Source organism: Ornithorhynchus anatinus, chromosome 2, assembly GCF_004115215.2.
Source record: "Ornithorhynchus anatinus isolate Pmale09 chromosome 2, mOrnAna1.pri.v4, whole genome shotgun sequence".
Lineage (NCBI taxonomy): Eukaryota > Metazoa > Chordata > Mammalia > Monotremata > Ornithorhynchidae > Ornithorhynchus > Ornithorhynchus anatinus.
In genome coordinates, this window is record NC_041729.1 from 111,783,075 (window position 1) to 111,910,952 (window position 127,878).

At 44.0% G+C, this 127,878-nt stretch overlaps 1 protein-coding gene and 3 non-coding genes across 4 annotated transcripts; 2 read left to right on the forward strand and 2 right to left on the reverse strand.

The window, feature by feature from the left end:
- Positions 1-6,831: 6,831 nt before the first annotated feature.
- Positions 6,832-6,969, forward strand: LOC114809722. The gene has a single exon (XR_003757499.1). It is a non-coding gene; the product is annotated as a small nucleolar RNA SNORA7 (small nucleolar RNA).
- Positions 6,970-45,509: 38,540 nt separating this feature from the next.
- Positions 45,510-45,647, reverse strand: LOC114809791. Its single transcript, XR_003757568.1, has one exon. It is a non-coding gene; the product is annotated as a small nucleolar RNA SNORA7 (small nucleolar RNA).
- Positions 45,648-69,603: 23,956 nt separating this feature from the next.
- IL1R2 (interleukin 1 receptor type 2) lies at positions 69,604-106,320 on the reverse strand. Its single transcript, XM_029057899.2, has 9 exons — positions 106,254-106,320; positions 87,496-87,622; positions 87,086-87,344; positions 85,078-85,258; positions 81,485-81,659; positions 80,040-80,105; positions 78,101-78,236; positions 73,238-73,380; positions 69,604-70,184 (listed from the first exon to the last, which is right to left on the reverse strand). Exons 2-9 carry the CDS (start codon positions 87,572-87,574, stop codon positions 70,021-70,023), a joined length of 1,203 nt encoding a protein of 400 aa, XP_028913732.1. The 5' UTR covers positions 87,575-87,622; positions 106,254-106,320; the 3' UTR covers positions 69,604-70,020.
- Positions 106,321-108,301: 1,981 nt separating this feature from the next.
- On the forward strand, positions 108,302-108,439 carry LOC114809472. Its single transcript, XR_003757256.1, has one exon. It is a non-coding gene; the product is annotated as a small nucleolar RNA SNORA7 (small nucleolar RNA).
- Positions 108,440-127,878: the final 19,439 nt, after the last annotated feature.

Sequence of the window (127,878 nt, forward strand, 5' to 3'; positions counted from 1 at the left end):
TCTCACGGTATGCAAACCACTTTCCCAAACTCCCTCTCTTCCCTCCCTCCCTCCCTTTCATGTCACCACGACTCATTCCCTTTGCTCTTCCCCCCAACTCCCTGCCCCACAGCACTTATGCATATATGTATATATCTATAGTTCTATTTATTTATATTGATGCCTGTTTATTTGAACTGATGTCTGCCTTCCCCTGCCCCCAGACTGTGAGCCCATTGTGAGCAGGGATTGTCTCTATTGCTGTATTGTACTTTCCAAGTGCTTAGTACATTGCTCTGCACACAGTAAGCACTCAATAAATTATTGAATGAATGAATACTATTGAATGAATAAATGAATAAATGAAACTCCAATAACTCCTCAGGCCTCTAGAACACCATCTAAGCATTATTTAAGCAGGAAGTCTAACTCTAGGCAATTGTTCAAGTGTAATTATTTGGAAGCAGAATTCACCCTATTACTGACCTCTGACCTTACTTATACTTAACTTATATGCAAGTATATGCAAGATCTGGTTGGTGATCAAATAGGTTTCTTGAGTGTTTGCCACAATCTGGCCTAGTAGAAAGGGCATGGACCTGGGCATCAGGGAACCTTGGATTGTTTGCTGAGTGATCTTGGTCAAGTCACTTCTCTGTGCCTCAGTTTCCTCAACTGTAAAATGGGAATTAAAAACCTGTTCTCCCTCCTTCTTAGACTCTGAGCCCCATTTGAGACAGGGACAGTGTCCAACCGGATTGATTAACTTCTATCTATCCCAGTGTTTAGAACAGAATAGTGCTTGACATATGTAAATATGAGCACTTACTTTGAGCAGAGCACTGTATTGAGCACTTGGGAGACTACAATACAATAGAGATGGTAGACAGATTCCCTGACCACAAGGAGCTTATGGCCTAGACAGACAATAAAATATATTACAGATATATACATAAATTCTGAGGGGCAGAAGATGGAGTGAATAAGGGTACAAATCTAAGTGCAGGGGTGAGGCAGAAGGGAAAGGAAGTAGAGGAAATGAGGTCTTGTTTGGAGAAGGCATTTTGAAGGAGATGTGATTTTAATAAGGCTTTGAAGGTGGGGAGGGGGATCCTCTGTCAGATATGAAGAGGGAGGGAGTTCCAGGCCAGAGTCAGGACGTGGGTGAGGGGAAGTGGTGAGATAGACAAGATCAAGGTACAGTGAGTAGGTTGGTGTTAGAGTAGTGAAGTGAATGTGCTAGGATGTAGGAAATCAGCGAAGTAAGATAGGAGGGGGAAAGGTGACTGAGTGCTTTAAAATTAACGACAAGGAGTTTCTGTTTGATGTGTAGGTGTATTGGCAACCACTGGGGGTTCTTGAGGAGTGGTAGAAAAATGATCCGAGCAGCAGAGTGAAATATGATCAGAAGTGGAGAGAGACAGGAGGCAGTAAGGTCAGAAAGGAAGCTGATGCAGTAATCAAGGCCGGATAGAATAAGTGCTTGGATCTCTGAGATTTGAGTTTGGATGGAAAGGAAAGAGTGGACTTTAGCAATGTTGTGAAGATAGAAGTAACAGAATTTGGTGACTGAATGTGTGGGTTGACTGAATGTGTGGGTTGAATTAGAGAGACTAGTAGAGGACAATGCCAAGTTTACAAGCTTGTGAGATGGGGGGATTGGTCGTGCTTTCCAAAGTCGATGGGAGAGTCTGGGGGAGGACAGGGTTTGGACAAGAAGATAATGAGCTTTGTTTGGGGTATGTGAAGTTTGAGGTGTCAGTCATGTAGAGATGTCTTGAAGACAAGAGGAAATGCGAGACTAAGGAGAAGGAGAAAAATCAGGGCTAGAGATCCAGGTTTAGGAATCATCTTCACAGAGATGATAGTTGAAGCCATTGGGGCGAATGAGTTCTATAAGGGAGTGGGTGTAGTTGGAGAATAGCCGAGGATTCACAAATGAGCCTCGAGGAACGTATAGTAAATGCTTAACATATAATCAATTAATCATATTTATTGAGCACTTACTGTGTGTAGAGCACTGTATTAAGCACTTAGGAAAGTACATTATAACAGAGTTGGTAGACCTGTACCATATCCATAACAAGCTTACAGTCTAGAGGGGGAGACAGGCAGTAATATAAATAAATTATGGATATGTACATAAGTGCTGTCAGGCGAGATGGGGTGAAAATATAATAGCAATAATAATAACCTATTGATGAAAAAATATGCCTGATGAGTCCCACTTCCATCCCATCCTATGGCAGTGAGGTAATCCCCTCTAGTTTTGAATGCTGGTTGATGGGTACGGTGGGCATTCACTATCCAATGTGTTTTTTATGTTGTACTCTCCTAATCGCTTAGTACAGTGCTCTGCACACAGAAACACTCAGTAAATATGATTGATTGACTGACTGGAAGCAGTCTATTTCCCAGATCTCCTGACTACCAGGAAATTATTGCTGGAGTTTGAGGTGGAAGGGAGAGAGGTGTATTTCTCCTGTTACTAACCTGGCAGAGTATAATACCTTTTGAAACCTGATAATGAACTGCAAACAAGTGAGAGGGAAAGCAAAAAAAAAACCTTTATTCCTGCTTTCCACAAATCCTTGCAAAATATCCAGGCAGAGACCCTGATCCAACCTCCTTCCTCCCCCTGCCTCACGCCCTCTATCGGCAATGTCCAAACCAAGCCTTAGTACATTTGAGAAATGAAATACTCTCCTCGTAAAGCTGTCTCTAAAATGTCAGTCTCTGGGGAAATCACCAAATATGAGAATCACTGGCCATAAAGTCAGATTGGCTTCTTGGTACCCCTTTCCGTTTCCCAAAGTGGCCAGAATCCCGCATCGAGAATCCCGCATTGGCCTTTTCAGACACACATGCACTCATAGATGAATTTCACTCTCAGTGGTGTCTTCTGATACAAAGGACAAATGTGTATTCTATATATAATACAGGTTAGGAGCTGCCTTGCCTCCTAAAACCCAGTTCAGAGGTCTCAAGGTGAAACAGACCCAATTGCCACCAGTAAAATCCATCTTCAATTACATTTCAGGGGAATGAAATTGAATTTTGGATGAGACAGGATCTGCCTAGGGGAAGCCAGGGTTGGCGATAGAATTACCTCCCTGGGCTTCCATCTACCATGCCCTTAAGTTGGTTCCTCTGCTTTCCTTGCTCTTGGTCTCCCAATTTCAGTTCTCTGTCTAGTAGTTGTCATCCAGGTAAGATTGAGCTCCTTATTATATTCATTAAGCCTCGATGGCAGGCTTGATGTTTTTCCGACATGGACCGAGAACATAGCTCCATCTCTGTCCCCCTAGGGCCTTGTTACCATTCAGAGTCACTCGGTTTCCAAGGATTCTTCCCTTGCCCTGGCATGGGATTTTGCCAGCGGAGAGGAACTGTTCATTCCTGATGGGACCAGGGAGCAGGTGGGCCTGGGGTCTCTCAGTTACTACACTGAAGTCTCAGAGCTCGACCAGGAGATGCTGGGATGGGTTGTCTCTTTACAGGTTCGTGTATAAGCTCCTTGTGGGCAGAAAATGTGTCACTTGTCATTCCACTATTACTATCATTATCATTACTAATAATTATATGTTATCATTAATCATTATGGTACTTGTTAAGGACTTACTATGTGTCATATACTGCCCTAAGTACTATTATCATTAGTATTATTCCACTATTATTATCATTGTTATTATTAATAATTATATGTTATCATTAATCATTATGATACTTGTTAAGGGCTTACTTACTATGTGTCAATATACTGCCCTAAACACTAGGGTAGATACAAGTTTATTATTATTAGTAGTATTGTAATTGTCATTATTATTATTAAAATAATCATTGTGGTATTTGTTAAGCAATTACTATGCAACAAGCACTGTTCTAAGCACTGGGGTAGATACAAGGTAATCAAGTCGGACACAGTCCCTGTCCTCATGGGGCTCACAGTCTTAATCCCCATTTTACAGATGAGGTAACTGAGGCACAGAGAAGTTAAGCGACTTGCCTAAGGTCACACAGCAGACAAGTTGTGAAGCCGGAATTAGAACCCATGTCCTCTGACTCCCAGGCCTGTGCTCTTTCCATTAGACCAAACTGCTTCACATTTATCATGCACCACGCACTGTACTAAATCCTGGGTTAGATACAAGATTGTTACTATTATTATTATTATTATTACTATTCAATAATGATGGTATTTGTTAAGCACTTACTATGTGCCAAGCACTGTTCTTACTTCCCAAGTGCCCAGTATAGTGCATCACACTAGTGGGCACCCAGTGAATGCTAATGCTGCAGCAGCTGCTAATACTTCTATTACTACTACTCTAACTACTAGATTCAAATTTGCAGATCACACAGCAGACACCCATTTCTAGTGGATTTGCTTGGCCCAGATTTCCCAAAGGGGACCTAGTCATGAGATATCAAGGATTTTCTCCTCCTGGAATTTCCTTTCATTCATTCATTCATTCAATTGTATTTATTGAGCATTTCAAATTCAGGGAGGAGGTCTGTGTGGAGGACACCACTGCTCAGTGACAAAGGGCCTACCAGTGTTTGACCTCCCTTGGGCTGGAAGGAGGTGGGAGAGTTTCAGACCACCAGAGAAGTGCAGATGGATGGGATACAAAAGAATTTAGGATAAATTGCCGTCCTCTAACTATGGAATGTGGCCTATAATCTCAGCCAGAGAGGGAGGGGCCTTGCCAGTCTGTTGACAGGGACTTGTCCAACCTGATTAACCTGTATTCAATCCCAGTGCTTAATGCAGTCCTTGGCACATACAAGGACTTCGCAAATACCATATACAAAAAAGAGAAGGCCGGTAAAGTAGCACACTGGTTCTCTGAAGAGTGAGGCTGTCCTCCAGGGGTATTCCCTGTCACCTCAGCCTGCGTTTCAGAATCTTGGGGTGAGGGAACCCCAGATCTGACCATTTCCGTTCTTACTCATCATGAAATGAAGAGCCTCAAGAGAGAGAAGGTGAGATATAGAGACAGCAAAGAGGAGGGGCAGTGCAAGCTTCTTTCACAGGGAAGTGTAAATTCAAAATCTGTGCAGGGACAACACCCTAAATTTTACCACATGTTCACAGCCTGTGGGAAGGAGAAGCTGTTTGGACAAAGAGGTTGTGGAGTTAGGGAGAAGAAGATCTACCTTTCCCTTAAGGGCCAAGTCTGAGTCACCATTTGAGCACTCAGACTAGTTGTAACTGTCTGACATTTAGTATCATATTTTAAATGCAAAACCAAAGGGACTGCTTTTGGGGAAATCTTTTACAAAACACAACGGGTTGCTATTATCTCAACTTATTCTAGGGAAAGTTAGTCCTGCAATTCTGACCTTTGCTCTTTCTGAGAGAAAATAGCTTATCTTCTCCCAAAAACCCATCAACAGGAAAGTGTAAACATGGAATTTCACCTCAAGGCCTTGGATTCTGCTCAGTGAGGGCAGTAGAGTAGCTGGGCACAACCTAACCACCCCATCTCTCAGCAGGACTATTACTCAATTAATGATATTTATTTAATGTGTGCGGACCACCGTACTAAACACTTGGAAGAGTACAATACAATTCAGTAGGGTAGATTCATTTCCTGCCCACAAGGAGCTTACAGTCTAGTTGGGAAACAGACATTTAAATAAATTACATATACGGGAAGTGACAGAGTATAAAATATGTACACCTGGGTGGTTGAGATCGGGATCAAAATGCTTAGGCTGTGCTTAATGTTGCTGAAAAACACTCCCCTGCCAGTAGGGTTGAAACAGTAATGAGGCAACTAGAGGGGGAGGCATGGGAGGAGGGAGGGTGGGGAAGTGGTCTTATAAATATCATCAGACTGAAAAACATTATGGCCTAATGGAAAGATCACAAGCCATAGAGTCAGAGGACCTTGGTTCTAATCCCTGCTATGCTACATGCTTGCTGTGTGAACCTGGGCAAGTTGCTTCACTTCTCTGTGCCTCAGTTTCCTCATCTGTAAAATGGGGATTAAATACCTGTTCCCCCTCCTACTTGAATGGTGAGCCCTGTGTGAGACAGGGTCCATGTCTCACCTGATCTTATAGCTTCCCCAATGCTTAGAGCAGTGGTTAAATACTATAATAATAATGATGAGTGGTTTGATCAAAGCATCTCCCAAAGCTTTATATAAATATTGGAAAGCCATAGTTGCCTTGGGGCAATTTAGTGACCTTGAAGTCACATCCCTCAACTTTCAATGTCAAGTTATTTCCTGTCCAGCCTCTCCAGAAAAGTGTGGGATGTTCCGTAAATCACCAGGCAAATGCCTGATCTGGAGACAACTTCTATGAGTCCATGAGCAACTCACCAATCAGTCAATCAATCAATTGCATTTTTTTGAGCACTTACTGTATGCAGTGAACCCACTGGGGCCATGCCTTTGTCCTACCTAATTGGAATGTGGAGCATAGTTTAGACAAGCAATAATTTGAGGTAATACTTGTGACCTCTCTTTAAGTCAGTTTGAAGGAGGGATAGAAAGTCAAGATTAAAAATCCAAAATATGGGCTAGAAATTCCAGGGGAGTATTGTATTGTACTCTCCCAAGCACTTAGTATAGTGCTCTATACACAGTAAGTGCTCAATAAATACATATCAGTGATTGTAATTGATTAGACCATTCCTTATCCTGGATACACTATCTAATAAATACAGTACTGATTAATTGATTGATTGATTTAAGGGAGGTCATGTGGCCTAGTGGAAAGGAAATCTGGGTTCTAGTCCCAATTTTCCATTAACCTACTGGGTGTGCCAAATAAGTCTCTCTAAGCCCACCAACGACCTCCTAGTTACCTAATTTAATGGAATGTACCCCATCTTAACCCCTCTCAGGGTCACACCTGGAGAGTTGCCAGTATTCTACCAGTCTCCGCAACAGGAGGGAGATTCAAGCAGAAGCCTACCCATTCCATTCCTAACTTGGGCAGTGGCTAGCGAGTGGAAGGCAATCTGCTACAAGTCAAAACTCACCCACGCTGGACAGCAGTGGGACAGCAGAGAGTCGAAGGCGGAGACTCAAATTTACTGTGCAGACGGGGGCAGTGGTAAATCACTTCCATATTTTTACCAAGAAAACTCTATGGATAAATTACCAGAAGGAATGCAGATGGAGAGCAGGGCATTCTAGGAGAGATATGTCCGTGGTGTCACTATGGGTTGGAAACTACTCGACGGCATAGGACAAGGCAAGACCCATCCTAATCTCTTTGACCTCTTGGCTGACGTTAATACTGTAGTTCCCCAGACTACAAGATCCTTGAGGATGGCTGTCTACTTACCCTATCATCCTCTTCCAAGCATTTACAACCATGCTCTGCACACAGTAAGTGCTCAATAAATACCACTGATTGTAACTGATTGATTAGCCCACTTTCTTCTCCTGGATAAACTAACTAACCTTGTTTTCATAGTCATTCATTTAATCATATTTATTGAGCACTTACTGTATGCAGAGCACTGTACTAAACGCTTACGAGAGTACAACAATAAACAGACATATTCCCTGCCCACAGCAAGCTTAGAGTCTAGAGGACTGCAACATCAGATCAGACGCAGCCCCTGTCCCACATAAGATTTACAGTTGAAGTAGGAGGGAGAACAGGTATTAATTCACATTTTACAGATGACTTAACTGAGGCACAGAGAAGCTAAGTAACTTGCTGAATTTACACAGCAAGGACAAAAAGAGCTGGAATTAAAACTCAGGTCCTCAGACTCTGAGGCCTGTACGCTTTCCACTAGGCCACACTGAGATGTACTGGAAGCAGGAAGAAATATGGGATTGCAGAGAAGGGGAGAAGTTAGCACTAAATCACCAAGCTCACCAAGACAATGAGTGTAAATTGAGGTAAAATGGAGACTCAGAACAGAGCCTTGAGGGGCATCTTTCATTCATTCTTTCATTCAGTGGAATTTATTGAGTGCTTATTGTGTGCAAACACCAACAGTTCGGGTGTGGGAGGCAGAGGAAGAGCTGGCAAAAGAGACAGGGAATGAGAAGCTAGAGACATAAATTGGGAACTAGGAGACAACTGTATACGAATATAATAATGTTGGTATTTGTTAAGCGCTTACTATGTGCTCGGCGTGGGTGGGTGAGTTTTGACTTGTAGCAGATTGCCTTCCACTCGCTAGCCACTGCCCAAGTTAGTACATGCACATAGTAAGCGCTTAACAAATACCAATATTGTTAGTGATCTGCATATATTAAGCGCTCAAACTAAATATGATTCACTGACTGACAGGGTTAATAGAAAATCAAATCTATCCTTGACCTCCCTGGTCCATGATGATGGCATACAGGGTTGATGCCTCCAGCAGCCCAGCTGTTCCTGTTCTTACATAGCACACAAGTGTTGGGTGCGAAAAGGGTGTAAGGTTTAGTGATATTTACTGAGCATTCTGTGTATGGAGCACTGTATTACTCATACTATTACTACTAATAATAATAACAGCAATAGGAGTAACTGTGGTATATGTTAAGTGCTACTATGGGCCAAGCTCTGTATTGGGGTAGACACAAGACAATCAGGTCCCACATGAGCCTTACAGTCTAAGTAAGAGAGAGAATAGGTACTGAATCCCCACTTTTCAGGAAGGGAATTGAGGCACAGAGAAGTTAAGTAAACTGCCCAAAGTCACTCAGCAGAAAATTGAAGGATCTGGAATTAGAACCCAGGTCTTCTGACTCCCAGGTCCATGCTCTTTCCACTAGGCCAGACATTTGTTGGAGCTGGTACTTTTTTAGGGTATTTGTTAAACTCTTACTATCTCTCAGGAACTGTACTGAGCTCTGGGGTAGATACAAGCTATTCAGGTTGGACACAGTCCTTATACCACATGGGATTCATAGTTATAATCCCCGTTTTACAGATGAAGTAGCTGAGGCACTGAGACTTTAAGTGGCTTTCCCAAGGCCTGACAAGTGTCAGAGCTCAGATTAGAACCCAGGTCCTCTAATTCCCTAGCCCATGCTCTTTCCAACTGGCCATGGCTGACTCTCAGTGTCTTGGTTTTTACTGATATTTTATTTTGTTTAACTCCAAAATTGTACAATTGAATACCTACCCAAAGAACGGGGCAAATCCTTGAGGAACACTGGAGGAAAATAGACAGGAAAAATTATCCTCCCTTTGTTGAGGGGGAAAGGGTAAAGAGTAAATCTCAGTCTGGTGTAATTAAGTTCCTATAAACTGTAAGATTGTTGTGGGCAGGGACTGTATCTGTTTATTGTTCTATTGTAATAATAATGACGGCATTTGTTAAGCACTTACTATGTACAAAGCACTGTTCTAAGCACTGGGAAGGATACAAGGTGATCAGGTTGTCCCACTTGGGGTTTACAGTCTTAATCCCCATTTTACAGGTGTGGGAACTGAGGCACAGAGAAGTTAAGTGACTTGCCCACAGTCACACAGCTGACAAGTGGCAGAGCTGGGATTCGAACTCATGACCTCTGACTCCAAAGCCCATGCTCTTTCCACTGAGACACGCTGCTTCTCCCAAGCACTTGTACCCTCCCAAGCACTTAGTATAGTGCTCTGCACACGGTAAATCCTCAATAAATGTGATCGAGTGAATGAATGAATGAAGTAAGGGTTAGGTTGGATAATCCCTGCTGAGGAGGGTGTTCACGGAAGCAAAAAGTTGGTGGTCTTTCTGATTCCTTAGCCTGTGTCTCGGCTGTAGGAGCAGCGTGGCTCAGTGGAAGGAGCACAGGCTTGGGAGTCAGAGGTCACGGGTTCGAATCCCTGCTCTGCCCCTTGTCAGCTGTGTGACTGTGGGCAAGGCACTTGACTTCTCTGTGCCTCAGTTCACTCATCTGTAAAATGAGCATTAAGACTGTGAGACTCACATGGGACAACCTGATTACCCTGTATCTACCCCAGCGCTTAGAACAGTGCTCTGCACATAGTAAGCACTTAACAAATACCAACATTATTATTAAGAGGACACAAAGCTGCATCACCTAAGCTGTACAGTGCACTGAAGTCTTGGTGGCCTGTTATCCAAGGCAACGATGAAATTAGGGCAACTCATCTAAATCGGTAATGAGTTTTCCGACAAGCCATTGTTTACTCATCATAAAGCTTTCAACACAAGACCCTTCCAGCTATCAGTGAGCAAGAGATACCTCTCCTGCCCCAGCCAACATTCAAAACTGGGGACAGAGGTTTGGACAAACAGAGGATTTGTTTCCTGTCTGGACATGGTGCTTTCCTGGCTCTCATGCCAGAGGATGGGAGGGCTGTTTTTAAATTGTTTCACAATCTGGCTCTGCTTCTCTCCCCACAAGTTTGTGTTTCTATGCCTCAGGGGAGCCTGTCACCACTGTCTATCCAAAGCTTCAAAGAATAGAAATCAGACTAGAAACTGGGTTGGGCAAGCGGAAGGAGGCCGCTCCTTAATTGTTGCCGAATTGTACATTTGTTGCTAAATTGTACCTTCCAAGCACTTAGTACAGTGCTCTGCACACAGTAAGTGCTCAATAAATGCAATTGAATGAATGAAAAGGAGGCAAAAGGAAACCAAGAGGACATTCAGAGAATGGGCATGTTCTTCCAGAAATTCCAGACCTTCTCCCGCCTCCCTCCCCCTCTAGATTTTTGTTGAGGTCTGCCACAGAGACCCAGTTAAGGGAATGTTCATTTAAGGTCTTCAGGGGAACAGTGAGGTTTTAGCAGTGTCCCTCTAGAACCCAATGCCAGTCATTAGTCATATTTCACAGAAGTGTGGGGTGGTTCTGAGGACTCTGAGCCACTCATCCACTAACGCACGAGGGCCTTTCCTGGAACCAGAGGAAGCTAGGAGTTCTTCCCCCATCGACCCCCAAATCCTTAGAGTTAGAGTTTGGAACACAGACTTGGCCAATTAAGCACCTTTAATAATAATGCCCAAGCTCCGTATTCAGTCTTTGGGTGCTTTTGGATTTGATCTGGACATTTGTCCATATCAAGAGTGGTGCCTAATTGGCCTGCAGGAATGGAATTGTATCTACAAGAGATTCTGGGTGATTTCTCTGAGCTACATGAACTGCACTATATGAGTAGAAAAATTTCTGCCCCAAAAGACCAAACGGTAACTTCTTTTATGGCGGGGGGAGTTGTATCTGTTCAGGGCTTATTATGCGCCTGGCACTGTACTAAGCACTTAGGTAGATTCAAGATAATCGGGTTGGACACAGTCCCTATCCCACATAGGGCCCACTTAATCCTCATTTTACAGATAAAATAACTGAGACCCAGAGAAGTTGACTGACTTGTCCAAGATCACACTGCAGACAAGTGAAGCAGTGTGGCTTGGTGGAAAGAGCACGGGCTTGGGAATCAGAGGACATGGGTTCTAATCCTGCCGCCACCAATTTTCTGCTGTGTCACCTTGGGCAAGTCACTTAACTTCTCTGTGCCTCAGTTTCCTCATCTGTAAAATGGGGATTAATCCTGTGAGCCCCACATGGTACAACCTGATTATCTTGCTTGTATCTACCCCAATGCTTAGAACAATGCTTGGCACATAGTAAGTGCTTAACAAATACCATAATTATTATTATTATTAAGTGACAGGCAGGATTAGAACCCAGGTCCTTCTGACTCCCAGACCCATGCTCTATCCACTAGGCTACACTGCTTCTCACTTCTTCCAGCAAAACGTAAGATAGAGGAGGGTAGGGAGTCCTCTGTCAGTTCTGTGCTCTGGCTGGCTAAATGATTTCATCTTTATGAGGGAGCAGGACCTAGTGGAAAGAGTCCAAAAACCCAGATTCTAATCCTAGCTCTGCCACTGACTATTGGGTGACTCCAAACAAGTGACTTAAGCTCCCTGTGCCTCAGTTTTCTCATATGTAAAATGGAGATAAGATTCCAGCTCTCCCTCCCTCTTATGCTGTAAGCCCTGTGTGGGACAAGGGCCATATCTGCTTATCTCGCACCTACCCCACAATGTTTGGCATCTTGGTAGGGCTTAATAAATACCATAACTAACAAATAACTAGTCAACAGGATACGTATGATCCAGCTATGGGTGATATGCAACAGCCTCGTGGCGCAGTGGAAAGAGCACGGGCTTTGGAGTCAGGGCTCATGAGTTCGAATCCCAGCTCTGCCACTTGTCGGCTGTGTGACTGTGGGCAAGTCACTTAACTTCTCTGTGCCTCAGTTCCCTCATCTGTAAAATGGGGATTAAGACTGTGAGCCCCACGTGGGACAACCTGATTCCCCTGTGTTTACCCCAGCGCTTAGAACAGTGCTCTGCACATAGTAAGCGCTTAACAAATACCAACATTATTAACATTATTATTAATTCCTGGCAGTTCCTGGCCTCCTCAGGGGTCCTGAACCTAAGTGTGAACCTGACAGAATGAGGAGGAGGTAGAGGCACACGAACTCCTCAGAAATAAGCCCCAGAGGGCTACTTTATCCATAGGCAGGAGGAGGTTACTGCAGTAGACCACCCAATGTGGAGTCCTCTCTTCTCTCCACAATGAGGAAACACTACCCAAGGACAGTGGTGGACCCTAACCACTGCCCATTTCACTAATAATAATAATAATAATAGTAATTACGATTTTGGTATTTATTAAGCACTTACCATGTGCCAAGGACAACAATAAAAGGTGGTGTAGATATGTGATAATTAGGTCGAACCCAGTGTCTGTCCACATGGGGTTCACAGTCTAAGTAAGAAGGATAATAGATAATGAATCCTCCTTTTATAGATGAGGAAACTGAGTCACAGAGCTATTGTCCCAGGTCACATAACAGAGAAGTGGCAGAGTCAGAATTGGAAGCCCTGTCCTCTGCCTCCAAGCCTGTGCTCTTTTCATTAGGCCACAGTGTTTTAGGTGCCTTTCCACTGATCAGTCCACACTTCAGTACTACCCAAAAGAGAGGAAGAGGCCTTTTATTGAGGCATCTCCTTTTACCAAGACAATTAGTGAATCAGTGATATTCATTCAGCTTTTCTCTGTGCAGAGCAACTCTACTAGGAGCTTCGGTAGTCAGTAGGCATAATCCCTGCCTTCAGGGAGCTTGCAGTGTAGTGGAGGAGAACCAGGCAAGCAAAGGATGGATAGGATCCCTGAAGTCTGGGTTGGCTGACCAAGGAGAGCAGGCTGGTCCTTCACTATTCATTCATTCATTCAATCATATTTATTGAGCTCTTACTGTGTGCAGAGCACTGTACTAAGCACTTGGAAAGTACAATTTAGCAATAGAGGCAATCCCTACCCACACCAGGTTTACAGTCTAACAGGGTCTTCTAGGACTACCTAAGACCAGGCTTGGCTTCCAGATATTATGCCTGTCAATCAGTCACTCGACCATATTAACTGAGCACTTACTTTGTGCAGAACACTGTACTAAGAGCTTTTGAAAGTACAGTATAACAATAAAAAGACACTACACCAGGCCACCCAGTGGGTGGGAAGGCCTACAGAGAGGTCTCCCACCTGCCCTTTTTACTCAGTCAAACACACCACAAATCTACCAAACACACCACAATTCTACCTCCTACACACCTATACACGTGAACACACACTACCCACAAACCCACACAGGGACCCATAGAAATATATCTACACATAAATACATAGAATGAAACTCAATCAGGACCACCCTCACCCTGGGTGAATCACACGCAGGGTTAAAAATCTACATCTAGATCTGTTAGTCTTTTATCTTTTCATCTGTGCCTATTATTTGTATTACTTATTTTATCTTTGGTAAATTCTTCACTGTGCCTCTTCTTTCTCCCCTTTTAGACTGAAAGCTCTCCAAGGACAGGAATAACATCTTTTCCTTCTTTTTTATGCCCCCTCGTGGTCTAGCCCAATTCTCTGCACACAGTGAGTATCAAATCAACACTGCTAATTTTAACCCATGGAGCTCTACTGAAAATAAATTTCGGTGACTTCTCTAAAAACATGGAAGTTTGCACTTGCTGGCTCAACAGTGTTGCAGCTCACAAGGGTGCAGCTGGATCCAGGTCCATCAACCTGGAACTTGGGCATCTGGGTGAGAAGTGAGTTTAATAAAATGCTCTTCTGCTTTTCAGTCTTCACACTCCCTTACTTATATGATCGTAGACCTTCATTCAATCATATTTATTAAGAGCTTACTGTGTGCAAAGCACTGTACTAAGTGCTTGGGAGAGTACATTATAACAATAAAGTCACATTTCCTGCCTACAAGGAGCTTACATTCCAGATGTTGCTGGACTGTAAGCTCCCGAGGACAGGGATCACAAGTTTTGCTTCCAATGTCCTCTCCCAAGTATTGAGTGCACTAATTCAGTCTCAAGAGATCTAGAGTTCAACAAATAGCATTCACAATGATGTGAACCACAATGACTGTGTCACTTCTGATTAACCTAATAACTTCTGCTGCTGGAGCAGCTGCTACTGTGGGAGAAATCCTGTAATCTTACTACCGATTGCACAACAGCAGTGTTAGTTCTCAGAGAAGAAACAGCAGTTCATTTTTATATTACCATTCTGAAACAACCAAAAAAATGTGGTTCTGTCTAAAAGCAATAGTAATAATTATGGTATTTGTTAGTGCTTACTATGCGCCAAGCACTGTCTTAAGCCCTCAGGTAGATACAGGATAATCAGGTCCCACATGGGGCTTACATGCTAAGTAGGAGGGAGATCAGGTATTGAATCCCCATTTTGCAGATAAGGGAACTAAGGCACAGAGCAAGTAACTGACTTGCCTAAATTCATACAACAAGTCAGTGACAGAGCCAGGACCAGTGTCATGGGGAGGTATGATTGTTCCTGAATCCATAACAGATGAGTTGATCAGTCATACTTGGAAACTATCCAATTCTCTCTAAACAGTGTGTAGATGGTCTAATCTTACAGTGCCTTTGATTTTATTTTTTAAAGATTAGATAGAGAGGGAGGGGCCTCTGATACCAAAAAAATTTGCTGCTCTAGCAAATGTGCCGGGGAAGTATTTTAGGTGCAACACTACTGATAAATCTGAAAACCAGGGAATTTAGTCAGAAGGATTATCGAAATTACATGCTGAGAGTGATGGTTAGTGAGTGGCTTTCCCAGTAACTGGCAGTTTCAAAATAGAGCTCAGGGTAAGAAGGAAAAGCATCCTGCCCGGAATTGTGAATTGTACTCAAGAAAGAGGTTAGGACACATACCAACTTTGAACAACTTCAAACAGAACAAAAATGACAGCAAAGGAAATTAAATCACACAGCTTGCAAACGATCTTCCTCATTAGACTTTTAATGCCTCCAGGTCAAGGATTGACTAAAATAAATCACCTGATGATGGCATTTGTTTAGCGCTTACTATATGTCAAGCACTGCTCTAATCACTGGGCTAGGGACAAGTTAATCAGGTCAGACACAGTCCCAGGCCCACATAGGGTTTACAGGCTAAGTAAAACAAGCATTGAATCCTTATTTTACAGATGGGAAAACTGAGGCACAGATAAGTGATTTGCCCAAGGTCACACAACAGGCAACTGGCAGAGGTGGAATCAGACCCAGGTCCCAGACCCAATTCTGACCCAGGTCCTCTGATTCCCAAGCTGGTGTTCTTCCCACTAGGCTAGTCTCTTTCCCGAGGCCATGCTCTTTCTCTGCAAACTACTTTCCTATTTCAGCCATCTGAGCACACAACAGCTCATGGAAAGTCAGTTCACATGGGGTAATGATTAGTTTTGACAGCGGAGAATAGACAAGAATAAATCTACTGTAAAGCAAAAATAACCTCTTGGAAGATATGTGCATGATTCAGACACTAATGAATTCACATTTTACCTACCATTCACTCTCTCTCTCTGCCGCTGAAGTATTTATCTCTATGCACATGACCAAAAATCCTCAATTTTTTGTGATTTTCACCTTCTTTGACCAATGTATGTATTTGAGAACTTTAATGGTTTAAAACTGCATTATCCAAAGTGAGAAATAGGGGACAGAATGACTAGTTTGGCGCAGTGGAAAGAGCACGGGCTTTGGAGTCAGGGCTCGTGAGTTCGAATCCCAGCTCTGCCACTTGTCGGCTGTGTGACTGTGGGCAAGTCACTTAACTTCTCTGTGCCTCAGTTCCCTCATCTGTAAAATGGGGATTAAGACTGTGAGCCCCACGTGGGACAACCTGATTCCCCTGTGTCTACCCCAGCGCTTAGAACAGTGCTCGGCACATAGTAAGCGCTTAACAAATACCAACATTATTATTATTATTATTATTATTATAGTTTTAGTGGGGGAATTATGACACTGTAGATTATAATTGCTATTTGTCAAGTGCTTCCTATGTGCCAAACACTCTACTAAGTGCTGGGGTAGATATGAGATATTCAGGTCTCAGATTCAGCTCACAGTCTAAGTAGGAGGGTGAATAGGATTTGAATCCCCAATTTGTGGGTGAAGGAACTGAGGCACAGAGAAGTTAAATTACTTGCCCAAGGTCATATAGCAGGTATGTGGTGGAATTAGAACCCAGACCCTCGGTTTCCCAGGCCTGTACTATTTCCACTAGTCCATGCTGTTTCCCCAGATATGACAGGTCTATAGCTCCAGCCAGATGATTAAAGATTATTCTTTGGGATTTGAACTTCCCCAGCTGACCTCGCCAGTGTGACAGGTCAGTAGAGCATCCATAGGGTCTGTTGGGCATGGTTATAGTGTATAACTGGTGGTCAGGTGGGGTGGCTGGACTTGAGGATGCCAAGAGGAATCAGTGGAGCAGCTTGCCAAGGCTAATCTGTTCTCGTTTATGAAACCACCTCAGTGGTTTGGATTAGCTCCCAACAGGCGATTGCCCAACACTTTTTTTTTTCAATGGCATTTGTTAAGGACCTACTGTGTGCCAGGCACAGTTCTAAATGCTGGAGTAGATACAAAGTAATCAGGTTGGACACCTCCAATGCCCCACATGGGACTCACAGTCTTAATCCCCATTTTACAGATTAGGAAACAGAGGCACAGAGAAATGAAGTGACTTGCCCAAGGTCACCCAGCAGATAGGTGGCAGCATCAAGATTATAACTCAGGTCCTTCTGGCCTCCAGGCCCATGCTCTATCCAGTATTCATTCATTCAATAGTATTTATTGAGCGTTTTCTATGTGCAGAGCACTGTACTAAGTGCTTGGAATGTACAAGTCGGCAACAGATAGAGACAGTCCCTGCCCATTGACAGGCTTACAGTCTAGGCCACGCTGCTCCTGTTATGCTGCCTACCACAGCACTTCCATTCCTCAGACTTTCTTGATTTTTCAGCAGGGTCTAAAATGGAAGGGCAGCCTCCTCCTTTTTATCCAGGTAATGCCAGCTGACTGGAGAAAGGATCTGGGGAGCAGGAATCACTGACTAAAGACTTTGCCACAGACCTGAAGTGGTAGTAACCCACCCTGGAGGTGGGGCTGGAAACCAGGAACAAACTTGTGCCCTTTTCACACAGGATTCTGAGAGCAGATAATCTACTGTAACTAAGTGCCCCTCTAGACTATAAATTCAATGAGGCCAGGGGTATGTGTCTACTAGCTCTGTTACATTGGACTCTCCCAAGCAGGAAAATACAACACTTTGCACACAGTCAGTACTCAATAAAGGATTGATTATTTGATAAAGTGTGCTTTGAGTTATGAATCCTGGATTGTGATTAGGAAAACACAGGCTGGGAGTAAATTCTAGTCCCAACTCCACCACTTATGTGCTTCTTGATCTTGGGCAAGTCACTAAACTTCCTGTCCCTCATTTTCCTCATCTGTAAAATGGGGATTCAATGCCTGTTCTCCCTCCTACTTAGACTGTCATCCCCATAAGGGACAGGGACAAAATCTGATCTCACTTACTTTCATTCAGTCATATTTATTAAGCACTTACTGTGTGCAGAGCACTGTACTAAGCTCTTGGGAAAGTACAATACAATAATGAACAGTACAATCCCTCCCCACAATGACCTTTACAGTCTATTTTTATCTACCCAAGACCTTAGTACAGTGCCTGGCACTTTGTAAGTACTTAACATTTTTACCACAATTATTATTATCAATTCTAAAAGGGATCCTTACCTCAGGAGTTTGTGTGAACTGACGATTGGTCATATCAAGGGAGAAGGAAGCTGTGATGGCAAAAGGATCAGTAAGAAGAAGCCACCCAGTGCTCAAGTCTCTCAACTGAGGGACCAGATAGAACAGCTATTAACTGAGCACTTACTGCATGCACAGCACTAACTTGGGATAGTACAATGAAATTCAGAAACATGATCCCTGCCCCCAAGGACCTTATAGTCTAAGAGGGGAGACAGATACTAAGATAAATGTCAGGGTAAGGAAGAAGTGTGGCTAAGAGAAGCAGCGAGGCTCAGAGGAAAGAGCACGGGCTTTGGAGTCAAAGGACATGGGTTCGAATCCCAGCTCCACCATTTGTCAGCTGTGTGACTGTGGGCAAGTCACTTAACTTCTCTGTGCCTCAGTTCCCTCATCTGGAAAATGGGGATTAAGACTGTGAGCCCCACGTGGGACAACCTGATTCCCCTCTGTCTACCCCAGTGCTTAGAACAGTGCTCTGCACATAGTAAGCGCTTAACAAATACCAACATCATTATTATTATTATTAAATATAGCATAAAGGACACAGATGCTATGAGGAGGTGGGAAAGAGACTGCTGGAATTGAGTTGAACAAGGCCACTTATAGAAGGCTGCAAAGCCTATGGCTAAGATTAGGTTAATTTTTCAAAAATGCACACCTAGACCTGTAGTCCCTATCGCCCCTTCCCTCCTCCCCTCCTTAAATTTTATTTTTAACCATTCACTCTCCAATGGCTTCTTCCCCTCTGCCTTCAAACATGTCTATGCTTCCCCCATCCTAAAAATACCCTCTCTTGACCCCACTTCCCCTTCCAGTTATCGCCCTATCTCCTTCCTACCCTTCCTTTCCAAACTCTTAGAACGAGTCGTATACACTTGCTGCCTTGAATTCCTCAACTCCAACTCCCTCCTGGACCCCCTCCAATCTGGCTTCCGTCCCCTCCACTCCACCGAAACTGCCCTCTCAAAGGTCACCCATGACCTCCTTCTTGCCAAATCCAATGGCTCCTCTAACCTAATCCTCTTTGACCCTCAGCTGCCTTTGACACTGTAGACCAACCCTTCTCCTCCACACTTTATCTCACCTTGGCGTCATGGACTCTGTCCTCTCCTGGTTCTCCTCTTATCATTCTGGCCGTTCATTCTCGGTCTCCTTCGCGGGCTCCTCCTCCCCCTCCCATTCACTAACTGTAGGGGTTCTTCAAGGGTCAGCTCTTGGCTCTCTTCTGTTCTCCATCTGTACTCACTCCCTTGGTGAACTCATTCTCTCCCACAGCTTCAACTATCATCTCTATGCAGATGACACCCAAATCTACATCTCCTCCCCTGTTCTCACCCCCTCCCTCCAGGCTTGTATCTCTTCCTGGCTTCAGGACGTCTCATTCATTCATTCATTCATTCAATAGTATTTACTGAGCGCTTACTATGTGCAGAGCACTGTACTAGGCGCTTGGAATGAACAAGTCGGCAACAGATAGAGACAGTCCCTGCTGTTTGATGGGCTTACAGTCTAATCGGGGGAGACAGGCAGACAAGAACAATGGCAATAAATAGAGTCAAGGGGAAGAACATCTCGTAAAAACAATGGCAACTAAATAGAATTGAGGCGATGTACATTTCATTAACAAAATAAATAGGGTAATGAAAATATATACAGTTGAGCAGATGAGTACAGTGCTGAGGGGATGGGGAGGGAGAGGGGGAGGACCAGAGGGAAATGGGGGAAAAGAGGGTTAAGCTGCAGAGAGGTGAAGGGGGGGTGGTAGAGGGAGTAGAGGGAGAAGAGGAGCTCAGTCTGGGAAGGCCTCTTGGAGGAGGTGAGTTCCACCTGGATGTCTGCCCACCACCTAAAACCCAACATGTCCAAAATTGAGCTCCTTATCTTCCCTCCCAAACCCTGTCCTCTCCCTGACTTCCCTGTTACTGTGGACAGTGCTAGCACCTTTCTCGTCTCACAGGCCCGCAACTATGGTGTCATCCTTGACACTGCTCTCTCATTCACCCCACACATCTAGTCCGTCACCAATACCTGCCATTCTCACCTTCACAATATCACCAAGATCTGCCCTTTTCTCTCCATCCAAACTGCTACCATATTGGTACAAGCTCTCATAATATCCCGACTGGATTATTGTCAGCCTCCTCTCGAATCTCCCTTCCTCCTGTCTCTCCCCACTCCAGTCTATTCTTCATTCCGCTGCCTGGGTCGTCTTCTTACAGAAATGCTCTGGGCATGTCACTCCCCTCCTCAAAAACCTCCAGTGGTTGCCTACCAACCTTCGCATGAAACAAAAACTCCTCACTCTTGGCTTCAAGGCTCTCTATCACCTTGCCCCCTTCTGCCTCATCTCCCTTCTCTCTTTCTATTGCCCACCCCCTACATTCCGATCCTCTGCTGCTCACCTCCTCATGGTCTCCCTTTCATGCTGTCCCACTGTCGATCCCTGGTCCACATTCTACCACTGTCCTGGAATGTCCTCCCTCCTCAGATCCACCAAACTAACTCTCTTCCTTTCTTCAAAGCCCTACTGAGAGCTCACCTCCTCGAAGAAGCCTTCCCAAACTGAGCCCCTTTTCCCTCTGCTCCCTCTCTCCTCCCCTCCCCCACCCTCTGCTACTCCCCCTTCCCCTCCCCTCAGCACTGTGTTCATTCGCATATATTATTTATTACCCTATTTATTTTGTTAATGAGCTGTATATCTCCATGATTCTATTTATCTTGATGATATCTTGTTTTGTTTTGTTCTGTTTTGCTTTGCTGTCTCCCCCATTTAGACTCTGTGCCCGTTACTGGGCAGACATTGTCTCTATCTGTTACCACATTGTACATTCCAAGCACTTAGTACAGTGCTCTGCCCGTAGTAAGCGCTCAATAAATACTATTGAATTAATGAATGAATGAGTAGCAAAATGCTTGAGTTCCACAAATGTTCACTGGGCAGGGATTGTCTCTATCTGTTGCTGACTTGTACATTCCAAAAGCTTAGTACAGTGCTCTGCACATAGTAAGCACTAAATAAATACTGTTGAATGAATGAATGTTCTGAGGAGACATTCAGATTAAGATGAGGAAAGATTAATCAGGTAAGGCTTCCTGGAGGAGGAGTGATTTCCAATGGGCTTTGAAGATGGGGGAGTGGCGATCTTGTCAGACCCGAAGTGGGAGGGAGAGGTTTATGGCAGAAAGAACTTCAAAGAGGTGTGGTGAATAGGTTGCCATGAATGGAACAAAGCATGCAAGGATCAGTCAATCATTCTGGTATTTAATGAGAGATTGCTGTGGCAGAACACCAGACTAAGTGTTTATGAAAGTGAAACACAACAGAATAGCCACATAAAGATTCCTGTCCACAGTGTTCATTCAGTCATTCATTCATTCATTCAATTGTATTTATTGAGCTCTTACTGTGTGCAGAGCACTGATCTAAGAGCTTGGGAGAATAAAATATAATAATAAACAGATACATTCCCAGTGAGTTCGCAGACTAGAGAGGAAGACAGGCATTAATTTAAATAAATTACAGATATATACGTATGTGCTGCAGGACTGGGAGGGGAGTTGAATAAAGAGAGTAGGTCAGGGTGATGCAGAGCGCAGAGGGAGAAGAGGAAAGGAGGGCTTAGTCAGAGAAGGCCTCTTGGAGGAGATGTGCCTTCAACAAGACTTTGAAGGATGGGAAAGTCATTGCCTGACAAATATGAGGAGGGTGGGTGTTCCAGGCCAGGTGGGTGTGGGGCCGGCAGTGAGATACATGAGATTGAGGTACAGTGAAAAGGTTAGCATTAGAGGAACAAAGTATGCGGGCTTTGAGTAGGAGAGTAGCAAGGTGAGGTAGGAGGGGGCAAAGTAATTGAGTGCTTTAAAGCCAATGGTGAATTGCTTTTGTTTGATGAGGAGGTGGATGGGCAACCACTGGAGATTCTTGAGGAGTAGGGAAACATGTCTTGAAAGTTTTTGTAGAGAAATGACCTGGACAACAGAGTGAAGTATGGACTGCTGTTGGGACCAGACTAGAGAGGTATACAGACTTAAAAATAAATTTTAGTTAGATATGTACAAAAATGCTTTAGGGCTGGGAGAGGGGTGAACGTCAAAGTACTCAAGTGTTACAGGTCTAAATGAATCCATAGGGCTAATAGAGGAAAGTGACAGCTTAGGGAAAGCCTCTAGGCAAATTATCGGGAAAACAGCCAACTGCCTCAAAGTCAATGGTTAGGAGTTTTTGCTTGATGCAGAGAGTTCATAGGCAACTACTGGAGGTATTTGAGGAATAAGGAGACATGTACAGAATCATGTTTTAAGACAAATGATCTGGGCGGCAGAAGGAAGTGTGGACTGAGGTTGGGGGGCAAGCAGTGAGGAGGCTGATGTAGTAACTGAGTTGGAATATGACAAGCTCTTTTAGACTGTAAACTTGTTGTGGCCAGGGAATGTGTCTGTTTATTGTTGTATTGTACTCTCCCAAGCACTTAGTACAGTAACTAAACACAGTAAGTGCTCAATAATTGACTGGCTGACTGACTAGCAGTTTCGTAGCAACTTGAAGAAGGAGCAGGTTTAAGAATAGATAGGATTTACTGACTATGTGGATTGAATGACAAGGAGGAGTCACAGATAAGGCCATGGTTTAAGAGATGGAGAGAATTGCAATGTGATCAACTGTGAATGGAGGATTGTCCTTGCCTAGGGCCCTGCCCACCGGTCAACAGGAAGGAAGCTACCTCCCCAGCCCAGAATCCAGGAGACAAGTTTACCGGCTATGGCTCCCACAGAGGGGAACAGCACACTCTGCAAACAGCAAGTGCTCGATAAACACCCTGCTTATTTGATTAATTGACTGACTGATAATCAAAGATTGCTTCATTCACTCATTCATTCAAAAGTATTTATTGAGCACTTACTATGCGCAGAGCACTGTACTAAGCGCTTGGAATGTACAATTCGGCAACAGATAGAGACAATCCCTGCCCATTGACGGGCTTAGTCTAATCGGGGGAGACAGACGGACAAAAAACAAGACAACTTAATCACGATAAATAGAATCAAGGAGATGTACACCTCATTAACAAAATAAATAGGGTAATAAAAATATATACAAATGAGCACAGTGCTGAGGGGAGGGGAAGGGAGAGGGGGAGGAGCAGAGGGAAAGGGGGGAAAGGAGGCTTAGCTGAGGGGAGGTGACAGGGGAGTAGAGAGGGAGCAGAGGGAAAAGGGGAAGCTCAGTCTGGTAAGGCCTCTTGGAGGAGGTGAGCTCTCAGGAGGGCTTTGAAGAGACGAAGATAGTTAGTTTGGCAGAAGTGAGGAGGGAGGGCATTCCAAGACAGCGGTAGGACGTGGGCCAGAGGTTGACGGCAGGATAGGCATGAACGGGGGATGGTGAGGAGGTGAGCGGCAGAGGAGCGGAGCCTATGGGGTGGGCAGTAGAAAGAGAGAAGGAAGGAGAGGTAGAACGGGGCAAGGTGATGGACGGGGCAAGGTGATGGTGAGCCCTGAAGCCCAAGAGTGAGAAGTTTCTGTTTTGTGCAGAGGTTGATAGGCAAGCACTGGAGGATTTTAAGGAGGAGAGTGGCATGCCCAGAGTGTTTCTGCTGGAAGATGATCCGGGCAGCGGGATGAAGAATAGACTGGAGCGGGGAGGGACAGGAGGAAGGGAGATTAGAGAGAAGGCTGGCACAATAATCCAGTCGGGATATTATGAGAGCTTGTACCAGTAAGATAGCCATTTGGATGGAGAGGAAAAAGTGGATCTTGGTGATATTGTAAAGGTGAGACTGGCAGGCATTGGTGACGGATTGGATGTGTGGGGTGAATGAGAGAGCCAAGTCAAGGATGACACCAAGGTTGCGGGCTTGAGAGACGGGAAGGATGGCCGTACCGTCCACAGTGACAGGGAAGTCAGGAAGAGGACAGGGCTTGGGAGGGAAGATAAGGAGCTCAGTTTTGGACATGTTGAATTTTAGGAGGTGGGCAGACATCCAGGTGGAGACGTCCTGGAGGCAGGAGGAGACACGAGCCTGAAAGGAGGGGGAGAGTATAGGGGAGGAGATGTAGATTTGTGTGTCATCTGCACAGAGATGATAGTTGAAGCCATGGGAGCAAATGAGTTCACCAAGGGAGTGAGTGTAGATGGAGAACAGAAGAGGGCCAAGAACTGACCCTTGAGGAACTCCTACAGTTAGAAGATGGTAGGGGGAGGAGGAGCCCATGAAGGAGACCGAGAATGAAAGGCCAGAAAGATAAGAGGAGAACCAGGAGAGGATGAAGTCTGTGAAGCCAAGGTGAGATAAGGTGTGGAGGAGAAGGGAATGATCAACAGTGTCAAAGGCAGCTGAGAGATCAAGGAGGATTAGGATAGAGGAGGAGCCATTGGATTTGGCAAGAATGAGGTCATGGGTGACCTGCAGTCTCGGTAGAGTGGAGGGGACAGAAGCCAGATTGGAGGGGGTTCAGGAGAGAGTTGGAATTGAGGAATTCAAGGCAGCGAGTATAGATGACTTGTTCGAGGAGTTTGGAAAGGAAGGGTAGGAGGGAGATAGGGCGATAACTGGAAGGGGAAGTGGGGTCGAGAGAGGGTTTTTTAGGATGGGGAGACATGGGCATGTTTGAAGGAAGACGGGAAGAAGCCATTGGAGAGTGACCGGTTAAAGATAGAAGTTAAGGAGGGTAGGAGGGAAGGGGCAATGGTTTTTATAAGGTGAGAGGGAATGGGGTCCGAAGCACAGGTGGAGGTGGTGGCACTTGCGAGGAGGAAGGAGATCTCCTCTGAGGATACTGCAGGGAACCATGGGAAAGTAGGGGAAAGAGTCGGGAGTGGGGGGAGGCAGGAGGGGGAGGGGTGACTTTGGGGAGCTCAGACCTGTCCACAATGTCAAAGACAGCTGACAGGGCCCCCACCACTGATAGGAGTTTCTTAAGACTTTTAGACCTCTGGAGTAACACTTGCATGTGAATAGGAACAGAGAGGAGACATGATAGCATTTCTCATTCAGTGCAAGAGGGTGTACTGGGACGGAATACACCTTGAGCTCTCTTCCAGCAATAGAATTCTTACATGGCCCGGAAAGTCTTAAAGTTAGAAAGGTCTAGACACAGCAGCCTTGAGGACAGCTTTGTACCTAGGATAACCATGTTAATCGGAGAAAGTGTTTTGAACACAAAACATACACATACATATATACACAGTGCTCAGCAGGGCTATCCCACTAGGACTTACTCCTTAGGGCAGAACCATCTGGGTTCAGCAACTTTCATTCATTCATTCATTCAATAGTATTTATTGAGCGCTTACTATGTGCAGAGCACTGTACTAAGCGCTTGGAATGTACAATTCGGCAACAGATAGAGACAATCCCTGCCCATTGGCGGGCTTACAGTCTAATCGGGGGAGACAGACAAAAACAATAGCAATAAATAGAATAAGGGGGATGTACATCTCATTAACGAAATAAATAGGTAATAGAAATATATACAAATGAGCGGACGAGCACAGTCCTGAAGGGAGGGGAAGGGAGGGGGGAGGAGCAGAGGGAAAGAGGGGGGAAAAGGGGGCTTTGCTGAGGGGAGGTGAAGGGGGGGCAGAGAAGGAGCAGAGGGAGCAAAGGGAAAAGGGGAAGCTCAGTCTGAGAAGGCCTCTTGGAGGAGGTGAGCTCTCAGTAGGGCTTTGAAAAGGGGAAGAGAATTTGTTTGGCGGAGGTGAGGAGGGAGGGCATTCCAGGACAGCAGGAGGACATGGCCCAGGGGTCGATGGCAGGATAGGCAAGAACGGGGGACAGTGAGGGGGTGGGCAGCAGAGGAGCGGAGCCTACAGGGTGGGCAGTAGAAAGAGAGAAGGGAGGAGAGGTAGGAGGGGGCAAGGTGATGGAGATCCTTGAAGCCCAGAGTGAGAAGTTTCTTTTTCATGTGGAGGTTGATAGGCAACCACTGGAGGATTTTAAGGAGGGGAGTGGCATGCCCAGAGCGTTTCTGCTGGAAGATAATCCGGGCAGCGAAATGAAGAATAGACTGGAGCGGGGAGGGACAGGAGGAAGGAAGATCAGAGAGAAGGCTAACACAATAATCCAGTCAGGATATTTATGAGAGACTGTACCAGTAAGATAGCCGTTTGGGTGGAGAGGAAAGGGCAGATCTTGGCACTATTATAAAGGTGAGACTGGCAGGTCTTGGTGACGGATTGGATGTGTGGGGTGAATGAGAGAGCTGAGTCAAAGATGACACCAAGGTTGCGGGCTTGAGAGATGAGAAGTATGGTCGTACCATCCACAGTGATAGGGAAGACAGGGAGATGACAGTGCTTGGGAGGGAAGACAAGGAGCTCAGTTTTGGACATGTTGAGTTTTAGGTGGCGGGCAGTCATCCAGATAGAGACGTCCTGGAGGCAGGAGGAGTTACGAGCCTGAAGGGAGGGGGAGAGGACGGGGGCAGAGATGTAGATTTGTGTGACATCTGCATAGAGATGATAGTTGAAGCCGTGAGAGCGAATGAGTTCACCGAGGGAATGAGTGTAGATGGAGAACAGAAGAGGGCCAAGAACTGACCCTTGAGGAACTCCTACAGTTAGAGGATGGGAGGGGGAGGAGGAGCCTGCGAAGGAGACTGAGAATGAACAGCCAAAAAGATAAGAGGAGAACCAGGAGAGGACGGAATCCGTGAAGCCAAGGTGAGATAAGGTGTGGAGGAGAAGGGGATGGTCTACAGTGTCAAAGGCAGCTGAGAGGTCAAGGAGGATTAGGATAGAGTAGGAGCCATGGGATTTAGTGGTTGTGCCCTTGCTGCTGCTGTCATCGCCACCATCGCCACCACATGTCACCCTTCCCAATCTGCCAGCTGTGTTTTTTGGGAGAGGAACCAGTTTATTGATCTCGAAGGTCCTGGACCACCTACATCTCTGCAAGTGCCAGAAGTCAGAAGTGTTGTTCACTCCTTCCCCACACATGTGCATTTGTGCACTCACATGCACCCGTGCACGCACACACACCAATGCTTAGAACAGTGCTTGGCACATAGTAAGCGCTTAACAAATACCATCATCACATACACAAAGGACCATATTTCCTCAGGGTCACAACCACTGACCACTTTAAAAGCTGACCCCCCCCCCCAAATTAACTCTTCTAGGAGTTACGTCTCAGTTCCCTCAAGTGTTATAAAGGGATTCAAAACTTGTTTGTCCTCCCTCTTAGATTGTGAGCCCCATGTGGGACAAGACCTATGTCTGACCTGATTATTTTGGGCCTACCCCAGCACATAGTGTAGTGTTTGGCACATGGTAAATACTTAGCAAATACTTGGTTAATTTCCCTTAACATATGCTCCCATCAGCTACCTGACCATTCATGTCTTCACTTATTTATTATTCATTGATTCACTTGGGTATTATTTCTATCCATTTAAGCTATTGTAACAATTGAACATTGTGCATTTGTGACTGCTGTTATCCCCATTAGATTGTAAGCTACATCAAGGATCGTATTTTTTACCATGTGTTCCCCAAGAACCTAGTAAGAATTAATAACTATGGTATTTGTTAAGGACTTACAATGTGCCAAGTAGTGTACTAAGTCGTGGTATAGATACAATAAAACAGATCAAACATGGTCCCTGTCCCACATGGGGTTCACAGTCTGGGGTTGGGAGAACAGGTATTTAATCCCCATTTTACAGATGAGGAAACCAAGGTACAGAAATTTGAAGTGACTTGTCCAAGGCCCGAAGGCAATTGGCAGAGCTGACTTTAGAACCCACATTCTCTGACTTGCAGGCCCTTACTCTTTCCACTAGACAACACTGCTCCTGTGGAAATGAGAACAAAGCTTGGCAACCAGCATGTGCTCAGTGACCAGCAGTAGATGAATCTCGGACACCAGTTTCTGGGTTCCTGAGCAATGCCATTTGGGCCACAGGATTCCTGCCTCAAGTGGGAAGTCAGGTTAAGTAGAGATGCGCACTGTGATAATCAGTCAATCAGTCAATTGTATTTATTGAGTGCTTACTGTGAGCAGAACAGTGTACTAAGCACTTGGGAGAGTACAATATAACAATAAACAGACACATTCCCTGCCCACAGTGAGATTATAGCTTGGAGAATACTAATAGTGACGCAGGCAGCAAGGTTAATATTGATTTGGGCAGTGAGGCTAATAGTGATATGGTCAGTGAGATTGATAATGATATGATCAGTGAGGCTAATAATAATGATATGAGCAGTGAGGCTAATTAATAGTGATATGTGCAGCGAGACTAATAGTGCTGTGGGCAGTGAGCCTACTACGGATATGGGCAGTGAGGCTAAAAGTGATATAGTAATAATAATGGTATTTGTTAAGCGCTTACTATGGGTAAAGCACTGTTCTAAGCATGAGAGTAGATGCAAGGTAATTAGGTTGTCCCACCTGGGGTTCAAAGTCTTGATCCCCTTTTTACAGTTGTGGTAACTGGGGCACAGAGAAGTGAAGTGACTTACCTAAGGTCACAAAGCAGACAGGTGGTGGAGCCAGAATTAGAACCCACGTCCTCTTGGGAGCCCGTGCTCTTGCCACTAGGCCACACTGCTTCTCATATGATATGGGCAGTGAGACTACTAGTGATATATGCAACAAGGCTAAAAGTGATAAGGCAGCAAGACTAATAGTTACAGGGGCAGTACTCCTGGTGCTCAGGGTATTTCTCATCAGGAGATCCTCAGGCAAAATCACTTTCCCCACTCTTTTCCTGACTCATACATTGAGACTTCAAAATAAAACATGAATATACCTGCAAATGGGGATCCAGGGAAGGCTCTCAACTGTTTCATAGAGCACTGTGAACACAGGAAGCAGAGGGCGAAGGGAGGGGGGAAAGTCTTTACAATATTAAGAAAAAGAGGAAAGTGAAGGGACAGAACAGGATATAAGAGGGAGGAATGAGAAAGAATGGGGCAGGAAACAGAAGTTTAAAAAATTGGGATTCACAAAGGGAAGAAAACAATGGAAAGAAGGACAAGACAGGAAAGAGAGTACCCAGCAGGCAGGACAGGGTAAGGAATGTTGGGAAAAAGCAAGAAGAAGAAGGGGAAGGAGAAAAGAAGGACAGGAAGAAAGACAGAGAGAGGAGGCATTAGTGGAGCCTGAAACATCTCCAATAAGTTCTTGAATAGGTCGATGACAAGAATACGTGTCTGGATGGGAGAAATAAAAGGGAATTTAGAGGCACAAGGGGGTGAGTGCAGCAGTGAGTGAGCAGGACATAATGGTTGTTGGTCAGGTCAGGAGGGAGCATGGTCGGGAAATTTACCACAGGATGTGAATTCCCGGGGATTTAACAATTGAACCAAGCTATTATCTGCAGAAGTACCTATCTCCTTGTTGTCATTCCCTGCCTTCCTTTTAGTATCATCGTTTGGGGATTCTTCTTCTTTTAACAGACATTCTCTTATTCTCAAACTAGATCTATATTTTGGCATTATCACCATTTGCCAGCCCTACTTCCTGGCTTCTTCTGCTTCCCCTTTCTGCCAGAGTCCTGTTCACTGCCATGTTCCATCAGACAGGTATAACATCCCTGTTCTCAGGAGGAGCACCAGGACTGGGAAGTGAACGATCAGGTGATAGCTGAGGCAAAAATCGAGTAGTATAGGGAATTCCCACTTGCAGATGTCATAGGCCTTTGCTAACTCTGGGGTGTTTGTTTTTTTTTTTTTTTTGCATCACAGGATAGTGACAGCTCAGTGAGCTGTAAAATCTTGTAAAATCAGGGAACTCTAGCAATGGGACAGTCCATCACTCAGAGCAAGGCCAGGTAGCCTGACTTACCAAAGCTTTGTCGTGTTCATTCTGGGGAAAGTCCTGGGATAGTGTTATTGGCTGAGGTCTGACTCAGGACCGGCTATAGACGGTAAGTGACAGGAGCAATCAAATCAAGGCACACCCAAAAAGGGGCGGTGGGGCAGCAGTGGGTGAAAATTTGAGAAATTCACGATTCTGGAGATTTTATCTGAAGATTATCTATGCAGAACTTTTGATGTATTGTATTTTTAAGGTAATGGTAAGATTAAAGTTGTTGGTAGATATTTACCACTGTTTTTTACTATTATTTGAGAAGCTACATGGCTTAGTGGAAAGGGCATGGGCTTGGGAGTCAGAGGTCATGGGTTCTATTCCCACTCCACCACTTATCAACTGTGTGACTTTGGGCAAGTCACTTAATTTCTCTGGACCTCAGTTACCTCATCTGTAAAATGGGGATTAAGACTGTGACTCCCATGTGGGGCAACCTGATTTCCTTGTATCTACCCCCCAGCGTTTAGATCAGTGCTTGGCACATAGTAATTAATTTTATCAATCTACTGTAAATATGATTGAGCACATAATAATAATGTTGGTATTTGTTAAGCACTTACTATGTGCAGAGCACTGTTCTAAGCACTGGGGTAAGTACAGGGTAATCAGGTTGTCCCACGTGAGGCTCACAGTCTTAATCCTCATTTTACAGATGAGGTAACTGAGGCACAGAGAAGTTAAGTGACTTGCCCACAGTCACACAACTGTCAAGTGGCAGAGCAGGAATTCAAACCCATGACCTCCGACTCCCAAGCCCGGGCTCCTTCCACTGAGCCACGCTGCTTCTCAACACACACTGTGTGCAGAGCTCATGGGAGAGTACAATGTAACAGAGTTGATAGACACATTGCTTGGCCAAGATGATCTTACAGTCCAGAGGGAGACACCGACATTAATAAACATAAATAAATTAGAGATATGTACATAAGTGCTGCGGGGTTGAGGGAGAGATTAATAAAGACTGCAAATCCCAATGCAAGGGTGATGCAGAAGGGAGTGGGAGAAGAGGAAATGAGGGTTTAGTCAGGGAAAGCCTCTTAGAGGAGATGTGCTTCTAATTAAGACTTGGAAAATGGGGAAAGTAATCATCTGACGGATATGACATTTTTGGTGTGATAGTCTAAATATAGATTTTTTATATATAGCACTTGTTAAGCACTTACTATGTGTCAAACAAGCACTGTTTTAAGGGCTGAGATAGATATAAATCAGTCAGGTCAGGCTCAGTCCCTCTCCTACATGGGGCTCACAGTCTAAGAAGAAGAGAGAACAGATACTGAAGTTCCATTTTATTGATGAGGAAACTGAGGCACAGAGAAGTTAAGTGAATTGCCCAAGGTCACACAGCAGGCACATGGCAATTAGAACTCTGACTCCCAGGTCTATGTCCTTTCCACTAGGGTACAATGCTTCCTAAGATTACTTAGCTTTATACTTTCCCTTTATGTCCAGTGTTTTTATTAAAAACATGTTGCCTCTCTCCCCTCAGTTTCTGCCCGAGTCCAGGCATGGAAGTGGTACCTGCAGCAACGGGGATCTGGGAGGAGAGTCCATAGTTTCTGCTCTGCACATAGAAAGCATTCAATAAATACGATTGAATGAATGAATCCTCTGGAAGAAATGCTCTAAGGTTCAGGCACATTAGGTGGACTTCCTTATGATGTCAAAACATTTTGCTGTATGCCCGGAGCAAAGTGCATAGCATCACGTCCACTTGGTATCTGTCAGCGCCATCCCTTGTCATCCTAGGGAGGGGAACAGGACATTTTAATCCTGTCTCCACCACGTACCTGCTGTGTGACATTCACTTCTCTCTGTCTCAGTTCTCTCATTGGCAAAATGAGAATTCAATACCTGTTCTCCCATCTACTTTGACTGTGAGCCCCTTGTGGGACCAGGTTATTTTGTATCTACCCCGGCACTTAGTACAGTGCTTGGAACATAGTAAGTGCTTAACAAATACCACAATTATTTTGGTTTTTCCCACTTAAGGGCAGCTAAATGTCCGAAGTTGGCCTTGGTCAGGCCTGTCACAGTCTGGTCAGTCCTATCAATCAGTGGTTTTTGTTGAGCACTTACTATGTGCAGAGCACTGTACTATGTCGCAAAGTGTCTACGGACTTGAAAACTCCCTGTTATGACTAGAATCATTGCTCATGTGGCTTTGGCGAAAGCCTATTTCTGTTCAATTTTACCATTGAAATCTAAGATTGAAATTTTCAGAGAAACACTAACATGTCCAAGTGTGGATGAGTGTGCCCGGGGAAAAATGTGAATCATTAATTTGAGTCCACGAGTGAGTATCCTCTTGTGGGAGGGAGTGTGTGGGATTGAGGGTGTATGTCTATGAGTGTCTAGGTAGGGTAGGTGTATGTGCATTTGTAAATGTGTATGAGTGGATTAGTATCTTGCACTTAGATTTGCACCCTTTATTCACCCCACCCTCAGTCCCACATCACTTATGTACATAACCATAATTTATTTATTTATATTAATGTCTGTGTCTCCCTGTAGACCGTAAGCTCATTATGGGCAGGGAACATGTTAACTAACTTTGTTGTATTGTACTCTCCCAAGACCTCTGTACAGTACTCTGCACACAGTAAGTGCTCAGTATACATGAATGATTTACTAAGTGATAATGGGGAAATCTGAATCAATGAGTTATGTTATACTCACATGTATTCATTATTTATGTAATTTTTGTAACGTTAATACTGGAGTGGGGCTATTATTTGGGAGATAGAGAAATTGAGTCTTGCAATAAGGGAAGCAAGAGGAAAATGAGAAGAAAAAAGAAGGTGAAAAGGAGGGTAGATAGAAGAGGAAGGTAAGAGGGCATCTCTCTCAAATAGCCCATATAATAGGCACTTAATCCCCTCTCCCTTCCTCTCCCCTATCAATCAATCAATCATATTTATTAAGCACTTACTATGTGTAGAGCACTGTACTAAGCGCTTGGCAGACTACAATACAACAGAAAGTCATTTGATTTTTCATGCAGTTTTAAGGAAGAAATTCTCCTAGCCCTTGAGGGAGTCTGCCTGTGTTGCAATATTCTTCTTCTTACCCTTCTTTTCCCCCACCCTGAGAGCACACAGCTACTCCTGTTTATAACTACATGGTACAAAAAATAATATTCAATATAGTTTTTAGCTGTTTCACCTTGATATGTTTGAACTGCTTTTCAGAGTAGACTACTGAGAGTATACTACCTGTTGATCTCCACGTCTCCAGAGTCTCCCCTCTCTAATATAGTAGTCACTGCTGCAAGGATCTTTTCCTGAAGCACAGCTCAGCACACACCTCTCAGCTCCTCCAAACTTTTCTGGCTCCCAGTGTTTCTCTTTATATTAGGACAAACCTCTCACAATTGGCTTCAAGTCACTCCACCAACTCACCTCCCCTTAGATATTTACTCTATTCATCCATTACATACCTACCTGCTTTTTGTTCCTCCTAAGCTAACTTTTAAACTGCACCCCACTCTCAATTCCCCTGCCTCCACCTTCTTTCTCACAGCATTCTCTTGGTTGGGAATCCCCTCCATGATAATAATAATATTGTTATGGAATTTGTCAAGCACTTCCTATGTGCCCAGTATTGTACTAAGCTCAGGGGCAGATACAAGTGAACTAGGTTGGACTAAGTCCCTGTTGAATGGGGGGTTAAACTATGAGGAGGAGGGAGAACATGTTTTAAATCCTCATTTTACAGATGAGGAAACTGAGGCATAGAGAAGTTAAGTGACTTCCCCAAGGTCCCACAGTAGACAAGTGGTGGAGCTGGAATTAGAATCAATCAATCAATGGTATTTATTGAGTACTTACTCTATGCAGAGCTCTTTACTAAGCGCTTGGGAGAGTTCAATAAACATAGTTGGTAGACAGGTTCCCTGCCCACAAGAGCTTATAGTCTAGAGGGAGCTTACACCCAGGTTCTCTGACTCCCAGGCCTATGCTCTTTCTACAAAGTCATGTTCTTTCCCCAATTTATCCAACCACAGCCCTGACCATATTGGATGCTCACTTAAAAGCCCACCTCCTCAGAGGTATCTTTCCCAATTGACTCCCAGCATTCCAAGTCATATAAGCCCACCAGCTATCTCTAGCACTTATGTACCTACTTATATTCATCCTGATCACTTCCATATGATCATTTATTCTGTCATACATTGAATTATTTGGTTTGCTTTCAATCAATCACTGGTATTTATTGAGCCCTTACTATGTACAGAGCACTGTTCTAAACACTTGGGAGAGTACTGTACAACAGAATTAGCCAATATTTTCCCTGCCCATAATGAGCTTACAGTCTAGAGGGGGAAACAGGCGTCAATATAAATAAATCAATTATGATATGCATAAGTGCTGTGGAGCTGAGGGAAGGGTGAATAAAGGCAGCAAATCAGAGTGACGCATAAGGGAGTGGAAAAAGAGGAAATGAAAGCTTAGTCAGGGAAGGCCTCTTGGAGGAGATATGCCTTCAGTAAGACTTTGAAGGTGGAGAGAGTAATTATAGTTCCCAAACTCTTAAGTACAATGCACTGCATCCAACTACTACTGCTACTACTTTTTACTTTTACTGAGGAACTGCTCAAGGAGTAAGAGAGCGTAAGCTTGTGAGTATGGAATGTCTCTGCTAACCCTGTTGTATTCTCCCAAGCACTTAATACAAGTGTTTTGCACACAGGAAGCGCTCAATAAATATTACTGATCGATATAGCATCTGTGAGAAGTCCATGTCTCACAGCCCTAGAGAAGGTTGGACAACGCTAGAGTTTTGTAGACTTTTTGGCTAGTCTGGAGCCTGATATCACAATACACCCACTCCATCAGTCTGCCAAATGATGTACTGGCCTCTTAGATTCAGTTTCCCACTTCTTTGACTATTGCTGTGTTGTTAGCAAGCTGCTTAGGTAATGGAATTCTATGATAGCATTTGGCTCTGTATTAGCGATATATATTGAGGATTCTGTGAATATCTTGTGATGTTGAATGAAGTTCTTGGTTTTGCAGCAGTTTGGGTCACCCTGGATCTCCTCCTCACTGTCATGCTTGTTCCTTAACTTGATTTGCAGGTCATACTGTAGGTTACAACAATCCTTGCTCCTTTCCTGGGGGGCGGCTGAGGTGCCGCCTAGAGTTGCTGGTGCAACAGTTGTTATTCTGCAATTAGACTTTCTATCTGCCTGGATCTGATCTTGATGGTTTTCCTTGGCTTTGCCCAATGCCCTTACCGCTGCCTAGTTACAGAATCACAGAGAAGTGCCCACTCATTGTTGATACTGGAGACTGTGGAGTGAGGTCTCTGCTCTGTTGGGGCTGTTGTAAATATTGCTACGGAGCTCCTTGCAGATGTGGATTCAATTACATACAGTAAAATCTTTGTGGTGAGAGTTAGGGAGAGAGAAGAATCCTAACTAGCACCATCAGGGTCATTCAGGCACAGAGAAGTTTCAGCTTAGAGCAGTTTGGCCCAAGCCCACATACCTGAAGAACTGCCTATGTCCAATGGCATCTCTTTTCACCAGCTTCCAAGCACACCCAAGGCATGTTTGGTAGTGGAGCACACTGTCTTCAAACACTGGGGAAGGATTCATGACTTACAGTACTACTCAGAGGAAGTTAACTGTTTTTTACAGAAATCCAAGTCGAGAGACTGCTTGCAACCCCAACAAAGTATAAGCCTGTAGAGCAACTCTCTCTCCATCTTTTCTTCTGCCTAACCACTAGCCCAGCCTTGTTAATGAGTTCAGTCATTCCTCAGAACCACAACATTTGCCTTGGATTTCCTGTGCCAGTCCCTCCCACCCACGCTCACCCTCCCTCTAACCATTCTTTTTATCATCAGGCAAAGAGATCAAAAGCATACATCTACTGGAAACACTTCAAATTCCTCCAGTCACTGGAGGAAGAGAAAACGTGGAAGTTGACATGATTTCATGCCCACTGTCTGATTCCCTGGAAGTCCAGCTTGATTTCCAGCTTTATGTCTTTCGAGGCTAGGGAGCTTGGGAAAGCCACTTTGCTCAAATGAGAGGCCCAAATCCTAGTAGCTCCTCAAGCACCTAGGGAAATTTATGGCTTTTCCTAATTTGGGAAGCACTGCTTCCCAATGTTGCCTAGTGGAAGGAGCAGGGGACTAGGAGTCAGAGGACCTGGGTTCTAATCTGGGCTCTGTCAATTCCTTGCTGTATGACCTTGGCCAATTCACTTAACTTCTCTATGCCTCAGTTTCCTCAACTGTACAATGGGAATTAAATCCTACTTAGACTGTAAGCCCCACATGGGACAGGAACTCAGTCCAATTTATCTGATAAACTTGTTTCTATCCCACTACAATAGTGCTTGACACATAGAAAGCATTAACAAATACCATTAAAAAAATTTACAGCAGCTGTCATTCTTGCTGAGAAAGACAGCTAAGGACATGCAAGTCTTTAAATTGCCCTAAATCAGCCTGCAATATGTCAGTTTCATAATAATAATGATACTGTGATATTCATTAAATACATATGATGTGCCAAGCATTTTTCTAAACCCTGGGGTAGATAAAAGATAATCAGGTCGAACATAGTCCATGAATGTCCCACACAGTCTACGTAGGAGGGAGAACAAGTATTGCATACCCATTTTACAGGTGAAGAAGTTGAGCTACAGAGATGTTAAGTGATTTGCCCAAGGTCATACATCAGGCAAATGACTGAGAATTTCTGATTCCCAGGCCCATGCTCTTTTCAATAGGCTCCATAGCTTCATTCCAACTTTATTCATTTCCTAAGGGAGGTTAAGCTTATTGTCCAAAATAGTTTTTATCTCAGAGCATTTGCTCCCCCTCGAACTTAAAATAGTTCTGATATCTTCATTCTAAACAGTCTCTCACTGTCACGGCTGCTTTTCTGCCAATATATTTCATCTCAATAACATCCCTCATTCTTGAACTATTCTGCTCTCTGCCCTCCCAAAGTCTTTCTTTGTTAACCTTTTGGGTAATCCTTGGCATTTACTGAGTGCCTATTCAGTTTGGGAGAATACAGCAGTAGCAAGACACAGGCTTCCTTCCCTCAAGTTTTAAATCTAATAAGGAAGACAGACAAAATCCAGTGATCTTCTTGACAAATCCAATGGCCGCTACTCCATCCTAATCCTCCTCAACCTCTCAGCTGCCTTCATTCATTCATACATTCATTCAATAGTATTTATTGAGTGCTTACTATGTGCACAGCACTGTACTAAGTGCTTGGAGTGTACAATTCGGCAACAGATAGAGACAATCCCTGCCCAATAACAGGCTCACAGTCTAAATGGGGAAGACAGACAGCAAAGCAAAACAGAACAAAACAAAAAAAAACAAAACAAGCAGTCTAGTGCAGACATCATCAAGATAAATAGAATCATAGAGATATACACAACATTAATAAAAATAGGGTAATAAATAATATATACAAATATGCACAGTGCTGAGGGGAGGGGAAGGGGGAAGAGCAGAGGGTGGGGCGGGGGGAATGGGGAGGGGAGGAGGAGCAGAATGAAAGGGGGTGGCTCAGTCTGGGAAGGCCTTCTGGAGGAGGTGAGCTTTCAGTAGGGCTTTGAAGAGGGGAAGAGAGTTAGTTTGGCAGATGTGAGGAGGGAGGGCATTCCATGACAGAGGTAGGATGTGGGCCAGGGGTCGATGGCAGGACAGGTGTGAACGGGGGACCATGAGGAGGTGAGCGGCAGAGGAGCGGAGTGTATGGGGTGGGTAGTAGAAAGAGAGAAGGGAGGTGAGGTAGGAGGGGGCAAGGTGATGGAGAGCTCTGAAGCCTTTGACACTGTGTACCACACCCTTGTCCTGGAAAAGTTATCCAAACTTGGCCTCCCTGACTCTGCCTTCTGGTTCTCCTCATCTTTCTGGAGGATCATTCTCAGTCTCCTTCTCGGACTCCTTCTCTGCCTCCCACTCTCTCTCTGTGGGGGTCCTTCAAGGTTCAATTTTGGGTCCCCTTCTATTCTCCATCTACACTCACTCTCTTGGAGAACTCATTCACCCTTATGGCTTCAACTGCCACCTCTAAACAGCTGATACCCAAATCTATATCTCTGCCCTGATCTCTCGCCTTCTCTCCTGTCTCACATTTCCTTCTGCCTTCAAGACATTTCTTGTTGGATGTCCTCCCATCACCTCAAACTTAGCATATTCAAAACAGAGCTCTTTATATCCCTGTCCTCCCCATGACTTTCCCCTCAGTGTAGTTATCACCACCATCCTTCCTGTCTCACATGCCCATAGCCTTGGCATTATCCTTGACTCCTCTCTCTCATTCAACTCATATATTCAATCTGTCACTAAATCCTGTCAGTCCCACCCTCACAATATAGCTAAAATCCACCCTTTCCTCTCCATCCAAACTGCTACCACATTAATACGATCACTCATCCTATCCCGCCAGGATTACTGCATCAACCTCCTTGCTGACCTCCCAGCCTCCTTCTTCACCCTACTGCCGGGATCATTTTTCTCTAAAAACATTCTGGACATATCACTCCACTCCTCAAAAAACTCCAGTGGTTGCCCATCCACCTCCACATCAAAGAAAAACTCCTTAATATTGGCTTTAAAGCCCTTGACCACCTTACCCCCTCCTATCTCTCCTTACTTCTTCTATAACCCAGGCTGCACACTTTGCTTCTCTAGTGCTAACCTTCTCAATGTGCCTCGATCTGGTCTATCTCACCATCAATTCCTAGCCCATATCCTGCCTCTGGCCTGGAATGCCCTCTCTCCTCAAATCCGACAGACAATCATTCTCCCCTCCTTCAAAGCCTTACTGAAGACACATCTCTTCCACGAGGCCTTTCTGCACTAAGCCCCATCTTTCCTCATCTCCCACTCCCTTCTGCATCACCCTGACTTGCTCCCTTTGCTCTTCCCCACTTCCCAGCCCCACAGCACTTATGTACATATTCTATAACTTATTTATTTTAATTGATACCTGTCTCCCCTACTCCAGATTGTAAACCCATTGTTGGCAGGGAATGTGCCTGTTTATTGTTGTACTGTATTCTCCCAAGCACATGGTACAGTGCTCTGCACAGAGTTAGCTCTCAATAAATACAATTGAATGAGTGAATGAATGAATATTTCCACCAAGATTGTGAACCCCATATGTGACAGGCACTTTGTCCAACCTGAAAACCTTATATCTATCCCAGTGTTTAGAACAGTTCTTGGCGTATAGTAAGCACTTAACAAATACAATAATAATAACAATAATAATAATAATGCAGTCAGATATGACCAGTCTCTGTCCCACATGGGGTTCACAGCTCATAAGGGAAGGAGAACAGGTATTTAAACCCCATTTTACAGTTGAAGAAACTGAAGCAGAGAGAAGTCAAGTAGCTTTTCTAAAGTAACATAGCAGATATGTGTTAGAGTTGGGATTAGAACCCCTTTTTTTTCTGACTCCCAGGCTGGTGACTGGGCCATGCTGCCAAAGGCAGCTGAAACATCAGGGAGAATTAGAACTGAATAAAGGCCATTGGGTTTGGCTATGAGGAGGTCAGTGGTGAATTTAGGGAGTTATATTATGGTGGAGTAAAGTAGAAGAAAATCTGATTGTGGAGGATCAAGAAAAGAGTGTAGAGGAAGTGATGGGAGCTGGTGGAATTGGATAGGGATGGGACAGAGAGATGGGGCGACTGCTGGATGGCGTGGAGGGATTGAGATTGATTGATTTTTAAGTATGCGGGAGATGGGCTTAATTGAAGGTAGAAGGGAAAGAGTCAAAAGTGAGTGAAAGATTGCAAAGAGAAGTGAAGGAAGGAAAAAGAGTGGGAGCAGGTGATTTTAGGTGGTGAGATGGAATAGGGTTAGGGGCTTATGAAGAGGGGGTGAATTTAGAAGGTAGGCAGAAGTTCCCCTCTTGAGAAATGCAGAGAAAGAGGAGGTAGTGACCTGGGAAGGAGATGATGGCAAGATTTGGGGAAGTTCTCTCCTGATGGCATCAATTTTGTCAACAAAGTAGTTGACAAGGAAGAGGTCAGGAGATGGGGTCATTGGGAACTTAATCAAGCAATGGTGTTTACTGAGGACTTGCTGCAAACACAGCACTGTGCTACAAGCTTGGGAGAGAACAATAGAGTCATTAGACATGACCCTTCTCTCAAGAAGCTTACAATCTGAGCATAAGCAGACATTAATGGCTAATTCTATTGTACTTTATTATTCCAAGCACTTGAAACAGTGCTCTGCACATAGTAAATGCTCAATATATACCATTAATTGATCGACTGATTAAAATTAATTATAAATAGGGGAAGCAGTAGACAATTAGACTGTGCATGTATGTAAATGCTGTGGAAGCAGGGATGAGGGAGTTAAAAGTTTGGAAAAGTTGAAGAGCTGATAGGGCTTTGTGGGTTTGGAATTTGCCGCAAGAGGAAGAGAAGTTTTATCTAGTGGAAGAGAGAACTACATTATAGCAAGACAGAGTGAACTTGTAATGCCAGAAGTCAAACCATTGTCAAGATTTCTGCCAGGCCCTTTAGAGGAATGGGTGAAAGAGCAGATTGAAGTGGACTGTTGAGGTGATCCAGGAATGGGTGAAAATGACAAAGAGAGATGAAGGGTGGGGGGGGGGGGGCGCAAAAGAGTCAAGACTGAGGAGAGGGAAAAGTTGAGGGCATGAGTTTTTGTGTCAAGGGAGAGGAGAGTGGGCAGGGAGACTGGGCTAAGGGGGCTGGATCCATAATACAGAAGGCATGGTAGGGGGTGAGAGGCTGGCTTAGGAAAGAGGTGGTTTGGGTGAGGTGTCAGGGTAGAAAATCGTGATTAGATAGTGGTAAGCCAGAATTCATGAGTTCAGAGCTGGTGCAGTATTTTGAGGTGATTATATCTAGTGTGACCACACTGATGTGTGGCTGAGGTGTGATGAAGCAGGAAGTCAGCCAAACTGAGAAGTGGAAGGAAACAGATGGCTTGGAAAGTGGTGGGATCATCAGAATGGAGGGTAAAAGTCCCCTAGAAGCAGTGTGGCCTTGTGAACAGAGCATGGGCTTTGGAGTCAGAGGTCATGAGTTCAAATCCCAGCTCTGCCACTTGTCAGCTGTGTGACTGTGGGCAAGTCACTTAACTTCTCTGGGCCTCAGTTACCTCATCTGTAAAATGGGGATTAAGACTGTGAGCCCCATGTGGGACAACCTGATTCCCCTATGTCTACCCCAGCGCTTAGAACAGTGCTCTGCACATAGTAAGCGCTTAACAAATACCAACATCAAATCAATCAATCAAGTCATGAGGACCTGTATTCTAATCCTGGCTCCACCACTTGCTGCTATTTAACTTAGGGCAAGTCACTTCACTTCTCTGTGCCTCAGTGACCTTATCTGTAAAATGGGGATTAAGACTGTGAGTCCATGTGGGACATGGACTGTGTCCAACCTGATTGATTTATATCTAACCCAGAGCTTAGAACAGTGCTTGACATGTAGTAAGTGCTTAATAAGCACCATAATTATTAACAACCACCCTAGAAGGGAGAGCAGGAAAGTGAGACAGCATCAAAACCAGTCAAAAATATGGAAAGGCCCACAAGGGCAGAAGACAATAGCAAAAGTAGTGGGAGGGAGGGGAGAAAGATGAATAATGTGGGATTTAAAAATGGAGGAGAGGGGAGAGATAGAGGAACCTACATGGGGTTGTGATTTGCATAAGAGGCATTGTCTGAACTTCATATCAGTTCTGCCAATCCTGAGGTGAAAGGGTTGAACTGTGGTCCACCATGGCACCACCCTCAGTCATATGATGCAATCTAATGGTGGCCCAGTACCGCCCTCTGGACACGGCCCCCACTGGGCCGGACAATGAAGACAGTGATTCTCAGATCATTGCAGGCCCCGGGGAGGTTATATATCTCTCAGCTTTTTAAGCAAGAATAAAATTAATGTGCTTCTCTTTTTGTCTCCTCTTCCTGACTTGTTGGGAGATGGACCTCCGGCAGCATGAACCCTTCCAGGTTTTCCTCGCCCTACCATGAAAGCCCAGCCCAGTTCCCTCTTCTCCTGTAGACCCGAGCGTGGCGGCAGTAGCAGTGGAGTGGCAGCAGTGGCAGCTCTCCCCCCTCTGCCACTGGAGTCAGCCGGGAATGTAAGCCAGACCAGTGGACAGAAACACGTTTTCCTGCTTCCACGGCTACAGGAACCACGCCAGAGCTTAGGAAAATGAGCCAGGACACCAGAGGAAAGCATATTTTCCTGCTTCACCCATTCCGGCTCTCAGGAAAGTGATCCAGGAAAGTGGAGAAAGCCACGTGCATGTCTGCTATCAGACAGAGTTCTTTCCTCCTGAGCTTTACGGAAAGTCCCACCATTCACCTCATCGTGCCGGCCAAAAGGCTTTATAAAACACTGCTTTATGTAATCATCTTGAAGGATTTCTCCTGATTAACATTTCTTAGAGCAAAATCAGCCTAAAGGTTAAGGAACCAGATAGAGTGAAAGTGGCACTGTTGGGGGTAAGAACAGATCAATTCCTCCCAGTCTCCAGTGAGAGACCTCCTTGAAAGCAACAAAATCTTTAAGCTGTAAACTTAACTTGAGACCAAATTCCTTATGGGCAGGGAACGTGTCTGCAAATTCTGTTGTACTGTTCTCTCTCAAGCTCTGAGTACAGTGCTCTGCACATAGTAAGCGCTCAATAAATACCATTGATTGATTGACTGACTGATTGCAATAGACTGATCAGGCAGGAGCCAAGTCTTGCTGTCTGTGAGAAGTAAGAGGACCAGGATGAAAGGATGAAAGAGAGTTTGCCCACAATGAAATAAGGGTTTGAGCTGAGTTGGTTAAGATCTGGAGTGAGGGGAAACCTGTTCTATCTCCCTTTCCCAGCACCACCCCAGACTAGCTGCTTCTTTCTGTCTTAATAATAATAATAATAATGTTGGTATTTGTTAAGCGCTTACTATGTGCCGAGCACTGTTCTAAGCGCTGGGGTAGACATAGGGGAATCAGGTTGTCCCACGTGGGGCTCACAGTCTTAATCCCCATTTTACAGATGAGGGAACTGAGGCACAGAGAAGTTCAGTGACTTGCCCACAGTCACACAGCCGACAAGTGGCAGAGCCGGGATTCGAACTCATGAGCCCTGACTCCAAAGCCCGTGCTCTTTCCACTGAGCCACGCTGCTTCCCCAGGAAGTCTTCTTCCAGGACTTCAGGTCAGGGAAGAGAACTAAGGGAGGGGACAGAGAAGTGAACACTGTCCTCACCTGTCCACACCTTCCTCCAAGGAGGAGCTCATTATCCAAAGCGGCCAACAAAGTTCACAGAAAATCAGGTCTCTTTGCCACTGCTGTTCTCATTTTAGCTTTTCATCCTTCAGTAGAAAAGGAGAAAGATGCAATCTGCTCTATTTACTGTCTCCTCCCCAGTTCACTCTCTTCATTCCCCATAAACTGGGTCTCCAACTGGATCTCTTTTTTTTTTCCAGTGGTATTTGTTAAGTGCTTACTATACGCCAAGCACTGTACGGAGTACGAGAGTAGAAATAAGCTAGTCAGGTTGGACACAGGCCATGTCCCACATGGAGCTAACAGTCTTAAAGCCCATTTTACAGATGAGGTAACTGAGGGACAGAGAAGTTAAGTGACTTGTCCAAGGTCACACAGCAGACAAGCGGCAGATCCAGGGTTAGAATTCAAGTCCTTATGATTTCCAGATCCATGCTCTATCCACTAGGTCATGCTATGCTCTCATCTCTACAGTCTTTATTCCCTTGCTCCTGCAGTTCCCCCAGCTTGGAATTTCCTCTATCCTCATGTCCAACAGCTCATTTCTAGTAATAGAATAATTAGCACTTTGATATTTTCCCCTCCCCCACCACACTTCTGTAAACATCTTTATTCTCTCTACCTATAATACATTTTAATGTCTGTCTTCCCCGCTAGATTGTAAACTCCTTGAGGGCAGGATTGTCTCTAACTACTCTCTTGTATTCTACCAAGAATATATAGTATTGAGTACAGAGTAAGGATTCAAAAAATATCATTGATTGACTGAATTATTAATAATAATAATGGAAAGATCACAAGCCTGGGAGTCAGAGGACCTGTGTTCTAATCCCAGCTGTATCACTTGCCTGCTGTGTGACCTTGGACAAGTCACTTAACTACTCTAAGCCTCAGTTTCCTCATGTGTAATATGGGGATTCAATGCCTGTTCTCACTCCCATTTAGGCTGGGAGTTTTATGTAAGACAGGGACTGAGTCTAACCTGGTTATTTTCTATCTACATGAGTGCTTACTGCAATACTTGACATATGTTAAGTAATTAAAATATCACAATAATTATTATTAGAGAAGCAATATGGCCTAGTGGAAAGAGTATGGGCCTGAGAGTCAGAGAACCTGGGTTATAATACTGGCTATGCCACTTTCCTGTTTTGTGACCTTGGGTAAATCACTTAACGTCTCTGTGACTCAATTGTCTCATCTGAAAAATGAGGATTGAATATTTGTTCTCTTCCCTACTTAGACTGTGAGACCCATGGGCGGGGGGCGGAGGGAGGTTGATGATCTTGTAACTTTACCAGGGTTTAGTACAGTATTTAGTACATAGTAAGCACTTAACAAATATTACTATTATTATCATTCAATTCATTGTGGGCAGGGAACATATATGCCAACTCTGTTGTATTGAACTCTCCCAACCACTTAGTACAGTGCTCTGCATATAATAAGTGCTCAATAAATACTTCTGGTGATGATGATGATGATTAGTGGTGGTGGTAGTAGTAGTTATAAATGAAATACCATCCTTATTGATAGAGGCTGTTGGAATCCAGCTGATAAACAACTATTTTACTGTGTGGTTAAGTAGAAACAGTAGGTTCAGGAATCCTGGTTCTCTGAACAGTACCTCTGGGGGCAAACCACCTCATGAACTGTGCCAAAGAAGCCAGGATTCCTTGCACAGCAGAGCAGAGGCAGGAAGTCAATCCTTCAGGGACTCTAGAAATCTGGCGAGGAATGTACTTGATTTAGATGGCCTTTCCACTCATTGTTCTTTTGACTAAACCTGGTTTAAAAATTTTACAGCTTCATTAATGACAAATAAAGTGGGTTAGTTAGATAACTCATTACAAAAGAGGAGGCATTTCAAATACCTTTTTTTCTGAATGAGATGTGGGGAAATTACCCCATGCATCATCAACCACATTTGTTACAATCACCCAATAATTAGACAACTCCTAGGTCACTGGGAGAACAGAAAGTGCTAGACCACTTCACTAAGTGAATGGGAATTACTTTAAAGCAGCCACACAGACAATTGCCTATTAGCAGCAAGTGACTCCAAGCATACAGTGCCTTGGTTTCCAATCTCCATTACGTACATCTATGTTTCTTCTTGCTCCTTGTCTTGTCTTATGCTGTCGAGTCATCTTCAGCCCATAGCGACTGAATGGACACATCTTTCCCAGAATGCCCCACCTCCATGTGCAGTCATTCTGGTAGTGTCTCCACAGAGTTTTCTTGGTAAAAACATGGAAGTGGTTTACCAGTGCCTTCTTCTGCACAGTAAACTTGAGTCTCCACCCTTGACTCTCTCCCATGCTGCTGCTGTCCAAAACAGGTGAGTTTTGACTTGTAGCAGATTGCCTTCCACTCGTTAGCCACTGCCCAAGCTAGGAATGGAATGTGTATGCCTCTGCTTGACTCTCCCTCCCATAGCCAAGACTGGTAGAGTACAGAAAGTTCTCCAGGTGCGGTCCTGAGAGGGGTTCTTGCACCTACTATGTATAAAATGTTTATTTCCATTAGATTGCAAGCTATTTGAGGGAAGGGACTGTTTTTATTCTCAGTGTATGTTCCCAAACACCTAGTACAGGGTTCTGCACAAAGTAAGCATTCAATGTAGTCATATTCCATGGTATTTCAAGATCATCTGATTTTTAATCCTGGCATATTCATTCTACTTCCTATTTGACTCTTGTTCTGGCCCCATTAACTGTAAATATTTTGAATACCTGCCTCCCTCTTTGAGCTCCTTTTGGGCAGGGAATATGCCTTTTCTTCTTTTCTGCTTTCCCAAGCATACATTACAGTCCTCTGAACACAATAGGTGCTAAAGAAATCATACTGGTGGTAATCTATGTTTTTGCCTGAGTCCTGACCAATGCCCAGGATGTGCCATGAAATTTCTAGCACTCAACACCTAACAGTGAGTGTCAGTGAGTTCCAGATTTCCTTCAGGGGTATGAATGGGATAAATAGGAATAACTTTAATGATGAAGATTATGGTATTAGTTAAGCTCTTACTATATGCCAAGCACTGTTCTAAGAGCTGGGGTAGATACAAGGTAATCAGGTTGTTCCACGTGGGAGTCACAGACTTAATCCCCATTTTACAGATGAGGTAACTAAGGCACAGAAAAGTTAAGTAACTTGCCCAAGGTCACACAGCTGATAAATGGAGGACCTAGGATTAGAACCCATGACCTCAGATTCCCAAGACTGTACTCTTTCCACTGAGCCATGCTACTTCTCAACTTTAGCTAATGAACTTTAGCTAATGGACAGGTCTCTCTTCAATGTCTCTTTACCTCATTTTTCAAGCCACCATACTTACAATATTCCTAAAGTAACAGTTGTCAAAGTTAAGATTAAAACTCGTAGCTGCCCCCTACTCTTCATACATTCTCAAGTCCACATATCTCCTTATCAATCAATCAATGAATGGTATTTACTGAGCACTTACTAAGTGCTGAATTAAGCACTTGGAAAAGTACAATATAAAGAGTTGGCAGACATGCTCCCTGCTCACAATGAGCTTACATTCTAGAGGGGGAGATAATAATTAATATAAATAAATGAATTATGTATGCTTACGTAAGTGCTGTGGGGGGAAACTTTGATTTTGTTTCTCTCTTTAACTTCCAGTCTCACTCTTACTCCTCTCCATTGCTCTTCTGCAGTGTGGCCAGTGTTATCATGCCAAGCACCACATGAGATAAGCATGTTGGGTTGGGGTTTTGCCTGTGTAGGGCCAGAACAACCATTGGTAACCTGACCCTCAGAAAAAGATGCTGCTCCAAATCAATCAATAGTATTTATTGAGTACTTACTGTGTCAGTGCACTGTGCACTTGGCACTTGGAAAAGTACCATAGAATAAACAGGCACGATCCCTGCCCTCAAGGAGGTTATAGTCTAGTGGCCCAGGAATTGCTATTCCCAGCATTTCAGACCTTAGACACTAGGGTGCATTAACAATAGATTTCTACAAGTTCTATTATACTTTCCCAAGTGCTTAGCGCAGTGCTTTGCATGTAGTATGCGCTCAATAAATACCACTGATTGATTGACTGCTGCCTGTGAACTTACACACTTTCCTGTCCTTTCACTCAAGGTTTCTGACTCAGTTCTCGGCTCAAAATTTTCCTGTTTGGGGCTCTTTTCTGCCAAAACTAGAGCCATTCCCACACTGAGAGTGCTCCAGGGGCTCTTTAACTGGAACAAGAACTTTCTTCTCTTTCCATTTCCTTACCCGTGTGTGCTTCTGTATGTGTGTGTAAGTGTGTATGCATGTTTGCATATGCCTGGTGTTGGGTAAGCGGTTCCAGGAACTTTGGTCATGAAGAGAAAAAAAAAAAAACTGCCTACTTGTGTCTCTTGAATTCAGAAGGAAAACAGTCATTTCTGATCAAGGTTCCTGGCTCATAAATTCAGAACAGCCACACAGATGTACTCAAGCCGGCGCCGAGGCAGGCAGTGAGCCAACGGTGCCTGCCACATGGCTGGGCTTTCTCGTCACACAAAAACCCCCATTTAAACAAAACATTCCAGGAAGACATAGGGCCTTTGGAAAAACACCCAACTAAAGTCATGCTGCTTGTTGTCTAGAATAACAAGGGCAGAGAACTGGGTCCCCGTGACCCACAAGATCTCAGTGTGGTTATCCCTGAGGTGGTGGAAGTGGCCCCTCTTTCTGGGTTCATTTCAAAAACATTCTGGCTCACGACACTCAGCTAGGTTTTTTTCTCCCTTCTAAATATGTTCCACTTTGGATGCCATCTTTGCTATTCTTTTTTAGGCCCTTAGTGGCTGCAGGGAGACGTCTCTAAATGCCAACATTCCTGAACACAGGACACCAGATATAGGACTTCGAGCTTTCTTCCTCTATTTTATTTTTTTTTTAACTACAAAGGTCCCAGTTTCTAGATGTAAACAGGGAAACGGGGAATGTGTAAGAAAGATCTGAGTCATAATCCTGGCTCTGCCACTTGTCTGCTGTGTGACCTTAGGAAAGTCACTTCACTTCTCTGTGCTATTATACTCATCCAAGCCTCTGGCATGTTGTGGTTAGACTCTTGACCTCTTCACAGGACTCCTCACCACCAGACTCTCCCTGCTTCAGTCCAACCTCTACACTAACTAGACAGATCATCTTTTTGCAGTGTCATTTAGCACACATTTCTCTGCTCTTCAAATCCCTCAAATGACTACCTATCTCCCTCCACATCAAGCAGATCCTCCTTATTCTTGATCTCAAGTCTTTCTTGTTAGCTCATTATTGATAGGGAATTTGTCTGCTAATTCTGCTGTATTGTGTTCTCCCAAACACTTAGTAAAGAGCTCTGCACATAATAAGTGCTCAATAAATATATTTGATTGACTGATTCCAGTTTTCTCCATCATTCTTATCAAATCCACCCACTATCCCCAGCTTAGAACAGGGACTCTGCCCTTCCTTAGCTCACCTTCTAACAATCCTTGCTATTATGGTACTATTATTATTATCGATAATAATAATAATATAATGATGATTATAGTATTTCTTAAGCACTTACTATGTGGCAAGCATTCTACTAAGCACTGGAATAAATACAAGATAAGTAGATCCCACTTGATGCTCACAGTCTAAATAGGAGGGTGAATGGGTATTGAATTCCCATTTTGCAGTTGAGGGAACTGAGGCACATAGAAGTTAAGTGACTTGTCCAAGGTCACTCAGCAGACAGATGGTGGAACCAGGATTAGAACCTAGGTCCCTCTGAATTGAAGCCATGCTGCTTCATGCTTCTTCACACCTCTTGGAGAGGATACGCCTTCAATAAGACTTTGAAGGGGGGTGGGGGGAAATAATTGTCTGTCAGATTTCAGGAGGGGGACATTCCATGCCAGAGGCAGGTCATGGGCCAGGGGTCAGCGGCGAGACAGGTGAGATAGAGGCACAGTGAGAAGGTTAGTACCAGAGGAGCAAATGATGCTGGCTGGGTGGCTCAGTGGAATGAGCACAGGCTGGGGAGTCAGAGGTCATGGGTCCAAGTCCCAGCTTCACTGCTTGTCAGCTGTGTGACTTTGGGCAAGTGACTTAACCTCTCTGTGCCTCAGTTCCCTCATCTGTAAAATGGGGATTAAGATTCTGAGCCCCACGTGGGAGAACCTGATCTCCTTGTATTCTCCCCAGCTCTTAGAACAGTGCTTTGCACAAAGTAAGCACTTAACAAATGCCACCATTATTATTGTAAAAGGAGAGAAGTGAGGTGAGGTAGGAGTGGGTAACTCTTTCTCCTCCTACCCCTCACTCCTGCTGTGCTCTCCACAGAACTCCATTCCCCCTTGAATACACCAGACACATATCTCCCTTTATTTGAAATTCTCTGAACATCTCATCTCCTCAAGGAATCCTTTTTTGATTAACTTACATGCTCACTGACCCTTAACCCTCACCCTTAGTATTTATGTTAAGAGCTTAGTACAGTGCTCTGCACACAGTAAGCACTCAATAAATACGATTGAATGAATGTATTTTATTCATAACAGTACTCATGAACATCTGTATATAGTTATTTCTACATTTAAGTATTTACTGTTACATCATCTTGATATACTTGCCCTACTTCCTGTTTTGTCTTTATTTCTCCTCCTTCAATCTCTATTTGTAAATGTTTTTTCTCACTGTCACATTATACGTAAGTTTCTTTCTCAGGCGGGGAACTTGTGGATTACTATTGCTGTACTCTCCCAAGATTTTTGTATAATCAATCATATTTAATGAGCACTTACTTTGTGTAGAGCACTATATTAAGCACTTGTGAGAGTACTGTATAAGACTTGGTAGGCATGTTCCCTGCCCACAAGCTTATAGTTATAGTTTAGGGTCGGGGAAGAAGGGGGTGTGAGGTGGGTGTTATAGTATTTAGCATTCATTCATTCATTTAATCATATTTATTAAGCACTTACTGTGTGCAGAGCACTGTACTAAGTGCTTGGGAAAGAAGAATACAACAATAAACAGTGACAATCCCTGCCCACAATGAGCTCATAGTCTAGGGTAGGGAATACAGACATCAATTCAAATAAATAGAATTACAGATATGTACATTAGTGCTGTGGGGCTGGGAGTTGAGGGGGAGCAAAGGCAACAAGTTAGGGTGACACAGAAGGGAATGGGAGATGAGGAAAAGTGGGGCTTAGTCTTGGAGGAGATATGCCTTCAATAAGGCTTTGAAGGGGGGTGGAGGGAAATAATCGTCAGATTTCAGGAGAGGGGCATTCCAGGCCAGAGGCAGGACATGGGCCAGGGGTCGGCGGCAAGACAGGTGAGATAGAGGCACAGTGAGAAGGTTAGTACCAGAGGAGCAAAGGATGCTGGCTAGGTTCTAAAAGGAGAGAAGCTAGGTGAAGTAGGAGGGGGCAGGTGATGTAGTGCTTTAAAGCCAATTGTGATGAGATTTTGTTTGGTACGGAGGTGGAGATTTTTGAGGAGGGTGGGTGACAGGTCCTGAACGTTTTTATAGAAAGATGACTGAAGCAGCAGAGTGAAGTATGGTCTGGAGTGAGGAGAGACAGGAGGTTGGGAGGGCAGCAAGGAGACTGGTGCAGTAGACAACCTGTAAATACCCCTGACTGCTAGAAGCCCACACCCAAGAAGACATGCAATACTTTATATACCATTTCGCTGAATAAGTTAGACATAATGAGCTGACTATAAACCTAAAGAAAACCCAGGTGATGTATCAACTGGCACCAGGGTAGCCATATAGCAATCAAAAATGCATGCTGACAACACAGAGCTAAATGCTGACACAGAATTCTGTTACCTAGGCAGCAGATCGACCAATGACAAATGATAGAGAAGAAACTAGAAAACTGAATCAAGAAGGCCATCCTTTGGGAGACTATTAGAGTGTGGCAGCTGTGAGCTATTTGGCTCCAGTCCAAATTAAAAATCTACAGAACTGTATTGTTGCCCAACTCTCTCAAAACCAGGACCACCATACAATTAAACAATGGTATTTATTGAACGTTTACTATGTGCGGAGCACTGTACCAAATGATTGGGAGAGTGCAAAACAACAGTTCTACCAGCATCACTTCCGTGTCATACGCAATATTAAATAAGACAAGATCACAAACAATGAACTTCTGGAACCTACTCAACCTACTAGCATCAAACATATGTTCACCATAACATAAAGTGAGACACATCAAAAGAAGGAGTGACAGTAGAATACTCAAACAGCTGCTATATGGAGAGCTGAAGTTTGGAAACTGAAAGCAAAGAGGGCAGAAGAATGGTTTTATGGACATAGTAAAACAAAGCCTCAAGCTAAGCTGCAATCCAGCTGAAAAGTGGGAGGCAAGTGGTGAGAATAGACCAGTAGTGCACACTACTATCAAGAAAAGAGATGTTCTTTTGAAGAAAAAGCTTCATGGAACAAGAGACATGGAAGCAGAAGAAAAAACAATAACCAGGTACTGCAAACACTAAGCCTAATGACATAATAAAGGGTAACCTTTCTAGGTGCACAAAGTAGCCAGGACTCCCACATTGGCCTTTTCAAGCACTCAAGCACTCATAGATGAATTTCATCATCAGTGGTGAAATTTGGACATTTTGGACACTTGGTATTCCCACCACCCATGGTTCTACTACACTTTCGTGCATATCCGTAAATGATTTATTTAGATCCATGTCCGTCTCTCCTTTTAGACTGTAAGTTCAGTGTGCGCAGGGACTGTGCCAACCAACACTGTTGCATTGTACTCTCCCAAGTGCTAAGTGCAGTGCTCTGCACACAGTAAGCACTCAATCAATGCTATTGATTGATTGATATGGAACCTCTATGGAAGTCCCAAACGGTAGAGTGCATCCCTTCTCCTTTCTCACTCCAAAACTGTTGCTTTCCCTCCCAGTTTCCTGTATTCAGAGGTGCCCTCTCTAAACAACATGAGCAAGGCAGAAGAACCAAGGTGCTTAAAAGAATAACACCAGAAATGAAGGCATCTTGTGCTATATGAGCACGAGAGCAGGGCAGGCCAGTTGAAAACTGGACTGCAGAGTATAACACTGGATGAATGACCACTAACTGTGGAAGAAACAGGCAAGAGGATGATTAAATGCTGAGGACAGAAGCTAACAGTGACTTCAAGCTCCCTTTCTAGTTTTGTCCTTTCCCTGAAAAAAGTTCCCTTGAAGCCAGTGTGGTCTGCTGAGCGGGTGCAGGGCCCCTCCAAGGAGGGATCGAGAGCTGGATGCAACTTCTCTCCTATGGCAGGATGATTCCTGGTGCTGGAAACTTCTCCCCGGGTCCTGGGTGGTGTCCAGGTTGTCCCTCAGCCAAGGGTGTGTTAGCAAGGCAGAAGACACCTCGGGGCAATTGGGTTAGGGACTTGGCAGAAACCATCAATCTTCCCCTTCTCTTCCTTTCCAGGGAAATGTGATAGCTGTGCTTGGGGTGCCGGGAGTTTTCCCACAGATACTTCGGAGAAGAATCTGTTCATTGTCTCCCCAGGGGATCACTGAAGTGAAGGCTAGGGCCCAGCATTTGCGCACCAGTTGGGGCGGCGGGGAGGAGAGGCAAGAGACCCTGCCTTGTGTGTATCTGGAGATGGACAAGGGGGTCCAGGTGTCACACACAGTCAGCCTAATACCCTTCCAGAACTGTCCCAAAGTGAAACTCAAATAGGACAGAGACAATGCATACCATTGGAGTCCAGTACAGAAGCAGATTTGCCTAGTGGATAGAGCACAGGCCTGGGAGTCAGAAGGACTTAGATTCTAATCCTGGCTCCTCCACTTGTCTGCTGTGTGACCTTGGCAAGTCACTTAATTTCTCTGTGCCTCAGTTACCACATCTGTAAAAGGGGGATTTAGACTGTGAGCTCTGTGGGACAGGGACTGTGTCCAACCTGATAATCTTATATCTACCCCTGCACTTAGTATAATGTCTCTTACATAAAAAATACCATTAAAAAATTTAGTATGTACTTATTGTCTACTATCTGTACTGCACTTTCCCAAGCAGTGCTCTGAACACAGAGGCATTCAACCATTGATTGAATGATTACCTGTTCTCCCTGATTACTCATGGTGCAGTTGTATGAGTTGTATTTGCTCACTGAGTGTGACTAAATTTCTAAATTTGAATTTATGAAGAGAAAAGACAAAATGGGGGCTTGGCTATGAACAGGTGGATAGTTTTCTTCCATAAAAATAAGAATCACTCACCAAAATAGAAACATAAGCTTTCCTTCAGTGTTTTTAAGGGAACTGCCAGAAAGTTGTGTAGCACATAATTTATCCTATGCCCAGGAATGAAATTAATGTTTTTGAGGTTGCTGGAGACAAAATGGGCTCCCAAGGTGCAATATGACCCAAACTCCCATTCACCTGGGACCCAGAGAGATGGGACAGCAAAGATGGATTTTGCCTATCAGCCCACCAGGTGTCTATCCACAGGGGGTTGATGCTCCCTCTCACATTTAGTGGGTCAGAGCACTGAGTAGGTGGTGCTCCTCACAAACAAGTCATAAGCAGCTTGATCTAGTGGAAAGACCACAGGCCTGGGAGTCAGAGGACCTGGGTTTAAGTCCCGGCTCCATCCCTTACTTGCTCTATGACCTTGGACAATTCACTCAAGCTCTTCTTGTTTCGGTTCTCTCATCTGCAAAATGGGGATTCAGTACCTGTACCCACTGTTAAGACTGTGGGCCCCTTGGAGGACCTGGTTGTGCTTTAAGCTATCCCAGAGCTTAGTACAGGGCTTGGCATACAGTAAACACTTAACAAATACCACAATTATTATTATTACTATTATGAAACCTGAGGATGCAGGCTCATTTCTCCTATGTGAATATCCCCTGAAAACCAAGCTAGGCTAATGTAGGTGGGAAAAGAAAATCCATCCTTCATTTGCTCTCGTGCTTTTAAATTCCCTTGGGAGATCTGGGAGCTTTTGTTTACTGCTTTCCCTGCATTATCACCTGCCTTCCCTTTGGTTTTTGGCATAGTGTGAATCCTTATTGGATGGCTGTGGCACTGATTGATGATGACAGCCTTAGTCCTCGCAAGAAACTGGCAAAAATACAACAGGATACTGCAGCCCTTGAGTGAAGTCTAGCCTCTGCCTGGCCTGACCCTGTCTTCCTACGGTTTTCAGTAACTCTGCCATTCCCAGTCCAGCAATTAATCAATCAAACAATGGTATCCATTGAGCTCCCTGGAACAGCAGAGCTTGAGCAGGGTAGTAGGCTCTGGAAGCCATGTAGGTGATGAAGTTGCTGATCAAGAAAAATTCATCAATCTTTGATACTGATCTAGACTGTAAGCTTGTTGTGGGCAGGAAAATGGTTTAACAGCTCTGTCATATTGTACTTTCCCAAGCACTTAGTACAGTGGTTTGCATACAGTAAGTGCTCAATAAATACCCTTTCTCCTTTGGTCTCACACACCCACTCAGCCTTGCAAACAGGTTTTATTTTTTGCCCTTTGTTTTTAAAATGGTATTTGTTAAATGCAGTATGCAGTATGCAGAAGCAGTATGGTGAGGTGGATAGAGCATAGGCGGAAGTCAAAAGGTCATGGGTTCTAATCCTGGCTCTGCCACTTGTCTGCTGTTCGACCTTGGACAAGTCACTTAACTTCTCTGGGCCTCAGATACCTCATCTGTAAAATAGGGATTGAGACTGTGAGCTCCATGGGGGACAGGAACAGTGTCCAACCTGATTTGTTTGTATCCACCCCAGCACTTTGTACAGTGCCTGGCACGTAGTAAGCACTTAACAAATACTGTACCATACCAGCTTGATTTCGTTTGGGACCTCTGTGTATGGGAATGAGGTTTTGCATGATTGAGGGAGCCCTTCCACTAGTAGTTCAACAACTGCAGAAATTCATAGTGTTTCCTCATCCATTACAGCTATCATTCTAGTGGTTTTGGAAGCCCCATACGCACATGTGGCTCTTTAAATTGGCCCAGAGAGCAGGATTGCGAAAATGTGGTTTTATTCCAGCTTTACTCATTTCCTGAAGGAGGAATAGTTTAACTCTCTCATATAATAAGGCTGTCCAAACAGCCTCGCCAACAACTTATCACTTTATCTTTCCCTGTGACATATTTCATTCTGACTTCTCCACTATTACTGAGAGAACTTCTGCCTCTTTATCTAGATGCCTCAAGGCCAACATAGCAAAGATTCAAAATCAGGATTGGCCTAAAAATTAACCAACTTTGAAAGGGTGAAGCTTCTTTCAGTGTTGGGGCCCCCCAGGGTCATGTGAACACTCATTCTCTCTCTCTCTGTCTCTGTCTCTCTCTCTCACACACACACACACAAACACACACAAAGCCTTCCCTAACTATCCTCTCATCTCCCCATCCATTTTTTCCTCCCTCCTGCATCACCTAACAATAACAATAATAATTGTGATACTATGGTACTACAATCCAGCCTGCACTCTTCACTCCTCTATTGCCAACCTACTTACTGCTCTATCTCATCTATCTCACCACTGACCTCTCGCCCTTGTCCTGCCTCTGGCCTGGAATACCTTCCTTCTTCATTTCCGACAATTACTCTCCCTGTCCTTCAAAGCCTTACTGAAGGCATATCTTCTCCAAAAGGCCTTCCCTGACTAAGCCATCATTGTCTTTTCTTCTACTCCCTTCCACATTGTCCTGCATTGCATATAATAAGCACTCAGTAAATATCATTGATCAATTTATTAAGTGGTTACTAAGTGCTCGGGTAGATACAAGATAATCAGGTGCCCCATGGGCCTTGTAGTCTAAGTGGGAGAGAGAACAAGCACTAAGTACAGTGCTCTGCACACAGGAAGTGCTCAATAAATACAATTGAAAGAATGAATCTCCATTTTGCATAGAGAAGTTAAGTGACTTGTTCAAGGTCACACAGCAGGTACATGGTGGAGTTGGGATTAGAACTCAGGTTGTCTGGTTCCTAGGCCCATGGTCTTTCCGCTAGGCCATGCTGCTGCTCAGTTCCCAAAGCAGTTTGTTCTATATCCTCTAAGCACTTTGAGTGTGGCTCAGTGGAAAGAGCCCGGGAGACACAGGTGGTGGGTTCTAATCCCAGATCCGCCACTTGTCAGCTGACTTTGGGCAAGTCACTTAACTTCTCTGGGCTTCAGTTACCTCATCTGTAAAATGGGGATTTTAAGACTGTGAGCCCCATGTGGGACAACCTGATGACCTTGTATCTCCCCCAGCGCTTAGAACAGTGCTTGGTACATAGTAAGCGCTTAACAAATACCAACATTATTATTCTTATCCTATCCTCAAAGTCCTTATGTACCTATCTTATACTCTGTGCTTTCCTGACTCCTGGTTTATTTTATTATCTTTCTTCTTTGCTAGATTATAAACTCTCTGAGGCCAGGAATCATGTCCATCAACACGTCCAAGCAGTTAGTACAGGGCTCTGCATTCAGTTAGTGCTCAATAAATTTGATCGATGGATTTGATGGAATGACTGAGTGATTCAGTCCTGTCCTCTGACCCTCTGTCCTCCTCTGTGCAGACCACAGCCCTCACTGTCTCTGAGTTGGGGATGCAGATCTCTTGTGCAGATTGGTGTGCAGGAGCCCAGGGTGAGACCGTTCTCAATGGGCCAGGTAGACAGCTTCAGGCTCACAGAGAAGCCAGAAACTGGAATCATCACTGAGGAGTGGGTTCTCCCACTCCCCCATCTTCCTGCCCAGCACCCAGAGATGAGGGCAAATTTGTTCTGCCTCCTTGCTCAATTATGTGGCATGCTGTCTCCTTAGTGTGGTCCCCTAGCCAGGCAGATTCATCTCAGGCTCCCTGCAGAGTCTCCCTGGCTCCATCCCATTAATTGTCTTCCCACCACTGCTAAATTTCGGCCACAAGAATGTCATGAGCATCAATCCCAATCCGAAATTTGTGCCTCAGAGCACATTCAGTTCCAGTGAATTGTCTGTTCCTGGGACTGATTTTGCACAATTAAAGTGTGTCAGTGAAAGGAAATGAGGCAGTTTCACAACCAAGGATACTTTTCTACAGAATCCTTTTCCAAGTGAGGTTGAGGAAAAGTAAATCCAAACATATGTCAGGTCTCTGAAATCTTGAGGAGTTAAAATTTGCTTATTATCTTTCCTTGCTCAATTACTCCAAGTAAAATTTTTATCAGTGAGACTTCTTTAACCAGAGTTGTGTTTCATTTCACAAACAATAATTGTTATTTAATTAGCACCTACTAAGTGCAGAGCATGGCACTAAGCAATCAATGGTATTTATTGAGTGATTACTGTGTGCCAAGCACTGTGGAGGAGTACACATTCCCTGTCCTCAAGGAGGAAACAGTCTACAGGGAGACAGGTATTAAAATAAGTCACATGCTCTGTGCCCTCAAGGAACTCACAATCTAACGGAGTTTAAAACCTGAAGGCATGATTTTTCCTTATAGGCTCAATTTTCCTCTGCAACAGGGTGTGGTTTGCAGACATATTTGATTCCCTTTAATATGCAATGAAATCAAAACCAGTCATTCCTCATTTTCCTTCTGCTCTCATGCCCAGAGGATGAAGGACATGTCAATAAAATGATTGGAAAGTGTCACATCACTTATATCAATCAATCAATGGTACTGGTTGAGAGCTTATTGTGGGCAGAGCGCTCTACTAAGTACTTGGGAGGTTATTGTTCAATGGAGTTGGTAGACATGATCCCTATCCTCAGTGAGTTTACAGTCTGGCTTTCCTCTCAAGAACTCTTTTGGATCTTGAGGTCATTATCTAGCCTTCCAAAATTATAACAGTTATTCAAAGATGATGCTTAAAAGATAGCATTTTGTTAAGTGACTAATGGTGCCTGTCTGCTTCTTAAACATGTTCTCACAAGGAGAATCCACAGCTTCCTACAATAACACATTCAAATATTTAATGTCCCTTAGAGTCAAGACATTCTTTCTAACTCTAACCCCAATTCATGAATGAAAAGATGCCATGCATTGGCATTATTTGTCGTGACTAGGAAAGAGCGAAATCACCCCCAGTTTTGTAACCTCTTGCTTGGACAAGACCAGTCTGAGTATGGCCTAGTAACAATCTTCTAGGCTGTGCAGGTTGTGAACCTGCTGACCAGGTTAGACCAGGGCTGATCCAGGGTGCCAGGTCACTGAAAGAAGCAGGCCAGTGTAGGATGGGAACTATGCTCAAAAGCTGAAGGCAAGCTTCTATCAAGCTATCAGTGGCATTTAATGAGCATTTACTGTGTGCAGAGCACTTGAAAGAGTACAGTATAATCAAGTTGATAGCCACGCTTCCTGCCCACAAGGAACTTATGAGACCAACCTCCTTTGCCTATCTGAATCAAAAATGTTTTTATATAACTACCAATCAATGGAAGGGGTTGCTCAATGGTGACAGGGCGAGTTTGGCCAATGCACAAGGGAGGAATCAGGCTGGGGAAGGAGGACAAGGGATAGCTGAAAAAGCCCCCATGGACCGGAAGTGAGGCTTCTGTCTCTCCTTTGGTCGAAGATTAAGCATGGACCTTAGATCTTGGATGTGAAGATAGGAGTCCTGAAGCTTTAGGGGTAGGGGGATTTTCTATAAGAGCCCCCTAGAAGCACCCCAGCCTGCCCATTTAGAAGGGTGACCCTGAAACATGCTGTTGGAAAGGGTGGCTACCAGGGGACCACGCAATGGATGCTGAAAAGCGAGAATGCCCTGCCCCACAGGGTCATTACCCAGAGGGGGCAACTAGCCGTGCTTCACCAAACCCAGTACAAGAACAAGATGGGCTTAAATTGAGATGCAAGGTGTTGAGGATAGAGAAAAAGAACAGGAAGAATTTCCCTGCCCCAGGAGCTGCTGTGTCAGATGAATTTCCAAAGACTGTAATGCAATCCCCTTCCCCTGTCTACCACAACCCACCAGGACCCTTTCTTCGCCTGGGCTGGTTTAGGTGACTGAAGGCAGGGTTATGGGTTAAATGCCAACGAGATCCCTCTAGCTCCAGGACCCTATGGGTCTTCAGTGTCCTTCTGGGTGTGGGTCAAAGATGGAACTCTGTGGAAGGGGGTGCAATGGTAGGACAGGGAGAGTAACCTCTCCCCCTAACCTCCCCAAAAGCTGTTACCTGTTTGCCACTGCCAATTAAGCAGCTCAGAGTCCTCAAAATGACCCTGCAATTCTGTGAAACATAAATAATGTTTCACGTTCTGGCCTAGGACATATGCTGCTACAAAACCCCTCTTATTTGGATCACCACTGCAGACAGCATCAAGAATTTAGATGGGGGGAGTCAGTCAGGCAGTCAGTCATATTTATTTATTCATTGCAGAGCACTATACTACGCTCTTGGGAGAAGAGTTGAGAAAAAGTTCAGAGCTTCTAAAAGACCATTTCTAGTCACCAAGTGACCTCTTGGCTATCTTTAGCATCCCTCAGCACAGAGCCATGGACCCTTACCAAACCCCTAGTCTGATTCCGTGTACCAGATTCTACAGTGAAGGTTTCTTGGCAACTTTGGGGAATGTCTCTGAACAGACAGCTGTGACCAACTTCCACAAGGATATGAATAAAAATACAGGGGACAAAAAGAGACCGTGTTTGTAAATCACTCCCACTTCATGGCATAGACTTTGTGACCAAGCAGGAAGCAAATCCTTAACTCAAGTGGCAAAGATGAAACAAGCCACATGCAAATTTATTGAAGATTTATTCATTTTCCAAGACCAGCTATGTTTCCTGAAAGTTGGGAATTTAGTACTCTAATTAGCATTCGCCAGTTATTATCCCATCTCCTTCCTACCATTCTTCTCCAAATTCTAAGCAAGTTGCCTACATCCTCAGTCTTCGCTTCCTCTCCAACAATTCTATCTTAGACCCCCTCCAGTCTGGCTTCTGTCCCCTTCACTCTAAAGAAACTGCCCTCTCAAAGATCACAAATGATCTCCTTTTTGCCAGCTCCAGTGGTCTCTACTCCATTCTAATCCTCCTCAACTTTACAGCTAGCTGTTTTAGACACTGTCAACTACCCCTTCTCCTGAAAACATTATCCAACCTTAACTTCACTGACACTGTCCTTCCCTAGTTCTCTATATATCTCTCTGAACACTCATTCTTAGTCTCTTTCATGGACTCCTCCTCTGCCTCCACCCCCTTACTGTGGGAGTCACTCAAGGTTCAGTCCTGAACAGTACCACCATTCTCCCTGTTTCAAAAGCCAAAACCTTGATATTATCCTTGACTCATCTTTCTCATTAATAATAATTATTATTATTATGGTATTTGTTAAGCACTTACTATGTACCAAGCAGTGTTCTAAGCACTGGAATAGACACAAGCTAATCAGGGGCTCACCGTTTTAATCCCCATTTTACAGATTAGGTAACAGGTACAGAGGAGTTAAGTGGCTTGCCCAAGGTCACACAGCAGAAAAGTGGCAGAGCCAGGATTAGAATCCACGTCCTCTGACTCCCGTCTGTTATCAAAGCCTGTCAATTCAACCTTTGCAACATCACTAAAACTGTTACTAGGTCAATTCAATCACCAATCCTGTCCCACCTTGATTACTGTATCTGCCTCCTTGCTGACCACACTGCCTCCTATCTCTCCCCTCTCTAGTACATACATCACTCTGCGGCTGGGATCATTTTTATACAGAACCATTCAGTCCATGTTTCCCCACTTGTCAAGAACCTGTAGAACATGAATGTACACATCAAACAGAAACTTTTTATCACTGGTTTTAAAGCACTCAATCTACTTTCACCCGCCTATGTCACTTTGCTGATTTCCTATAACAACTTAGCCTGCACGCTTTACTTCTCAAATGCCAACCTACCAAATGTACCTCAACCTCATCTGTCTTGCCACTGACCTCTTGCCCACGTCCTGCCTCTGGTTTGGAATGCCCTCCCTTTGCATAGCTGACAGACAAGATCATTCTTCAAACCTTCAAGCCTTATTGAAGGCACATTTCCTCCAAGAGGCCTTCCCCAACTAGACCCTCATTACTATTCTTTCACTCTCTTCTGAGTCACCCTTGCACTTCGGCCTCACAGTAGTTATGATCATATCTGAAATTCATTTATTTGTATTAATGTTTGTCTCTCCCTCTAGACTATAAGCTCATGAGTAGGGAACATGTCTACCAACATTGTTATATTGTGCTCTCCTCGGTGCTTAGTATAGTACTCTGCACACAAGTGCTCATAAATACAATTGATTGATGAGCATGATTTGACAGACCTAGATGCCCAGGGAGCAGTGGGAAAGAAAGAAGATTCTTCCCATAGTTCTTCTCTTCTTTATTTTAAATGGTATTTGTTAATTTGTTCCTTGTTAACTTGTTAATGATATTTGCTTCCAATGGATCACCAACCCCTGACTGCCACAGTCCGCTCTGCATTCTAACTCTGCCTCCCTCTCTATTCAAAGAATAGAGTGGTAGTGACAGCTCTGCCAGAGAAACACAACTAGCTGTCTACACTGTCGTGAGCCAGTGCTTAAATGGTGTGGTTTGCTCTATTTATGTATAAAGGACATGAGATCCTGCAGGGAAATGGTGGGAGTCCCTCACTCCTGCACTTGTCACTTTCACCATGCAGCTGCTCTCCCTCTCTCTCCTCTCCCTCTCTCCCTCTACTAATCAATGATCACCAGTCTCCCTTCACACAGTGGGTCAGAGATGAGTGACAATCCCATTGAGCTATAGATGCCTACTTTTAATTTGGAGTGGGATGATGAGGTGCAGAGGACAAGAAGCAGGCCATTTTCAAAGTGCTAACTAGTCTGAAAGACCCAATTCTATGTCTTTTAGTCCCACTCAGGCCTTTTAGGAAGTCAGATGAGTGAGGTTGGGAGCCCAGCACAGAACAACCGAGGATGAAAACAATAGCCTCGCCCACTCATTTGGAAACCTTAGGGGCATCTGCTTCCCATCATCCCCATCTGGTTGGTGTCTCTGCATAGAGCCAGATTATCCCCTGAGGGAGTGCTCTGAGACCTGCCATCAGGCATCTATAAAGGAGGCAGAAAAATCCTCCCTGAGGTCCAGGACCCCAAGGCATTTGGTGACACTACAGGTCTGATAAGTTTGTGGGGCTGGTCCAAGCCACAGGAGCCTCTGGGGAGATCCATCCAACCCAGACCATGTCCAAGTATGGGACTCCCTCAAGGATGATTCTAGTCAAGCATTACTTGAATGGATCAATAATAGGTCAAGAATTGACCTATGAATTGCATTGGCTCAGACCACATTCCCAATAGGTATCTGGAAGCATCAGGAGTCACAGGGCATCCAGTCCAGTGAGCCTTTGCCCAGTGCTCCAGGCTGGAGAGGTTTGGCTAAAGAACCCCAGGATCTATCCCGCTGCTGGTCATAAGGGCAGTTGGACTGCTGGCTGCAGCAAGCTGTAGCAGTCACTTCACCCACTGTCTCCCTCCCAGATGGTGCCACATCCTACTGGGGGGAGCTCCCAGCTCCCAAAAGACAGGACAGTTCTCTGCAGGCCAAAAATGGCTGCACTGCTCATTGGTGAGACCTGCAGATCATGGACCAGCAGGGACCAGCCCCTCAATCAATAAGTCAATCAGTCATATTAATTAAGCACGTTTTGTGTGCAAAGCACTATAATGAGCATTTGGGAGAGTACAATGTAACAGAGTTGGTAGACACATTCCCAGCATGGCTCAGTGGAAAGAGCACGGGCTTAGGAGTCAGAGGTCATGGGTTCAAATCCCGGTTCAGATGCTTGTCAGCTGTGTGACTTTGGGCAAGTCACTTAACTTCTCTGTGCCTCAGTTACCGCATCTGTAAAATGGGGATTAAGACTGTGAGCCCCATGTGGGACAACCTGATCACCTTGTATCCTCTCCAGCGCTTAGAAGAGTGCTTTGCATGATCACCCTGTATTCTCTCCAGCGCTTAGAACAGTGCTTTGCACATAGTTAGCGCTTAACAAATGCCATTATTATTATTCCCTGCGTTCAACAGGTTACAGTCTAGAGGGAAGCAGCCCTCAAGTTGCTAAGGAAAAAGAAAGGCCTGAGAAAGGAGCATGTCTGGTTGAAGAGAAGAGCATCACATTTGTGAATGGACCACACTGACAGAGAGGGCATTCCTTCAAGAAGTGAGTGATCTTTCTCTGCTATATTTCCTTCTCAGGCCATACCACCAAATCTGCTCCCCTTCCTGTCCAAACCCCTCAAACATGTTGTATGTACACTCTGTCTTCACTTCCTCTTTTCCAACTCCCTCTAGATCCCTCTAAGTTCTGACTACTCTCTCTGAGGTCACTGATGACCTCCTCAAAGCCCATGGGAATAGCTGACCAGCATAAAGCTGGGGATCATCAAGCCTTGAGTGTATCTTGTTGAATCACAAAGCCCACAGAAGCCTGTAGAGGAGGAAGCTCCTGGGAGGCAGGAACATGGCCAGATTACCCCTCAGGATGTAGCATTCCACTGCCAAATTACATCACTGATTCAAGCCCAGAGAAGATGCATTAATAACATGTCTGCCTACCATCATCAGCTCATGATCTCCTTTTTGAAGAAGATTTACACATGGTGAGAGAAGACAGAAAGGACATCACAGGCTCTGTGGTGTAGTAGAAATATCATGGACTGGTCTTCCATCTGTAAAATAGGGCTAATGATATAATTTTTCTCCTTACAAAATGTGTATGTTTTGAGGACAAAATGAGATAATTGACATGAAAGCAATTTGAAAGAATGAAACCACTAGTCAAATTCAAGGTAATTTCTCTATAGATCCTGATAGATCATCTTGCAAGTTCAAAAACCAATCTGATTTCTGTTTCAGCCTTCAGTAAACCCTCATACCAGAAGCCCAGATATTCTGGGGGAATTTGGAAAGAAAACTCCAGGAAGAGAAAGCCTCTGAGCTTGTAGGGATACCAGAGCTCCATACATCCACGGTCACTGTTCATCTGAAATCAAATCTGGTTATCAGACTCAATATCTGCTGGAAAGAACACTCGGTCAACTCCATCCCTGCCAAAGGAAGTTACGTGACCACTTCTTCAACTTACTCCATGAATGATTGGTGCTGTATACAACACATGACCCCATAGACACTCAATTAATATTGGTGGCGACAACTATAAAGAAATGATCCCTTTCTTATTTCCTCAGTTTTCCATCTGTGCTGAAAACCTCTCCATCCTCCCTGTTTCTCATAACCTTAGCAGCTCCTCTTTCTCTTTCAACTCCTGTAATTCAGTCTGTCACCAAATCCTATTTGTTTCTCTTTTACATCTCCAAAATTTGTTCCTTCCTCTACATCCAAACTGCCACAGTGCTGGTCTAGGCACTTGTTAAAATGCAACTCAACTATTGCTTCAGCCTCACTGTAGACCTCCCTACCTCTAAGCTCTCTCCATCTTCAGTCCATACTTCAATCCGCTGCCCAGATAATTTTTCAGAAAACATCATTTTGCATAAATCTCCCAACTACCAAAAAGCTTGTAGTGGTTGCCTATTACTTTCTTTATCAAGCAGAAATTTCTGGCATTGGTTTTAACACTCTCAATCAGTTCTTTCCCATCTACTGATCCATATTCCTCTCCCACTACCCCCCAGTTCACATGTTTTTCTCCTCCCAAGCCAACCTACTTACTCACTGTGCCTTATGTTCATCTCCTTAGCCACTAATCTTTTACTCCTACCATCTCTTCTTCCTAGAGCTTTGTCCCCTTTCCCATCCAGGAGACAACTGCTCTCCCCATCTTCAAAGCCCTTCTCAAATCAGCTCTCCTCCAAGAGATCCTGTTTGATTAATCTCTCATCTTCCTACCTTATTTTCTCCCCTCTACTACCACCTCAGCACTCCCTTATCACCTAAGTCCAGGGATACGCATTACCTAATACTGATAATAACTGAGGTATTTGTTCAGCACTTACTATGCGCTAAACACTGTGCCAGGAGCTGAGTTAGATATGATAATCAGGGGGGTACAATCCCTGTCTCACTTGAGGTTCACATTCTATGGGGGGATGCTACCCCTAAGCCCCCTTAGAAGGGGAAGAGACATTTAATTCCCAGATTACAAATGAGAAAACTGAGGCACAGAGAAGTTAAATGACTGTCCAAGGGTCACAGAGGAGCCTCTCTCTCTTTTTTTATGGTATTTGTTAAGCTATTACTATGTGCCAGGCACTGTACTAAGAGTTTGTAGACTTGACTGACTTGATTGTAGATTCATCAAGGAATCTACAGTCTAACTCAAGGAGCCTACCAACAAACAGAAGTATAAGCTCCTTGAATACAGGAATTGTGTCTACTAAATCTACAATGCCTCCCAAGTCCTTAGTAGAGTGCACTGTACAGAGTAAGCACTCAGTCAGTGTTACTGATTGGTTGAATTCAGGAGCCAAAAAAGACCAGGAGCAGTCTTCCTGGACCCAGAGGTAGCTGAGTGTCCAGATGCAAGTCATTGAACAGACTCATGATAAAATAATAATAATGATAATAATAATAATGATGATAATGAATAATTATGGTATTTGTTAAGCACTTACTATGTGTCAAGTACTATCCTAAGCCACTGGGGAAGATACAAGACAGATTGGACACAGTACTTATCCCACTTGGGCCTCACAATCTTAGCATGAGGGAGAAGAGACATCGAATCCCCATTTTAAAGAGGCAGAAACTGAGGCCTAGAGAAGCTAAGTCACTTGCCCAAGGTCACTTAGAAGACAAGTGGCAGAGTCAGGATTAGGACCAAGGACCATTGACTCTCAGGCTCATGCTCTTTCCACTAGGGCATGCTGCTTCCCTGACTCTTCCAGTGACTCTTCCTTCACTCTGGGAATGTTGGGGCCCATAGGGATGGTCAGAGGGGCTTCTTGACCCCCAGAGGTCAGCTGCAGAATTAGCCCTTCCACACCACCACCTCAGTAATTACCTTTGAGCAACAACCTTGAGTGAGAATTCCTGTTGAAGCTCATCAAGAAGCAAAGCAGCCAATAAGGGGATATCTAGGTAGGGAATGATGCAGTTTTCCAAGCAACAGGTGCATCTCCTATGTAGGTTGGAACCTTCTAGCTAACCCTATCTCTGCTGAACCAGAAAAGAAGAAGGATTAGTGAGGCGTCTAGGACAGAGTCGGCCTAGAACAGGACTTTAGCTACATGTCAGAGGGCTGTTTTGGGGCTTATTGCTAAGGTTTATTGCAAAGAAACAAATGAAAGGCAAAGTCAATCAATCAGTCAATCAAATTCAAGTGATTTCCTTCCTGTATGTGAGTCTGAGCTGCACTTACACTGAAAGAACAAGTCCCCAGCTCAGGAATGGAGAACTCTGCTACTGAAAGAATGAAATACATCACCACTAGGAGTGGACTCCTGTATTCTCCTTCTGCATTTTCTCTCTGTTCCCTGCCTGCTGCACGGAGCAGCCTCGCCCAGCCAGGCCAGAAGATTGGACTTCCCACCTTCAGGCCCAGAAGGGGCAGAAAGTTGGTGTTTTTCAGTCAACAAGGATGATGAAATCTCCTAGGATTGACAGATGGGCCTCATTCGGGAGACTAGGACCAAGAACCTACAATAAAGAATTGATTGTAATCTAGAGGCTTGCCAAAAGGGAGAGATTTTCAAGTTTCCAAGGAGGTTTCCCTCTCCTCCTGAAATCCAGAAGATATTGTGGGGCCTGAGGGAAGCAGATGTTGTAGTAGAACAGACCTTCCAACCAGAAAAACACTGAGGCAAATTCTTCTCACTCCATGGATCATTCTTGCAACCATTCTGGGGCAGACTCAGGGCTTTTAAAATGATTGAGTGTGAAGGAAATAACTCAGTCTTCTCTATCAAATTCAGTTGTTTTTGCTTTTCTTGAAAAATCACCCAGAAGGAAATTTCGACTTATAGTCCGACCAATGACAAGCCATCTTATTTATTCCTAACAGGGTCATGAGTAATTTCTCTCCTCAAGGGACTTTGACTTTGTGAGGAAAATATTTCCTAGCACCCTGACTTCATCTTTACTAGTTCTGAAAGTAAATCAATACTGAAGACAATCTAGCTGACTTGAGCCTATGAAATGTCCCCTTTATAGCACCTTGCAGGAGGTCAGCAGCCTTTTGCCTAAGTGGTTAGGAACAGAGAGTGGTAGAATTATGCTGGAAGGGCTCTTTAGATAGGTCAAAAGATCTTAATCAAAATAGTAATTAAATGGCTTCCTTTTCATCTGAATTTTCTGTGGGGAATCTGAGGCACCTTAAGGTGGTTACAAATAACAAATCAAGAATTGACCATCTTGACATTTCCAGATGGAGTGTACACCTAGGTAACATCTCCAATCTCAAAAACCAGCTCCGCTCTCTGCTTTGGGGCCACCTTGCTATTTGGAGTCAAGAGCCACCTTCTGCTCTTCCTGTAATCTTTCCTTCAGTCAGACTGTGCTGACAGAAGAGACACTCCAAGGACAGTATTTGACTGAAGGGTGAATCGGTCTGAATTTCCAACAGAACAACTGATAGTCTCAGTCTCCTCAGCAGCACCAGCAGCATTTTCTTTCCAGATCATGTTATTTCCCACATTAACTTGGCTGCAGGTCAAAAGTACCCCTGCCTATAGCCTGCTATTTAGCATTCTAATTAGCTAGAGCATAAGGCTTTCCATCTATTGGCTCTCTCCTACCTACCTGTTCTCTTCTCCCACTCCAAAACAGATCTTTCCTCCTCCCAAGCAAATGCCTTAGCTTCCCTTGTTTCTAATAGAAAAAGTTAAACAAAGTTTCTATTAAGGATTTTCAAAATACTTCCAGTAAAATATGGTCCAGAGGATTCTGGAAAATGCATTTAAAACTCCCTTCTGTGGAAACATTAGAATTGAAACTTTCTACTTACTGGAAAGCTCAACTGCTGAAATTTGAATTCACTGAACTGCTAATGATTTTTCTATATGTTTTGTTCCTTAGACTGTGAGCAGATGACATTCATGACAGCATCAGCCATGATGAGAGTCATCATCTGTAATGAAGGACAGATGTAGCTACCTCCTTGGATGACTCACTGCACCACATTCACACATTCATCTATAGTGAAGGACAGAAGAAGCTACCCCATAGATGACTCACTATACCACACTCACACATTTTCTTTAGGTCAATCAATCTTGTCTCCTTGCTCCAGATCCCGTGAGATCGACTGGATATAAGGAAATGCTAAGGTTGTTTCTTCAACTTTAAGCACTCATCTCTCTGATTAGTGGTACAACTGATTTTCTGTGCAGAACAGAAATGTTTGTGGAAATTGGGGATTCAGACAATACAACTAGAGAAGCAGCATGGCCTAGTGGAAACAGTCTTCGGAGTAAGAGGAACTAGGTTCTCAGCCTGGCTGTGCCAACTGCCTGTTGGGTGATCTTGGGGAAGTCACTTCACTTCTCTGTGCCTCAGTTCCCTTAACTGTAAAATGGGATTCAGTACCTGTTTTTTCTCTTAGAATAGCGAACCCGATGTGGGACATAGATTGTGTCTAGCCAGTTTATCTTGTATCTACTCCAGCACTTAATACAGTGCTTGGCACACAGTAAGTGCTCAACAAATATAGCAGTTATTATTATTGTCATTAATACAGCCAGGTGCCTACATTCCATTAGGACTTTGGAGGTTTCTCAGTGAAAGCAACTAGCCAATGCCCATGAAAGAAGTTTCTGCTCCCAGGGGGCTGCTGTAAACTCAGAAGCCAATCAGAGCCCAGAGGTTGGTGGGCCTAAACCCTGGATTAGGGTTTTTAAGTGACAGTGACCTTTACCTGAGCCTGAGGAAGAAGAAGGTGGGTACTCACTGGGACACCAAGGATTCTGCTTGCTCAGGTGAAAACTCTAAGTGGTGAGTAGCAGTGATTCAGAGATGCATTCATTTGCGTATGCAGTTTATTTGGGGCATAAGGAATATGAGGTGTTTTTTGTTAAGCACTTTACTATGTTCGAAGCACTGCGGTAGATACAAGCTAATCAGGTTGGACCCAATCCCTGTCCCCCATGGGGCTCCCAGTCTTAATCGCCAGTCTTTTCCAGATAAGGGAAATGGGGCCCAGAGAAGTTAAGTGACTTGCCCAAGGTCCCCCAACAGACAAGTGGCAGAGCCAGGATTAGAACCCATGATCTACTAACTCCCAGGCCCCGGCTCTCTCCTCTAGGTCATGCTTTTAATGAGGGGTAACCAATAAAGCTGGTGAGTAGTAAAGCATTCTGGTCTTACCCTGCACCTGATTAGGTGTCTGCTCACCTGCATCTTCAGAAGCTAGAGAATATTCAGACTGCCCTTTTACTAGACACTGGAGAATGCCTCTGTGCTGGTTTAGATTATAACATTATTGAATTAACAAAAGACATTTAATAGGAAATTCAATTACTGGTTTTCCAGAGGGAGAAAGTCTTCTGAAAATTTAAACACATTTAAATTGTTTTCAAATGGCTTTCACACACTAGGAAGTGCATCAAGTATTTTAAAACCTGGGACTTTTTGGGGGAGTCTAGGAAGGAAGAAACTGGGAAAAAATCCACGGGGGGTGACTTCTAGTATTTTTTGCTTCAACATCCTCCTAAAAGTTTTGTCTTAGCCCTAGCCACAAAGGCATCCTATAGACCCTTTTCATTTGAGGTATGGAACAGATCGGAGATATTGCACCTGTACAGAACAGTTCATAAACACACGTAACATGCACCTGCTTCGAGGTCCTAAAATTTACATTTCAGTCAAGAGTTATGCCCCTGGTCAAAAGTCTTCCCAGAAATTCAGGTGTTCTGGGGCACCAGAAGGCAGAAAGAAGGGCTCATATGAAGGAACAGCCAGTTCTACAGAAACGAATATGGATGGAACCCCATCACTTTTATTTTCTTCTTTTAGGGTGTGGAGGGCTCATCCTCATTGCTGAGCATTTCTGAATGAGTCAGGACATATGCTTTTTCAGCTCTCTGTTTCCAACATCTGTGCATCCAAATGCCCCCAAGTACAGAGAAGATCAATAAGACTGGAGCCATCACAATCCACCAGGAGAAAGTGGGTGCTGTAAAAATCCAGAAAACAATGTCACTTTCTCTGATTTCCGGCTTGGTCCATTTAATATCATAATGGAGGCTCGTGGGCCAGGATATGTGTTTTTATGTTCACTGATAAAACGACGCTTGTTTTTAATAAGTCTGTCTTTCTCTATAACCCTTGCTTCTGCAGTGGTGGGGAAAGAATGTTCTTGCCTTCTGGGAAAGGATGAATTCTAGTGAAGAGGCTGCCCAGGACAAGGTAATGGCACTAAGTGAATCTAAATCTGTGGTCTCGGGCAAAGGCCTTCATCCCTCTGGCCCTCAATATCCCCTTCCTCCCCACAGGAATGTCATGAAGCTAAAATGAGGTAACTTCATCCACTCTTTTAATCATGCCAATCCCTTGGGCATCTGGACCCTTTTATGTATCATATGTGTATTTGTTGGTTACTGTTTAAAAAACAGAAATGGATCAATATCTACACTCATACTCTTAACTATTACATATTTATCCACTTCTATGTGCTTGCCTTCCTCATTGGAATGTAAATTCCAGAAGAGCAGGGGTCATGTCTTATAAGTTTCCTGTCTGGCCCACAAGTGCCTAATAGAGTGCTCTGAACCCAGCAGACATGCAATCAGTGTTGTTCATGATGATTATGATGATGCTGGTTACAGGGGTGAAAGTGTAGTGGGAAAAGGTGGTGTATACAAATGAGTCATTATTATTGTCTTTGAATAATCACAGAAATCCAATTTCCTTTAAATTCATTACTTTCTTCATCCTTTCCCTTCTGGCTAGAGGAAATTGTAAGGACAAAAAGTAAAAGACAAATGCTGATTTGGAGTCTGGTGAGTTAATCACCAGGGCCTCTTAACTGTGCATCTCGAATTTCTCCTTCACCTCATCTTATCTGCTGACATCAGGCTCAGCAACATGTCACCCTGTTTCCTAGATGGCTAACATCTTCTAGTCCCTCTCGAACCTTAAGTGGGGCCTCAAAATGAGCTGAATTTTGGATTTCATGTTTAGCTTTGAGGGGTAAAGGAGATTAGTCTGGCAAAGACTAGACTGAGTTCATGGGAAGGAATGTTTTCTGCAGAGAGCTCTCTGCAGGAACAAAAACATCCAGTAAGGAAATGTTGCCGGGGATAGATTGGGCTCTTTTATGATCAGACTTGTGGGAACACCTTGTTTTCCCTGGCTGCTGACCCATGTCCTAATATTTCCTCATTTATTTATTTATTGGTGACTCCCACTCCCTTTCTCTCTTCAGAATCCAGACTAGAAGTCTGGGTGCCCCATCAGTGACATAGCTATCCTTCTCTTCTGTGCCCATTTCCTCATTTTGTCCAGACCTTGCCTGAGTGCTGACAGAATAGCTTCAAAAGAAGCCTAATCAAAGCATTAATGTGCAGAAATGCAGGTTAAAGGCGCACATTCTCCTTTCCTCATGCGAAAAGAATGTCTAATTGTGCTGCTTTATCCTCTGAACTAACATATATGTACATATAGTTATAGATATGCCATTTAATTTTCTTTCTTTCCACTCTAGCTCCCAAGCATAACACTGAAATGTGTCAGACACCTAGCTTTGAGAGAATTCCAGTCTAAAACTTAGTTTGACATGTCCTTTAGAAATGGGGATGGCCAGTATTCCTCTGTCAATGATGCAAGCCAGTTTTTTGGAGCGAGAATCATGTACTGCCCTCAGATCCTGGCCACCCTCCACACTTCATGCTAAAGCCTATTGGCTCATGATGCTGTATATGGTTGGAACCAGTCTTTGCCCAGACTCTGTGCCTGTCTCTTGACACAACCATCACTAGGGCAGTGTTTCACATGACTGTCCCAATTTTTGTTGCTTGAGAGATTTTCACAATTTTTCAGTGACTGCACCTTTTAAAACTAGGCTATAATGAACAGCAACCCATGAAGCAACAATGGTATTTTAAAAGACTCTGTTGGTCACTCTTTCACTTTGGTCAGTTGGGCTTCTGGATTTTAGTATCTGTCTCTGCCTGTCTAGCTTGGTAACTTGATCTGCTTGACTCTATTTCTGCTGGTCTGGGGCTCTCTGGGGCCCCAGGAAAGCCTCTGGAGCCATATGTAGCCAGTGAGGTCCATGTAAGAGGCTCTGCTATGTAAGAAGTCCATGTAGAGCATGGGCCTGGGAGTCGGAAGGTCATGGGTTCTAATCCCAGCTCCACTGCTTGTCTGTTGAGTGACCTTGAGCAAGTCACTTCACTTCTCTGTGCCTTAGTTACCTCATATGGAAAATGGGGATTAAGGCTGTGAGCCCAATGTGGGACAGGGATTATGTCCAATCCAATTTGCCTGTAGTCCCCGAGCCTTCAGTACAGTGCCAGGCACATAGGCAACACTAACAAATACCACAATTATTATTATTATTATTCTCCAGTCCAATAGGACCCTGGGGCTAGGGGGAGTGTCTGAAAGGGAGGCAGCAGCAGCATTAAGCCACAAGCAACTTCCCTAGGAAACCAGGACAAGCTTTACTCACTTTCTCCCAAAACCTCCTCCCATGAGAATGCTGAAAATACTCTACCGTATGAGTGTACTAAGATGACAAGGAGGTGTGTATTTTCAAAGCCTGACAGAACACTTCCTCTGTTTAAAAATCAACTGCAAATGTCCTTCAAAAATTATTGCAAAATCCCAAAATCAGCTTTCTACAGAATCACTCCTGTTGTTGTGTGTTTATCACTATGTGGTGTCTTTGTGTTTGTCAAACTCCCCCTCACTGAATGGTAAATTCCTCAAGGGAAGGGACTGAGACTTCTTTGAAACCCCATCAGCATCTTGCCCAGAAATCTGCTCGCTGTAGGCACTATATGCGAACAGTGCTCAAATGGTTTCACTGGCTGATGATTGGGCAACTCGATTCCACATCTGGAGCAGGGTGAATTCTATGAATTTCACTCAGTGATACTTCTGGTCTTCTATTTTGGGAAAGCAAAGGGTCCTTTCTCCTCCTCCTCCCACCAATTAGATAAGAGTTAGAAGAACAACAATTCAATTTACTAAGAATTTCTTCTGAGTGTTAAAGGTAAGTACCTTCTCTGACTTTAGCTAGCAGCATTTGATATCCAACTGTGTTATGAACAAAACATTTAAAATCTGTGTACATATCCTCTTTTAAGACTGGGTCAAATACCAGTGGCACCTCAATGTAGTTTTCATTATTTTCTGAAAATTCCCTGTGGGGGAGAAAAACAGTTAATTTAAAAATAGTGTGCTAAGTGCAAGTTTCTAAAGCATAATCATCAAGTTTTTTATCATTTTGCTCAAATTGTTCATACTATTTTAAAGATAGTCATAATAATTATGGCATCTATCAAGCATTTACTGTATGTTAACTAATATACTAAGTTATGGGTTAGATACTATATAATCAGGTTGGACACAGTCCCTGTACCACATGGGCCTCCCTCTCTAAGTTAAGAGGGAGTAAGATTTAATCCCCCATTTTACAGATGGAGAAACTGAAGCACAGATAAGTTAAATGACTTGCCCAAGGTCATGCAACAGACAGTCAATCAATTGTATTTATTGAGCAGTTACTGTGTTCAGGGCACTATACTAAGTGCTTGGGAGAGTAAACACAACATAAAAGACACATTGTCCAGAATGAGATTGCAGTCAAGAGGGGGACTACTGACAGAGCTATGATTAGAACCCAGGTCACCTGACTCCCAAACCCATGTCCTTCCCACTAGACCATGCTGCTTCTCAAAGAGTTACAAGTAAAGAAAATTTACTACTGGGAAGGTACTTTCATTCAAAATATTCATGAGAGATTTAGCCCTCAGAGATGAACTTTTGTAGGATGGTGATCCCATAATTGTTAGAATTATTCTAGAATTATTCTAGAATCTGATGTGAAAGATTACATCAGCCAGGGCAGATGCGCTCTATTCTTTCCTTAGAAATTGCCAAAATGGAACCCTATAACATTTTGTGGAAACCTAATCCAATGTGTAATCCCATGGGATAATCAAGAAGTTCTTCTTATGTCCAACAAAAATATCTCCTGTTTTAATTTAATTCTCTTTTTAGTGGAAAGAGCAGGTCCTGGGAGTCAGAGGACCTGGACTGAATTGTTGTTCTCCCTTCTACTTAGAATGTGTGGTCCATTTGGGACAGGGGCATTGTCTGACCTGAATATCTTGTATCTAACAGATGGCAAATATTTACCAAATATAATTATTGTGATTATGTATTATTATTTTTTTTGATGGCTTGGGTCAGCCTGGGAGGACATGGCCCAATGGACAAGCCATCAGCTACTATATATCTTTCCCTTAAAACCCCTTGAAGGCTGTAATGAAACAACTTCTTTCCCTTCCCTTAACTAACTAGTCAACCCCAGTTTATCTAGCCTTGCCTTATAGGACCTATTTTCCATACCTTTAATTATTTTTGTCATTATTCTCTGGAGCCTCTCCAGTTTCTCCACATCCTGAATCTGGTGTTCGAATACAGGTTTCACCAGAGCAGAATATAATGGAAAGACTACTTTCTGCTCTTACCTTGTAAGACTTCTATTGATACAAACCAATATCATTTTAGCTTTTTCAAAATAACATTACAATCATGACTGGTAGTCAGTTTCTGGTCAGCAACGAGCTCTTGTCTTTGGCTTGTTCATATTGCTTATGCGTACCACCTTCCACTGGATCACAACCTGTGTGTGACCTTGGGCAAATCACTCAATTTCTCTGTGTTTCAGTTTCCTCAACTGTAAAAAGGGGATAAGATCCCTGCTCACTCTCCCTATTAGATATGAGCCCCTGTTTGATCTGATGGGCTTGTATCTACCCCACCCCAGTGTTAAAGGTGGGGGTTTATCACAGAGCTAAGTGCTTAATAAATGCCATGGTTATTACTTTCACCGATAGTTTTTTTTCCATTTTGTCTTGATCTATTTGCAGTCTATTTCTGACTTGTATGATGTTAGCAAACCTTCTCACTTTAATGTCATCAGCAACTTTGAAGATCATGCTCTCACTTATGTACATATCTATAATTCTATTAATTGATACCCATTTACTTGTTTTGATGTCTGTCTCCCCCTGCCCTCTCCCCTCCCCAAGACTGTAAGCCAGTTGTGGGCAGGAATTGTCTCTCTTTATTGCTGTATTGTACTTTCCAAGCTTAGTATAGTGCTCTCATACATTAAATGCTAAATAAATACGATTGATTGAATGAATGAATGAAAGAGGCAGTTACAGGACCATTCCCTGAAGAGAAGATCGATATGTCATCCCAGGCTGACCCAAGCCATCAAAAATAATAATAATACATGATCACAATAATTATATTTGGTAAATATTTGCCATGTGTTAGATATAAGATATTCAGGTCAGACAATGCCCCTGTTCCAAATGGGCCACACATTCTAAGTAGAAGGCAGAACAACAATTCAGTCCAGGTCCTCTGACTCCCAGGACCTGCTCTTTCCATTAGACCACGCTGTTCCCCTCTTTTAGGGCAACCCTAGAGTTCACAGTGCACTTATCTAACGGAAGTCTGGCCAAAACTATGCTTTCCCATTTCATGACTGTAAATCATGAGGGATGGAATCAAAAGTTTTACTAAAGTCAAGGTAGACTAGATTTATTGCTTTTCCCTTCTCTACGTGGCCTGTAGTTACTTTGGCCATCTTCCCTGTGGTCTGAAAATCATGACCTCCTAGCTCTGCAATAACATCCAAGTCATTAACTCCTATGGGCTGCCTGTCATTGAGCCCTGCTGATTTTACTGCACCAAGTTTCATTTAATATCCTTCGCCTTGGTCAACTTGTTCACACTTGGCCTTTTTTTAAAGACAGAAGTGAAAAGAAATCAAAAAAGTCTCTGCTTTTCCCAGTCGAGTGTTACCAGCTTTCCATTTCCATAAAACAAGGGACACACATTTTCCCTGCTCCCCCTCTTTGAATATAATTGATATTATATAATATAATCAAAGAATTATTATTAATAATAATAATGGCATTTGTTAAGTGCTTACTATAATAATAATGTTGGTATTTGTTAAGCGCTTACTATGTGCCAAGCACTGTTCTAAGCGCTGGGGGAACACAAGGTAATCAGATTGTTCCATGTGGGGCTCACAGTCTTCATCCCCATTTTACAGATGAGGTAACTGAGGCCCAGAGAAGTGAAGTGACTTGCCCAAAGTCACACAGCTGACAAGGGGCAGAGCCGAAATTAGAACCTATGACCTCTGACTCCCAAGCCCGTGCTCCTTCCATTAAGCCACGGTGCTTCTCCATTCATGCCTCATATCAATTGACTCTCCTTTCCAGATCTGGCTTTCATAATATTGTCCCTGCATAATCCCATGAATTCTTTATCTATTTTATTAATATTGTTGAATTTCCACTTTTTGCATCTTTTCATATGTCCTCTGAATCTCTGAAGAATTCTGGATTTAGTATCTTGTTTTTTTTGGAATTCTTTCTCTATACTGTGGACTATCTTAATGAAGAACACCTAACTTTCTCAGATTCCTTTACCTTTTGGTCTTTCTTCTACTCAGAGTTAGCCAAGTCTATTAAAGATTGTTCCCCCCAAATTAATTCTCTTCATCTTGCCAACTGCTTTCTTCTTATAAATTATTTAAATCAGTAAATTTATGATCACACCTACCAACTATCTACCTTTGGATCTTCAACTAAATTAATTTATTCAATCATATTTATTGAGTACTTACTTTGGGCAGAGCACTGTACTAAGCTCTTGGAAAGTACTCCTCCCTGTTAGTAAAATCAAACAAAGCAGCTATCTTTCTTATTTGATTTCTCAACTTTATGCTCTAAGATGTCACCCCCAGAACAATCTAAAAATCTGTTACAACCCAGTTGAGAGCAGTTATCTGCATAGTTCAAATCTTTCATCACAACAAGATCTTAATTTCTTAGTTAACCAAAAGAGATCTTCCTCTACTTTCCCCTGATCTGGGGATATACAATGAGTTCCTACCATGATGCACTCCCACTTTTATTCTTTCTCAAAGACATTCAAAGTCACGGATGTAATCTCACTGCTGGCAGCATCACCTTTGAATGCAAGGACAACTCCACTAGCTCAAAGTGGGTGTAGCTAACTACCCATCTCTGACTTTTCCTGCCTGTTTTTCCTGAAAAACCAATACCGCTCCAGTCCAGTGTTCTATGTCTACACATTCATCCTGGGAAGTATTTAATTGATTTGGAGTGCAACTACCCCAAAGTCATAAATTTTAAATGATTTGCTCCCAGCGGTGCAGCTGATGTTTAAAAAACCCTGAGAGGGGAGATAAGTTCTAAACAAAAATAAGCTAAATATGTGGTAAGCTCCTTTTTCCCCTCCCTGCTTATTGCTTACTCCAGCAGCAAGCACTATGGGACAACTGGGTGGACTGACCAAGATCAAGGTCATAGGCATCGGTCCTATAGGCTCAGAGGCCTGGTCCCAGCTCACACAGGATACCTCCTGGAATTACATTCCTTCTTATTTCCTTCTTCTCCCCTTATTTCTAGCCCTGAATAAAGATCTTGGAGAACAAAAGTTTGAATTATGAAGAAGAGAGGCAGATTTAAAATACCTACTCTTACTGATTTCAGTGAAGGAGAAAAATAAATCTAGCATAGCATTTTAAAAACTAAAACCATCTTGTTGAAATATCAGAATCGCTTATGGACCATTCAAGCCAACTGTTGTAATCTGTACCTCTAACTGCAAGCTCATTGTGCACAAGGAATGTGTCTTGTTTATTTTAATATTATACTCTCCCAAGTGCTTAGTACAATGCTCTGCACACAGTAAGCACTCAATAAATACAATTGAATAAATGACCACTCCCTGAGACCAGCCCAAGAAAATAAGCAATACATTATGGGTGATAATCATAAGTATTTTCTCAACCATGCTTACTGGCGCTCTCCTTCTGATACACGGCCTTCTTTGTAGACATTGGTTACGAGGCTGTTGTTAGCTGTCCACCTCAGCCACGTGGAGGATTGCTCACCTAATCCAAGAAATACTTTACAGGGGATTATCAGTTTTGAACCTGTTTAAAAGAAAATAAATTAAACAAACAGTCTAGAGGAGAGGAATCCAATAGCACATTTAGTAGTAGAAGCAAACAATTCTGTTCTGAGTGCTCTAAATTTCAGAGTCAGTGAATGGGAGTTCCTCTTTCCTTTGTCACAGCTCTCCACTAAGCAAAAGACTCCAATTAAAGCCTAATTGCCAGATGACCTTGACCATTAAAGGGAACCCATCTGAAGTAGATTATCCAGCAGTTATTAACCTCAACAGTATTTGTTGAGTATTTACTAGGTGCCAAGGTTTGAAACAGACAGGGGATTTACAATGGGAAAGATGCTGGGACGCTGGGAAAGCCTCAACGGGTTGGAGCATGTGTGGGCCAATCTGGGTTGCCTTCTATTGATGTTCACCTCTTGAGTGTCTGTATCGACCACATTTTTGGCCATTCAGAGATGATGAATTAGGAGGCAGAGCCAAGAAAGTAAAATGCCTCTGAGAGCTTCTAAGGAGATATGTGAACAGTTCTTTAAATCTCTCCACCGCTCTTGAATTGCCAGAAGATTAACCATGACAGTGCTACCTCCTGAGATCCTAGAGATATTTGCTAAACCCACCTGGCCCTGGGCCTAAAGAAGAAGCAGAAGAGGGGATCCCTGTTCTTGAAGAGCTCAGGCACTAATTCTCTATCATACACAGCTGTATGTGACAGGGGAACAGCACTGGGATACTTAAGGAGGAATCCAATCAACCCAGGCAAAGCATGCAGAATCAGGGCCTTTTAAACAAATTGAGTGTTGCTGAGAAAACCTGGCCTGGACTTTGGTAAGAGTACCTACCCAGGAATTTTTAGTATAGTTTTGAGACATGGAGGCAATCGAAAGGTCCAAAAGCCTCATTGCAACCCCTCAAGCCTCTATCTAGCCATGGCTCTCCCTAGAACTATCTAATCACAGCTTCTAAATTTAAATTTAAAACATAAAGATAGCATGAAGATGCAAGACTAGCCTGAAAGCATAACCCCTACATGGATATGCTGAATTTGGAGGACACTGGAGGTTCTGTATGAATTAAATGGGAACGTATCCTGCAGAAAATAAGCTCCAGGGGCCAGGTTGGGTATTTTTATTTTTTTTTCTTATTTGTGGTATTTGTTAAGCACTTACTTTGTGCCAGGTACTGTACTAAGTACTGAGGACGATACAAGCTAATCAACCTACCTCATTAACTTTTATCTATCCCAGCACTTAGTACAGTGCCTGGCAAATAGTAAGTGCTTAACAAATTACCATTAAAAAAAAATTGGACACAGTCTATGCCTCACATTGGGCTCACAGTCTTAATTCCCATCTTACAGATAAGGTAACTGAGGCACAGAAATGTTAAGTGACTTGGCCAAGGTCACACAGCAGACAAGTGGAAGAGCCAGTATGAGAACCCTGGTGCTTCTGACTCCCAGGCCCGGGCTCTATCCACTAGGTCACACCTGCTTCAGTGTAATCCACTATGCATAGGTCTCTGTGGAACACTAAGAAAGCAATTCTAAAGAAATAAAAGAAACATCATTTTTCTATTTAATCTCATCTTCTTTTCTCATTTCATTCTCTGTGACAGGATTTCTGCTTTCTCCCTGTGTCTTTCTTTGGCCCCTTGGGACTGGAGGTAACCGCTGCTGCTGTAGATGCCTGAAAGCAGCAGTGAAACGAGCAGGACCATCCTTTTTGGTCCATGGTTTCAAGGAAGTAACATTTTTCTTGCTCCTCCACCTAGAGGTCATTTCTCATTCAGGACCCTAGTGTGGAAAGGAAGGGCTCAATAGGCTTACCGAGCGCCGTTAATATGGTCTCCTGATTCGGATACACAATCACTGGAACAATGTCCTTCTTCTTTTCTGAGCCAAGTGTAAACAGAGAAAAACACATTAGGAATATGATTGTTCCTGGTATATTGGAATCCTCAAGAAAAGCATTCCTCTTTAATTTTCATCATCAAGTCTATGTGTTGAAAATAATTCTACCCCTTTATCTTCTGTGTAAAATGGATTTATCCTTGCTCTTATGAAACACTTGAAAAACTGTAGCCAGTAATTTCCAAATAGAGGAATTACAAATTCCTGGAACAGGTCACAGTTAAATACACAGCCCTGCTGACCCCACTTGGGAAAGACATTCCTCCCTGCTTAGTAATGCACTGTCCATTTCGGAAAAGTGATTTCTCCTGAGCTGTCGGCCATGACATTAAAAGGGAAACAGAAATTCATCGGTCCTGGACTATGTGGGTGTCCCACAGACCGCAAACCTTACCGAATCAACCCAATTATCAAGATCGAACTCTTCTCTGCTTCCCCCACCTACAAGCCTGCCTTTGGGAAAGGGGTGAAATTCCTGGCACCATATGTGAAGGGAGATCTGGGGGACTGCGCTGTGGTCCAAAATGTAAAGCGACTGCCCTCTGGTGTTCTTCTGATGCCTAGCATGTTTGACGAATGATAATCTCGCATACCTTTGAGAATTAATATAAAAAGAAACCGCCATTTTTCCCAACCTCTTCAAAATTTATACGCGCCTCTTTTTTTTTCTCTTTATGACCTTTCGGTGTCCTTAGAAAGGATCCTGGAACTTCAGTCACCCGGTTGAAAAATGAAGGCAATGCTTTAGAAGCCAACAGAGGTTTGCAGGCTCTGCTTAGGCTTAGTTGGCTCTCAGTTGAAAAAGTAAATGGCTAAAATGGGCCGGACTCACTTCAAGGAATAAAGAGTCCAGCCTCACTGCCATCTGATCAGTCATGGCCACAGACATGGGAAAGGGCTCAGAAAGGACTGTTCTGGTTGGAGGGTCCAATTTGCCATTGCCAGACTGCAAACCAATGAGTTTTTCTGCCTCTTCAGCTCAAGCAGCAGTTGCGGCAGTTAGAAGGAGCCCCATATGTGCATGCAAAAGTATTTGTGGATAAAAACAGGTGGTTAATCCCCATGTATGAGGGCCCCTAGATTGTAAACTCTTTGTGGGCAGGGATTATGCCTAACAACTGTGTTGCATTGCACACTTCCAAGTGCTTAGTACAGTGCTCTGTACACAGTAAGAATTCAATAAATACACAGATTGACTAACATTCATGCATCTATTAGTGCCTTCAACGCAGCCATATAGAAGCATAATCTGGCTCACTTTTTCCCTCATTACAATTTCCCTTTTTCATTTTGCTTTGACCCTCAGATATATCTCCTAAATGAAGAAGGAGGAAAAGACACCTTAAGTTGTGGATATTTACCAATAACTTGTAATTCAATTCTTCGGGTGATGTTGTATTTCTTGCCTTCTTGGGTGAAAATCATTTCACAGATGTAATAGCCTGAGTCTCCCAAAGAAATATGCTTTATGAGGAGGAAGGGGGATCCTTTCACGACTGTGAAATTCTCACTGTTTTTGTCCAAAAGCACAGAATCCTTAAGAAATGTTTTACATTGTGCATTAATTTACACTCTTTAGAGCTCTGAAATCATCAACATCAATTAATATTTATTACACATCATAATCATTGGGTTATCTTATACAGTGGTAATTGCTTATGTGCAATGTGCTAGATGTGCCATAGCTCAAACGTGTCACTTCTTATTACAGAAGAAGTGAGTCTAAATAATACTAATAATACTAGTGGTGGTAGTTATTAAGCACTTCCTAAGTGCCTGGCATTGTGCTAAGCACTGAGGTAGATATAAAACAATCAGATCAGACTCAGTCCCTGTCCTACATGGGGGTCAGAATCTAAGGGAGTGGGAGGAGGTATTGAATCCCCATTTTACAGATGAAGAAATTGAGACCCAGGGAACTGAGTGACTTCCCAAAGACACAAAGTAGGAAAGGGGCAGAGCTGGGATTAGAACCCAGGTCTCCTGATTGGCAGTTCTGAACTCTTTCCAGTAGGCTATAATTTTTCTCTGTGAATTTGTATGTGGGCTGCCCTGGAAAGTGCTCCAAAATACTAAGATATTTGTTTAAGTATTAACAAAGTGAGGCATTATCAAACAGGACAAAAGGAAATGAAATTGGTGCCTAGAATTATCTCTTACTTTCCTGCAGATACAACGTTAGTGTATTGTACTTCCATGGTTTGGGCCCGTGGTCTAAGATTGGGGGAAGAGGAATATAGGAAAGGAAGAGAGAGAGAGACACAGAGACAGAGGCACAGAGATAGTGGAAGAAAGACAGGAACAGAGAAAGATTAAAAAAGACGAATATAGAATGAGAGTTGGGATAAGAGACAATGGCAAGAAGAGACAGAGATACAAAGATTCATAGACCCAGTCAAGCAGCTGAGTTTCCCCTTGGGTTGTGACAACAGCAGAAGACAGATGCCATGGAGATAGATGTCCTGCCCCCATGCCCCAGCAGCAGTCCAGATCCTGGGGATAGGGGCACTGGAAAGCCCAGGAAGCAGCAGGAACACTGCTCTGAGTGGCCAGGAGCGAGAGTCAGGCTCTGGCAGATGTGGGGAAGGAGCCCTCTACTGCCTCTTTCTCTGTCCATTTCCCTGCTGCAGCTTGTTGTCCTGCAAGCCCCAGAACAATCCAGCAAATGATCTGCAATCCTGGTCTGGGGCTCTGACATGTCTGCTGCAGCTCCAGGACATCAGTGCAATGGGGCCTGGCTGCAGTACACTGTGAACAGAGAGAGTCCTAGGGGTGTTTTTTTGTTTTGTTTTGCTTTTCATGGTATTCATTAAGTGTTGCCTATGTATAGTGGTTAGAGCACGGGCCTGAAAGTAAGCAGGTCATGGGTTCTAATCCCAGCTCCTCCACTTGTCTGCTGTATGACCCTGGGCAAGTCACGTCACTTCTTTGTTCCTCGGTTTCCTCATCTGTAAAATGGGGATTAAGACTGTAAGCCCCACGTGGGACAAGGGACTATGTCCAACCCGATTTGCTTGTATCCACCCGGGCACTTAGTACAGTGCCTGGCACATGGAAGTACTCAATAAATGCCATTATTATTAGTGTTATTATTATTATGTGCCAGGCACTGTACTAAGCATTGTGGTATATATAAGCTAATAAGGTTTGACATAGTGCATGTTCCACATAGGGCTCACAGTATTAATCCCCATTTTACTGATGAGGTAACTTAGGCACTGAGAGGTTAAACCATACAGCAGACAAGTGGCAGAGTTAGGATTAGAACACAGGTCCTTCTGACTTTCAGGCCCGTGCTCTATCCACTAGACCACACCACTTCTCATGCTGCTGTTAAACTCCAACCTGGCAGGAGGGAAGACAGCAGTCCCCCTCTGCCTTCAAGATGTCCTGGAGGATGAGGAACCTTCCAAGAAGTCCTGCTGAGCCCCCAGGTTGACTAGCTGGCTGCTGGCTGACTGGATGATTTATACCTTGGAGAGTGATCATCAAGGGAAAAATCAGGAAAGGCTGCCTGAACAACAAGTGTGAACCAATGTAAGGAGTCAAGGGCTCTTTCTGCTGTAATAGGAAAAATAATTCACACCATGTTAGATCCCAAATATTTCTCAATGACATATGCATTAGACCTTGTTCTCCACTCTCTACTTTGTGTCTGTCTTGATGAAATTATCATTTATTTATCACTATTATGCCCCTATATGGTCAAGGTATGGAATATATGATATATTTTAAATACAATGCATACATATATGTTATATATTTGTATTATATTTATAATTTTAGTGTATATATATATATATAAGCGCTCAATAAATACTATTGAATGAATGAATGAATACATCCACAGTCACTTTGTACACCAACCTTGCAGATAAGAAGATCTGGATTAAAGGCCCTGTGCCAGTAATAACAGAATTCTAACCTGGAGATTAGGTGAGAAAATATTTTACAGTAGGCTCATTAGCAAATTTCACCGGAACCACATACAAATATACACATATGTTCTATGGGAATTCACTATGTCATTCAGCTGGGAAAATCTGAGTGAAGACAACTACACTGGGGAAAATATAACCATCAACTAAATAAAGTTCAGAATAAGTAATTACAAGGATGAAAAGACTGGGTCCAGGTATCCATTCCAGCCACTAATTTGTCTCCCTGCATTCCAAGCTTCTTGGTTGTAGAAATAAGCTATTGGAGCAAGTCATTATTATTATTACTACTAATAATAATATTTACTAAGTGCTTATTATATGTCTACCCTACCCTGAGTGATAGGGTAGATACAAGTTAATCAGGTCAAACACGGTCCATGTTCATTCATTCATTCATTCATTCAATAGTATTTATTGAGCGCTTACTATGTGCAGAGCACTGTACTAAGCGCTTGGAATGAAGAAGTCGGCAACAGATAGAGACAGTCCCTGCCGTTTGACGGGCCTACAGTCTAATCGGGGGAGACGGACAGACGAGAACAATGGCAATAAGTAGAGTCAAGGGGAAGAACATCTCGTAAAAACAATGGCAACTAAATAGAATCAAGGCAATGTACAATTCATTAACAAAATAAATAGGGTAATGGAAATATATACAGGGGCTCACAGTCTTAATAGGAGGGAGATTAGGTATTTAATCCCCATTTCACAGTTGAGAAAATTGAGGAATAAAGAAGTTAAGTCACTTGTCCAGCATCACTCTGCAGACAAGTGGCAGAGCCAAGATTAGAACCCAGGTCCTCTGACTCCCAGGCCCATGCTCTTTGCAAGAGATCATACCACTTCATATAGGTCATATGGATGCAAATGATACTTTACCCTTCTAACCCAACAAAATAGATGGGAAAAGGCTGGAAGGGTGAACATTATTGTATGGAGAAATTCAGGAACAGAAACTTTATCTCTAAAGCAAGTACTTCAAGCTTTATTGGAATGAGACTATAAAATTCTACCTTGTACCAGTTCACCTCCAGGGCAGTGTCTTTGGAGATGAAATTCCTCAGCTCAGGACATACAAGCTTTCCAGAAGTTGCAGTGAATAGAATTTGTTTGTATGAATTGAATGGCAAGGAGGCATTGACCTTATCATATACTGTTAGCTGGATGGACATTTGGGCACAATAAGAGGAATTCCTGTGGACAAATGACAGACACTATTTACTCTTCTGTTCACACACAGGAGACAATCCAAAACTTAAACTTATCTCTCATTTCAAGGTCACAAAACACTTTTCCATAAGCCAAACAAAATGATATGAACACACGTCCCATCTCTTCACACAGGTCGTAAACCACCATCAACCAATCCATAAATTGGGCTTAGTCCCCTAAGGGCTCCCCCTGCTTGATGAAGGTGAATGTTTTTAGGTTCTGCAAGTCTCCAGACCTAGACCTTCTCAGGATAGGTCATCATCTTTCTCCTTTTCCCAGACCAGGAGACCTGGAAAAGATTGATTCAAAGGAGGGGCAAGACTCAGAACCTCACTTTCAATATAGGGAAATGAATATCCCAAAAGACAATCAATTTCCCAGAAATATTTCCAAAAGACCCTAAATTCTGTCAATGAGTAGGCTATTATTAGTATTGTTATCATCATTGTCATCATCTTCTTCATCATTATATTTGTTAAGCATTTACTATGTGTCAAGCACTGTTCTAAGCAGTGGGGTAGATACCATTTAATCAGTTTGGATACAATACCTGTCCCATGTGAACCTTACAGTCTAAGTAGGAGGGAGAACAGGTACTTAGTCCTTATTTTAAAGTTGGGAAGATTGAGGCACAGGGAAGTTAAGTATTGGCCCCAAGGTAACACTGCAAGCAATTGGCAGAGCTGGAATTAGAGCCCAGGTCTTCTGAATCCCAGGCCCATAATCTTTCCACTAGGGCACAGTGGAATTTGGCCTCCAGGATCAGGGCAACAGCTTGATCCAAGTAGGTTGGCTCTTCCATTAAGGGAACCCCAAAGTAGAACCCCCAAAATTTGTCTCTAAAGCTCTGGCCTGGGAAATAAATGACTTGGGGAGGCCCCAGGAAGAAAGGATCCAGGTTCCAGAGAGCAGCTCAGGTTGCGTGCTTTGACTTTATTTGCTCTCCTCTTCTGCATCACCTATCTACTTGGATCTGTACCCAAGCATTTCATATTCACCCCTCCTCAAGCCCCACAGCACTTATGTACACATTTTTATAGCCCCCACCCACCCATTCCCCTATCAATAATCAATAATTATTATTGATTGATTATATAATTATTATTGATTATTCTAGTTTGTCCCCCTCAAAAATATGAACTCCTTGAGGGCAAGGAAAATGATCAGCACATAGTAAGCCTCAACAAATACCACTGATTGTTAAAGCTGAAACCACAGTTGAATCTCATTCTAAAAAAGAAAAATCAGAGTTGTTTTTGGAAAAAGAGGGAAAAAGTTACAGTCTCCATGCATTTTCCCTGGGAAATCTGGCCAAGTTTTGTTCAATTCAGTCAGTCAGTCAATCATATTTATTGAGCATTTATTGTGTGCAGGACACTGCAGTGTGTTTGGGAGAATACAATATAACAATAAACAGACACTTTCCCAGTCTACAATGAGCTTACAATCTCATGTATCCTTTCCTGAGTCCCCTCCCTACTCTCCCAACAACTATATACACACTTGTGTCCTTCATATTCAAAGATGCTGTCAATAATGTAATAATAATGATAATGATAATCTGTGGTAATTGTTAAGTGTTTAATATGTGCCGAGCACTATGCTAAGCTCTGGGATTGATACAAGATCAGATCAGACACAATGCCTGTCGCACACACGGCTCACAGTCTAAGGGTGAGGGAGAGAAGGTATTCTAATCCTCATTCTACAGTTAACTGAGACACAGAGAATCCCATCTCCTGACTTTCAGTCCTGTCTCTGGCAGGGAGCCTAACGACCCCCTATCATTCACTTCAGTTAGGGACCCACCTCACAGTGCAAATATAACTTCCAGAATCCTCCACTGATGCTGGCAAAATCCAGAGAGACTCTCCTTCAGCCCAGATTCTTGTTCGTTCTTGTTTTTCTGGAATTGTCCTTCCAGAATCATTTTTATGCCATGTTATATTAAAGTGGAATTTGGAGGAGTTCAACTTCTGATATCTCAAATAAGGACATCTTATTACAGCGGGTTCTCCTTCCAGCTGCAGGTAAAGTTTGGGATGCCTGATGATGTCTTGGCACTTCTCTGAAGAATGTGGAAAACAGAAGAAAAGTCAGCATCCCACTGAGAGAGCTAAGGGGGAGCTTCCATTCCATCACACATTCTGATCAACAGACCCCTCACAAGAGAAGGAACTTCCTGTATGCCATTTCCCACCCAACAGATTTATTTTTACCTGTGCTTTTCCTGGGCTGAGTACTGGAGGCTGATGCACCCAGGCCATAGATGCAGAAAATGAACAAGAGCCCAGACATTCTCTGGATGACACGGGAGATTGACAACAGAGGCCCAGATACTGTAGTCTACAGGAGAAGAGAGCCAAATCACAAAATCGTTCACTCATTTGTTCCATGCATTCCTCCTGAAGGACAATACACATGTCCCGAGAGCCTAAGCCCTATGCAACCATCATTAATCAATCAATCAAGGTATTTGTTGCATGACCACTGAGAGTAGTCAGAGCTTGAGGGAGTTCAACAGAAGCAAGGTACATGTTTCCTGCCCTCAAGGAACATGTATTTGAATGGTGGAGAAACAAAAATGATTTGCATATAGTGCATCCAGGAGGAAAAATAAGCATGGAACAGTTAGAAGTACAAATGTATCAGGATGAAATAGCTGAATAAAAAGTAGAGGCCAGTTTTCCTGAGGGTTATCATTATACAATATTAAATCAGCTTTATTTCTCTTATTCACTCTTCAATGTTTTGCCATTTTCTTTTCCTGATTTCATTACTATTACTGTTATGAGCTATTAGGGTATTTGTTTAGCTCTTACTGTATGTCAAGCCCTGTTCTAAGCACTGGGTTAGACACAAGTTAATCAGGTCACACACATTCCCTGTCCCAGAAGGGGCTCACAATCGAAGTAGGAGTGAGAACACAGTAATCACTCATCATCATATCCCTAGACTTTGCCTTCTTAGACTGACAGTATTTAAAACCCCAGGGGTAGTGACGCAGAACTGAATATAAGTCACTTTGATCAATTGCTATTAATCTCAGAAAAATTCACCAATCTGGGCACTGTCCCAACCCAGTCCCCAAAGAAACAGTCTTATATAGATCAGAATCATTCTCAGCAAGTCTAATGAAAAAGATTGCTGAAAATGCAATTTTTTTTGTTGTTGCTAACAACATGACTCAAAACCCAGTCAATCAATCATATTTATTGAGTGCTTACTGTGTGCAGAGCACTGCACTAAGTGCTTGGGAGAGTAAATGTAACAATAAACAGACACATTCCCTGTACACAACAAGCTTACAGTCTGGGGGCGGGGGCTGGGACCAGAGTCATCATAGAAATAAATTACAGATATTATGAGTGCTGTGGGGCTGAGGGAGTGGTGAATAATGGGAGTAAGTCGGAGTGACACAGAAGGGAGTGGGAGAAGAGAAAAGGAGGGCTTAGTCAGGGAAGACTTCTTGGAGGAGATGCGCCTTCAATAAGGCTTTGAAGTAGGGAAGAGTAATTGTCGGATATGAGGATGGAAGGTGTTTCAGTCCAGAGGCAGGACATGGGAGAAAGGTCGGCAATGAGACAGACAAGATCAAAATACAGTGAGAAGGTTAGCTTTAGGGAAAGGAAGTGTTCAGACTGGGTTACAGAAGGAGATTAGACTGTAAGCCCGTCAAAGGGCAGGGACTGTCTCTATCTGTTGCCGACTTGTTCATCCCAAGCGCTTAGTACATTGCTCTGCACATAGTAATCGCTCAATAAATACTATTGAATGAAGGTGAAATAGGAGGGAGAAAGGTGATTGAGTGCTTTAAAGCCAATGGTGAGGAGTTTCTGTTTGATGTATTCATTCAATAATATTTATTGAGCACTTACTATGTGCAGAGCACTGTATTAAGTGCTTGGAATGTACAATTCGGTAACAGATAGAGACAGTCCCTGCCCTTTGACGGGCTTACAGTCTAATCGGGGGAGACGGACAGACAAGAACAGTAGCAATAAATAGAATAAATGTAGAGGTGGATGGGCAACCACTGAAGTTTCTTGAGGAAAGGGAAACATGGCCTGAATGTTTTTGTAAAAAAATGCTCTATGCAGCAGAGTGAAGTATGGATTGGAGTGGGAAGAGGCAGGAGGCAAGGAGTTCAGAAAAAAGGCTAATGCAGTAATCCAGGCCAGATAAGGTGAATGATTGTATTAACGTGGTAGTAGCTTAGATGGAGAGGAAAGGGTGGATTTTAGTGATATTGTAGAGGTCGAACTGACAGGATTTAGTGATGGATTGAATGTGTGGGTTGAATGAAAGGGAAGAGTCAGGAGGAATAATGCCAAGGTTTTAGGATTGTGAAACAGAAAGGATGGTGGTGCTATCTACAGTGATGGGAAAGTGAGGGGAAGAACAGGGTTTGGGTGGGAAGATAAGAAGTTCTTTTTTTGACATGTTAAGCTTGAGGTGATGGGAGAACATCCAAATAGAGATGTCTTGAAGACAGGAGAAAAAAGCAAGACTGCAGAGATGTAGAGAGATCAGGGCTGGAGATGTACATTTGGATATCAAACCCATCAAACACTCCCCCAGTGCTATTCAAACCAGAATTTTGTGTGTTGAAATTCTACACAAAAATGAGAAAAAAATTCAGATAATCACTGCTTGGAAGTCTGGGAGTTTATTTTCCTCTGTCAGATGGCAAGGATATCCATCCAAGTTCAAGCTGACTAGTCCCTCTGTAAACATCTCACTTTTCACTGAATCTCTTTCGCTCCTTCCCATGTTGAGCTAGCAGTTAAAATTCAGAAACCCAGACATGACATTTTACCCAGACCTCACATCACATGTCAAGAGGAGCTATGAGTTCTTACAGTATATGTTGCAATAAAAGGACTTGGTTTGGACTGGGTGCCATTTCCTGTGTCTTCCTTAAATTGACAAATCTATTGTAATCCTCCTCCTTTTCAAATTGACATTAAATTTAAGCATTGTCTGAGTGCAGAGCACTGTACTAAGTGTTTGGGACCATACAATAAAAGTTGATAACATTGTCCTGTTCTCAAGCAGCGTATATTCTAGACTCTGGTATGTCTTGTCTTATGCTGTCTATTCTAGTCAACACATAGCGACTCCATGGACACATCTCTCCCAGATGCTCCACCACCATCTGCAACTGTTCTAGTAGTGTATCCATAGAATTTTCTTGGTAGAAATAAGGAAGTGATTTACTATTTCCTTCTTCCACACAGTAAACCTGAGTCTCCGCCCTGGACTCTCTCCCAAGCCTCTGCTGCCCAGCATGGGTGAGCTTTGACTTGTAGCTGATTGCCTTCTACTTGCTAGCCACTGTCAAGATAGGAATGGAATGGGTATGCCTCTGCTTGACTCTCCATCCCATAGCCAAAACTGGTAGAGTACTGGAAACTCTCCAGGTGCTACCCTGAGGGGGTCTCTGGTATTTACTTCTGGAATATTTTCCCAGCCAATGTTTTAACTACACTCCATTCTCCTATAACATTTGTGCTGTGTTTATGCAAAACCCTAGGTTAAGGAAAATTTGTCCTATAGTATTTATCTGTTCTGATGCTACATGTAAATGAACAATCCATTTCTTCCAACTCCATAGTTAGTTGAAACCCAACAGGCTCATGTTGTCAGATGAACATTTCCTAATTTCCAAAATGTTCCAGCCAAAAATCTCTAATGAAGGCCCAAATTATGAAAAAGCTAAGGGTATGGCTTTTACAGGATAATGCCTGGCTTTCACAACAAGTCCACTGAAAGTGCCATGTGATGGAATGTTGACAATTTTCCTGAAGGCTTCCCCAAACAGGGCCACTCATTTTGAATATTCAGTTATAAATACCATTCATGCATATCCATGGTTCCTTTGCTGGATCTAAGAATCGCTGGATGCTTAGCCATCCAGAAGAGAACATATTCTTCAAATTTTTCTATTTGTCTCTCCAACTCAGATTCCCTGGTCTGAGCAGAGACCTCTCCTTTCCTGCTATCTCTAGACAGCATGGGTTATTATACTTTAACCTTAAGGACTCCTTCAATAGGAGCAATTATAGAAATCGCACTGCCTGCAACATAAACTCTGTTGTAACTCAAAGTAGAAATCAGTGTCAAAGAAGTAGTGAACCTGGACACCAATGAGCAAATGGGGTCTCATAGGGAAAAAAGAGAATGAAATCTAAGGACCCAAATAATCTGTTCCTTTTCCCCTCTAAAAGTGAATCTTTGGGGAGAAAGTGTTTTGCCCCTCTCTGTTGCCAAAAATCACTGAACAAATTCTGATCTGTCTGAACAGATGTTTCAGAGGTCTGAACCACAACCACCTAATATTAGTCAAAATTTTGGCAGAAGATTAAAGAAAACCAGAACTAGGACCACTTCTCTTTATGAGATACAGTGAGTCACTGGCACTTTTATAAGAAATAGAATTATATTCTCACAAAATAAGAGCAAACCACGTCATGACTGCTGATTCACTTATTCATGTTTTATTTTTAAAATATTTACAGGATTTAACCCACTCAATTTTCAAAAGAATTTTGCGTGAAATCTTCCCAAAATGAAAAAGATGGTAAGTTCTTAGGTCATCATAGTTCCTGATATAAAATGGAATTGCATATGCTAAACAACTTTTGATTTCTCTAAGCCAAATGTGTTTGCCTATCTAGGATATCATGAAAAAGAACAGGGGAACTGGACTCTCTACACAGAAAGAAGACCCCTGAAACCAGACTTTTCTCAAAGCTGCAGATCATTTCATTGAATACAGCTTGGCCTAGTGGATGAAGCACAGGCCTGGGAGTCAGAAGGACCTGGGTTCTAATCCTGGCTCTGCCACTTGGCTGCTATGTGAACTTGGGCAAGTCACTTCACTTCTCTGTGCCTCAGTTACCTCAATCTGTAAAAGGGTGATTAAGACTGACCCCCATGTGGGACATGGACTCTGTCCAAACTGATTAGCTTGTATCTACTTCAGCACTTAATACAGTGAATGGCCAAAAAAAATGCTTTGGAGATTTACTGGGGCCTCTTCATTAGGGGAAGAAATTGAACATTTTCCCAGCATTCTCCACTTTCAGATAACCTTCCAAGTCACTGGAGAGCTGACAAAAAGTACAACTTTTCTGCCTCATCCCATTCCTTTTTATACCTGGATCACTGTTGGGCATCTAAAGACAGCCATGATGAGCATGGATAGGAGGATCACACTCAAAGCTAGGCACGCCTCCATGCAGAACAGAAAGGGACATATTTTTCCCTGGGAGATTAGCCCTGCTGATGAGCCTACCAGAATCTGAACTCAGTCCTGTTGGGCCCAAGGTATATGTATCAACAATGAGGCTTTTGAAAAGCCTCTTTGGTCACAGGGTGTAATCTTCTGGCCCTCCAGTCATGAACAAGAATAATAATAATAATGTTGGTATTTGTTAAGCCCTTACTATGTGCCAAGCACTGTTCTAAGTGCTGGGGTACATATAAGGGAATCAAGTTGTCCCATGTAGGGCTCACAGTCTTCATCCCCATTTTACAGATGAGGAAACTGAGACACAGAGAAGTTAAATGACTTGCCCATGGTCACACAGCTGTCAAGTGATGGAGCCGGGATTAGATCATGACCTCTGACTCCCAAGCCCGTCTCTTTCCAATGAGCCACGCTGCTAATACATTATCAACCCTTCAGAAGTCTTTCTTATCAGGCAACAGATCACATATCTCTACTTCTTAGGAGAAAACAACACATTTGGCTCTCTTAAAACATATAAAATGCAAGCCAAGTTTTCTGGCCAGCAAGTCTGAATCCAACAGAGTCATTCACCTGCCAATGGGATTTGCAAGCAAGAGGAATGAAGATTGCTTGTTTTAACATCTCAGTAGGGCCTCGTGGCCTCAACCCAGCAAACGTATCCAGAGGTAGGCAGTACCAGCTTTCAGTTTTCAGATAACAAAAGAAGGCATACACAACTCCAAAAAAGAAGAAAAGGAAGCTAAATTCAGCAGGCACAGAAAACCACTGAAATATCAGTGGGGACTTACCATTGTAAATTCAGGGCAAAACCCACTTTCTTGTTCAACCTCACTTCCCTGGGTTACAGATGCAGCAATATAGAAGAAACAGCGTAGTCTAGTTGAAAGAGCATTGTTCTGATAATCGGAGGACCTGGGTTCTAATTCCGGCTCTGCAATTTACCTGCTGTGTGATTTTGGGCAAGTCATTCACTCAACTTCCATGTGCCTCAATTTACTCATCTGTAAAATAGGAATTCAGTGCCTGTTCTCCCTCCTCATGAGAGATTGTGACTGTGTCTGACCTGATTAACTTGTAACTATCCCAGTGCCTAGTAGAGTACTTGGCACACTGTAACCACTTAACAAATACCACAATTGCTTTCTCCATTTACACTCACTCCCTTGGTGAACTCATCCGCTCTCACGGCTTTGACTACCATCTCTACGCAGATGACACGCAGATCTACATCTCCGCCCCTGTCCTCTCCCCCTCCCTTCAGGCTCGCATCTCCTCCTGTCTCCGGGACGTCTCCACCTGGATGTCGGCCCGCCACCTAAAACTCAACATGAGCAAGACTGAGCTCCTCATCTTCCCTCCCAAGCCCGGTCCGCTCCCAGACTTCTCCATCACCGTGGATGGCACGACCATCCTTCCCGTCCCGCAGGCCCGCAATCTCGGTGTCATCCTTGACTCGTCCCTCTCGTTCACCCCACACATCCTATCCGTTACCAAGACCTGCCGGTTTCACCTCTACAATATCGCCAAGATCCGCCCTTTCCTCTCCACACAAACGGCTACCTTACTATTACGGGCTCTCGTTATATCCCGGCTAGACTACTGTGTCAGCCTTCTCTCTGACCTCCCTTCCTCCTCTCTCGCCCCGCTCCGGTCTATTCTTCACTCCGCTGCCCGGCTCATCTTCCTGCAGAAACGATCTGGGCATGTCACTCCCCTTCTTAAACAACTCCAGTGGTTGCCTATCAACCTCCGCTCCAAACAAAAACTCCTCACTCTAGGCTTCAAGGCTCTCCATCACCTTGCCCCTTCCTACCTCTCCTCCCTTCTCTCTTTCTACCGCCCACCCCGCACGCTCCGCTCCTCTGCCGCCCACCTCCTCGCCGTCCCTCGGTCTCGCCTATCCCGCCGTCGACCCCTGGGTCATGTCCTCCCGCGGTCCTGGAACGCCCTCCCTCCTCACCTCCGCCAAACTGATTCTCTTTCCCTCTTCAAAACCTTACTTAAAAATCACCTCCTCCAAGAGGCCTTCCCAGACTGAGCTCCTCTTCCCCCTCTACTCCCTCTGCCATCCCCCCTTTACCTCTCCGCAGCTAAAGCCTCATTTTCCCCTTTTCCCTCTGCTCCTCCACCTCTCCCTTCCCATCCCCACAGCACTGTACCTGTCCGCTCAACTGTATATATTTTCGTTACCCTATTTATTTTGTTAATGAATTGTACATCGCCTTGATTCTATTTAGTTGCCATTGTTTTTACGAGATGTTCTTCCCCTTGACGCTGTTTAGTGCCATTGTTCTTATCTGTCCGTCTCCCCCGATTAGACTGTAAGCCCGTCAAACAGCAGGGACTGTCTCTATCTGTTGCCGACTTGTTCATCCCAAGCGCTTAGTACAGTGCTCTGCACATAGTAAGCGCTCAATAAATACTATTGAATGAATGAATGAAAGGTTCTTCTTCCCGCCTCCAGACCACCCTTCCTTCTCCATTTCCCTCCGATATTCAGGGGAAGGAATTCTGGATGGAGGGCCTTGACCCAACCTAGGCATGTCCCTGGCATTCTTAAATAAAATAATAATAATAATAATAATAGTAATAATATTTGATAAGCACTTATTATGTGTCAAACACTGTACTAAGCACTGGAGCAGAATCAAGTTAATCAGGTCAAACACAGTCCCTAGCATACATAAAGCTCACAGTTTAAGTAGGAAGGAGAACAGGAATTGAATCCCCATTTTACAGATGAGGAACTGAGGTTAAACTAAGGTGAACCCCAGGCACAGAGAGGCTGATTTGCCCAAAATCACCCAGGAGAAAGAGGCTAAGGTGAGATTAGAACCCAGGCCCTCTCACTCCTAGGCCTGTGCTCTTTTCGCTAGACCACACTGTTTCTCATATAAAGTGATTCCCTTACAGTGTAGTTTCCTACAGGCTTAGGAGACGTCAAGAAATATCTCAATTGACACTTAGGGAAAATCTAAGTGCAACTGAGACAGATTTTGGAACATCTCTTATCCTCTGCTTCCCCCTCCCTTCCCCCTTATTTTCAGGCATAGAAAGGGGATGATTTGGCCTTCACTAACCTCAGGACCAACCATGTATGTTATCCTGGAATTACATTTCTAAGTCACCCCCACTTCCCTGTATTCATTACCCCTCCTGAGAATCTCTCTCATCAAATAAAATCATTGTGTCCACCCCATCCTTTGACCAGCATGCCAACTGATGATACTTCCCCTTGTTCAAAAACAATGCCTTGTCATCAGACTCTGAAATCCCTAGGGAAGTGGCTTGTGGATGTTTCTCTTCTTCCAGAGAGCTAATGTCTTTCTTCTTCACTGATCCAAGGGAATCCAGGAAGCAAGGGCTGTCTGTGCATTTTCATCCCAATATCTTGAAACATGCTGAACAAGGGTGTGTCAAAATGGGAAAAATAATGATGATAATAGTTTTTGTTAAAGGTTTATTATGTGCTAATTACTGTACTAAAGTCAGGGATAAATACAAGTTAAGTAGTTTGAACATAGTCCCTGTGGAGAGATAATAGGTATTGAATCCCCATTTAACAGATAATGGAACTGGGCACAGAGAAGTTAGTGACTTTCCCTAGTTCACACAGCACCATTCATCTAGCACTATTCACACAGCAACCTCCAGTGACTGCCCAATCACCTCCACAGCAGACAGAAACTCCTTACCATCAACTTTAAAGCCCTCAGTAACCTTGCCTCCCCCATCTTACCTCCCTGATTTGCTACTACAAGCCAGCAGGCTCATTTCATTCCTCTAATGACAATTGGTTCACTATATCTTGCTCTTGTCTATCTTGCCAGCCCGAACTCTCACCCACCTCCTCCCTCTGACCTGGAACTCCCTCCCTGTTCACACCCAACAAACCACCATTCTCCCCACCTTCAAAGCCTTTTTAAAATCACATCTTCACCAAAAAGCCTTTCCCAACTAAGCCCTCATTTCCTCTACTCCCTCTCCCTCCTACTTTGCCTTTGTATTTGACTTTGTACCTTTAAGCATTAGATATTCATCCACCCTCAACCCCACAGCATTTAAGTCCATATCCACAATGCATTTTTAATATCTATCTTTCCCCCTAGACTATAAACTCCTTGTGGGTAGGGAATATGTCAACCAATTCTCTTGTAGTGTACTCTCCCAAGTGCTTAATATAGTTTTCTGCACACAGTAAGTGTTCAATAAATATGATTGATTGATTGATTGATTAAGTGGAAGATCTGGGATTAAAACCCAGGTCCTCTGACTCCCAAGCCCCTAATCTTTCCACTAGGCTATGGTGCTACTCATTGACCATTAGCTCACTGTGGGCAGGGAACATGTCTACCAACTCTCATATATTGTACTCTCTCAAGCACTTAGAACAGTGCTTTGCACACATTAAGCACTCATGATATATGATTGATTAATTGGCTATCTGCTTCTCATTGGCCACTGGCAAGCCCAGGCATTTAGCTGGAAGAGCTAGCCCAGCCTGAGCCTAACCTCAGTGGCCTACAATTATCCTTAGCAACTTCCATGAGAGTGGGGAAGGGAGGGGGATTTGGGAAACTCCGGGGACCATCCTTCCCAACAGCACATTCCAGAGGATGGCCACATGACTGCTCTTATACACCCACCCTTCTCATGAAGAAGCAGCATGGCTTTGTGGATAGAGCACAGGCCTGAGAGTCAGAAGGTCATAGGTTCTAATCCTGGCCTCTGCCACTTTTCTGCTATATGACCTTAGGCACATCACTTCACTTCTCTGTGCCTCAGTTACCTAATCTGTAAAATGGGGATTATGACTGTGAGTCCCACATGGGACAGGGACTGTGTCCAACTCAATTGCTTGCATCAACTCCAGCACTTAATACAGTAAGCACTTAATAAATACAACAGTTATATAATCAACATCTTGTGGGTGACCAGGAACAGCCATTCAATCTTCTCTAGTGGACAGCCAGTAGATCAAAATTCAAATCATCACTGAAATTCCAACCTAAAGAGATCTCTTCATCCACCTGAGAGAGACCTCAATGCCCAGGCTACCCAGGGGAAGCCCACGGGATGAAAAACAATGCACATAATGCAGAGACCTGGGTGAGTGGCTAGGCCCATCTCTCCCCTCCCTAAAACTTGCCAGACATCCCACTGATCCAGATCCCACCGAGCTCACTTCCATATCCTGTTTTTCTGGGAAGGTCTGTCAGGAGGAGAGAGGCATTCTGGCCTAACTGGTTCCCTGAGCTGGTAACTCTGGGGGCCTCTTGGGCTGCAACTGACACTCAGCAGCTCTGAGCAAGCAAGAAGTCATGCAAAGCTAGTTAAGAAGGTGAGGTGAGGTGGAGAAGTAGAGGAGCTTCTGCTCCTCAAGCCTCCTCTCCTCTGAAGTTCATCCCTGGATTTCCCAGTGAAGTCATTGGTTCATCCAGCCTCACACACACTCCTGTCCCCGATTAGAGTGACACAAGGAAGCAGGGGAAGCTCTCATAGGACTGTGGGAATAGTGGGAGCAGAGAGAGGGTGATAGCCTACATCTATTTCGCATTTCATTTTATATTTTCTCTGAAGAATATTTTCATCATTGAAAAGCACCTACACATCAGGAAAAAAATAAGAGCAATATTTATATTGCTAAAGAACATTCCCTACAAACCTTATGTCCACATTTCCAGGAAGAATTTCCTTCCCTAGATTGCCAAACTGTGAAATCTGTATTTCTGTCCTTGTTGTTTGCCTCATTTAAGGTCAGGGAAACTTGCCTTCACTTTTCCTCCCTCTAACATTGCAATTTTCCCCCACTCATGGATCAGTTTAAGGAAACACAGAATTAAATCCAGTCTCATCAACAAAGTCTCCATGGGACACACAGTAGGGATGCACGTTGTTCTGGTTTTCTACAATTAGTCTGTTCCCCATCTGGTACTGGAGGAGGTAGAGGCAGGTACACGATATTCTGAGGTGTATGACATTCTAAGAGCAGCCTCAGTAGCTGTTGGAGTGGCTGACAGATAAGGCTTAAAGTATGCAAAATTATTGGAAAGAAAATAATGAAAGGAGCAGAAGGATATGATGGGGCCGCTACTGGGGGGTGACAAAGGGATTAACGGAGTGTAAAAGAGGATCAAATCAAGGTGGCTGCTCTGAAGGCAAAGAAGCAAAAAGGAATTATCTTTAAGGTTAAATAAACTGAGAAATGGACAAAGGAGGTGCAGCTTGGCATAGTGGGAAAAGCACAGGCCTGAGAATCACATGACCTGAGTTCTAATCCCAGCTCTGCCACTTGCCTGCTCCGTGACCTTAGGAATGTCACTTCACTTCTCTGTTTCCTCAACTGTATAATGGGAATTCAGTACCTGTTCTCCCTCCTACAGGGAAAGGAACTGTGTTCAACCTGATTATTTTGTTTCTATCCTCACATTTAGAACAGCGCTTGACACATAGAAAGTATTTAACAAATACCATAATTATTATCATGATCCAGTCATCTTCAAGACAGTTGGAACCACGAGCACAAAAGCGCAAAAAGGGGAGTGCCTTCAAAAAATCAAAAACAGCAGTCACAAAGACAAGGAGAACCTCTTCCTCAGAGTTTTCATGCAAAGAGGTCAAGTTGCAAGGACTCACTTCATTCATTCATTCAATAGTATTTATTGAGCGCTTACTATGTGCAGAGCACTGTACTAAGCGCTTGGAATAAACAAGTCGGCAACAGATAGAGACAGTCCCTGCCGTTTGACGATCTTACAGTCTAATTGGGGGAGACTGACAGACAAGAACAATGGCAATAAATAGAGTCGAGGGTAAGAACATCTCGTAAAAACAATGGCAACTAAATAGAATCAAGGCGATGTACATTTCATTAACAAAATAAATAGGGTAATGAAAATATATACAGTTGAGCAGACGAGTACAGTGCTGAGGGGATGGGAAGGGAGAGGGAGAGGAGCAGAGGGAAATGGGGGGAAAAGAGGGTTAAGCTGCGGAGAGGTGAAGGGGGGGGTGGTCGAGGGAGTAGAGGGAGAAGAGGAGCTCAGTCTGGGAAGGCCTCTGGAGGAGGTGAGTTTTAAGTAGGGTTTTGAAGAGGGGAAGAGAATCAGTTTGGTGGAGGTGAGGAGGGAGGGCGTTCCAGGACCGCGGGAGGATGTGGCCCCGGGGTCGACGGCGGGATAGGCGAGACCGAGGGACGGTGAGGAGGTGGGCGGCAGAGGAGTGGAGCGTGCGGGGTGGGCAGTAGAAAGAGAGAAGGGAGGATAGGTAGGAAGGGGCAAGGTGATGGAGAGCCTTGAAGCCTAGAGTGAGGAGTTTTTGTTTGGAGCGGAGGTTGATAGGCAACCACTGGAGGTGTTTAAGAAGGGGAGTGACATGCCCAGATCGTTTCTGCAGGAAGATGAGCTGGGCAGCAGAGTGAAGAATAGACTGGAGCGGGGCGAGAGAGGAGGAAGGGAGATCAGAGAGAAGGCTACCACAGTAGTCTAGCCGGGATATAACGAGAGTCCGTAGCAGTAAGGTAGCCATTTGGGTGGAGAGGAAAGGGCGCATCTTGGCGACATTGTAAAGGTGAAAGGTCTTGGTAACGGATAGGATGTGTGGGGTGAACAAGAGAGATGAGTCAAGGATGACACCGAGATTGCGGGCCTGAGAGACGGGAAGGATGGTCGTGCCATCCACGGTGATAGGGAAGTCTGGGAGAGGACCGGGTTTGGGAGGGAACATGAGGAGCTCAGTCTTGCTCATGTTGAGTTTTAGGTGGCGGGCTGACATCCAGGTGGAGACATCCTGGAGGCAGGAGGAGATGCGAGCCTGAAGGGAGGGGGAGAGGACAGGGGCGGAGATGTAGATCTGCGTGTCATCTGCGTAGAGATGGTAGTCAAAGCCGTGAGAGCGAATGAGTTCACCAAGGGAGTGAGTGTAAATGGAGAACAGAAGAGGGCCAAGAACTGACCCTTGAGGAACTCCAACAGTTAAAGGATGGGAGGGGGAGGAGGCTCCAGTGAAGGAGACCGAGAATGACCGGCCAGAGAGGTAAGAGGAGAACCAGGAGAGGACAGAGTCCGTGAAGCCAAGGTGAGATAAGGTGTGGAGGAGGAGGGGATGGTCGACAGTGTCAAAGGCAGCAGAGAGGTCAAGGAGGATTAGAATGGAGTAAGAGCCATTGCATTTGGCAAGAAGGAGGTCATGGGTGACCTTAGAGAGAGCAGTCTCGGTAGAGTGGAGGGTATGGAAGCCAGATTGGAGGGGTTCTAGGAGACAATGGGAGTTAAGGAATTCTAAGCAGCGATTGTAGATGACTCGTTCTAGGATTTTGGAAAGGAAGGGTAGTAGGGAGATAGGGCGATCACTGGAGGGGGAAGTGGGGTCAAGAGTGGGTTTTTTTAGGATGGGGGAGATGTGGGCATGTTTGAAGGCAGAGGGGAAGGAGCCATTGGGGATTGAGTGGTTAAAAATAGAAGTTAAGGAAGGGAGGAGGGCAGGGGCGATGGTTTTAATAAGGTGAGAGGGAATGGGGTCTGAGGCGCAGGTGGAGGAGGTGGCACTTGCAAGAAGGGAGGATATCTCCTCTGAGGATACTGCAGGGAAGGATGGAAAAGTAGGGGAGAGGGTTGGTGGGGGGGAGGGGAGAGGCGGAGGGGTGACTTTGGGGAGCTCAGACCTGATTGTGTTGATTTTTGTGAGGAAATAGGTGGCCAGATCATTGCGGGTGAGAGATGGCGGAGGGGGAGGAACAGGGGGCCTAAGGAGAGAGTTAAAGGTCCGGAACAATTGGCGGGGGTGACGGGCATGGGTGTCGATGAGGGAGGAGAAGAAGTTTTGCCTGGCGGAGGAGAGGGCAGAGTTAAGGCAGGAAAGGATAAATTTGAAGTGTGTGAGGTCGGCTTGGTGCTTGGACTTTCGCCAGGAGCGCTCAGCTGCTCGAGCATAGGAGCGTAGGAGGCGGACAGAGGAGGTGATCCAGGGTTGTGGGTTGGTGGAGCGAGAGCGGCAGAGGGAAAGGGGGGCGAGAGAGTTGAGATGAGTAGAGAGGGTGGAGTTGAGAGCGGAGACCTGATCATCTAGAGTGGGAAGTGAGGACAGGGCGGCAAGGTGAGGAGAGATGGTCTGCACAGAATCTCAATTAGGAAACACCAAAAATATTCAGGCATGCCTCCGAAAGGCTCCAGGCCACCCAAGAGGTTATGTTGGAGATAGGGTGACCCATCTTTGGGACAGAACCAGGGAGGAGCAATAGATGTTGGAGTTAAAGGCTTGGGAGACAGTGCAGCACCTCCTGACCCGGGTCCATGGGTCACCAGGGCCACCATTCGGGGTACCGATTTTATCCTGTTGGAGTCATGGAGACAGAGATGATTAGGAGAAAATTCTTAAATCATGAACTGGCTAAAAATATAGGCAAAACAGATGGACAAGATTAAGACTCTTCAGTGTGGAAAGATGCAGGCTAAGAAGAGGCACGATGAGAAGCAAAGTGGCTTAGTAAAAATAGTAATAATTATTATGATATCTGTTAAGTGCTTACTATGCACCATGCACTGTTCTAAGTGCTAGGGTAGATACAGGGTAATCAGGTTGTCCCAGTTGGGGAATCACACTTTTAAACCCCATTTTACAGATGAGATAACTGAGGTACAGCAAAGTTGTGACTTGTCCAAAGTCACATAGCAGACAAATGGAGGAGCCGGGATTAGAACTCATGTCCTCTGATTCCCAAGCCTATGCTCTTTGCACTAAGCCATGCAGTGGAAAGAGCACTGGACTGGGAGTCAGAGATCCTGGCTTCTAAGTACAACTCCACCTCTAGCCTGATGTTTTACTTTGGGCAAATCACTTACCTAATCTTTGCCTCAGTTACTTCATCTGTAAAATGGGGATTAAGATTGTGAGTTTTATGTGGGACAGGGTCTATATCCAACCTGATTATCTTGCATCTACCCCAGCACTTAGTACACAGTAAGCACTTAATAAATAGCATAAAAAAGAAGTATACAAAACCAATAAGAGAACATAGGGCAAACATGGAATTTTGTTCAAGCTGAAAATATTAGCAAATTTAAGAAATGTTTAGGAAAATTTATGGACAATAAGTCTTAATAATACTGTGGCATTTGTTAAGTGTGTGTAAGTATTGTGTGACAAGTATTGTACTAAGTGCCAAGGTAGACACAAATTAATCAGCTCCAATAAAATCCCTGTCCCCCATGGGGTTCATAGGCTAAGTAGAAGGGAAAACAGGTATTGAATTCCTATTTTACAGATAAGAAACTAAAGCATAGAGAAGTTAAATGACTAGCCCGAGATTACACAGCAGGCTAGTGATAGAGCAGTGATTAGAACCCAGGTCTTCTTACTCCCTGACCCATGCCCTTACCTCTAGGTCACATCATTTGAGTACCTAAAAAGGAAAGCTAAGGATACTGAGGGGTAAAATTAAAGGTGTGACATATTAGATTGATAAATATTATCCATCATTAGCCTCCAAAGTCCTACCATTTTACTTTGCTCTGGCCAAAGCCTTGGTCATATTCTGGGCTTCACAGTATTGAGAGATGTGGAGAACTCAGAGGGGGTGGTCCAAGAAAACTATTGAAGTACATGAATAGGAGGGCAACTATCACCATAGTTCCTCCAAGTATTCTCTTGCCCTTGTCAAAGATAGGATTTTGTGCTGCTTGGGCCATTAGCTTGACATACTAATATGACTATCTTGTGCTAAAAGCACCCGCATTCATTTAGCCTGGAGAAGGGAAAGTATGGGGAATACCTAATACTGCTGTCCAGGTAAATGATTAGTGACAATTAGCCTTTCTTCATCTTCAGCTTAAAAAGAGATGAGCTTAAATTGCACTACCAGAGACTTATGTAAGCCAAAAGGAATCAATCAATATTTATTGAAGGCTTACTGGGTACAGAGTACTGTACTAAGCATTTGGAAGAGTACAATTAGTGAACAAAGAGCTGTCCCCAAAAAGCTTAGACCCTAGAGAGGGATTTCTTGATGGAGATGACTGGCAAACACTAGAATCAATCATCACTGGGAAGCAAGAAAGTGTTTTGGTGGGGGTTTTTGTGAGGCTTCTCATCTGCCTTAGTTGGCTTGAGTTTAATTTTATATTAAGACAGGGGAGGGGACTAAATAAATTTTCCAGACCCCTTTTCTTCCACAGGCCTTCAACTGACTTCTTATGGACCAGCCAACCAAGCATCTCTCAAAGATGCTGAGTCTGAAGCCTAGATTTTGTGTTGTCTAGACAGGCAAGATATAGCGAGAAACAGAAACAGGCAATCAGAGCAGTCAATCAATAAACATTTATTGAGCAAGCACTTGGGATACAATGTAACAGAGTTGGTTGGCACATTCCCTGAGTATAAGGATCTTACAGCAAAACAAGGATGTTGGCATAGGGACTCATTCTTATTTGTTAATATTTATTCAGAGGTCCCAGAGTACAAGAACAAATATCAAACTCCAGCCTTTGCCTTCTGAGAGCACTTATCCTAAGACATCTTAACTTTTGGGAAGGTAATCCCTCATTCCTTGCTCTCCTCTTTTCCAATTTTCCCTCAGCCCATGTGTTTCATTTCTCACAGTTTGTCCTTCGGGCTGGAATCTCACATCTTGCCCTGAGCTAAAATATCCTTTCTTCTCAATCTTGCTTGGCTCCTCTTATTCTTCCCTGATTAGACCCCCATCTTCCCCATTACCAGACATCACAGCTCTCTTATTTGCTTTCAAGTTTATTTATTTGTTATTGGTTCATTTAACCCAACAAAAGACAGTCTTGGGCTGTGGGTCACATATCAGCCACTCTGGAATCCATCAGTGAAGTTCAATATCAGTGGAGTCTTCTCTGAATAAGAAGGATAACTATATATAATTGATATATTTATCAATCAATAGTATTTATTGAGCACTTACTGTGTGCAGAGCACTGTACTAAGTTCTCGGGAGAGTACGATAAAACAAAATTGGGGAGACAGGCATTAAAATAAAATACAGATATGTACATTTGTTTTATGGCATTTGTTAATTGCTCACTATGTGTCAAGCACTGTTCTGTGCGCTGGGGTAGTTACAAGATAATCAGGTTGAATACAGTCCCCCATCTCACATAGGGCTTACAATTTAAGTGGGAAGGAGAAGGATTCAATCCCCATTTTACAGATGAGGTAACTGAGGTACGGAAAAATGACTTGCTCAAGGGCACACTGCAGACAAGTGGCAGAGCTGGGATTAGAACCTAGATATTGCTTCACAATTGTTGTGGGACAGAGGTTAGGCATTATTTACATCTATCTTCATATCCTTTCAAATTGATGTTTAAATATTAGTTAAGATTGCTTACATTTCCCATATATTGTAAAATTATATGATAGGGGTTGTGTGTTTTCCTTTTTCTTCATGTGCCCCAAATGCCCAGTACAAGGATCCATGTAGTAGACACACAATCAATACTCTGGGTAGTAATTCAGAGACATGGGTCTTTATGTCCCAGTTGGCTGGTATTTACCCTTCAGACCACGTGTTTGTTTTGTCTCTACAAAAGTTGTGTGCAGGAAACTTCCCAGAACCAGGCCCTCATAAAAGGGACTCAAAGTTATCCCAAAGATGTTGGTACCACCAAACAGTCGAACCTCAATCATTCAAATCTCTTGGCCTGAAATGTAATAATCAGTAATCTAAATAATTCAAAAAGGCTTCCAAATGGCTTTCTATGACACAAGAAAGTACCAGAATAATAACATCGCATGAGAATTCAGAGAATTTCTGGTAACCTTGGACTACATCCCAACTGCAAACATAAATGGGAACACCAAAGGCAATCTATAGTGACTTCAGACCATCACTGAGATGTGAACCAAAAGCAAACTGGAGATCCAAGTATGCAGGCAAGAAAAACAAAGTTGTTCTGGTAGAATGCTGGAGAGATTTTCGTCATTTTAAATTAGGAAATCCCTCACCACAAGAAAGAGTTGACCCTGTCGACTACGGCCAGCCCAGATTATTCAACCTTCCCATAGTCCCAGTTTGACTGTCTCAGCTAATTATCTTGAATCCACCCCAGGGTTTAGTAGTGTTTGGCACATAGTAAGCACTTAATAACTACCATAATAATTAAGTACCATAATTAGATATTTTGGAAGATCTATACAAATTGCAGTTACTCCCCACTTTATCCTTGTTTTCTTTTCTCTATTTGCTAAATTTTATCAGCTGAAGCTGAGAGATCAGACATCTTCCTTAATGAACCAAAACTGTTTCCAGTCATCCCTGACAAACCCAGCATTTTAACATAAGTAAACAATGAAACTCTTTGGATCTTAGAAAGTTAACTCCTTCCTTGTTCCTGAAAATAAAATCTTTTTCCAGGAAATTTCATGGATTAGTGGGTCTATGCATTTCAGGATTTTTTAAAAGCAAACTCAAAATATGCTCCTATATATCTGTTCTATAAATTAGATTCAACTAGGTCATGATTTTCCTGCCTTGCAACAAAGCATACCTTCTAGCTCTAAAACTAGATTTAAAAGCATCTATGATCAAAATTAAATATTTTGAGCTCTTCTGAGAGAAGTACTGAGAAAAATAAAATATTAGTGCAACAAAGTATTGTTCTAGGTGGGAAAACCCTTTTACTTTAGCTCTAGATGAATCTGTTACCTTGTTTAATCTCCAACAATTTCAATTATCTCTTAGACCTTGAAGTCTCTTACCTGGAGCTCTGGATTATTTCACCCTGTTGCTTCTAGTCTGCGAAAGGCTGCAGGCAAAGATTTCACCTTGAAATGGAAGGGTTCAGTTATTGTGACAACAGATTTATATGTTTCCCAATCTGAAGCGGAAATAATTTCCTAATTTGGATTGTGTCATCTTTCAATAGCTACAATCCTTTTAAAAGGCGCGAAGGGGGATCTGTGAATGAGTTCATGTATATTTGTGTGGGTAGCTGCTGGATGCAGATAGGCACGCTGCCCAAATGGGGAAGTGACTGGGGAACTAATGAGTAAGTTTCTTAATTTGGGGCAAACTGCAAATTGCTGATGTCCAGCTAATGGTAGTGATTTTTATGTACTTAACTTGCCACAAAAACACCTCCCTTCTCTCTTTCTACAGCCCACCCAGTACACTCCGCTCCTTGGCTGCTAAACTCCTCACTGTGCCTCATTCTTGCCTATCCCACTGTCAACCCCTGGCCCACATCTTACCACTGACCTGGAATGTCCTCCCTCCTCACATCTGCCAAACTAACTCTCTTCCCCTCTTCAAAGCCTTACTGAGAGCTCACCTCCTCCCGGAGGCCTTCCCAGACCGATCCTTCCCTTTCTCTCTGCCCCTCCTCCCCTCCTCATTCCCCCTACTTCCTCCCTCTGCTCTACTCCCTTACCCTCCCACAGTACTTGTGTATATTTGTACATATTATTTCTCTATTTTATTAATGATGTGCATATATCTATGATTCTATTTATCTTGATGGTATTGATATCTGACTACTTGTTTTGTTGTCTCTCTCTCCCCCGTTTAAACTGTGAGCCCATTGTTGGGCAGGGATTGCCTCTATCTGTTGACAAATTTTACATTCCAAGTGCTTGGTACAGTGCTCTGCACACAGTAAGTGCTCAATAAATACGATTGATTGATTGAATGAATATTGAAAAAAATCCTGCTGTAAGTCATTTGACCCCTGAAAAACTATGTCTCTGGATGTTTTCCATTTAACCATCAGTCTAATCTACTGAAAGTCTTGCTTTTCCTGCTTTCACATTGTTCAGCATACTTTCTGAATGATAAAAATGAATTTTAGGGTCATTTTATTATGATGTTTGGTACTGGTTACCTATGTCCTTGCCTCTGAGTGACTCAATCCGAGATTTAGGTAGAACACATTAACTCCTTAGATACCAACCACCACAACAACAATTTTATTTTATTTTGTTTTGTTTTTTGAAGACTCAGTGTGCACACTGTGCTGCATAAGGAGATTTACAAAAGAAAAATTAAAGCATGCTCCCTACCTTCAAGGAGCTTGCAGTCGATTCGGTGGGGGGCGGGGGGACAGTCAGAAGACAAGAAAACCCATTGTAACTTGGATTCTCTTTCCCCTTGGAAAGAATATAAAAATAGTCCAGGCTATAAAAATAGCTGGTCTCTTTAAGCAACTGATTCACTAAGCCAAAGTCAATTATTAAAATTCAATGACAATGAACCAGAGATGCTTGAATTAATGATTCACAATTTACTACTTGAATTAATGATTCACAATTTACTAATTAGTGCCAAGGTTAACATCAACTGAACACATTCATCCTGACTCCCTTCTCTAGTTAAAAAAGAGCTGGGGATTCCCAGCATCAGATGGAAGCCTTTTGAAAGTCCACGAACAGAGAAAAGAATTCATTCAATGGTGTCACGGGTGAATGGACAGCCCTCAGTGCTGATAAACACATCTTGGTAGTCACTGAAGGTGAGTGAGTGACTCTATCCAATTTATATATTGAAACTTCTTTGTTCCCCACCTATATACATTTATTCTAGTCAGAAAAGACATCACTGACTGTAGCCATGTGGAATTCTCGACTGTAATACTAATGGTATTTATTGAGCACCCACTGGGTACAAAGCACCATACAAAACACTAGGGAAATATAACTGAAGAATGAGACAGTTTCCCTGCCTTCAAGGAGCTTGCATTATAATGGGGAAGACAGACATAAAAAGATTTATAAATAAGATAATCAGAAAAAAACCTAGTCAATCACAGTTTCCCCTCTCAGGATCACATCTAGTGAGTTTCCAGGACACTACCAGTCTTGGCTATGGGAGGAAGAGTCAAGCAGAGGCATGTCCTTTCCATTCCTAGCTTGGGCAGTGGCTGGCGAGAGGAAGGCATTCTGCTACAAGTCAAAACTCACCTGTGCTTGGTAGCAGCAGTATGGGAGAGAGTCGAGGGTGGAGACTCAAGTTTACTGCGTGGAAGAAGGCAATGGTAAACACTTCCATATTTTTACCAAAAGAACATTGTGGATACACTAACAGAACTATTGCAGATGGAGGTGGGGCATTCTAGGAGAGATGTGTCCAAGGAGTCGCTATGGGTCAGAAACAACTTGACAGCATAAGACAAGAAAAGACAATCACAGTTTCCTCATCTGTAAAATGGGGATTGAGTGTGAGCCCTATGTGGAACAGGGACTGTGTCCAATCTGACTGACTTGTATCTAACCCAGTGCTTAGAACAGTGATTAGCACATAGTAAGTCCTTAACAAGTACCATTATAATGATGATGACCAAACTGATGCTCTCAACACCACCCTCTCTACTGAACTCAGCTCTCTGGCTCCCTTATCCATTCATGGATCTCGAATCACTAATCCATGCCCTGGATCACCTGCACAGTCTGCCTCTTTTGCTCTTGTGCATGAACCGCTCAGTACTGATGGTAGGAATCTAGATGGCAGGCTGACCTTGTCCACTTCAAGTTTATCCTTACATGCTTTAACTCTGCCCTCTCCTCTGCCTAGGAAAATTATTTCTCCATCCTTAATGATACCCCTGCCCATTGCCCTCATCAATTGTTCCTGATGTTTAACTCCCTCCTCAACCGCCTTGTCCCCCCGCCTCCCCCATCTCTTGTCCCTAATGACCTGGCCACCTACTTGATTGAGAAAATCAAAACTATCAGGCGTAATCTCTTGAAAATTTCTCCTCTCTTGTCCCTAATGACCTGGCCACCTACTTGACTGAGAAAATCAAAACTATCAGGCGTAATCTCTTGAAAATTTCTCCTGAACCTCCCCAGTATCTCCCTCCTCCTGCCCCTCCTTCAACTCCCCCATGTTTCCCATCAGTATCTAAAGAGATCTGCCTTCTCTCAAAATCCACTCCCTTCGCCTGCATATCCAACCCCATCCCTTTGCACCTTATCAGAACACTTGCTCCCTCTCTTCTTCCCTCCCTAACCACCATCTTCAGCTGCTGGCTCTCCAATGGCTTCTTGCCCACTGTTTTCAAACATGTCCATGTCTCCCCTATCCTAAAAAAAATCCCCCCTTGACCCCATAGCTCCCTCCAGTTATCCCCCCATCTCCCTCCTACCATTTCTCCCCAAACTCCTTGAACAAATAGTTTACATCCACTGTCTCAAGTTCCTTTCCTCCACCTCTCTCCTTGACCCCCTCCAATCTGTCCTTTTCATTCCATAGAAATTGCCATCTAGAAGGTAACAAACGATCTCCTTCTTGCCAAATCCTGTGGCTTATACTCTATCCTAATTTTCCTCAACCTCTCACCTGCCTTGGACACTGCCGACCACCCCCTTCACCTGAAAATATTATCCAACCTCGGCTTCACTTACACTATCCTCTCTTGGTTCTCCTATCTTTCTGGCTGCTTATTCTCAATGTCTTTCATGGATTCCTACTCTGCTTCCTAACCCTTGACTGTGCTTTCCCCTCAAAGTTCATTTCTGAGTCCCCTTCTATTCTCCATCTGCACCCACTCCCTAGCAGAACTCATTGCTCCCATGGCTTAAACTCCCATCTCTATGCATATGATTCCCAAATCTACATCTCCAGCCCTTATCTCTCTCCCCTCTGTAATCTCGTATTTCCTCCTACCTTCAAGATAACTCTACTTGCATGTCCTGCCATCACCTCAAAATTACCTTGTCACAAATAGAACTCTTTATCTTTCCACCCAAATCCTGTTCTTTCCCTGACTTTCCCCATCTCTGTAGACAGCACCACTATCCTCTATCCTTCCTATCTTACAAGTCCATAACCTTAGCAGTATCCTTGACTCCTCTCTCTCACTCAACTCACATATTCAATCTATTCAGTCCACATTTTGTGACTCCTCAAGAACCTCCAGTGGTTGCCTATCCACCTCTGCATCAAACAGAAACTCCTTACCATGGGCTTTAAAGCAGTCAATTACCTTGCCCCCTCCTACCTCACCTTGCTACTCTCCTACTACAACCCAGTCCACACACTTCGCTCCTCTAATACCTACCTATTCATTGTACCTTGATCTCTACTATCTCGCCTCTGACCTCTCAACTACATCTTGCCTCTGGCTGAAATGGCCTCCCTCTTCATATCCTACAGACAATCCCCTCCCCATCACTCCTCAGAGCCTTATTGAAGACACATCTCCTCCAAGAGGCTTTCCCTGACTAAGCCCTCTTTTCCTCTTCTTCCACTCCCTTCTGCATCACCCTTACTTGCTCCTTTTATTCATCCCCTTTCCTAGCCCCACAGCACTTATGTACATATCTGTAATTTATGTATTTACATTAATATCTGTCTTCCCCTCTAGCTCACTGAGGATAGGGAATGTATCTGTTATAGTTATACGGTACTCTCCTCAGCACTTAGTACAGTGTTCTGCACACTGTAAACACTCAATAAATATGACTGATCGGTGAAGCTCCTGTGTGTGTGTGTGTGTGTATAGGGGGAACTGGAAAAGCCAATGCGGGATCCACAGTCCTCGTCACACCAGGCACGTAGAAAGGTCGTCCCTTGTTGTGTTTTTTGCTCTTAGGGTTCGTAGCGCTGCAGCTGTTTTTCCTTTAGTGTCGTGTCTCTTGTTCCGTGAGAAGCTTAGGCTCAAAGGGAGCCAATCCCTTCCTTATGGCAGTGTGCCACACAGGTCTGTCCTCAACAATTGGCTCCCAGCTTTCATCTGGAACACAGCACTGTCTGAGGCTTTGTTTCCCCTCTGAATTAAAAGTGGTGAAGCAGAAGATTGGGAAATAAACTTAAAACTAAGTCAGTCAGTTCCCTTTTTAGGCAAACTCAGTGGGGTGTTCACCGTGGAAATTCATTCCACAGTGAAAATCTCCCCCTGATTAACGGGCTCCTCCCAGGCCCAGGGAAATTCCACCAAGCCAGGTCCTTCTCCCACAGCTGCCAATGCTGATATGGTGGTCACAACTAATCTAGACCACATGGTCTACTCTGGCTCACCTCCATGAAGAACCATTGCTGACCACAACTTAATATAGCCAGGGAGAGGAAATGAAAAAGGAATCTCCATCTCTATTTAGGGCCTGTGCCTTTGCTGATGCACCATCACTGACTTCATGAGCTAGGAAAATCATTCATGTAACTCTCATTGCTAGAAATTGTAATGGAAATAGCCACACTGCAGCCTTTCCATGGGCCCCACCCTTGAACTGTATACAAACTAAAAGACAAATGTCAGAGGAAACATCCATTGCAAAAAATACAAAGGGCAGCTGGCCCTCTTTTCCTCTCCACCCCCACCTTCCTCCTAGAGTAGTCCTGCTCTAGGCCATGTGACACAAGTGGTGGTTCCCTGTCCCTTTATGGGGGTTGCTCCGTAAACTGATTGCCCCATCTACTGGATAGGAAATGGGGTCAATACATAATGTACTAGTAGAACTCTAAAGGACCTTGGGGGCAGAGGTGAAAGAGTCATCCAGGTTGTGCAATACCTGGATGGGTCCACCAGAGAGAGACCACAAAACTCATACCCCTAAGAAACCAAGGAAAGGTGGAGCAAGGGGAGAACTGTTTGGGACAGAGTTCAGGGAAAGAGGCAGGGACTAGGCCAAGGTTTTCTATTGAGAACCTTTAAGCCCACTCCCTTAGAGAACTCTTCCACTCCCACGATTTCAACTACCATGTCTATGGATGATTCCCAAATCTACATCTCCAGCCCTGATCTTTCTCCTTCTCTGTAGTCTTACTTTTTCTCCTGCCTTCAGAGTGTCTCTACCTGGACATCCACCATCACAGATGTAACAAGTCCAAAACAGAACTCATCATCTTCCTAGCCAAACACTGTCTTCCCAGTGACTTTCCCATTACTGTAGACAGCATCACCATTCTCCCTATCTCAAAAGCCTGTAACTTTAGGATTTTCCTCTACTCATCACTCTGATTCTACCTACATATATCTGTCATCAAATCCTGTCATTTTTACCTTCACAACTTCATTAAAATCCACGCTTTTCTCTCCATCCATCAACCTCCCTGTCTCCTGTCTCTCTCCACTTCAGTCTATAATTTACTCTTCTGTGTGGATCATTTTTCTACAAAAACATTCAGTCCTTATTTGCCCACTCCTCAAGAAACTTTAGTGGTTGTCCATCCACCTCTGCATCAAACAGAAACTCCCTACCACTGGCTTTAAAGAACTCAATCACCTTGCAGTCTTTCTTACCTTACCTCCCTTTCCTACTACAACCCAGCCCGCATACTTCACTCTTCTAATGCCAACCTATTCACTGTACCTCGATCTCATCTATCTTGCGGCCAACCTCTTGACCCTGTCCTGCCTCTGACCTGTAATGCCCACTCTCTTTATATCCAACAATCGCTCTTTCCATTTTCAAAGCCTTACGGAAGGCACATCTCCTCCAAGAGACCTTCCCTGCCTAGGCCCTTATTTCCTCTTCTTCCACTCCCTTCTTCTTCACCCTTGCATTAGAATTTGCACTCTTAATTTACCTTCCCACTCAACTCCACAACACTTACGTACAGATCCATAATTTATTTATAATAATGTCTGTCTCCTCCACTAGATGGGAATTTCATTGTGGACAAGGTACGTATCTACCAATTCTTTTATTGTATGCTTCCAAGAGCTTAGTACAGTGGTCTGAACACAGTAAGCTCTCAGAAATACAATCGATTGATTAAGCATGCAATGGGAGATTGGTGAGGTAGGCTTGAAGAGGTAGGCTTGAAAATGGAGTACTCTGGACTGCTTTTAATATTTTATGGCATTTTTTAAGCACTTATTCCATGCTGAGCACTATAGTAAGGCTGGGGTAGATACAAACTAATCCAATTGGACACAAAGTTGAGGGAACTGAGGCACAGAGAAGTTAAGTGATGTGCCCAAAGTCACACAGCAGACAAGTGTCAGAGTAAGGATTAGAACTCAGTTCCTTCTGACTCCCAGGTCTCTGCTTTATCTACTAGGCCATGCTGCTTCTCTAATCTTCAGTTGATTTTTAGTTTCCAGTAGAGGGAATTTTGTTGGTTTTTTTAATGGTATGTGCCAGGCACTGTACTAAACGCATACCAAGCACTGTACTAAGCACTGATTAGTTACAAGCTAATCAGGTTGGACAAAGTCTATGTCCCACATGGGGTTCACAGATTTTACAGATGAGATCACTGAGTCCCAGAGAAGTTAAGTGATTTGCCCAAAATTGCACAGTAGAGAAGTGATATAGCTGGGATTAGAACCCTGGTCCTCTGACTCCCAAGCCCATGCTTTATTCACTAAACCATGCTGCTATCCTCTCTCTTCTCTCACTCCAAACTACCTCACACTCTTAATTCCTCTCTAACTAACCTCACTCGTGCCACATTCTCATTTCTCCTCCTTCCAACCTTTAGCTCATACCCTCCTTCTGCCTGAAACTTCCTCACCTTCATATCCAGTGGACCACTGCTCTCCCCATAATCAAAGACCTTCTGAAATCATATCTTTTCTAGGATGCTTTAATTTCTAATCTCCATACTTCATATCCATTCATTCATTCATTCAATAGTATTTATTGAGCGCTATGTGCAGAGCATTGTACTAAGCGCTTGGAATGAACAAGTCAGCAACAGATACAGTCCCTGCCGTTTGACGGGCTTACAGTCTAATCGGGGGAGACAGACAGACAAGAACAGTGGCAATAAATAGAGTCAAGGGGAAGAACATCTCGTAAAAACAATGGCAACTAAATAGAATCAAGGTGATGTACATTTCATTAACAAAATTAATAGGGTAATGAAAATATATACAGTTGAGCAGACGAGTACAGTGCTGAGGGGATGGGAAGGGAGAGGGGGAGGACCAGAGGGAAATGGGGGGAAAAGAGGGTTAAGCTGTGGAGAGGTGAAGGGGGGGTGGTCGAGGGAGTAGAGGGAGAAGGGGAGCTCAGTCTAGGAAGGCCTCTTGGAGGAGGTGAGTTTTAAGTAGGGTTTTGAAGAGGGGAAGAGAATCAGTTTGGCGGAGGTGAGGAGGGAGGGCGTTCCAGGACCGTGGGAGGACGTGGCCCCGGGGTTGACGGCGGGATAGGCGAGACTGAGGGACGGTGAGGAGGTGGGCGGCAGAGGAGTGGAGCGTGCGGGGTGGGCAGTAGAAAGAGAGAAGGGAGGATAGGTAGGAAGGGGCAAGGTGATGGAGAGCCTTGAAGCCTAGAGTGAGGAGTTTTTGTTTGGAGCGGAGGTTGATAGGCAACCACTGGAGGTGTTTAAGAAGGGGAGTGACATGCCCAGATCGTTTCTGCAGGAAATGAGCCGGGCAGCGGAGTGAAGAATAGACTGGAGCGGGGTGAGAGAGGAGGAAGGGAGATCAGAGAGAAGGCTAACACAGTAGTCTAGCCAGGATATAACGAGAGTCCGTAGCAGTAAGGTAGCCGTTTGGGTGGAGAGGAAAGGGCGCATCTTGGCGACATTGTAAAGGTGAAAGGTCTTGGTAACGGATAGGATGTGTGGGGTGAACAAGAGAGATGAGTCAAGGATGACACCGAGATTGCGGGCCTGAGAGACGGGAAGGATGGTCGTGCCATCCACGGTGATAGGGAAGTCTGGGAGAGGACCGGGTTTGGGAGGGAACATGAGGAGCTCAGTCTTGCTCATGTTGAGTTTTAGGTGGCGGGCTGACATCCAGGTGGAGACATCCTGGAGGCAGGAGGAGATGCGGGCCTGAAGGGAGGGGGAGAGGACAGGGGCGGAGATGTAGATCTGCGTGTCATCTGCGTAGAGATGGTAGTCAAAGCCGTGAGAGCGAATGAGTTCACCAAGGGAGTGAGTGTAAATGGAGAACAGAAGAGGGCCAAGAACTGACCCTTGAGGAACTCCAACAGTTAAAGGATGGGAGGGGGAGGAGGCTCCAGTGAAGGAGGCCGAGAATGACCGGCCAGAGAGGTAAGAGGAGAACCAGGAGAGGACAGAGTCCATGAAGCCAAGGTGAGATAAGGTGTGAAGGAGGAGGGGATGGTCGACAGTGTCAAAGGCAGCAGAGAGGTCAAGGAGGATTAGAATGGAGTAAGAGCCATTGCATTTGGCAAGAAGGAGGTCATGGGTGACCTTAGAGAGAGCAGTCTTGGTAGAGTGGAGGGTATGGAAGCCAGATTGGAGGGGTTCTAGGAGACAATGGGAGTTAAGGAATTCTAAGCAGCGATTGTAGATGACTCGTTCTACGATTTTGGAAAGGAAGGGTAGTAGGGAGATAAGGCGATAACTGGAGGGGGAAGTGGGGTCAAGAGTGGGTTTTTTTAGGATGGGGGAGACGTGGGCATGTTTGAAGGCAGAGGGGAAGGAGCCATTGGGGATTGAGTGGTTAAAAATAGAAGTTAAGGAAGGGAGGAGGGCAGGGGCGATGGTTTTAATAAGGTGAGAGGGAATGGGGTCTGAGGCGCAGGTGCAGGGGGTGGCACTTGCAAGAAGGGAGGATATCTCCTCTGAGGATTCTGCAGGGAAGGATGGAAAAGGTTGGTGGGGGGGAGGGGAGAGGCGGAGGGGTGACTTTGGGGAGCTCAGACCTGATTGTGTTGATTTTTGTGAGGAAATAGGTGGCCAGATCATTGGGGGTGAGAGATGGCGGAGGGGGAGGAACAGGGGGCCTAAGGAGAGAGTTAAAGGTCCGGAACAATTGGCGGGGGTGACGGGCATGGGTGTTGATGAGGGAGGAGAAGATGTTTTGCCTGGCGGAGGAGAGGGCAGAGTTAAGGCAGGAAAGGATAAATTGAAGTGTGTGAGGTCGGCTTGGTGCTTGGACTTTCGCCAGGAGTGCTCAGCAGCTCGAGCATAGGAACGTAGGAGGCGGACAGAGGAGGTGATCCAGGGCTGTGGGTTGGTGGAGCGAGAGCGGCGGAGGGAAAGGGGGAGCGAGAGAGTTGAGATGAGTAGAGAGGGTGGAGTTGAGAGCGGAGACCTGATCATCGAGAGTGGGAAGTCAGGACAGGGCGGCAAGGTGAGGAGAGATGCAACTGCCATTTTATTTCATCACTGTGATGCCAATAAGCAGTTAAATACTCATAATCCCTGCTAGTACTTTTGTACATGTCTATTGTTTCCCCAGAGCTATTTCCCCTGCTACATTGTAAGCACCTTGAGGACTGGGATTAGGTCTACTAATTCAATTGTACTACCCCAAAAATACAATACCAGATGCTCAATAACTAAGATTGATTCATTGAAACAAATTTCTTGGTCAAAACATCGATGTTGGGAAGCAGGAAAGAATGGTATTAATGTTATTTATTGAATACCCACTGAATGCAACACACTTAGGTGCATAGCTTTATTCTCTATGATATCTTCCTATCAATAATTTATTTTAGTTTTTGCCTCCACTACTCATTTTTAAGTGCAGTGAGTGGGGGAATCATGTCTGTTAGTTGTTTTACTCTCCTAAGGACTAAATACAGCATTCTCCAAATAGAAGGTGTTTAGTAAAAGTGTTTGATTGCTGAAACATCGACAGTGAAATTCCTTGTAGTCCTCTTTGTTTTCTCAACATTGAAAATCTTGTGCTCTGCCTCTGCCCTGGGAGAGGCTCTGGAAGCTCTAGGCGTGAAAGGGAAGAAGGCTGGTAATATTCACCCAGAATGCTCTCTCTTCCATCTTCATTCCCTGGAGACAGCAAGGAAAGAATCATGCTAGATTAAAGAAGCAGCAAGGCCTAGTCAATAGAGCATGGGCCTGGAGGTCAGAAGAACCTAGGTACTAATCCCAGTTCTGTCATTTGTCTGCTATGTGACCTTGAGCAAGTTGCTTAACTTCCCTATGCCCCAGTTACCTCATCTGTAAAATGGGGATTAAGACTGAGCCCCATGTGGGACATGGTCTGAGTCCTACCTGATTACTTTGTGTCTACCCCAACGCTTAGTAGAATACCTGGCTCATAGTAAGTGCTTAAGAAATACCAAAACAGCAGCAACAAAAAAAGATTAATGCTGTCCATCGCTTGGTCACTGAACATTGACATAGCCTACTGGGAAGGGCATGCATAGGGGTCAAAGGACCTGGATTCTAATCTTGGCTTTGCCACTTGCCAGCTCTGTGACCTTGGGCAAGTCACTTACCTTCTCTGTGCTCACTTTCCTCATTTGTAAAATAGGAATTAAATACCTGTTCTCCTTCCCCTTTCAGACTGTGAACCTCGTTTGGGACTGGGATTAAGTCTGACTTAATTATCTTGCATTTACTCCAGCACTTAGTACAGGGCTTGGCACAAAATAAATGCTTAAGAAACTCCACTATAATAATAGCAATTATTATAGTTGCATATAATAATTATTATTGTTAGCCACAAGGTGCTAAGCTCAGCATTCAGATATGAGCAGTATTCAGATATGGGCAAGTCAAGGGTAGACTAATAATTGTGATAGTAATAAAATAAAAACCACTTGAATGCACACTTTCATTTTTTCCAAAGCACTTTCACATGAATGATCTTATTTTCCCACTCAGCATCCCTGTACAGATGAAGAAACTGAGGAATTAAGTGATTAGAAGCAGTGTGGTTTAGTGTAAAGAGCACAGACTTGGGAGTCAGACGCGGTGGGTTCTAACCCCAGCTTCGCCACTTGTCAGCTGTGTGACTTTGGTCATGACACTTAATTTCTCTGCATCTCAGCTACCTCATCTGTAAAATGGAGATTAAGATTGTGAGCCCCATGTGAAACAACCTGATTACCTTGTATCTACCTCAGTGCTTAGAACAGTGCTTGGCACAGAGTAAGCACTTAACAAATACCTTCATGATCATCATTATTATTATTATTTTTATTTGGTCACACAGTAGAGCTGTGGACTACAATCCAGTATTCTGACTCTGGGACTCATGTATGTTCCATTAGACATTCCTGTTCTGCTTCATCTATAATAATCGTGGCTCAGTGGAAAGAGCACGGGCTTTGGAGTCAGAGGTCATGGGTTCGAATCCCTGCTCGGCCACATGTCAGCTGTGTGACTTTGGGCAAGTCACTTAACTTCTCGATGCCTCAGTTACCTCATCTGTAAAATGGGGATTAAGACTGTGAGCCCCACGTGGGACAACCTGATTCCCCTGTGTCTACCCCAGTGCTTAGAACAGTGCTCGACACATAGTAAGCGCTTAACAAATACCAACATTATTATTATTATTATTAATAATGTCAGCCAGTAGTGGTGTGGAGGCTGCTGTCTCCCCCTCTAAATTCAAGGGATCATGTCTACCAAATCTGTTTTATAGTACTTTGTCAAGCACTTACTACACTGTTCTGCCCTCAATAAGCATTCAATAAATACCATTGATTGATTGAGCGATCTATTGTTACCATTTATTTATCTGCAGTTTCGTCTGCCCTCCGGTTCCCATAGGACAGCTCCCCCTTCAGAAATGTATTAGTCTTAGCCACGAAGCCCTGGGTGTGGGGCATGTGGCAAAGAGTGTGATGATGATTATGGTATGTATTAAATGTTTACTAGGTGTCAAACAGTTATAAGCCCTGGGTTAGATACAAGGGAATCTGTCCGTTTACTGATATATTGTAACAGCCCCCCAAGCTCTGCACACAATAAGCACTCAGTAAATATGACTGAACGAATGAATGAAGTTGATCAAGTCGAACGCAGTCCCTGTCCCATATGAGATAACTGAGGCACAGAAAAGTGAAGTGACAGGCCCAAGGTAACCAAGCAGGTAACTGGAGGAGTTAGGATTAGAACCTAGGTCCTCTGACTCCCAAGACTTTGCTCTTTCCACTGGGTTATACTATATCTTGGACTGTAACCAAGGGCACCAGGACTCTTCTTCAGCCTAAGTAGACCATGTGCCAATCTCTGCAGATGATGATCCTCTGTGAAGGTCTTTGTCTTCTTGAGCCATTTCTGTGGCCTGGGAGCTAGCAGAAGGAGACTACGCTCCCAGAGGCAGGAGGCCACGAGTTACACATTTCAACCCAGATCTGAAAATAGGGATTTCCCTCATGGGTTTCTTCCCGGTCTCACTCTAGAAACCAAGGAAAACATGTTCTGGCCTGGTGGTTTCCCAGTGATAAGCCAAGAACCAATAGCTCTGGAGAGAAAAGTGTTTGCAGTTCCCCAGTGTCCCTTTCCCACACCTAAGAAGGCACTTTTCCCAATCAGTGATGATTAAACCACAGCTGGAAATCCAGGACTAGGGAAACCCCAAATGTTAGCAAAGAATAAGAGAAAAAGGGGGAGGGTGATGCATCCCCACAGATTCGTTATTATTATATTATACTCTTCCAAGCACTTAGTACAGTGCTTTGCACACAGCCAACATTCAATAAACACAATCGAATGAATTAATTTGAAAACTCTACATTGTAAGGTCCTTGAAAACAGGAGCTTACCCGTCTACGAACTCTATTGCACTCTTCCAAGCACTCGTTCAGCACTCCGCACCCAATAAGCACTCCATAAATTGATTGACTAATTGATTAGAGTCTCCTTCCAGATTAATAGCATGTAAAACATCTCTATTCCCCTCAGGGTAATAGAAAGAACAAGACATATGGGGTCACTACCACTATCCACATTATTCAGAGAAAGGTTGGTCCCTCTCGTCTATGATTCATTGAAAAACTGGGTGTGTTCTGGTTTCCTTACCACTTCCCTCACTTGCCCCCAGGAAATGATGCTTGCCTTGATCACCAGGAGGAACCAACTCTTACCTGAACAGCCTATTCTTCCCATTGCAGCTGGCAGATACCTGGCTGCTAGCTCTGCCTTGCTGCCTTCAGGCTGAAAGGTAATTAGGCTGAAACATAGTGACTGCTACCATTTCTCTCTTCCTATCTTCCTTTTTCCTCACACTGACACAAGAGTCTATGAAGACTTGGAAAAGCTTGCGTGAGCTGGGTGGATGGTTGGAAGGACTAGGGAGGGGAGGGGTGTGTGTGTGTGTGTGTGTGTCTGTGTGTGTGTGTGTGCCTCTGTGTGTGTGTGTAGGATTGTGGTACAGGGAAAAGGGAATAGGACCTACAATCAATGGTATTTATTGAGCTCATACTGTCTGGAAAGAACAGAAAGGCCAATTGTCCGTGGCCACCCCTCTTCCCACCCAGGTACAGTGGCATTCAGATTGGCACCCCTAGCAGAAGAGGTCCCTGCTGGGTTGAGTCTGGAGCATCCGTCTGAAGCTCCTGCAACAGAGCTGTTGCTCTCCACTCAGAGCAACCTCAGCCTAAGCCTGGAACTGATTGATAGTCCAGAAGCAGTGGAAAGAGCATGGGTCTTGTAGTGAGAGGTCAAAGGGCTTAATTCATTCAATAGTATTTATTGAGCGCTTACTATGTGCAAAGCACTGTACTAAGCGCTTGGGATGAACAAGTCGGCAACAGATAGAGACAGTCCCTGCCGTTTGACGGGCTTACAGTCTAATCGGGGGAGACGGACAGACAAGAACAATGGCACTAAACAGCGTCAAGGGGAAGAACATCTCGTAAAAACAATGGCAACTAAATAGAATCAAGGCGATGTACAATTCATTAACAAAATAAATAGGGTAACGAAAATATATACAGTTGAGCGGACAGGTACAGTGCTGTGGGGATGGGAAGGGAGAGGTGGAGGAGCAGAGGGAAAAGGGGAAAATGAGGCTTTAGCTGCGGAGAGGTAAAGGGGGGATGGCAGAGGGAGTAGAGGGGGAAGAGGAGCTCAGTCTGGGAAGGCCTCTTGGAGGAGGTGATTTTTAAGTAAGGTTTTGAAGAGGGAAAGAGAATCAGTTTGGCGGAGGTGAGGAGGGAGGGCGTTCCAGGACCGCGGGAGGACGTGACCCAGGGGTCGACGGCGGGATAGGCGAGACCGAGGGACGGCGAGGAGGTGGGCGGCAGAGGAGCGGAGCGTGCGGGGTGGGCGGTAGAAAGAGAGAAGGGAGGAGAGGTAGGAAGGGGCAAGGTGATGGAGAGCCTTGAAGCTTAGAGTGAGGAGTTTTTGTTTGGAGCGGAGGTCGATAGGCAACCACTGGAGTTGTTTAAGAAGGGGAGTGACATGCCCAGATCGTTTCTGCAGGAAGATGAGCCGGGCAGCGGAGTGAAGAATAGACCGGAGAGGAGCGAGAGAGGAGGAAGGGAGGTCAGAGAGAAGGCTGACACAGTAGTCTAGCCGGGATATAACGAGAGCCCGTAATAGTAAGGTAGCCGTTTGGGTGGAGAGGAAAGGGCGGATCTTGGCGATATTGTAGAGGTGAAACCGGCAGGTCTTGGTAACGGATAGGATGTGTGGGGTGAACGAGAGGGACGAGTCAAGGATGACACCGAGATTGCGGGCCTGCGGGACGGGAAGGATGGTCGTGCCATCCACGGTGATAGAGAAGTCTGGGAGCGGACCGGGTTTGGGAGGGAAGATGAGGAGCTCAGTCTTGCTCATGTTGAGTTTTAGGTGGCGGGCCGACATCCAGGTGGAGACGTCCCGGAGGCAGGAGGAGATGCGAGCCTGAAGGGAGGGGGAGAGGACAGGGGCGGAGATGTAGATCTGCGTGTCATCTGCGTAGAGATGGTAGTCAAAGCCGTGAGAGCGGATGAGTTCACCGAGGGAGTGAGTGTAAATGGAGAACAGAAGAGGGCCAAGAACTGACCCTTGAGGAACTCCAACAGTTAAAGGATGGGAGGGGGAGGAGGCTCCAGCGTAGGAGACCGAGAATGATTGGCCAGAGAGGTAAGAGGAGAACCAGGAGAGGACAGAGTCCGTGAAGCCAAGGTGAGATAAGGTATGGAGGAGGAGGGGATGGTCGACAGTGTCAAAGGCAGCAGAGAGGTCAAGGAGGATCAGAATGGAGTAGGAGCCATTGGATTTGGCAAGAAGGAGGTCATGGGTGACCTTAGAGAGAGCAGTCTCGGTAGAGTGGAGGGGACGGAAGCCAGATTGGAGGGGGTCTAGGAGAGAATGGGAGTTAAGGAATTCTAGGCATCGATTGTAGACGACTCGTTCTAGGATTTTGGAAAGGAAGGGTAGTAGGGAGATAGGACGATAACTGGAGGGGGAAGTGGGGTCAAGAGCGGGTTTTTTTAGGATGGGGGAGATGTGGGCATGTTTAAAGGCAGAGGGGAAGGAGCCCTTGGAGATTGAGTGGTTAAAAATAGAAGTTAAGGAAGGGAGGAGGGCAGGGGCGATGGTTTTAAGAAGGTGAGAGGGAATGGGGTCCGAGGCGCAGGTGGAGGGGGTGGCACTTGCGAGGAGGGAGGAGATCTCCTCTGAGGATACTGCAGGGAAGGATGGGAAAGTAGGGAAGGGGGTTGGTGTGGGGGAGGGGAGAGGCGGAGGGGTGACTTTGGGGAGCTCAGACCTGATCGTGTTGATTTTCGTGAGGAAATAGGTGGCCAGATCATTGGGGGTGAGAGATGGGGGAGGGGGAGGAACAGGGGGCCTAAGGAGAGAGTTAAAGGTCCGGAACAATCGGCGGGGGTGACGGGCATGGGTGTCGATGAGGGAGGAGAAGAGGCTTTGCCTGGCGGAGGAGAGGGCAGAGTTAATCCCAGCTCTGACCTGCTGAGTCAGTTTGGCTAAGTCATTTAACTTCTCTGGGCCTCAGTTTCCTCATCTGCAAAATGGGGATTCAATACTTAAATTCTCCCTCCTATTTAGGCTGTGAGTTCCATGTGGAACAGGAACTGTGTCCAACCTGATTATCCTGTATCTACCTTAGTGCTTACCACAGTTCTTGTCACTTAGAACTGTTTTGTTTTGCTGTCTGTCTCCCCGTTTTAGACTGTGAGCCCATGTTGGCAGGGATTGTGCCTCTCTGTTGCCAAATTGTACATTCCAAGTGCTTAGTACAGTGCTCTGCACATAGTAAGTGCTCAATAAATATGAATGAATGAATTGAATGAATGAATAGGAGCAGCATGGTGTAGTGGATAGAGCACGGGCTGGGGAGTCAGAAGGTCATGGGTTCTAATATCGGCTCTTTTTGTGTGACCTTGAGCAAGCCATTTAACTTCTCTGTGCCTCACTTACCTCATCTGTAAAATGGGGATTAAGACTGTGAGCCCCATTTGGGACAGTCTGATCACCTTGTATCTACCCAGCACTTAAAACAGTGCTTGGCACAAAGTAAGTGTTTAACAAATGCTATTATTATTATTATTATAAGCATTTGATAAGCATTATTATTCTATTATGATTGTCATTATCACAATCATCATTATTATATGCTTCAGGCCACCAACATTTTTACCCAAGACTTTGTGTCTGTGTGGTGGGGGCAAGAAGAGAATAGTGGCCATTATCTCTGATCTGGGCTCCACTTGATTCTAGGTGTAGTCTAAGGCACAATCCATGAAAATTCAAACATAAATTAGGCCGAGCAAAGAAAGAGCTCTGCAAGATTGTAAATTCTTTGAGGATCAAGTCTACTTACTCTATTGTACTCTCCAAGTGCTTATTACAGTGCTCTGAATAGACTGTGCATTCAATAAATTGTTGTCTTATGCTGTAGAGTCGTCTCCGACCCATTCATTCATTCATCACTCAATCGTATTTATTGAGCACTTATTGTGTGCAAAGCACTGTACTAAGTGCTTGGAAAGTACAATTCAGCAACAGATAGAGACAACCCCTACCCAACAACGGGCTCACAGCCTAGAAGGGGGTGACAGACAACATAACAAAACAGTAGACAGGCATCAATAGCATCCAAATAGATAAATAGAATTATAGATATATAGACATCATTAATAAAATAGAGTAATAAATATGTGCAAATATACACAAGTGTTGAGGGAAGGGGTTAGAGCAGAGGGAGCAAAGGGAGGAAGTAGGGGCAAAGGGGAGGGTAGGAGGAGCAGAACTCAGTCTGGGAAGGCCTCCTGGAGGAGGTGAGCTCCCAGTAGGGCTTTGAAGAGGGGAAGAGAGCTAGTTAGGGGAAGAGCTAGTTAGGGGAAGAGACCCATAGCAATGCCAGACACATCTCTCCCAGAATGCCCTACCTCCATCTGCAACCATTCTGGTAGTGTATCTATAGAGTTTTCTTGGTAAAAATAAGGAAGTGGCTTACCATTGACTCCTTTTGGTCAATAAACCTCAGTCTCTGCCCTCGACTCTCTCTCATGCTACTTCTGCCAAACACAGGTGAGTTTTGATTGCCTTCCACTCCATAGCCACTGCCCAAGCTAGGAATGGAATGGGTAGACCTCTACTTGACTCTCCCTCCCAAAGTCGAGACTGGTAGAGTGCTGGAAACTCTCCAGGTGTGACACTGAGTGGGGATTCAATAAATTAATGATAATAATAATAATAATACTTATTGTGGTATTTGTTAAGCAATTACTATGTACCAGGCCCCGTGCTAAGCTCTAGGATGGATAAAAGCAGCATGGCATAATGGATAGACATGGGTCTGGGAGTCAGAAAGTCATGGCTTCTAATCCCGGCTCTGATGCTTGTCTGTTGTGTGACCTTGAGGAAGTCACTTCACTTCTCTGGGCCTCAGTTTCCTCATCTGCAAAATGGGGATTAAGAATATGAACCCCATATGGGACAGGGACTATGTCCAACCTGATTTGCTTGGTTACTCCACAGAGCTTAGTGCAGTGCCTGACACATAGTAACTACTTTACAAACACCATAATTATCATTATTATTATTACAAGCAAATCGGGTTGGACACAGTCCCCATCCCACATGGAGCTTGCAATTTTAATCCTCATTTTACAAATGAGGCAATGGAGGAAAAGAGAAATGAAGTGACTTACCCAAATTCACACAGTAGACTAGTGGGAGAGTCAGGATTAGAGCCCACATCCTTCTAACTCCCAGCTCCTTGGTCTATCCATTAGGCAACACTGCTTCTCTGCTTCTCATATTCTACTGCTTGACTGACTGATTGCTTGAGTGAAGGAGATAAATACACACTCATGAAATTCTGAAGATCCCATCAGCCATTTTTAACTCGGGTGAATATTAGTCTACTTATTCATTTTCTGATTATTTTTAATGCTTTGTATCTGCACTTTTACTCCTTTTTAATGGATGTACTTAATGTCATTTATGCACTTGGATCTGTGACCTTTGGGCATTTGGTATTTGCTCCACCCTCAACTCCACAACATTTATGTACATATCTTTAAATTATGTATTATAAATCATAATACGATCTCCTATCTGTTTCCCTCTATAGACTGTAATGTCATTCTGGGCAGGGAACATGTCTGCTAACTCTGATATACTGCACTCTCCCAATCACTTAGTACAGTGCTCTGCCCATAGTAAGTGCTCAGTAAACACCATTGATCAATTGCTGTAAATTGTACAACTTGTGTCTGCTGTCTCCTCTACTAGAAGCCCATGAGTTCTGTTTCTATTGTCTATTCCCAAGGGCAAGTTTAGTATTTGTGCATGTCTTGTGTGTGTTTGTGGGTGTATGCATATGTGTTTGCCTGCCTGTAGTTACTGCAGCCTCAATCTAGAGGTGGTTCTGAATCCAGAGACCCGAAGATGAACATGTTTATGAAGCTCAGGGTATTGATATGATTTCCCAGTTCTGAACCCACTCCCTTGTTCAAGTTATAATCAGAGTCTGAGCACAGTAACCAGGTCATGAACCTCCTCCTCGAGATGAATATGATTGTACTAATGGTTCCCAATTTGAAATTTTCTCAAAGGGGGAGCTGGGCAGGAAATACCAGAGCATTTAGGTCAGCGAATTGAGTGGGGAGTGGAGGAATGGAGAGGAGAAGGATGTCACTAATAGTTCACACAAAGAGAGCATGTCTCCCTAAATTACTTTAGGAACCTATCAAGAAGAATATAGGAGAAACTGAAAGCATTCTCCAGAAAACAAAGTTCAATTCTCATACATTCACCCAGAGCTCAAGCCTGATTTATGAACTCTATTATTTATTTACTTACCCATCTTCCTCTACTCTTGATCAATCAGTGTTTTTTATTGAGCTCTTAGTTTCTTTAGACACCACACCAAGTGCTTGGTATTAGTTGTATCTGTGCTTCCTCATGACCATAAACTACCTATCTCCCCCATTAGGTAGATTGTAGGTTTCTTGAGGACAGGCATCTTGTCCTTCTTAAGTCCATTTTTCTAAGCACTTTTGTGTCAATAAATCTATTGATTGATTAATTTCATTCCATGTTGACCTCCATCAGTGTTCTCCAGCACTGATGAGACAATAATTATGTGATTTAGTGGGAAGAGCCAGAACCTTACAGACAGGAGGCTTGGGTGCTAATCCAACCTCTCCCTTTTGCCTGTGAGAATTTAGACAAGTCACTTACCCTCCTTTAACCACAATTTTCCCATCTGTAAAATGGGGAAAATACCTCTCCCTCTCTTTACCATACAGAATGTTGTGAAATAAATAAATACAATGATTGCTTTAGATTTAAGGAATGGAAAGAATGCCAGGAAGATGTCAGTCCTCCAGACTGCAAGCTCATTATGGGCAGGGAACAGGTCTGCTAATTCTGTTGTATTGTACTCTACCAAGCACTTCAACAGTATTCTGCACATAGTAAGTGCTCACTAAATAAATAAATAATATTGAATGGTTGATGTCTTCATTCATTCATTCATTTAATCGTATTTATTGAGTGCTTACTTTGTGCAGGGCACTGTACTAACCACTTGGAAAGTACAATTGAGCAAAAAATGGAGACAATCCCTACACAGTGGGCTCACAGTATTGAAGGGGGAGACAGAAAACAAAACAAAACAAAGCAAGTGGTCATGCAATTCAATGTAAATAAATAGAATTATAGATATTTACACATCATTAATAAAATAAATAGAATAATAAATATGTACAAATATATACAAGTGCTGTGGGGCGGGGTGGGGGGTAGAGCAGAGGGAGGCAGTAGGGGCAATGGGGAGGGAAGGAGGAGCAGAGTAAAAGGGGGGCTGAGTCTGGAAAGACTTCCTGGAAGAGGTGAGCTTTCAGTAGGCTTTGAAGGGGGGAAGTGTGCTAATTTGGTGGATGTAAGGAGGGAGGGAATTCCAGGCCAGAGGTAGGACATGGGCCAGAGGTCGACAGCAGAACAGGCGATAATGAGGCACAGTGAGGAGGTTAGCGGCAGAGGAGCAGAGTGTGCGGGTTGGGATGTAGAAGGAGAGAAGGGAGGTGTAGTGAGAGGGAGCAAGGTGCTGGAGAGCTTTGAAGGAAATAGTGAGGTATTTTTGCTTGATTTGAAAGATGATAGGCAACCACTGAAGATTTTTGAGGAGGTGAGTGACATGCCCAGAGTGTTTCTGTAGAAAGATAACCTGGGCAGCAGGGTGAAGTGTAGACTGAAGTAGGAGAGACAAAAGGTTGGGAGATCAGAAAGGATGCTGATGCAGTAATCCAGTCCCAATATGAGTGACTGTACTAACAAAGTAGCAGTTTGGATGGAGAGAAA

What these genes read in the sequence shown, in the direction of transcription:
- IL1R2 (XM_029057899.2), bottom strand. Translation starts at nt 87,574, where the DNA reads ATGTCTGGGCTCTTGTTCATTTTCTGCATCTATGGCCTGGGTGCATCA. An exon ending in AGTTATATTTGCACTGTGAG is followed by an intron (nt 85,259 to 87,085) that starts GTGGGTCCCTAA and finishes ATTTGTCCACAG; the next exon opens with GAATTCCTCTTATTGTGCCC. An exon ending in AATTGAATTACAAGTTATTG is followed by an intron (nt 80,106 to 81,484) that starts GTAAATATCCAC and finishes CACTTGGCTCAG; the next exon opens with AAAAGAAGAAGGACATTGTT.